Source organism: Plecotus auritus, assembly GCF_963455305.1.
Source record: "Plecotus auritus genome assembly, chromosome: 3".
In the NCBI taxonomy this organism is placed as follows: domain Eukaryota; kingdom Metazoa; phylum Chordata; class Mammalia; order Chiroptera; family Vespertilionidae; genus Plecotus; species Plecotus auritus.
The window spans coordinates 99,520,937-99,665,115 of NC_137772.1; the positions used below are offsets into that span (position 1 = coordinate 99,520,937).

Below are 144,179 nucleotides of genomic sequence, written 5' to 3' on the forward strand. Positions count from 1 at the left end.
CATGTGGGTTGCTTCCATATCTTGGCTATTGTAAACAATGCTGCAATAAACATAGAGATGCATATATCCTTTCGAATTACTGTTTTGAGTTATTTCCCCACTATTTTGAATTGGTTTTATTTAATTTTACAGGAGCCTGGTTGGAGTTTAGTATTTAATTATAAGTCTAGTAACAATTCTACAAAAATGGACATACAATGCCAGAATTTCTTCAAAGCAACTAATACTTTTGCATGAAACATGCATTAACTGCCACATGTTGGCCAAAATCGGTCTCTACAAGAAGAGATAGTCCAATACAGTCAATAAGAAACCTAGTTGTGAACAAAAGGTTTTAAAAAGAGAGATTTTCTGGTTAACATAAAAGAAGGAAGAGTACCTTTCATCAAACTATCCCTTGAGCACTGGATGATTTGTATTATTGTGTTGCACAGGATTACGTCACTTCGGAGACCTAGTCCTGACCTATCATAAGAAGTAAGTAACTTTCTGGTAGTTAAATAAAACATTTGAGAGGTTATAAACTTTCAAGACACAAAGGTCCACTACTTGTGTAACCTTGTAAAGGGGGTGCAGAAATCTTGACTTGGAAGAGTTCCCATGCTGGGGATTGTAAACATCCTCTAAGATACCCTGAGCTTTCCAACCTAGCCTGTTTACCATTTTCTACAAGGCAAGTTCAGGCCACACAAGCATCTCCTGTGACCATAAGACCTTCCAGCTCCATACATCACTCTTTAGGAGGATCTATAATGAGGTGTGATGCAGAAAAACACTGGATGGACCATTTCTTTGAGGCCTTGACTTCCTATAGTTCTCATTCATCTCATCCAGGAATCAGTGGACACTTGTCTAAGTGGTGGCCTGTATGAGAAAGCTCCATACTCCACTCTGACTGCAATAATACTGCATATCATCCACTCTTCTCTTTTTTTACTGAAATTCTTCAAAAACACTGCGGGATAGTCTTTCTCTTTACAACCATGCCTTCATCAGCAAATATCTGGAGATAGTCCTTAAGTTTAGTCTTAAGTCATTATAGTCACAAATAAGTTCCACTTGTTGAATTCTGTTAATGCTGTTAAGGGTACCCATTAAAGGATTTGCCTTGTCAGCTGCCTGGTCAACCTTGCCCTTGTTTTCATAAGCGAGAACTGTTATCATATTCAGGAATAGGACACCTAGATCTCCATACATTTTCATACGTCTTTGCAGGAAGATAACTTGCTATGCCAGTTCAGAGGCCAATAGGTGGCAGTGTCTCTCTTTATAAAACACAGGTATTTTTCCACATTTAACCTAATTTTATTCATGCTTGCCTTGGGATGGGGAATAAATCATTCAGTAAAAATATATAGCAAAAATAAAATATGTCTTATCATATACAACTTTTAAAGTATAATAATGGAAAAAGTCCCCAAAGAGAGAAACCAAGATGGCGGCATAGGTAAACACCTGAACTTGCTGCCTCGCACAACCACTTCAAAACTACAACTAAAAGACAAAATGGACATCATCCAGAACCACAGTAAGGCTGGCTGAGTAGAAATTCTACAACTAGAAGGAAAGAGAAAAGCACACTGAGACTCAGAGGAGGTGCGGAAGTAAAGTGCAGAGGTACGGAGGTGCTCCCTCGTGGAAAGGGCTGGCAATTGAGTACGAGGTTGTCTTTTTCAATCGGGAGGGAGACACAAGCTCCCGACTGCTCTGAACTCCAGTTCTGAGTGAGACTCTGGGGACCCAGACTCATACGGGGGGGGACTGGACTGTCTGGCATTGGGCAGAACTCGAGGGTGGCTTTCTCTCAGAGGTGCTTGCAGCGATTACTGCGGGACACTGAGACCCCGGGGCCTCTTCAGGCAGGGCTGACGGGAAGCCATTGCTGTTTGTCCCACCCTATTGATTCCCTGAGACCCTGCCCCACCCAATTTACAACCCCACCCCAGCAGTGCGCAGAGGCTTTTGCATATGAATGGCCTGGCCCTTTGCAATCTAAAATTACCCAACAAACTGCAGCTGGGTCAGAGAGTGCCAGAACTTCCAAAGGAAGGCTTAAGGCTCCACAGAAGCTTGCATTGCTTCACAGCTGGGCCTCATCTGGGCACCTCCAAACCCCAAACAAAGAAGAGGGATCTTCAGATCTCTCCATAGCTCCTGCTGGGTGGCCTCAGACAGAGGCTAAATTAGCACGTCTTTGGAGATCCAAGAGCCAGTGTACCCAGTGGTCAGAGTGGGAATATCCAGATTACAACTCCTCAGATTCATAAGGGATACACTCAGTGGGCAGACTCAGTGAGCACCAAAGCCCCACTGAAGCAAGTCTTGCCCCATAAGGGTGTCTCCAGAACAGAAGTTCTCCCATCGTAGACACAACTTATCCTCACAGCCAGTTGGCCTGGAGGTCAATTCCTCCCAGTGATACCAACAACAATCAAGGCTTAACTACAATAAGAATGTGCACACAGCCCACAAAGGGGTGCACCAAGAGTGTCCACCTCAGGTAATTGGGGAGGCTGAGCTATTGGGCCCTATAGGATACCTAGCACACAAAGCCACTCTATCAACACAGGGAAGCAACCAAAATGCGGAGACAAAGAAACATGTCACAAATGAAAGAAATGGAGGAAAGCAAACTACTGGATATAGAGTTCAAAACCACGGTTATAAGGTTTTTCAAGAATCTTCTAGAAACTGCCGATAAATTTAGTGAGACCCTCAAGGATATGAAAAAGGACCAACTAGAAATTAAGCATACACTGACTGAAATAAAGAATAATATACAGAGATCCAACAGCAGACTAAAGGATCCCAAGAATCAAGTCAAAGATTTGAAATACGAAGAAGCAAAAAACACCCAACAGGAAAAGTAAAAAGCAAAAAGAATCCAAAAATATGAAGATAGTTTAAGGAGCCTCTGGACAACTTCAAGCGTACCAACATCCAAATTATGGGGGTGCCAGAAGAAGAGAGAGAGCAAGATATTGAAAACGTATTTGAAGAAATAACGACAGAAAACTTCCCATACCTGGTGAAAGGAATAGACTTACAAGTCCGGGAAGCACACAGAACCCCAAACAAAAGGAATCCAAAGAGGACCACACCAAGACACATCATAATTAAAATGCCAAGAGCAAAAGACAAAGAGAGAATCTTAAAAGCAGCAAGAGAAAAACAGTTAGTTACCTACAAGGTTGTACCCATTTGATTGTCAGCTGATTTCTCAACAGAAACTATCCAGGCCAGAAGGGAGTGGCAAGAAATATACAAAGTGATGAATAGCAAGAACCTACAAGCAAGATTACTCTACCCAGCAAAGCTATCATTCAGAATTGAAGGTCAGATAAAGAGCTTCACAGATAAGAAAAAGCTAAAGGAGTTCATCACTGCCAAACCAGTATTATATAAAATGCTGAAGGGTATTCTTTAAGAAGAGGAAGAAGAAGAAAAAGGTAAAGATAAAAATTCTGAACAACAAATACATATCTATCAACAAGTGAATCTAAAAATTAAGTGAATAAAAAATCTGATGAAAAGAATAAACTGGTGAATTCAATAGAATCAGGGGCATAGAAAGGGAGTGGACTGACAGTTCTTGGGGGGAAGGAGATGTGGGGGGTGTGGGAAGAGGCTGGACAAAAATCGTACACCTATGGATGAGGACAGTGCAGGGGGCAATAAGGGCATGGGTTGGGGTGGGAACCGGGTGGAGGGGAGCTATGTGGGGGTGGGGGGGGGAAGAGGAACAACTGTAATAATCTGAACAATAAAGGTTTATTTAAAAAAATAAAGTACAATAATGATGTGCCTTACTTACTTCCATGCACATTTGTCTAACGTTACAGTTGTTTTTTTTAATTTTTATTGTTGAGGGTATTACAGATGTCCTTCTCCCCACCTTCCCCTCTGTACTCCCCTCCACCTGGGTCCCACCCCACCTCAGGCCTTTACCTCACTATTGCCTGTGTCCATGGGCTATGCATATGTACATATAAGTTCTTTGGTTAATTAAAACACTTAGTTTTAAACTCCTGCAGTTTGCAGCCATACTATGATTCTGTGTTAAGACATTGATTCTTAAACACTGTCTGGAGGTCAGCTTCAGAACTAGAGCTGGTACATGGTTTATTAGTCTGCTCTGCTTTAACTTCCTTCACAGCATCTTTTGTATGTTATGGAACATCCGCTTTGAAGGTAATATCTTGATGATCTTCATTTTCAGGTTTGATAACTTCCTGATCACTTGTTACATCGACATTCAGCACTAACCCACCATCCTCAGCAGATACTTTGGTTACTGCCAATTGTGTAGCATAGGCCCATGAGAAAGAGCAGCACTTCATACAGGCCTGGCATACCATTTCTTAGAAATCCCCACTCTCAGGGGGAATGGCACTTCCATGGAACCAGTCTTCATACACTACATACTGGATTATCTCATCTGGAATTTCATCTTCAGGATCAGGATAAAGTCTCTTACAAATACAGTACAATCCAAAAAAGTTGTCATTATACTTATTGCCAGAATTTATCTTTGCATTGTCAGGAAATAATTTGCGTTCCAAATTTTTAAACTTGCTGTTTCCTCAATCACAACAAAAATTTCTTTTTGTGTGTAGTTTAAATAGTTTATGACTTCCATGATATTCAAGACTGCAAGCTAGGCAAATTCCTGCTGATTCTTCTCTCTCAGGGGTGCAGGTACTAACTACAGGTATATGGTGCTTGTCTCTTTATTGAGCTGCAAATAGGAACACTTCTTGGGGTCACTGCCGCCCAGTGTTGTGCACACCTCATTTTCCAACTCTTCCTCGACCAGCCAGCAATACCATGGGCTCCAGCTCCCACTGCTGTCCAGTGACCCTCAGCTCCAGCCATCCTCAGCTATCATGGGACTGCAGCTTTGCTCTGGTGGAGGCAGGAAGAGTGGCCACGAGAGGCGTGGCTTTGGGTTTCTTTTGATATATATCTAGAAGTGGTGGGCCATAAGGAAATTTAATTTTATTTTTTTTTGAGGAATCTCCATGCTGTAGTGGCTGCATCAATCTGCATTCCCACCAACAGTACACAAAGATACACATTGTATTAACCCATAGTTTTGCTTGCCACCGTCTTCTTTCCTTCCTGATGTTCCAAGGTTTCTTCTTTGATCTTTTCCCTTCTGTTTAGATACCTTCTTTTAGGTATTAAGTTCTCTGATGACCAGTTCTCTTAGTTTTCATTCATTTGAAAATGTCTTGATTTCTCCTTATTCTTGAATAATATTTTCACTACATTTAAGATTCTGGGTTGCCAGTCCTTTTCTTTCAGGACTTGAAATTTATTGTGCTATTTTCTTCTGGCCTCAAAGATCACTGATGAGAAAATTTAGGTCATTTGAATGTTTTATCCCCTACAGGTAAAAGTCATTGTTTTCTGATTGTCGTCAAGATTTTTTCTTTGTCTTGGTTTTCAGAAATTTAGTTATGTGCCTGCAGGAAGCCACCGCTTGCCAATACTGTCATGAGTGTGCACCAAGGAACTCAAGAGTCCGATGGACCTTGAGTGTTAGCAGGGCTGACGCTAGGCACTGATTGTTCGTGTTGAGATAGCAGTGGCCCGAAGCAATTTCCTGACCTGATGGCCTCCAAGTAAATGTTTACTGGACCTTACTGATCTTTACTGACTTTTGAGGCGGTCTTTCTGGCTACCTGTTTGCCATGCTTTACTGAGGGCAAGATGTGTATCTAAAACTGAATAAAAAGCAGATAAGGCTAGGTCTTGGCATGTCTCTTCAAGAAAGAGACTCCACCTGGCCCCCAATGCCTTCTAAATTCATATTTCTTGTATAGTATTTTCATTAGTGCGTTGGCCCCTCCTTCAGATCCTGAACCTTGCCACGAAGGTCACAGCGTGTGTCTTCTGTTAATTTCTTTGGGTTTGACCTGCTTGTAGTTTGCCCAACTTCTTGATATATAAGTTTATGTCTTTTGTCAAGTATGGAAAGTTTTCAGCCATTATTTCTTTGAGAATTCTTTCAGCCCTGTCTTCTTTTTTCTCTCCTTCTGGGATTCTGATGACATGAATATTGAGTCTTTTTGTTATAGTTCCATAGATTTCTGAGTTTATTTTACTTTTCAGTTTATTTCCTCTCTATTTATTTCTATTCTTCTATCTTCTAGTTCTTTGCTCTGTTTCCATTCTGTTGTTTAGCCCATTACTGAGCTTTCTTATTTCAGTTATTGTATATTTTTCAGTCCTAAAATGTCTATTTGGTGTTTTTTTTTATTGCTGAGGCTTTCAATTTTTCTATCTGTTTCAAGCATGTTCATAATTGCTCATTGAAACATATTTATTGTATTTTAGCATTAAAGTCTTTGGCAGATAATCTAACATCTGTATGGCCTCTGTGTTGGCAGGTATTGATTTTCTTTTTTATTCAGTTTGAGATTCTGGTTCTTGGTATGATGAATATTTTTAAAATGAAACCTGGAATTTTTGTATTATATTGTGAGAGTCTGTTTTAGCCTGGTTGTTTTTTGTTTGTTTGTTTGTTTGTTTGTCTTGTTTTGTTTGTTTGTTTTTTAACACAGCTTTAACAAGAAAAAGGGGGAAGTGCTGCTTAGGTACAGTCAGGTAGAGGTGGAAGTCCAGGTTCTCCTCTTGGCCTTCATTTACCCCCAAGGTGGGAGAGCTCCTCACTAATGCAGGTTAGGGGTGGGAGTTCCCATTCTCACAGACACCACAGTGGGTGGTTTTGTTATCACTCTACAATAGTGAAAGTATTGACTATTAGGCCTCTCCATTAGGTCTCTTCTGACACCACCCCAGTGGGGAAGATGAGAAGTGCCTCATTACTTCTGGGTTGGGGCAGAAGTCCAGGCTCCCCATGCGGTTTTCACTAAGACTGTGGGAGGAGGGGCACCCATTGACAGTCAATGGGAATAAGATTTTCAGTGTCCTTCTCTGACATCACTCTTCCTTAAAAAATTATTCCCATATCTATCGCTACATATTGAAAACCATGAGTTTATACCCATACTTAATTCTAATTTAGAGAAAATTCTAACATTCTCTTTTTTTCATATTTTAACTCCTTCCTTGATATAGAGAAATCTAGTTCCTGTTGTGGAGCAAACACGAGTAAAGACCACTGGAGTTCAGACCAAATTAAAATTTAGGGAGCCTTTATTGCCGGCCGGCGACTGCCCTCTCTCCTGGGGGAGGTCAGAGAGCAGCCCCGACCCTTTGTGCAAGACCACTTTTAAGCACATTAACCACATCCTATTTTTGCAGAGTAAGTAACCCAAGACAAAACAGTTTTTCCCAAATAATGTCAGGGCCATGCTATTGACGACCATGTCATTTACAGGGTTATCCTGTTCTTTAGAAAGCTGACAGTGTTCTATCTTGCAAGGCTATTTTGTGAGGTGCAAGGGGAAAGGGGCCATGAGACCATATCTCAAGGCCTGGCCTGGTGTCAGCACTGACAACCCTATCTGGGGCATAGTCCACGGTCTCTCCAGAGTGCTCAAAAATTCTCACTCTCTAACATTCCCACTATTTTTAATATATTTACTTATTTGCTCAATATCCCTTACAAGGTTTTGAGAGATGGTAGAATATATTTTGTTAATATTCTCAGAAAGAAGTAAAGAGTCCTGAGGGATAGAGTCACTTCCCTTTCTAATTCTCACAAGGGCCTGTATAAACTTAGGGTAGCCCTGGCTCTGCCCCAGAGGAAATGTTCTGGGAGAACATATGGGAAGCTGCTAGGGTTGCCAGGGTTACAGCACATGTCATTGGGGGGTTTTAATAGGTGAGTCATGAAAAGTGGCAATGATGATTATAGCTTACATTTGCATAACATTTTCAGGTGCTTTCACTTACTTACCTTATTTGTCCCTAACTATAACCCTATCAGATGTCAGGGGATTCATTATTAGCTGTATTGTGATAGGCTCAATAATGGCCCTCTGAAAGATATTTAGTTCCTAATCCCTGGAACCTGTAAATGTTACCTTAGAAAACAAAAGTACTTTGTAGATGTAATTGAACCGAGGACCTTGAGATGGGGTGATTATTCTGGATTATGTTGGACCCTTAATGTACAAGTATCCTTATAAGAGAAAAGATTTGACAGAGAAGAGAAGGAGGCAGAAATTAGAGTGAAGTGGCCACAGGCTAAGGAGTACCAGTAGCCACCAGAAGCTGGAAAAGGAAAGGAACAGATTTCCCCATAAAGCTTCCAGAGGAGTGTAGCTCTACTTATACCTTGAATGTGGCCAGGTGATAACAATTCAATTTTTGGGCTCCAGAACTGAGATTTTTAAAGCCACCAAATTTGACACCAATTTTTACAAATGTGGAACCTGAAATTTCAGACCATACAGCTAGCAGGTGGCAGAACTAGAATTCAAATCCAGGTTCACTGACTTTAAATCCAATGCTCAATCATGGTGGCTGCCTCCTCCCTTACTAAACCACCACTTCCCCCACACCCTAACCACCCTATTCTCCCTTAAAACAGAGAGGATAGTAGAAAGAGTAAGACAGGAGTAGTTGTCATCTTTGGGTGCTCATTAAAAACAAGGGAGCTTTTACAAAATACTGCTGCAGGTTCCACCCCAGACAACTGAATTACATATATTCTTTGGTGGTGGGGCCCATGCAAAGGTATTTTTAAAAGCTCTCCAGTAGTTCTAGGGTGCAGCCAAGGTTGAGAACCAAAGATGCACTGATGCAAAGTTCATTCATATGTTCATGTGTATGAAAACCATGACTATTTTCCTACATCTGAATTTAAATTCTATTAATCCTTATTATATCAAGTGTCAGAAATGTAACCTCTATTACATTTGATTCCCTTGATTCTCCTTCCATCCAGGGATATGCACAGTGACAGATCAGCAGAGAACATCTAGTCCTTGGTGTTGTCATCTAAGTAAGCATCTATTAACATATCTCTCTTTCCAAACACCCTGGATCATTGCTCCTTACAGGTCCATTCCTCCTTGCTACACCTGCTGGCTCTTCATGCAGGTATGTAACTCTCAAGGGGTTTTGGAAGCTCTTGTGCACTTCTCCAACTCTGCTGGTGTTGGTACAAATCCTGGGAACACGATTCAGCTCTATCTGCAGGAGTGCACCAGCACTTGGGATCTCACTCCAATACTCCTTGTTTTAGGTCCCCAAATCTCTTTAGGGGTGGAAATACCCTTCATTCTGGACACAATGGCTTTGGCAAGTGCACAGCACAGGGACCATCCTCCAGGAACCACCAGTTTCCACTCTCCTCTATTTTCTCTAGGAGCATCAGAATGTGGAGGATAGAAAAACTTTAATGATTTTAAAGAAAAAAAGTAGTGTTCTCCTCAGGAAATGTCTTTTCCCATTTTCCCTGCATACAACATCTCTTAGTAGAAGGCAGAGATAGGCAAAGTGGGAGACTAAAGATCAAGGGCAGGAATGCCATTGTACTGGACAAACAATAACTCAATTCTTCAATGAAGTATCAAGAGGTACAGCGATCTGAACACAGTCAAGAAGCACTGTGGGAAAAGTGCCCCTTTCTTCTTGCTTAGGCCACTAAGGAACGGGCCCCATGGACCAGCAGACTCTGTTTCTCATTCTTGCTCTTGTCCATATTTCTGCTGCTATTGTGCCTGTTTTTAAGCCAGTATCACAGGGACATAGCTGTGGAGATGTGATGTGAATCTGAAGCAAAGTTAACCCAGTTAGACTCCTAATGGGATATAGTCTTGCATTTTTAGTACATGGGCTTATTCAGTGTTTATCCATGTGCCTTTAAATAACTGGCCTTAGATTCAGATAGTTGGCTGTACTGATAACTCAACTGCTGTGTTTATTATCAATTTAAACGAGCTGGCTTGAAAATAAGTACACCGTATTCATATCTGATGGGATATGTGCTCCTAATAGAAACTGTCATGTCCCAGCCCCAGCTTTTTGGACATATTATCCAGATTTTATTTGGCTATGATGGGCAGAAGGGTGGAGCAAGAGATACATGAACTACCGATGTTTGCTTCCCCTCAACCTGTTTCTAACTGTGTGGAATATCTATTAGGGATGAATGGGGCTTTGCGGTTAGTCCCCCATGAGTGCAAGTGAAACAAAAAAGTCCTGCTTTTAAGAATAGAGATTTTTGTCCTGGCCGGTTAGCTCAGTTGGTTAGAGCATCATCCGGATACACTAAGGTTGCAGGCTTGGTCCCCAGTCAGGACACATACAAGAATCAACCAATGAATGCATGAATAAGTGGAACAACAACTTGATCTCTCTCTCTCTCTCATCAATAAATAGGGGAAAAATTTAAAAGGAAAAAGAGGGAGAAAAAGAGTTAGAACTTTATTTAAAAAAGAAAAGAACTGAGATTTTTGTTGCTGCAAAAAAAAACAAACACACAAAAAAAAAAAACACACCCTTTCCATTCTCTAAGTCGGTAAGCTGCTTGTATTAAGATTCATTTTTTTCTTTTTACAGTCTTGTTCTGTGAATCCTGTCACTGCATCAGAAGTAAGTCCCAGAGCCTGGCTTAATGCTTGTCAGCAACGCCCACCTCTTCCTAGGTTAAGATCTTGCCCACTGACACATTTTGAAGCCCTATGTCCAGGGCAGAATAGGCGTCTAATCATTTGTCCAGTGGTCAGTTCCTTAGTGGGGCACACGTCATATCAGGGTTTTCAACGCACAATGTGTGCATCTGATTAATCTACAGAACTCTAAGAAATACAGATGTCCTGACTCCTCTCCTCAGATAGAGTCTGGTAAAGGTATTTTTTAGAGAAGCTACCCAAGTAACTCCGGTGTGCGCTCTGCGTTGATAACTAGTAGCGACCCCCTTTTCTTCAAGCTCAGGAATCGCTGTTTGTGCGTGTTTTTTCCCTCACCCGAGGATATGTTTTTATTGATTTGAGAAAGGGAGGGAAGGAGAGAGAGAGACATCGATCTGAGAAACATCCATCCGTTGCCTCTGGTTCCCGCCTAAGGAGGATGAACCCGCAACCTAGGTATGTGCCCCCACCGGAGTGGAAACCTCAACCTTTTTGGCGTAGAGGACGATGCTGGGACCAACTGAGAATCGCTCTGTTTTATTCACCATTGTATCCCAAGGACTCAACTTAGTGTTTGCCTCAAAGCAGAAATTCAGTACTTATTTTTTGAATGCAGCTCATCTTACATATGAGACAAATGAGGCTCAGAGGAGTTAAGATTACACAGGTGGAGACGCTGGTTGTCCTTCCATTACATTTCACTAGGAAATATACAGCTGCTTTCTGGCCGCAAGACGGATACTGAGGCTGCGGTGCCCAGTTCCAAAGATCAAAGTGTGCTTTCCACCCGCCTAGTCCCGCTTCTGCTCAAAGCAGTTTCTGCTTTTGCCCTCCACAGACTGGTTAACTTCAGGCCCCGCCCCGAAGGTGGGCCCGAGGGCGGAGACGCGTCCCGAGCGGCTGGGTCGCCGGCTACCTCGCTTAGCTGCGCCTGCGCAGGCGCCGAGGGGTGGGGTCGGACTCAGAAATGGCGGCCTCCATATTCTCCAGCCGGCTGTTGGCCGCCGCCACCCTTAGGAGCCACCCGCCCCGGACGGCGCTGCGGGCCGCCGCCCAGGTATTGAGCCCCAGCCTGCTCTTGCTTTGAGGGTCGGTAGGAGAAAGGGCGAGGCGGGCGACTCGGCTCCTGTGGGCGAGGCGTGCAGGGATCCGAGGCCGGACTCGGGGTCACTTCTCCGTCAGTGACATTGGTTGACACGGGGCGCCCGTCGGGGAGTGCTGGCTGCTAGGACGACGAGCTGGCTCTTGTTGGCGTCGCTTTGCCCCGGCGACCCGGCGGCAGCCGCTCCCCCAGTTTCCGAGGGGGCTGCAGCAGTTTCTACCGCATCCTCGACCGCGCGGGGGCCCAAGGCGTTCGCGGCCCACTTCGGGGAGGGGGAAATGCCCTTCAGACGAACTTTGTGTTCCTTGGGAGCCGTTGTGGGTTGGATGACTTGCAAGGGCCAGCGGTGCTTGCTGACTGGGCTTTTCTGGGACGAGGCAGCGAAGTTTCTTCCCTCCCCCCAGTAGTCGTGTTCCTTTCTGTTTGTTAATAGTGGTAATAAGATGATGTGTACGAGGTTTCCAATTGGGGAAGTAATCTTTTGGATCACTTCAGTTTTGATTAGATTACAGCGTAATGGCCTCAGGTTTTGTTTTGCTTTTTGAGTGTTTACCGTGTGCCAGGCAGTCTAACTAGGTTTTTCAGCAACACAATAAGGGAGTCAGCTACATTTGCATCATTGATGAAGAAACTGTTGCCAAGAGAACAAGTAATTTGGGTTGGGTCAGGACGTAGGTAAGGTCAAAGCTTAGGTTTAATTCCAGGACCGAATGGCGCCAGAGCTTGTGTGCTTGAATCTGCTCTACGGTGTTTTCCAGAACATAAGAATTGGCCGATTCTTTTCAAGGATAAAACTTGTTGGAAGGGCATAATTGGCTTTGTAAGCCAGTTATGTTCTGAAGTAACTCCTCAGACGTGCCATAAATGAATTGATTTTAACTATTATTTTTTCTTTTAAAAGCTATTCACACTTTCAACCTACAGGTAGTGAATCCCATGAGTTTGCTTCCTAATAAAAGTGTTGTTTTTTTGGTCTTGAACTTCCTTATGAGTCATAAAGGGTGCTGTCTAGTTTTTAGAATATGTTTTCATCATAATCATAATCTTTAGCCTTTTGGAAATTCCTTTGTAAGCCTTTATGTCTCCATATGGAGATGCCTAATGTATTGTCTTACTAACATCTCTTCTACTCTCACATTAAGTAATGTAGCTTTAGAGTTTGGAAGGACCTCAGTAGTCTGTCCCCTTGCTTTTGTAGATGAGGACACAGAGGTGCGGTCAGGGTCTTAGAAAACTTTTTCAAGATCACACATTGAATTTAGCTGGAAAGGATTATCCAAGTATTTTAGAGTGGTATAAATACTTAAAGTGGTATAAAAGTTATCAGCAGTATCCTATGTGTACTACTAATTCTTTGTAGTGTTTGAAAGAAACCATACAAATATACAAAAGTCTCCTCTTATCCATGGGCGATACGTTCCAAGACCCTCAGTGGACACCTGAAACTATGGATAGTACCAAACCCTTATATATATTGTTTTTTCTTTTACACATACACTAGAGGCCCGGTGCATGAAATTCGTGCATAGGTGGGGTCTCTAGGCCTGGCTGGTGATCAGGGCCTGTTGGGGCCATCTTGCCAGTCCTGATCAGGGGCTGGGCTGGCTGGGGCCTGCCTGATGAGGGGGGAGGGACTGTGAGAGGTTGGCCAGCTGGCCAGGGGGGAGGGATGGGGGAGGTTGGTGGGCTTCAGGAGATTGGCTGTGGGAGCACACTGACCACCAGGGTGCAGCTCCTGCATTGAGCATCTGCCCCCTGGTGGTCAGTGTGCGCTATAGTGACTGGTCGACCATTCGGTCGTAACTGTCACTAGGCTTTTATATATATATATATATATATATATATATATATATATATATATATACATATATATACTAAATACCTATGATAAAGTTAATGTATAAATAGGCACAGTAAGAATGACAACAATAACTAATAGTACAATAGAACGGTTATAAAAAAAACTTAATAGCAGTTAGGTGAGAGGCTTTGGAGCCAGTATTAAGTAAAATAGGAGTTACTTGAATGTAAGCACTCTGATACCGTGACAGATTTGATAACCAAGATGTCTACTAAATGACTAATGGGTGGGCACTGTATGCAACATGGATATGCTGGACAAAGGGATGATTCACATCCCAGGCTGGATGGAGCTGGACAGTGTGAGATTCATCTTGCTACTCGGAATGGCGAGCAATTTTTTTATTTATTTTATTTTTTATTTTAGAAGAGAGAGGAAGGGAGAGAGAAACATGAATTTGTTGTTCCCCTAACTTATGCTTTCATTGGTTGATTCTTGTATGTGCCCTGACAGGGGATTGAACTTGAAACCTTGGTGTATTCGGACAACGCTCTAACCAACTGAGCTACCTGGCCAGGGCTGAATGGCAAGCAATTTAAAACTTAAATTGTTTATTTCTGGAATTTGCCATTTAATATTTTCAGGCTGAGCTTGACCATTATTTTTTTACTGAAACTACAGAAAGTGAAACCACCATGGATAAGGGGTGTCTGCTGTGCCAGTTAAGGGAATTATTTAGAAGGAGTGTATTACAGTTGATGTTGCAGATCACTTCTCTGATATGATACTTGTAGACTATTAGACGAAGAGATCTTTGGAGAATGTCTACTGAACAGTGATCTCTGGGCCAACTCCTTTGGGAGAGTGAAGAAAAAAGGATTGAATAGAGGAAGAAGTAAAATTGTGCAGTTGCAGTAGGGGCCTCTGCTGTTCTCATGGGAGATCTGCAACTAAGATGTTCTTTCTGAATTGTCACAAATTGGGGTGAGGTATTAGATTTTTATATCCCTCCTTTAAACCCCATTGACCAATGATTGTATGCAGGCTGACAATATAAAGGAGGTGTGACTTTGGGTTAGGATGCTCCAATGACAGGACTCATGAGAGAGCTGCCACAACCAACACTCCCAGCAGCTAGGGCAGTGAATGCTTTCGTGCTGAAGGGAAGACTGGACAATAAATACACCACAATATCCAATACAGGGCTTTGACTCTTAAAACAAAACACATTTTTTTATTGATTTCAGAGAGGAAGGGAGAGGGGGAGAGAGAGAGAAACATCAATGATAAGAGAGAATCATGGATCGGCTGCCTCCTGCACACCCCACACTGGGGATCAAGCCTGCAACTTGGGCATGTGCCCTGACCAGGAATCGAACTGTGAGCTCCTGGTTCATAGGTTGATGCTCAACCTCTGAGCCATGCTGGCCGGGCGACTTTGACTCTGGATTGTATGAAAGAGTAATGGTACCAAGTCATGCAATTAATCAGATACCTAGTGCCAGGCAATTTGTTAGGTGCTGGAGGAATGGTGGAGAGAAGAAAGTTGGGAAGGATTTTTTTTTTTAATTTATTTTTTTATTTTTTAATAAATCTTTATTCAGATTATTACAATTGTTTCTCCTTTTTCCCCCCATAGCTCCCCTCCACCCAGTTCCCACCCCACCTTCTGCCCTTCCCTCCCCCACACTGTCCTCATCCATAGGTGTATGATTTTTGTCCATTCTCTTCATGAACCCCCCATACCCCTTTCCCCCTGAGAATTATCAGTCCACTCCCTTTCTATGCCCCTGATTCTATTATATTCACCAGATTATTCTGTCCCTCAGATTTTTAATTCACTTGATTTTTAGGTTCACTTGTTGATAGATATGTATTTGTTGTTCATAATTTTTATCTTTACTTTTTTCTTCTTCCTCTTCTTTAAGAATACCTTTCAGCATTTTATATAATACTGGTTTGGTGGTGATGAACTCCTTTAGCTTTTTCTTATCTGTGAAGCTCTTTATCTGCCCTTCAATTCTGAATGATAGCTTTGCTGGGTAGAGTAATCTTGGTTGTAGGTTCTTGCTATTCATCACATTGAAAATTTCTTGCCACTCCCGTCTGGCCTGCATAGTTTCTATTGAGAAATCAGGTGACAGTCATATGGGTGCTCCCTTGTAGGTAACTAACTGTTTTTCTCTTGCTGCTTTTAATATTCTCTCTTTGTCTTTTGCTCTTGGCATTTTAATTATGATGTGTCTTGGTGTGGTCCTCTTTGGATTCCTTTTGTTTGGGGTTCTGTGCGCTTCCTGGACTTGTAAATCTATTTCTTTCACCAGGTGGGGGAAGTTTTCGGTCATGATTTCTTCCAATAGGTTTTCAGTATCTTGCTCTCTCTCTTCTTCTGGCACCCCCATAATTCTGATGTTGGTACGCTTGAAGTTGTCCCAGAGTCTTCTTACACTATCTTCAACTTTTTGGATTTTTTTTTTTGCTTTTTGCTTTTTCGGTTGAGTGTTTTTTGCTTCTTTGTGTTTCAATTCTTTGACTTGATTTTTGTGTTCCTCTGGTCTGTTTTTGAGTCTCTGTATAATATTTTTTATTTCAGTCAGTGTATGTTTAATTTCTAATTGGTCCTTTTTCAGATCTTCGAGGGTCTCGTTATATTTATCGGCCTTTTCTAGGATATTCTTGAAAAGCCTTATAACCATGGTTTTGAATTCTATATCCAGTTGTTTGTTTTCCTCCATTTCTTTCGTTTGTGATCTGATTCTTTGACGCCGCATTTTCACTGCTTCCCTGAGTTGGTAGGGTAAATTTGTGTGCTAGGTTTCCTATATGGCCCAGTGGGTCTGCCTCCCCAGTTAACCTGAGGTGGACACTCTTGGTGCACCCCTTTGTGGACTGTGTGTACAGCCTTGTTGTAATTAAGTCTTGATTGTTGTTGGTATCACTGGGAAGAATTGACCTCCAGGCCAGTTGGCTGTAAGGATCAGCTGTGTCTATGCTGGGAGAAGTTCGGTGCTGGAGACAGCCTTATAGGATTAGACTTGCCAAATTGCAATAGCCTCTGTGCTCAGCTTGGATGGGGTGGAGTCTCAGTCTTGGCTTCCCCTCAGCCTTGCCCTTGTGCGCACGTGCGCGCCTTCCGTCCTCCGCCTTCCCCGGCTCCCGAGTCTCCGCCCGAGAGTCCAGATTCCCCCCATAAGAGCGTGGGTTTCCAGGGGCTCGCCTGGAACTGGGGTCCAGTGCAGTCAGAACTGGGGCTCAGTGCAGTCAGGAGCCTCTGACTCCCTTCCACTAAGGAAAGCCTGTGGCAACCTCCGCAGCCTTTCTTGCGCACTGGCAGGTGCACGCCTTCAGACTTCTGCCTTCCCCAGCTCCCGAGTCTCCGCCCGAGAGTCCAGACTCCCCCCACAAGAGCGTGGGTCCCCAGGGGCTCGCCTGGAACTGGGGTCCAGTGCAGTCAGAACTGGGGCTCAGTGCAGTCAGGAGCCTCTGACTTCCTTCCACTAGGGAAAGCCTGTGGCAACCTCCGCAGCCTTTGTGCGCACTGGCACGCGCGCGCCTTCAGACTTCTGCCTTCCCCAGCTCCCGAGTCTCCGCCCGAGAGTCCAGACTCCCCCCACAAGAGCGTGGGTCCCCAGGGGCTCGCCCGGAACTGGGGTTCAGTGCAGTCAGAACTGGGGTTCAGTGCGGTCGGGGGCTTCCTTCCCCCTTCCGCCAGAGAAAGTCAGCCAGGCTCTCGGCCGCCCTTCCTCTCTGCGCGCACAAAGACCCTTTGCCATACCTCCAATTCTCTGTGAGCTTTTCTCTTTCCTTCTAGTTGTAGAATTTTCACTCAGCCAGCTTTCCTGTGGTTCTGGATGGTGTCCTTTCTGTCTTTTAGTTGTAGTTTTAAAATGGTTGTGCGAGGCAGCAGTTTAGGTGCTTACCTATGCTGCCATCTTGGTTTCTCCCCCGGGAAGGATTTTTGATTTGTTGGGCAGATAAGATTGGTTTTACATCTGCTGAATTTGGCCTTGAGGTAGCAATGCTTTGAATATCATTATCGATGTGGTAGTAAAGCTCAAATGAAAGATAAGGACTGGAGATGATGAGGAAATAGTTAAAACCACAAGGGTAACATTTGACATTTAGCTGGCAAATTAGCTTTTAATTTTAAATTAGGTACTGTGAATGTTATATTTTATTTAGTGTAATAGGTTTATTACAGCTATGAAGAACCAAGTACTATATAGAGACAAAGAATTTTGAGAAGGTGTTTTTAATAAGAATAACTGCCAATTTAGTATCATATGTAATTATATCCCCAATTTCTTTAGGTTCTGGGAAGTTCTGGATTGTTTAACAACCATGGACTCCAAGTACAACAACAACAGCAAAGGAATCTCTCACTACATGAATACATGAGTATGGAATTGTTGCAAGAAGCTGGAGTCGCCATTCCCAAAGGACACGTGGCTAAGTCACCAGATGAAGCTTATGCAATTGCCAAAACATTAGGTACTAAATTTAAAAAGCTCATGCTACCTTGACATGGAAGCTCTGATAAGATGTGAACTGTACTTTTAATAACAACTTTTAGTTTTTATTTTATTAATAAAATAAAAAATAAATTTTATTTACTTAAAAGAGAAAGCAGAACTTTATGATTGTTGACATTCTAAAATTATTATGAACTCCCATAGTGCTAGTGACTTAAGAATCACTTATGTTGGCATTAGGAAGCTGAAGTGCTACTTTTAGTTGGAATATAATGTATTGAGAAGAAAATTATACTACTCCATAGTTTAAAAGTATTGTGGCTGTGATGATTCTTCAGGGAATTGGTTAAGGATAATCTTAGCTGTTTATGTGAGAGTAAAGAGAGGTCCAATATCCTCCCTCCCCTTTTTGACATTAAAAAAGAAGGGAGCTAAAGGAGAAAAAAGAAAGTCAAGCCCTAGAATGTAAACTCTATAAGGGCTTCTTTGTCTAGTTTTGTTTACTGATATCTCCCAAACTCAGAAGAGTAAGAGTACCTGACACTTAGGTAATCAGTAAATATTAATATTTGTTAAATGAATTAAGCAATTACCTATGTTTATTAGTAGGTCCTTTTATTGATAACAGAAATCTTAATAGCTTATATTATTTGAATTTAATCTCTGAATTAAAAAATAAGTTTTGATTAGAAAATATGCTTCAGTTTACATTTTTTATAATTTAATATGAGAACTTAAGTAATATACTAGCTATATAATGCATTTTCTTTTTAGCAGTATTTAAAATTCCACCAATATCTTAGTGGGTTAACACTATTGATTGCTCTTGTATGTACCTTTGAATAATATGGCTTTAAATGTGCTTTGGTGAAGACTTTGTTTTTATTAATGTTTTAAGATGTGGAACATTAAAAATTTTTTTTTAAAGTTAAAGTTTTATCTAGGTTTGTACTTGTTTCTAGAATGGGTTTTGTTCTTTTCAAAAGTAAGGGCATATATAAGTTTATAATGTATATTAGAAACTTTTTTTAATGTGATTTCTTTGACTTGAAAGCATGATTTTTCATTTACAATATTTTTTTGTTAATCTGAAAAAAATTCTTTGTATTCATATTACAAGCAAACTTCTTTTTATTTAGTAAAAGCCTTGTAAAAGTTCATACTGATTTTGGTGAAATTTTTATTAATTAATGGTGACCTGCAGTTTGAACTTACAAATTAATGGTGACCTGCAGTTTGAACTTACACATGGTAAGTGATATACCTTATTTTTACCTTTGAAACAGTCTATACTAATAAAAGGGTAATATGCTAATTAGACAGGAGTCTTCCGATGTCCTTCCAGACAAAGCTGCAGCGGCTGCTGTGAGGGCCGGGCTGAGGCTCAGGCAAGCTGCAGATGGCAGCTGCTGCTGCGAGGGCAGGGCCGAGGCTTAGGCAGCCACTGTGGCTGTGAGGACTGAGGCTCAGGCAGCTGTGGCAGCCGGCAGTGGCAGCAGCAACAGCGTGATGGGGGCGTTGCCTTCCCCAGATCGGCCCACTCACTTCCCGCAGAGGGAGGCCAGAGGCAGCAGCATCGAGGGGGTGATGGGAGTAGTGCCTTCCCCTGATTGGCCAGTCACCTCCCACAGAGGGAGGCCAGACAGTAGTTCATCCCCTGAGGGCTCCTGGACTGTGAGAAGGGGGCAGGTCGGGCTGAGGGACCCCCTCCTCAGTGCACGAATTTTCGTGCACCTGGCCTCTAGTGTATATATGAGTCTCTTAAGGGTCAAGGCTTAAAGAAAACTAATTATTGTACTTCATATATTTATAGTATTTCTTGCAAAGGTTACTTTTTAATAACTATTTTGAGATTCAATCTTATATGTATGACCTAAATGTTAATATCTAAAGAAGACCTTGCCCTAACCGGTTTGGCTCAGTGGATAGAGAGTCAGCCTGCAGACTGAAGGGTCCCTGGTTTGATTCCAGTCAAGGGCATGTACCTTGGTTGCGGACACATCCCTAGTGGGGGGTGTGCAGGAGGCAGCTGATCGATGTTTCTCTCTCATCAATGTTTCTAACTCTCTATCCCTCTCCCTTCCTCTGTGTAAAAAATCAATAAAATATATTTTTTAAAAAAAGACCTAGCTAAGAAAGAAGGAAAACTTGGAAATGTAATTGAAAAAGTATAAGTTTTTCTAATTCTATCCTATGTCCTTAAGGATGAATTTCCAATCATTTGACTTTCTTTTTCTATTTTTGTTAGTCTAATTTCTTGAGTGATTTTGTTGTTATTGTTTCTTTGTTTGTTTTACCAATGTTTTCCTTCATAATAATGCTGAATGTTTTCCATACCAATATTATTAGGGCCTGATTTATATACAATGAAGTCAGTAAAAGTTATTTCTTTTTCTATTTCCAAATTATTATAATTGGTTTTCTGTAGTTTCCCATATACTTTCTCATTTAGTCTAATTCACTGTTTTGTTAGAATAATTAATTTGTAGAAACTTTCATGAAATGAATAGAATTTATTTAAATGCCAATCTTTTTCTTTATTCTTTGTAAACATCTTTAATGATTCTTAGCTATGGAAAAAAGAATAGTTATATTTAAGATATAATAAAACTATGATTATTTCTTGCAAGTTCTCTGGGCCTAGGACTTACAAGTAGTAAGGAGTAGGTAGGCTGCTCTGATTTTGATCCCTCCCTTGCTACAGAAAGCATCTTGTTCATCTAGAGAGTGCTTTTTGTTGTTAATTTTCACCCAAGGATATGTTTTCCATTGATTCTTCAAAAAGAGTAGAAAGGAAGGAGAGAGGGAGGGAGAAAGAGAGTGAGAGAAACAATTGATGTGAGAGGCATATCAATTGGTTGCTTCCCGCATGGGCCCCAACTGGGCCCAGGGATCAGTGTGTGGGCCAACGCTCTAACCAATGACCCATGCCAGCCAGGGCTAGAAAGTGAGTTCTTCTTAAAGAACACTACAAATGAAGATTATAGTGGGATTAGTAACTACTAAGGACCTTTAAACGTAGAGGAACAGAAGCTACTTTTTTGTAATCCTCACCTGAGGATGTTTTTATTGATTTGAGAGAGAGAGAAAAGGAAAGAGAGAGTGAGAGAGAGAAACATCAATCAGTTGCCTCCCGTACGCACCCTGACGGGATCGAACCCGAAACCTGGGTGAGTCGAATTGAACCCCCCACCTTTCTGTGTATGGGGTGACACTCCAACCAACTGAGCCACACTGGCCAGGGCTAAGGGTAGAGATTTTTAATAGCATACAATAGGACTTTGCCTTCTTTTTTCTTGTTTTTAAAATAATTTTTAATTTTTCAAATACAGTTGACATACAATAGTATATTCGTTTCAGCTTTATAGCATAGTAATTGTGTATTTATATAACTTACAAAGTGATCTTCCTGGTAAGTCTAGCACCCATCTGACACTATACTTAGTTGTAACAAAATTGACTATATTCCCTGTACATTCCCATGACTTGTTTTTATAACTGGCAATATGCACATCTTAATGCCTTCCCCTTTTTCACCCATCCTACACCCCCCTCCCATATGGCAACTGTCAAAATGTTCTCTATGAGTTCATTTCTATTTTGTTTTTAGTTTCCATATGTAAATGAAATTATATAGCATTTGTCTGTCTCTGATTTATTTCACTTAATATAATACCGTCTAGGTCCATCCGCATTGAAAATGGCAAGATGTCATTAGTTTTTTATGGCTGACTAATACTTCATTGTATATATGTACCACATCTTCTTTGCCTATTTATCTATTGATGGACATTGAGATTGCTTCCATACCTTGCCTATTGTAAATAACTAGAGGCCTGGTGCATGAATTCGTGCATGGGTGGGGTCCCTACACCTGGTCAGCGATCAGGGCCGATCGGGGCCATCTCGCCCAGTCCCGATCGGGGCCGGGCTGATCGGAGCCTGCCTGCCAGGGGGAGGGACTGCAGGAGGTTGGCCAGCCAGGGTGAGGGACCGTGGGAGGTTGGGAGGCTGGCCAGGGGAAGGGACTGCAGGAGGTTGGCCAGTCCTGATCAGGGTGGATCAGGGCCGGCCAGCTGGGAGGAGGGACTGGCTGAGGGGGAGGTTGGCTGGCCGGGAGGAGGGACCACAGGAGGTTGGCCAGCTGGCTGGGGTCGGGGAGGGACCAGGGGAGGTTGGCTGGCTTCAGGGGGTTGGCTGTGGGAGCGCACTGACTACCAGGGAGCAGCTCCTGAATTGAGTGTCTGTTATAGCAACTGGTTGACCGGTCGTTCGGTCATAACAATTGCTTAGGCTTTTATATATATACTAGAGGCCCAGTGCATGAAATTCATGCATGGGGGGGGGGTCCCTGAGCCCAGCTTGCACCCTCTCCAATCCAGGACCCCTTGGGGGATGTCCGACAGCCTCTCGCAATCCGGGACCGCTGGCTTCTAACTGCTTGCCTGCCTGATCGCCCCTAACCCCTCTGCCTGCCTGCCTGATCGCCCCTAACTGCTCCCCTACCGGCCTGATCGTCCCTAACTCCTCCCTGCTGGCCTGATCGCCCCTAACCACCTCTGCCTCACCCCACACCTGGGACCCAGGATTCCCTCCTACGGTCGGTTGCAGTCACCGAGGACCCTGGCTTCCCTCCCTCTGGCCGGCCTCAGGCACCCAGGACCTGGCCCGGCTTTGCCCGGGCCGGCTGCAGTCACAGGGGACCGCAGCGCAGGCAGCTTGTCTCTCTCCCGGGCCACAGGCGCAGCTGTTAGCACCCGGGACTACCGGGCGGGCGGCTTGTCCCTCTCCCGGGCCGCAGCCTGGCTGGTCCCCATTCCTCTCTTGCGAGCTCATTTGTGCCTGGCTGCTCCACATTCCTCTCTCTCCAGTGTTGAGTGTCTGAGCAGTTCCAGCGCAAGGGCGTGAGGGCGTGTTGACAATTTGCATATTAGCGCTTTATTATATAGGACTAGAGGCCCAGTGCATGAATTCGTGCACAGTTGGGGTCTGGCCAGCCTGGCCCCAATTGGGGCGGATTGGGGCCCAGCCTGTTGGGAGGAGACGGCGGGAGGTTGGCTGGCCACCCACCCCCCCCAATCAGGGCCTAGTCAGGGCCGGGCTGGCCGGGGAGGAGGGTCCACGGATGATTGGCCATGAGGAGAGGCTGTGGGCTGTGAGCGGTGGGCCGGCTGGCTCCACCCCCGATTGGTGTGTGTTGGGGGGTGGTCGGGGGCAGAGCTGGCTGGGGGAGGTGCTGCGGGCCGATCGGGGTGGTGGGGGCTGATTGGTGGTGGGGCCAGCCAGGGGGAGGGGCCACAGGCAGTTGGCTGGCCAGCCCTGCCCCTGATTGGAGTGGGGGCAGAGCTGGCTGGTGGGAGGGGCTGTGGGCCTATTGGGTGGTGGTGGCCCATTGGGGGCAGGCCAGGTGGAGGGGCAATAGGTGGTTGGCTGGCTGGCCTTGTCCCATCTGGGGTGGGGTCAGGTGGAGGGAGGGGCTGCAGGAGGTTGGCAAGCTGGCCCCGCCCCCTATTGGGGTAAGGGAGCGATTGGGCATGGGGCCAGCCAGGGGGAGGAGCTGCGGGCCAATCATGGTGGTGGGGGCCCATTGGGGGTGGGGCCTGTTGGGGGTGTGGCTGCAGGATGTTGGCTGGCTGGCCCCACCCCCTATTGGGGTAGGTGGGGCTGGCTGGGGGAAGTGGCCGCGGGAGGTTGGCCCCCAGCCCCACCCACAATTGAGCTGGTTCGCTGACGGCAGTGGGCATCATAGTGACTGGTCATTCTGGTTGTTACAGTGTTCTGGTTGCTGGCTTTTTATATATATATATAGATAGATGCTGCAGTGAACATAGGGATGTATATATCTTTTTGAATCAGTGTTTTTGGTTTCTTTGGATAAATATCCAGAAGTGGAATTGCTGAGTCCTTCTTTGTCTCTTGCTATAGCCTGTTTTGTAGTCTAATTTTTTCTGATATAAGTATTGCTACTCCAGCTTTTATTCCATTTTCATTTGCATGAAATATCATTTTCCATCTTTTTACTTCCAGTCAGTGTGTTTTTTTAAAAATTTGAAGTGGGTCTCTTATAGGCAGAATGTGCCTGGGTCTTGTTTTCTTATCCATTCAGACACTCTGTGTCTTTTGATTAGAGCATTTAACCTATTTACATTTAAAGTAATTGTTAAGAGACATGTAGAAATTGCCATTTTAATATTCATATTTTGTAATCTTTTTTTTTTTCCTTCTTAAAGAAGTTCCTTTAACATTTCTTGTATTATATGTTTAGTGGTGGTAAACTCCTTTAGCTTTTTCTTGTCTGGGAAGCTCTTTATTTGTCCTTTCATTCTAAATCAGTGGTTCTCAACCTTCCTAATGCCACGACCCTTTAATACAGTTCCTCATGTTGTGGTGACCCCCAACGATAAAATTATTTTCGTTGCTACTTCATAACTGTAATTTTGCTACTGTTATGAATCGTAATGTAAATATCTGTGTTTTTCAGTGGTCTTAAGCGACCCCTGTGAAAGGGTTGTTTGACCCCCAAAGGGGTCGCGACCCACAGGTTGAGAACCACTGTTCTAAATGATAGATTTGCTGGGTTGAGTAATCTTGATTGCAGGTCCTTACTTTTCATCACTTTGAATATTTCATGCCAATCCCTTCTGGCCTGCAAATTTTCTGATGAGAAATCAGTTGACAGTCTTATGGGAACTCCCTTGTAGATAATAAGTAAGTTATTTTCTCTTCCTGTTTTTGAGATTCACTCTTTGTATTTAACCTTTGGCATTTAAATTATGTTGTGTCTTGGTGTGGACCTCTTTAGGTTCATTTTGTTTGGGACTCTGCTTCCTGGGCTTGTATGTCTATTGACTTTGCCAGGTTAGGGAAGTTTTCTGTCATTATTACTTTAAATACATTTCCAACATTTAGCTCTCTCCTCCTGATACGCCTATGTCATGAATGTTGTTACATTTAATGTTGTCCCAGAGGCACCTTAAACCAGCAGTCGCCAACCTTTCGGATTTCACGACCACCAGTGGTCCGTGGACCACCAGTTGGCGACAGCTGCCTTAAACTATCCTCATTTTTTTTGGATTTTTTTTTTTCCTATTCTGATTGGGTGTTTTTTGCAACCTTGTCTTCCAAATCACTGATTTGATTCTGTGCTTCATATAATCTGTTGATTCCCTCTAATATATTCTTCATTTCAATTTTTGTATTCTTAATTTCTGACTGGCTCTTTTTTATGTTCATCTTCATTTTTACGTTTTCTGTCTCTTTGTTAAAGTTCTCATTGGGTTCATCTGTTCTTCTCCTAAGGTCATTGAGCATCCTTATGACCACTGATTTGAACTCTGCATCTGGTAAATTGCTTGTTTTGGTTTTGTTTAGTTCTTTTTCTGGAATTTTGTTCTATTCTTTCATTTGTCTCCTCATTTTAACTCCTTCCCTGTGTTTGTTTCTATGTATTAGGTAGATCTTCCATGTCTCCTCATTTGGGCAGGTTGGCCTTATGTAGTAGGTGTCCTATGTGGCCCAGTGGCGCCATATCCCTGATCACCTGGGCTGGGTGCCCCGGGGTGTCCCTTGTGTGGGTTCTTGGGTGCTCTTGTTGTTGAGCCTTGATTGCTATTGTCATGTCAGTGGATTGGATTGACCCTCAGGCTAACTCGCTGTGAGGACTGGCCATGAGTATAATGGACAAGCTGTTGTTTGGGACTTTGGTGTCTGCTGAGTCCACCCTTTGGGAGTGTTGTTTGTGGAGCCAATTGGGAGGCGGGTGGTGCTCTGGACACTTGAGTTTGCTGTGGGGCCTCTTGGAAGGGGCTCTGATGCAATCTAAGGTTAGCCACTGCTTGTGCCTGGCTCAGGGCCACCTGGTATGAGCTACAAAGTGATCTGTAGATAATTGCCTTGTACTTGGAGGTGCCTGGAAGAGGTTAAGCTGCCAACTGAGGCCAGCTGCCATTAGTGCTGGTCTTTGGGCTGCTTAGCAAGAGGTACGGGGCATGCCATGGCCAGTTGCTGCTTGTTTGGAGTTGGGAACATTTGAGAGGTTTTGGGAAAGTTTGCTGCAGAATGGAGACAGACCGTTTGTATGGAAAAGTTGCTGAAGTTACTTGGTTGGGCCTGGAAGTTGGGTTGGATGGAGTCTCTGAGAATCAGCAGGGTAATGCAAGTGGTGTTAGCCAGTTTAGTGTAGACTCAGATTTGGTGCCTGTCTGTGCCTGCAGGCTAGGTGGATGAAGGGCTTACCTAGGAACAAATGTTGTCTGTCACCATTTCTGTCTGGGAGAAAGCTGTTAATCCAGTCCTCACCTTGAAGCCAGACAATTCATTTCTTACCTGGATGTCCCTGGCACTTTTTGAGCTGCTGCCCCATTGCTGGAGTTCAGAATGAGTGAGTCCGTCAGCAAATAATCCTTGTGCCTGGGACTTCAGCAGCCCTCTGCGGAGCCCTGGGCTGGGGAGCCTTGTTGGGGATGTGGGGACTCCTCAACGAGGATGTGGGTGGTGAGGAGACTCTGCAGCCAAGATATCCCTCCTGATTTTTAACCACCACACTGTGGATGTGGGGCCTTCCTGATCCATCTTTTTGCCCTTCCTACCAGTCTCCATGTGGCTTCTTCCTCCTTTCCCTCTCTCCCTTCCTCCCTCCCTCCCTCCCTCCCTCCCTCCCTCCCTCCCTTCCTCCCTCCCTCCCTCCTTCCTTCCATTATTTATTTATTTGATTGATTGATTTTAGAGAGAGAGAGAGAGAGAAACATGGATTTTGTTGTTCCACAAATTCGTGCATGGGTGGGGTCCCTCTGGGTGGCCTTCAGGGATCGAACTGAAACCCGCAGTCCAACGCTGTCTGCAGCTCCTACCTGTCGCTCCCGCTCATCCGGGCCCCACTGTGCCTGCTGCAGGCTTGCGCCCAATCAGTCCCCATCAGGAGAGGCTCGCGCTTCCACAGCAGCACTTGTTAGCCATGTTTGCGTCTGGCACCCTCCCAAGGGAAGTGGCCTGTGGGATTGGGCTGAAACCAGCTCTCTGACATCCCCCAAGGGTTCCCGGATTGCAAGAGGGCACAGGCCAGGCTGAAGGACCACACCGGTGCATGGTCGGGCCTGGGAGGGACCACGGGAGGGCTCCAGGGCATGTCCAGCCCATCTCGCTCAGTCCCCATTGGCCAGACCCCAGCAGCAAGTTAACCTACTGGTCAGAGCATCTGCTCCCTGGTGGTCAGTGCATGTCATAGCGACTGGTCAACCAGTTGACTGTCTGCTCCCTGGTGGTCAGTGCATGTCATAGTGAGCTGTTGAGCAGCCTTAGCATATCATTAGCATATTACACTTTGATTGGTTGTTCGGTTGGTGTGCCGTTCAGTCTATTTTCATATTACCCTTTTATTATATAGGATTGGTTGTTTCTTGAATGTGTCCTGGCAGACTGGAGATCAAACCCACAACATTGGCGTATGGAGACAATGCTCTAACTAATCTACCTGATCAGGGCCTGCATATCCTTAGTTACAGGACTTCTGTTCAGCTAAGAGTTAGGCATTCTCATACATGGAATGCCTATTTTTTCACATTGTGGATAAATGACTTTACTGCATTTAATAATACCACTTAATATGTATGCTTAAATAACAAAATATTGTGTCTTGCATGCTTCCCCATGCTTTTTATCTAATAGAAGTGTTTTTCTTCTAGGTTCAAAAGATGTTGTGATAAAGGCACAGGTTTTAGCTGGTGGTAGAGGAAAAGGAACATTTGAAAGTGGTCTCAAAGGAGGAGTGAAGATCGTTTTCTCGTAAGTCATGTTTTTTGAAGAAAAACCATTAATGAAAAAATCATTGTAAAAAATTCTATTTATTGAATTGATGAAATACTGAGATTTCAGTATTAGATGAGATGGGATTTTGCCTATCATGTGCTTTTGTTTTACTCATTTGAAGGAAAAAAGAATTTTGAGTTGTTTTTCTTATTACAGTCCAGAAGAAGCAAAAGCTGTTTCCTCACAAATGATTGGGAAAAAGTTGTTTACCAAGCAAACAGGAGAAAAGGGCAGAATTTGCAATCAAGTGTTGGTTTGTGAGCGAAGATATCCCAGGAGAGAATATTACTTTGCAATAACAATGGAAAGGTCATTTCAAGTGAGTAACTGTAGTCATATTTAGGATGATTTTAATGCATTCAGTTTCAGAAGTTGATTATTCTCTTTATATGTGTCATGAGCACAATACTTATTTAGTGTCATTTTTTTGAAAATAGCATGGTTAATGCTATAAAGTTTAATATATATTATTGTGGTAAAAGAAGTTATAGGCAAAACCCTGCTGAAATAAAATCCACAGGATTTTTATATTGTTAATTTGCTAAGAGCAACTTAAATCATCTCTAGATTTTATAGACTGAGAAAATAATTTCTAGCAGAGCAAAATATTCTAACCAAAGAGAAAGTCTCTGAACCCAGTAAGAGAATGTGTATCCTTGGCTTCATCTTTTTCTTTTTCATCCTGTTGGTATTTTTTATAGTTTGGGGCTTCTTTCACTAGATAATTTGGTACTTGGTAAATTGGAAGGTAACATTCAATAACAAACGATATGATTCTAAGGATCATAACCCTAGTTATGCTTCCCTCTCTTAATGGAACCTAAAATGTTAGTTGTGAACTTAAGTCATCAGGTGAAGAGAAAGCTTTTCATAGACCTGGTGCTTAGAGAGAACATTGGTAATCATTTTGTACTGTAAATATTTGGCTTTTTGCATGCATTGGTTAAGTTTTATGAGCTGAGTCTGTGTAACTAGCTTGTCTTCTGGAATAAGCTAGATATGTATTTGGAAGCCCTGGTAAGAATTTGCTGTAATCAGAAATTTAACTCATGAAAATACTTTTCTTACATAAAACAGCTTTTTAAAAATAGTTATTTTCTATATTGTGATTTTTGTTCCTATAGTTAATTAAATCTTCTATTAATGTTTCAATGATATTTTCAAGTGTTTTTGTAACTTTTAAGTTTTATAAGAAAGTATTTCTTAAGGTAACATTAGACGGTAGTAAAAACTTCTCAGGAATCGGTATATTAAAAGGCTAATATGCAAATTGACCAAAGGGTGGAACAACCGGTTGCTTTGACACGCAGTGACCTCCAGGGGGCAGACGCTCAATGCAGGAGCTGCCCCCTGCTGGTCAGTGCACTCAGGCAGAAGCCCTGAGCTGGCTCACAGTTGGTGAGCGCAGCGGCAGTGGTGGGAGCCTCTCCTGCCTCTGCGGCAGCACTAAGCCATCAATCAGACATCCCCCGAGGGCTCCCAGACTGCAAGAGGGTGCAGGCCAGGCTGAGGGAAGCCTCCCCCCTCCCCACAGCGAATGAATTTCATGCACCAGGCCTCTAGTCCTATCTAATAAAAAAGTAATATGCAGATTGACCATCACTCCAACACACAAGATGGCTGCCCCCATGTGGTCAAAGATCCTGCCCCCATGTGGACACAAGATGGCCACCACAAGATGGCCAGCAAGGGAGGGCAGTTGGGAGGGACCAGGCCTGCAAGGGAGGGCAGTTGTGGGCTATCAGGCCAGCAGGGGAGGGCATTTGGGAGGGACCAGGCCTGCAAGGGAGGGCAGTTGGGGCGATCAGGCCAGCAGGGGAGGGCAGTTAGGGGTGACCAGGCCTGCAGGGGAGAGCAGTTGGGGGGCACCCAGGCCTGCAGGGGAGGGCAGTTAGGGGTGACCAGGCCTGCAGGGGAGGGCAGTTAGGGGCAAACAGGCTGGCAGGGGAGCAGTTAGGCATCAATCAGGCTGGCAAGGGAGTGGTTAGGGCAGGGGTGGGCAAACTTTTTGACTCGAGGGCCACAATGGGTTCTTAAACTGGACCGGAGGGCCGGAACAAAAGCATGGATGGAGTGTTTGTGTGAACTAATATAAATTCAAAGTAAAGGAGCGGAGGGGAGAGCAAGAGAACCCTCCGCTCTTTCGGCTCCGCGGGCCGGATAGAACAGCCGAGCGGGCCGGATCCAGCCCACGGGCCGTAGTTTGCCCACGGCTGGGTTAGGGGGTGATCAGGCTCGCAGGCAGTAATGGTTAGGGGCAATCAAGAAGGCAGGTGAGCAGTTGGGAACCAGTAGTCCTGGATTGTGAGAGGGGTGTCCGACTGCCCATTTAGGCCCAATCCCACCGGGATCGGGCTTAAATGGGCAATCGGACATTCCTCAAGGGGTCCCAGATTGGAGAGGGTGCAGGCTGGGCTGAGGGACACACACTCCCATGCACGAATTTCGTGCACCGGGCCTCTAGTATAAGATAAAAAGCACTGATGTCTTTACCTCTGTAGGTGTCTCTATACCAGCCGTGGGCAAACTACGGCCCGCGGGCCGGATCCAGCCCGTTCGGCTGTTCTATCCGGCCCGCGGAGCCGAAAGAGCGGAGGGTTCTCTTGCTCTCCCCTCTGCTCCTTTACTTTGAATTTATATTAGTTCACACAAACACTCCATCCATGCTTTTATTCCGGCCCTCTGGTCCAGTTTAAGAACCCATTGTGGCCCTCGAGTCAAAAAGTTTGCCCAGCCCTGCTCTATACAGTAGAATTTAGTTTTGTAAGTTATTTTAGAAATCTCATGATAATATCCTTATATATTACACACATTTGCAAAAATTATATTCACTACATTTTCATTTCCTTTTTATATCAACATCTATCATTTTGTTACTTATTATGTTTTCACTTTTGGTTATAGCCAGAAACAAAGTATAAATGCCTGAGCAATTTGAGATATGAGTCCCATTATGTTGTACAGTCAGAGTAGTTCATATTGATTGCAATAACTCTAGCAAACTGAATCTGCATTATTAAAGATATTATAATGCTCTAAATATATCTTTATTAAAGATATATTAGCATTAGAGAAAGGATGAAATTTGAATTCATTTTAAGAACTTGAATAATCAGAGAACTATTTGAGTCTCATTAAGGAAATATGTTTTTATTTCATTTGCAAAACTATTACATAGTTGTAATAATCCAGACTAAAAATTTCATCATACTAATAACAACATTTGGCCAAAGATATTATAGTGTTAGACTAATGTGGAGTTGTTTGGTGTTACTTTTTGGGATATAGTGAATTGTATTTTTGAATCCCTATGGACAGGTCCTTATTAAACAACAAAAAAATTAGTCAGCTATTGATAAAAAGAGCATTTTTTATTGAATTAAATTCCTGTGCATAGGAGTTAACTGATTATTAAAAGTTGCTTTTGTTGTTTATCTGTTTTTAGGTGATGAATCATAGGTTTCTTTAGTGTGTATTCTGTCAGGAAGCCTGGGGCAGATACTATCATAGAGTTGATGTTCTAAGAAAAATCAATTTAAGTACCTACTCTATCTTGGCACTTTTTAAAAGTCAGATTTCTTAACATTTGCTCAGTGCCTGTTGTAGACATTTCTAATTTAAAAAGTCACATTTGCTACTTTGTATTTCTAGTAGAACATTATAATCTGCTGTAAATGGGTGGTACTATATGAATTTTTTTTATTTTGCTTGGAATAGATATTAAATGTGTTATAAGAATTACATATTTTATTTTTCATGTTTTTACTTTTTTAAAAGAGATCTTTATTAAGTGGCTTCTTTGTCATATAATTTTAAAGTCAAATTTACTTTAAGGCAAACTGTTCTTCAAGCTAAAAGAGAAGGGAGATGTAGGTTAAGAAGGTGAAAATAGCATTATTAATTTATTTGAAATTATAACTGTTTGCTACAACTTAGATTGTTCTGAAAGTTTATTACTAAAATTTAAAAATCAAATTGTTTAAACAAAAACAGCTATTCACTCAGCGGTCAGAACTGTAGTCATTTTTTAACTGATCTGTATTTAATCCAGTGGTCAGCAAACTCATTAGTCAACAGAGCCAAATATCAACAGTACAACGAATGAAATTTCTTTTGAGAGCCAAATTTTTAAACTTCTTCTAATGCCACTTCTTCAAAATAGACTCTCCCAGGGTGTGGTATTTTGTGGAAGAGCCACACTCAAGGGGCCAAAGAGCTGCATGTGGCTCGCGAGCCACAGTTTGCCGACCACAGATTTAACCCATATAAGCTTTCTTCTGACCAGCTGGCTACAAATTTTGAGGTTTCTTTCTAATTTGTCAGGGAATTAGTACATTAAAGCCTATATATTCATGGTTTTTTTACGTATATATTATTATTTCATATGTATTTTGTTTAGCTTTTTATTTAACTTACAGCTAACTCTTAGAGATCTAATCATTACTTTAGTGAGAATTTATCTTTTTTCCCCTAGAAATGTTGCCTTCTGTATATATATAAATATATATTTTTATTATTGATAATATTACAGATGTCTTCCATTTCCCCCCATTTACCCACCTCCTTCCAGCCTCTACACACATTCTCAGGTCTTCACTACCCTGTTGCCCGTGTCCATGGGCTATGCATATCCTCCTATATAATAAAGGGGTACTATGCAAATTAACCCTCATGCCCTCACAAGATGGCTGCTTACCACCAGGCGGGCAGGGGGTTAGTGAGGGATGACCAAACCACTGAACAGTAGGCTGTGTGGGGCGACCAGGCCGGCAGGGGGGCCGTGAGGGGCAACCAGGCCAGCAGGGGGGGACAGTTGGGGGCAACCAGGCCAGCAGAGGGGACAGTTGGGGGCAACCAGGCCAGCAGGGGGGGCAGTAAGAGGCCACCAGGCCGGTGGGGGAGGCAGGGGCAACCAGGCCAGCGGGGGGGGGGGGGGTTGGTTGCAGTTGGGGGCAGTTAGGCCGGCAGGGGGAGCAGTAAGGGGTGATCAGGCCAGCGGCGGGGTGGCAGTTAGGAGCGACCAGGCCGGCAGGGAAGGGGCAGTTGGGGGCGACCTGGCTGGCAGCGGGGGGCATTTAGGGATGGCTAGGCCAGCAAGGGGGCAGTGAGGGGTGATCAGGCAGGCAGGCAAGGTGAGTGATTAGGAGGTAGTGGTCCAGGATTGTGAGAGGGATGTCCCGGATTGGAGAGGGTGCAGGCTGGGCTGAGGGACACCCCCTACCCCCCGAGCACGAGTTTCATGCATTGGGCCTCTAGTAAGTATATAAGTTCTTTGGTTTATCTCTTCTCATTCCCCCATCCCCACATCAATGTATGTCAATTTGTTCTATGCCTCTATGCTTCGGGTCTTACATTGTTGATCAGTTCATTTTGTTCATTAGATTCCACAAATAAGTGAGATAATGTGATATTTGTCTTTCTCAGACTGGCTTATTTCACTTAGCATATTATTCCCCAGGTCCATCCATGCTGTCTCAAAGGGTAAGAGATCCCTCTTTTTTACTGCTGCATAGTATTTCATAGTGTAAATGAACCTCAGCATTTTTACCCACTCATCTACTGGTGGGCACTTGGACTGTTTCCAAATCTTAGCTATTGTAAATAACGCTGCTATGAACATAGGAGTGCATACATTTTTTCTAATTGGTGTTTTGGAATTTTTAGGATATATTTCCAGAAGTGAGATCGCTGGGTAAAATGGAAGATCCATTTTTAAATTTTTGAGGAAACTCCATACTGTTTTCCATAGTAGCTACAGCAGTCTGCATTTCTACCAGCAGTGAGCTACTGTTCCCTTTTCCACATCCTCTCCAGCACTTGTTGTTTGTTGATTTTTTTATGATAGCCATTCTGACAGGTGTGAAGTGATATCCAGTTGTGGTTTAATTTGCATTTCTCTGATGATTAGTGACTTGGAGCATTTTTTCATATATCTCTTGGCCATTTGTATATCCTCTTCGAAGAAATGTCTATTCAGGTCTTCTGCCAATCTTTTTTTTTTTTTTTTTTTTTAATAATTCTTTATTGTTGAAAATATTACATATGTGCCCTTTTTTCCCCCATTAACACCCTCCTGCCCATCCCTGCCCCCCACCTCAGGCCCTCACCGCCCCATTGTCTGTGTCCATGGGCCATGCATATATGCATACAAGGTCCTTGGTTGATTACCTCCCACCTACCCATCCTCCCATGACTCTGAATCCACTCGGTTCATCAGTTTATTTTGTTAGTTAGATACAACATATCAATGAGATAATGTGATACTAGTCTTTCTCTGACTGACTTATTTTACTTAGCATGATATTCTCCAGGTCCCTCCATGCTATCTCAAAAGGTAAGAGATTCTTCTTTCTTACTGCTGCATAGTATTCCATTGTGCAAATATACCACAGCTTTCTTATCTACTCATCTACTGAAGGGCACTTAGGCTGTTTCCAAATCTTAGCTATTGTAAATTGTGCTGCTATAAACATAGGGGTGCATACATTCTTTCTGATGCGTGTTTTGGGTTTCTTAGGCTATATTCCTACAAGTGGGATCACTGGATCAAATGGCAGTTCCATATTTAATATTTTGAGGAAACTCTATTCTGTTTTCCACAATGGCTGCACCAGTCTGCATTCGGACCAGCAGTGTACTAGAGTTCCCTTTTCTCCACATCCTCACCAGCACTTGTCATTTGTTGATTTGTAATGCCCATCTTTTAACTGGATTGTTTGTCTTCTTTTTGTTGAGTTGTATGAATACTTTATATATTTTGGATATTAATTCCTTATCAGATGTATTATTACCAAATATGTTCTCCCATTCACTGGGTTCCCTCTTCATTTTGATAGTGCTTTCTTTTGCTGTGCAGAATCTTTTTATTTTGATGTAGTCCCATTTGTTTATTTTCTCCTTAGTTTTCCTTTGCCCTAGGACAGTGGTCTGCAAACTCATTAGCAGAGCCAAATATCAACAGTACAATGATTGAAATTTCTTTGGAGAGCCAAATTTTTTAAACTTAAACTTCTTCTAATGCCACTTTTTCAAAATAGACTCGCCCAGGCCGTGGTATTTTGTGGAAGAGCCACACTCAAGGGGCCAAAGAGCCGCATGTGGCTCATGAGCCGCAGTTTGCCAACCACGGCCCTAGGAGATATGTCGTCAAAAATCCTGTTACTTGAGATGTCTGAGATTTTACTGCCTGTGTTTTCTTCTTAGATTTTTATGGTTTCACGACTTACATTTAAGTCTTTTATTAATTTTGAGTTTATTCTTGTGTGTGGTGTAAGTTGGTGGTCTAGTTTCATCATTTGCATGTGGCTGTCCAGTTTTCCCAGCACCATTTGTTGAAAAGACTGTCTTTACTCCATTGTATGTTCTTGCCTCCTTTGGCAAATATTAATTGATTGTAGTGGTGTGGATCATTTTCTGGGGTCTCTGTTTTGATCCATTGCTCTATATACCTGTTCTTGTGCTAGTACCAGGCTGTTTTGGTTACAATGGCTTTGTAGTATAGTTTGATATCCGGTATTGTGATCATTCCAACTTTGTTCTTCTTTCTCAAGTTTGCTGCAGCTATTTGGGTTCCTTTATGGTTCCATATAAAGTTTTGGAGTATTTGTTCTAGTTCCGTGAAGTATGCCATTGTTATTTTAATAGGGATTGAGTTGAATCTCTAGATTGCTTTGGGTAGTATAGATATTTTGATAATGTTAATTCTTCCAATCCATGAACATGGTATATGTTTCCATTTGTTTGTATCTTCCTCTATTTCTTTTTCCAATGTCCTATAGTTTTCCAAGTACAGATCTTCTTTTTTATTTTTTTTTTATCAACAATTACTTATTTTTTTTCTTTTAAGTATTTTTTATTTATTTTTTATTGTTTAAAGTATTACATATAGTAGTACAAATATCTCCTTTTTTTTCCCCATTGACCTTCCCCCAGCCTCCCCTACCCCCTGTCACATGTCCTCATCCAACCCCCCCCAGTGTCTTGTGTCCATTGGTTGTGCTTATATGCATGCATACAAGTCCTTTGGTTGATCTCTTTCCCCCCCTCCCCAACACTCTCCAGACTTCCCACTGTAATTTGACAGTCTGTTCGATGCTTTACTGCCTCTGTATCTACCTTTTGTTCATCAGGTTATAATGTTCTTTATTTTCCATAAATGAGTGAGATCATGTGGTATTTTTCTTTCATTGCCTGGCTTATTTCACTTAACATAGTGCTCTCCAGATCCATCTATGCTGCTGCAAATGGTAAGAATTCCTTCTTTTTAATAGCAGCGTAGTATTCCATTGTGTAAATGTACCACAGTTTTCTAATCCACTCATCTGCTGATGGGCACTTAGGCTGTTTCCAAATCTTAGCTATGGTGAATTGTGCTGCTACGAACATAGGGGTGCATATATCCTTTCTGATTGGTGTTTCTAGTTTCTTGGGATATATTCCTAGAAGTGGGATTACTGGGTCAAATGGGAGTTCCATTTTTAGTTTTTTGAGGAAACTCCACCGTTCTCCACAGTGGCTGCACCAGTCTGTATTCCCACCAGCAGTGCAAAAGAGTTCTTTTTTCTCCGCATCCTCGCCAACACTTGTCGTTTGTTGATTTGTTGATGATAGCCCTTCTGACAGGTGTAAGATGGTACCACATTGTTGTTTTGATTTGCATCTCTCTGATGATTAGTGACTTTGAGCAGGTTTTCATATGTCTCTTGGCCTTCCTTCTGTCTTCTTTCGAAAAGTGTCTATTTAGATCAGTTGCCCATTTTTTGATTGGGTTGTTTATCTTCTTTTTGTTAAGTTGTATGAGTTATCTGTAAACGTTGGAGATTAAACCCTTATCATAGATATCATTGGCAAATATATTCTCCCATACAGTGGGCTTTCTTGTTGTTTTGTTGATGGTTTCTTTTGCTGTACAAAAGCTTTTTATTTTGATGTAGTCCCATTTGTTTATTTTCTCCCTAGTTTCCATTGCCCTAAGAGCGGTATCTGTGAAGAAATTGCTTCGGCATATGTCTGAGATTTCTCTGCCTGTGGATTCCTCTAGTATTTTTATGGTTTCTCATCTTATGTTTAAGTCCTTTATCCATTTTGAGTTTATTTTTGTGTATGGTGTAAGTTGGTGGCCTAGTTCCATTTTTTGCATGTATCTGTCCAATTTTCCCAACATCATTTATTGAAGAGACAGTCTTGACTCCATTGTATGTTCATGCCTCCTTTGTCAAATATTAATTGAGCATAGTGGTTTGGGTCGATTTCTGGGTTCTCTATTCTATTCCATTGGTCTATATGTCCATTCTTGTGCCAGTACCAGGCTGTTTTGAGAACAGTGGCTTTGTAATACAGCTTGAAATCTGGTATTGAGATCCCACCTACTTTGTTCTCTTTCTCAGGATTGCTGCTGCTATTCGGGGTCTTTTTTTATTCCAGATGAATTTTTGGAGAGTTCTTTCTAGGTCTGTGAAATATGCCGTTGGTATTTTAATGGGGAGTGCATTGAATCTATAGATTGCTTTGGGTAGTATGGACATTTTAATGATGTTGATTCTACCAATCCATGAACATGGTATGTTCTTACATCTGTTTATATCTTCCTCTATCTCTTTTATCAGTGTCCTGTAGTTTTCCACGTATAGGTCTTTTACCTCCTTAGTTAAGTTTATTCCTAGGTATCTTAATTTTTTTGGTGCGATGGAAAATGGGATTGCTTTTTTAGTCTCTCTTTCTGTAATTTCATTATTGGTGTACAGAAATGCCATAGATTTCTTGGCGTTAATTTTGTGTTCTGCTACATTGCCGAATTCATTTATTAAGTCAAATTGTTTTTTGATGGATTCTTTAGGGTTTTTTATGTACAGTATCATGTCATCTGCAAATAAGGACAGTTTTACTTCTTTTCCAATTTGGATGCCTTTTATTTCTCCTTCTTGTCTAATCGCAATGGCTAATACTTCCAGTACTATGTCGAACAGGAGTGGTGAGAGTGGGCATCCCTGTCTTGTTCCTGTTCTTAGGGGAAATGGTTTTAGTTTTTGCCCATTGAGTATGATGTTAGCTGTGGGTTTATCATATATGGCTTTTATTATGTTGAGGTATGATATTTCTATTCCCACCTTGCTGAGAGTTTTTATCAAGAATAGGTGTTGGATTTTGTCAAATGATTTTTCTGCATCAATTGATATGACTATGTGGTTTTTATCTCTCAATTTGTTTATGTGATTATCACGTTTATTGATTTGCGGATATTGTACCATCCTTGCATCCTGGGATAAATCCTTCTTGGTCATGGTGTATGATCTTTCTGATGTACTGCTGGATCTGATTTGCTAGAATTTTGTTGAGGTTTTTGGCATCTATGTTCATGAGGGATATTGGCCTGTAATTCTCTCTCATTGTGTTGTCTTTATCTGGTTTTGGTATTAGGGTGATGCTGGCTTCATAGAATGAGCTTGGAAGTGTTCCTTCCTCTTGAATTTTTTGGAATAGTCTGAGGAGGATAGGTTTTAGTTCTTCCTTGAATGTTTGGTAAAACTCCCCTGTGAAGCTGTCTGGCCCTGGGCTTTTGTTTGCTGGAAGCTTTTTGATGACTGCTTCAATTTCTTCCATAGTTATTGCCCTATTGAGATGTTTAGATTCTTCCTGATTGAGTTCTGGAAGGTTGTATTTTTCTAGGAATATGTCCATTTCCTCCAGGTTGTCCAGTTTGTTGGAATAGAGTTGTTCTTAGTATTTTTTTTAACAATCCTTTGTATTTCTGTGGGGTCTGTTGTTATTTCACCTCTTTCATTTCTGATCTTGTTTATTTGGGTCCTCTCTCTTTGCTTCTTGGTGAGCCTGGCTAGAGGTTCATCAATCTTGTTTATCCTTTCAGAGAACCAGCTCTTGGTTTTGTTGATCTTTTGTATTGTTTTTTTTTTTTTTTTTTTTTGGTCTCTATGTCGTTTATCTCTGCTCTGATCTTTATTATTTGCTTCCTTTTGCTTACAATGGGCTTTTCTTTTTCTCGTTCTAAGTCTTTGAGTTGTAGGGTTATTACCATTTATTTTTATTACCATTGTTTCTTGTTTTTTTGCAGTAGGCTTGTAGAGCTATGAACTTCCCTCTCAAGACTGCTTTTGCTGTGTCCCCTAGGTTTTGGATTGTTGTGTTTTCATTGTCGTTTGTTGCCATGATGTTTTTTATTTTTTCTTTGATCTCTCTGGTAACCCAGTCATTGTTTAATAGCATGCTATTTAGTCTCCATGTGTTTGATTTTTTTGAATTGTTTTTATTGTAGTTGATTTCCAGTTTTATGCCACTGTGATCTGAGAAGATGCTTGATATGATTTCTATCTTCTTGAATTTGAAGAGACTTTGCCTGTGACCCAGTATGTGGTCTATCTTTGAAAATGTCCCATGTGCACTTGAGAATAATGTATATTCCGTGGCTTTGGGGTGAAATATTCTGAAGATGTCAATTAAGTCCATCTGATCTAGTGAGTCATTTAGGATTGTTGTTTCTTTGCTGATTTTTTTGTCTAGAGGATTTATCCAGTGATGTCAGTGGTGTATTAAAGTCCCCTACTATGATTGTATTGTTGTCATTCTCTCTCTTGATATCTTTCAGGAGATTTTTTATGTATTTGGGTACTCCTTTATTGGGTGTATACATGTTTATCAGGGTTATATCCTCTTGTTGTTCGATTCCTTTAGTATTATGAAGTCCCCTTCTTTATCTCTTGTTATGGCATTCACTTTGTGGTCTATTTTGTCAGATACAAGTATTGTTAGCACAGCTTTTTTTTTCATTTCCATTTGCCTGAAAGATATTTTTCCATCCCTTCACTTTCAGTCTGTGTGAGTCCCTTGTTCTGAGGTGGGTCTCTTGTAGACAGCGTATATATGGGTCATGTTTTTTATCCATTCAACCACTCGATGTCTTTTGATTGGAGTATTTAGTCTATTTACGTTTAAAGTTATTATTGAAAGGTACTTGTTTGTAGCCATTTTTATTTTTTGAGGCTGTGTTCCTTCTTACCTTTTTGTTTCTTCTTTTTACAGCATTCCCTTTAGCATTTCTTGCATTGCTGGCTTGATAGTGATAAACTCCCTTAGCTTTTTTTTGTCTGCGAAGCTCCTGATTGATAGTCTTGCTGGATAGAGTATTCTTAGATTCAGTCCCTTGCTTTGCATCACTTTGTATATCTCCTTCCATTCCCTTCAAGTTTGATGTGTTTCTGTTGAGAAAACATTTGATAATCTGATGGGGGATCCTTTGTAGGCAACTCTCTGTCTCTTTCTTGCAGGCTTTTAGATTCTCTCTTTGTCAATAACATTTGCCATTGTAATAATGGCATGTCTTGGTGTGGGTCTTTGGGGATTCATTTTGCCTGGGACTCTCTGTACTTGAATAACTTTTTTCTTCCCCATATCAGGGAAGTTTTCTGTCATTATTTCTTCAAACAAATTTTTTAACCCTTGCTGCTCTTCTTGTCCTTCTGGCAGCTGTATTATATGTATGTTATTTTATTTTGCATTGTCCCAAAGATCCCTTAGGCTCTTCTCCTGCTTTTTAATTTTTTTCTCTAGTTGCTGTTCAGATTGGGCTTGTTTCTGTACCTGATCTTCTAACTCACTGATTTGGTCCTTTGCTTCTTTAGTCTACTGTTGAAGACTTCCATGGTCTTTTTGATTGTAGCTATATCATTTTTCATTTCTTCCTGATTTTTGCATAGGTTGTTGATTTTCTTGTCCATCCAGTGTATGAACTGTATGACCATTACTCTGAATTCTTTTTCTGTCATGTTGCATGCTTCCATTTCACTTATTTCCTTTCTTGGCTATTCCTCCTTTTCTTTCCTCTGGGGATTTTTTTCATTGTCTCCCCATTCTGACTGTCACCAGAAGGTTCATATGTCGAGTTGCAGGGGCTTGGGCTGTGTGCAGTGGGAATTTTGCAACCCCCAAGTGTCACTAAAGAGCTCTGACACCAAGACATGTGGTTGCTGTGGGTTGGTTGGAGCCACGCTTGCCCTGGGTCAGAGTCACAGGCGCTTAGTGTGGCCTGCAGCATGTTGAAGCAGAGAACCCACTGGCGTGTGCCAAAAATCCATTTCCCCTATTGCGTGTCAGGATTCAGAGGCTCCCTGTGTCCATGCCGAGAGTTGAGTATCAGAGTCTCTGTTGCTTGGTGCTACCTCACACTGAAAATCAGAGTCCCTGTGTGCACTTGCACCATGAATTGGAGTCACTGTACATTAGTGTGAATGTACTGAAAATCAGGGAACAGAGTCTAGTCACTGGTGCTCGTTGCTACCTCTTGTGTGGAGATTCAGGGTCCACGATCTGCTTGGGAGATGGGGTTGCTCAGTCGCACTGTGTTGGCAGGATGTCCACTTCTGCCCTGCAGTAAACAGCCTTTAGTGTGTGCTTGCCCTGAATCAAAGTCAGGTGGCACTGCCACTTAGTGTGGGTGTAGGGTTTGGTAACGCGGGTGTGCACCGTGGAAAACAAACTCCCCGTGTCCATGCCCCAGGCTCAAATTCAGCGCTGCCTCCCTTTGTGGGCACAGGGTCTGGTCGTGGAGAACAAACTCCCTGAGTCCGCACATCCAGGCTCAAGTTTAGCACAGCCTCTCTGCTAAGGTGCAGGGTCTGGTCATGGGAAACAAACTCCCCAGGTTTGCACCCCCATGCTCAAATTCAGTGCTGTCTCCCTGCGTGGGCGCAGGGTTTGGTCGCAGAAAACAATCTCCCCAAGGTCGTGCGCCTATGCTCAAAGTCAGGACCGCCTCCCTGTCTGAGCGTGGAGACTAGTCACAGGAAACAAAATCCCCGAGTTCTCAAGTCTAGGCTCAAATTCAGGGCTGTCTCCCTGCCCTGTGTGGGCGTGGGATCTTGTTGCAGAAAACCACCTCCCTAAGGATGAGCAGCTAGGCTCAAATTCAGCTCAGTCTCTCTACCTGGGAATGGAGATGAGTCGTGGGAAACAAATTCCCAGAGTTCTCAAGTCCGGGCTCAAGTTCAGCGCTGTCTCCCTGCCCTGCGTGGGCGCAGGATCTGGTCGCAGAAAACTACCTCCCTAAGGATGAGCAGCTAGGCTCAAATTCAGCTCAGTCTCCCTGCCTGGGCGTGGAGATGAGTCGTGGGAAACAAATTCCCAGAGTTCTCAAGTCCGGGCTCAAGTTCAGCGTTGTCTCCTTGCCCTGCGTTGGTGCGGGATCTGGTTGCAGAAAACTACCTCCCTAAGGATGAGCAGCTAGGCTCAAATTCAGCTCAGTCTCCCTGCCTGGGCATGGAGAAGAGTTGCAGGAAACCAATTCCCCGAGTTCGCAAGTCTGGGCTCAAGTTCAGTTCTGTCTCCCTGCCCTGCGTGGGTGTGGGATCTGGTTGCAGAAAACTACCTCCCTAAGGATGAGCAGCTAAGCCAGCCGTGGGCAAACTACGGCCCGTGGGCTGGATCCGGCCCGTTTGGCTGTTCTATCCGGCCCGCGGAGCCGAAAGAGCGGAGGGTTCTCTTGCTCTCCTCTCTGCTCCTTTACTTTGAATTTATATTAGTTCACACAAACACTCCATCCATGCTTTTGTTCCGGCCCTCCGGTCCAGTTTAAGAACCCATTGTGGCCCTCGAGTCAAAAAGTTTGCCCACCCCTGAGCTAGGCTCAAATTCAGCTCAGTCTTCCTGCCTGGGCGCGGAGACTAGTCGCGGGAAACAAACTTCCCATGTCTGACACCAAGGCTCAAAATCAGGCAGAGTGCCACTGCTTTGTGTGTGCAGAAAACCTTATTGTGCATCTGGGGTCTGGTAGTTTCTATGTCGGTGCCATGGGGGTGGCAGGGGAGGGGATTGGCTTTGTGACTCATAGAAATCTGCAGCTGTGGTGCCTGGAGTCTTGGTGTCCCTGGGTCTGCACCAGTGATCGCAGGTCTTTTACCAGAGTGGCTGTAGGGTCCTGGTTTGCTTCTGAGACCAGACTGGGTGTTGGCGAGGCTTGGATCCTAGTCTCAAGCAGGTCTGTTCTTCAAGATGGCATGGTCTCTGTGCCACCGGTGTCCTCCCCAGAGTGTTTGCGGTGGCAGCGGGATTTTGCCATCTAAGACTGCCTGTGTTGGCAGCCATTTGGAAGAACTGCAGGGTCTAACTGTCCCTATTTCACTCAAACACACACCCACACACGTCCACACACACCTCTATCATTCCCTCACTCTCTCACACACTCTCCCTCCCTACCTTCCTGCCAGTCGCCATCTTTTATTTCCAGGGAAGTTTTCTGTCATTATTTCTTCAAACTGGTTTTCTATTCCTTGCTCAGTTTTCTCTCCTTCTGTCACCCCTATTATGCAGATGTTGTTTTGTTTCATGTTGTCCCAAAGTTCCCTTAGGCTCTCCTGCTTTTTAATTATTTTTTTTAGAAGCTGCTCTACTTGGATATTTTTTCCTACCTTGTCTTCTCGCTCACTGATGCGGTCCTCTGCTTCTTCTAGTCTACTCTTGATGCTTTCTATTGAGTTCTTTATAGCAGTGATGTCATTTTTCATTTCTTCTTGGTTCTACTTCATTTCCTCTTGGTTCTTACATATTGTTTAATTTGTCTTCCATTCTTTTCATCCACCTTATGACCATTTCTCTGAATTCTTTCTCTGACAGGTTGCTCGCCTCCATTTTGTTTACTTCCTTTTCTGGTGATGCCTGCTTTTCTTTCATATGCAGACTGTTTCTTTGTCTCCCCATGATCTCTCTTCTCCGGGTGTCTGGTTATGTAGTTCTCTCTCTCCTGCGTTGATTTAAAGGCAGAAAATACAGCACAACGAGGCACAACGCACAAGGCACTGAACACAAATGTATTCACGATATTAATAACCCCAAATAAAGGTGATCACCAGAGAAAGGCAAATTAGAGGCTAGGAGAGAAAGAAGAAGAGAAAAAAAAAGGAGAGCAAAAATGAAATTGGGAAAAGGGGAAAAAAAGTAAGAGAGAAAAGAAAGAGAATAAGAAAGAAGAGGGAAAAGAACTATTTATATGGGGAGAAACTTCAATAGAATAGTCACTAATCCCAACAAATGCCAGCAACAAATACCTAGAGATGAATGCAAACTACAAACAACAACTAATATCAAGTGAGGCGAGGAAAAACTGAAGCAAAAAACAAAAAGAAAAAGCGAAACAATATCATAAACAGGCATAAAAAAAACAGATATAATCAACAATCAAGCAAACAAAAGGACAGAGAGGGAAAAAATTTTGGATAGTGAAGAGAAGAGAGAGGTGTGTATGGATTTGGAGCAGGGGATTGGAAATTAGATATATAAGTAGGGTGAAATTTTAACGGGGTAAAAAGAAATAGGGAAAATCTAAAGTAGGAATAGGATAAGAGAAACAGGACAGCAAAAGGGGAAAAGTGAGGAAAAGAGCGTTGGCATAAAGGTAAGGTTGAGATAGAGTAAAATGGTGCTAGAGGAAAGATGAAAATAGAATGTAGAACACTAATCCCAAAGTAAAATAAAGATAAAATAACACTTTTTTAAAAAAGGTAAAATAGTAGTAGTAATAATACTGATTGAAAGTAAAAATGTAATAATTAAAAAGATAAAATCAAGTGAAGGAAAAAGGAAAAAATTTAGTTTCTTAAGTAAAAGATGAAAAAAAATAAAAATGTGCAGTAGTGAAGGTCATTCACTTCCTTTACTATTCTGTTTGGCATGCCTGTTTCCTAGTCAGGACAGTATTGAAGTTCCCTTCATTCTACTGCTTCTCAGTGTTGTAGGCCACAGTCCTGATTTTCAAGCAGGCAGTACGTTTTTATTTCTTATACTTTTTTATTTGTGTTTACACAAGAGTCAATTTGTGATTCAACCCCTGGGTGGCAGTGTTTCTGGATTGACCTCTGGGTCTATGGGTCCTCTCTAGCTAGTGTTTAGATTTTGTTTTCCCCGTGGCACTTAATATCGTTTTTGGGGAAAGGGCCGCCCCAGAGCTGGTTCTCTGATCGCCACTCCCCGCTCTGATCCCCAGTTTCCACAAAAACAACTTTTCCCTGCAATCTCCTAGAATGTCCTCAATTGGGTGATCCTATGCACTGGGCTCATCAATCAGAAGCAAGGATCCAAACAGAAAGAGAGAGAGAGAGAGAGAGAGAGAGAGAGAGAGAGTTCTGCTTATGGGCACTTAGGCTGTTTCCAAATCTTAGCTATTGTGAATTGTGCTGCTATGAACATCGGGGTGCATATATCCTTTCTGATTGATGTTTCTGGTTTTTTGGAATTCATTTATTAAGTCTAGTAGTGTCCTATTGGAGTCTTTAAGGTTTTCTATATACAATGTCATGTCATGTGCAAATAATCACCATTTTACTTCCTTTTTCCAACTTGGATGCCTTTTATCTCTTTTTATTATCTGATTGCTGTGGCTGTGACTTCCAGTACTATGTTGGTGAATGTGGACATCCTTGTCTTGTTCCTGTTCTTAAGAGAAATGCTTTTAGTTTTTGCCCATTGAGTATTATGTTGGCTGTAGGTTTGTCATATATAGCCCTTATTATGTTGATGTATGACCTCTCTCCCACTTTACTAAGAGTTTTTATCAAAAAAAGGTGCTCAATTTTGTCGAATGCTTTTTATGAATCTATTGATATGATCATGAATTTTATCTTTCAATTTGTTTATGAGATGTATCACATTTATTGATTTGCTAAGTTTGTACTGGCCTTGCAATACCTGGAATAAATCCCACTTGATCAAGGTGATGATCTTTTTAATATGTTGCTGGATCGATTTGCTAATATTTTGTTGAGGATTTTAGCATCTATGTTCATCAGTGATATTGGCCTGTAATTTTCTTTTTTTGTCGTGTCTTTATCTGGTTTTGGAATTAGGATAATGCTGACTTCATAAAAAGAGCTTGGAAGTATTACTTCTTTTGAATTTCTTGAAATAGTTTGAGGAGTACATGTGTTAGTTCTTTGAATGTTTCGTAAAATTCTCCTGTAAGTCCAGGACTTTTGTTTGCTGGAAGTTTTTAAATTACTGCTTCATTTTCTTCATTGCGTTATTTGGGCTCTCATATTGTATTTAGGTCTTGATTGTTGATATCCTGTTTGTGGGTGGGATCTCCCCTCCAACTTGCTGCCAGTGAGGTTCAACCCCAAAGCTGTCATGCCAGCTATTATACAGTTGTTGACAAAACAGAATAAGACGCAACAGGACCAAACCAAAAACAGCATGAAAATCAAACTACTCAATGCAACAACAACAGAAAGGACTATGAAGGAAAAAAAAGATAAAGCAAAGCAAAAAGGGGAGGGGGGGGATACTAAAAAATATGGGACCAAAGACTTGGAAGGGATATAAAGAAAAAGGGAGATAGAAGAATTAGGAAAAAATGTCTCTATGGAAGCAAGGAGGAAGCTAAGATAACGAATATAGCAGGGAAAAAGAAAAGGAAACAGGAAATAAATGAAGTAATAATAATGAATTTAAAATGTAGTAAAAATGAATATATTAAGATATAGATAGGAAAAGTAAAACAAAAAATGAGGAAAAAATAGAAAAAAACAAAATAAGAAAAAATAACAGTAAGAATAGACAGACAAAAGTATAATATAATCAAAGGGAAGAGAGAAATTAGAGATATGCAAGAAAAAAATAGGAGAAATTTAAAAAGGGGAAAAAAGACAAACAAAGAAATCCACTAACACACACACACACACAGCAAAAAAAACAAAACCACCCCCCCACACACTAAAAACTCTTTGGGTCAGCTATTTGTGGAGCTCGCTGAATTTTGCTCTGATGTTGTGGAATCTGGTCCCCTGGTGTGTCCATCTTGGGCCTCTTGGGAGTTTCTCTGATGCAGGTCAATGTGTGTCACTATCCCTTTCTGGCCCTGAGCAACCTGATTGAGGTCCAAGAGGTTGAAGCCCCTAGTAGTCCAACTGGCAGGGACTCAGTCCAGAGGCTGGGTTGGTTGCCTTGATTCTCACGCCTTAATTGTCCTTGTTCTGAGTTGTACTCTATTCTCCCACGGAACTGGCCCCAAAGGGTCTGCTGCAGGCGCTCAGGGTCCTGCTCGTGTTCATTTAGCTGTGTCTTAGTGATGTCTATAGCAGGCGCACATCACAGGATCCTGCTGGTGTTCACTGAGGTGCGCGGACCAGGCAGTGCCTGCTGCAGTCATGCATGGGCTGTGTCCTTGAGGCTCATGTGTGCGTGGGATCCAGGGCAGGATGCCAGTGGGTTCGGGCCCAGGCCAAGGCTAGTCTCTGTGGTGGTGAGGCTGGGCACCTAGTCGCTGCCCCTCCCTGCAGCCTCCTTTTAAGGAGGACCTTATAAACCCTTCAAGATGGCGTGGTTTCAGAGCCAGGCCTAGGGAGTGCCTGTGACAGTAGCAGGGAGGGCTCTTTGGTCAGGAGAGCCCCAACCACCTGCCCCAGAGACTCCTGCGGATTGGACTGTCCCTCACACATACACTCATGTGCATATCCACACACTCGCCCTCTCCCTCCCTCGGTTAAACTCTCTTCCTCACTTAAACTCTTCCTCTCTCTAGTCCTGCTGGCCACCATGTTGGAATGCCTTCTATGTGGTTCTTCATTTCTACTATCAGTAGATATAAAAAGAAAAGGAAAATAAAAATAAAATGTTCAAATGCTTTAAAATATTGTCGGTTTCTGCCTCTTCTGTTGAGTCAAATTATATTTTGGGGTTATCAATAGATTACTTGATATATTCAACAGCATGATAGTTGAACAGGTTCTTTTTATTTTTTTATTATTTTTTTTTAATTTAATTTTTATTTATTTATTTATAACGTTCACAACATTTTATTCTATTTTTCTTTTTTCTTTTTTTTTATTAAGGTATTATATGTGTACATATCTTACCATTGCCCCCCCCACCCCACTCCCATACATGCCTCACCCCCCAATGTTTTGCATCCGTTGGTTACTCTTATATACATGCATACAAGTCCTTCAGTTGATCTCTTATTTCCCCCACCTCTCCCTAACCTTACCGCTGTAATTTGACAGTCTGTTTGATGCTTTACTGCCTCTGTATCTATCTTTTTGTTCATCAGTTTATAATGTTTTTCATTATCCCCAAATGAGTGAGATCATGTGGTATTTTTCTTTCATTGACTGGCTTATTTCACTTAGCATAATGTTCTCTAATTCCATCCAGGTGCCTACAAATGGTAGTAATTCCTTCTTTTTTATGGCAGCATAGTATTCCATTGTGTAGATGTACCATAGTTTTCTGATCCAGTCATCTGCTGATGGGCACTTAGGCTGTTTCCAAATCTTAGCTATGGTAAATTGTGCTGCTATGAACATAGGGGTGCACATATCCTTTCTGATTGGTGTTTCTAGTTTCTTAGGATATATTCCCAGGAGTGGGATTACTGGGTCAAATGGGAGTTCCATTTTCAGTTTTTTGAGGAAACTCCATACTGTTCTCCACAGTGGCTGCACCAGTCTGCATTCCCACCAGCAGTGCACGAGGGTTCCTTTTTCTCCGCATCCTCGCCAACACTTGTCGTTTGTTGATTTGTTGATGATAGCCATTCTGACAGGTGTGAGATGGTATCGCATTGTCGTTTTGATTTGCATCTCTCGGATAATTAGTGACTTTGAGCATGTTTTCATGTGTCTCTTGGCCCTCCTTCTGTCTTCTTTCGAAAAGATTATATTTAGGTCTGTTGCCCATTTTTTTATTGGATCATTTATCTTCCTTTTATTAAGTTGTATAAGCTGCCTGTAGATGTTGGAGATTAAACCTTTATCAGTGATAACATTTGCAAATATGTTCTCCCATACAGTGGGGTTTCTTGTTGTTTTGTTGATGGTTTCTTTTGCTGTGCAAAAGCTTTTTATTTTGATGTAGTCCCATTTGTTTATTTTCTCTTTGGCTTCCATTGCCCTAGGGGCAGTATCAGTGAAAAAGTTCTTTTGGCATATGTCTGAGATTTTGCTTCCTGTGGATTCCTCCAGTATTTTTATGGTTTCCCGTCTTATATTTAAGTCCTGTACCCATTTTGAGTTTATTTTTGTGTATGGTGTGAGTTGGTGATCTAGTTTCATTTTTTTGCATGTATCTGTCCAATTTTCCCAACCCCATTTATTAAAGAGACTGTCTTGACTCCATTGTATGCTCATGCCTCCTTTGTCAAATATTAAATGCGCATATTGGTTTGGGTCGATATCTGGATTCTCTATTCTGTTCCATTGATCTATATGTCTGTTCTTGTGCCAGTACCAGGCTGTTTTGAGGACAGTGGCTTTGTAATACAGCTTGAAATCTGGTATTGAGATACCTCCTACTTTATTCTTCTTTCTCAGGATTGCTGTGGCTATTCGGGGTCTTTTTTTATTCCAGATGAATTTTTGGAGAGTTCTTTCTAGGTCTGTGAAATACGCCATTGGTATTTTAATGGGGAGTGCATTGAATCCATAGATTGCTTTGGGTAGTATGGACATTTTAATGATGTTGATTCTACCAATCCATGAACATGGTATGTTCTTCCATTTGTTTACATCTTCCTCTATCTCTTTTTTCAGTGTCCTGTAGTTTTCCACGTATAGGTCTTTTACCTCCTTGGTTAGGTTTATTCCTAAGTATCTTAATTTTTTTGGTGCGATGGAAAATGGGATTGCTTTTTTAGTCTCTCTTTCTGTAAGTTCACTGTTGGTGTATAGAAATGCCATAGATTTCTTGGTGTTAATTTTGTATCCTGCTACATTGCCGAATTCATTTATTAAGTCTGTTAGTTTTTTGATGGAGTCTTTCGGGTTTTTTATGTACAATATCATGTCATCTGCAAATAAGGACAGCTTTACTTCTTCTTTTCTAATTTGGATGCCTTTTATTTCTTCTTCTTGTCTAATCGCAGTGGCTAATACTTGCAGTACTATGTCAAACAGGAGTGGTGAGAGTGGGCATCCCTGTCTTGTTCCTGTTCTTAGGGGAAATGGTTTTAGTTTTTGCCCATTGAGTATAATGTTAGCTGTGGGTTTATCATATATAGCTTTTATTATGTTGAGGTATGATCCTTCTATTCCCACCTTGTTGAGAGTTTTTATCAAGAAAGGGTGTTGGATTTTGTCAAATGCTTTTTCTGCATCAATTGATATGACTATGTGATTTTTATCTCTCAATTTGTTTATGTGATGTATCACATTTATTGATTTGCGGATATTGAACCATCCTTGCATTCCTGGGATAAACCCTACTTGGTCATGGTGTATGATCTTTCTGATGTACTGCTGGATCCGATTTGCTAGAATTTTGTTGAGGATTTTGGCATCTACATTCATGAGGGATATTGGCCTGTAATTCTCCTTCATTGTGTTGTCTTTATCTGGTTTTGGTATTAGGGTGATGCTGGCTTCATAGAAGGAGCTTGGAAGTGTTCCTTCCTCTTGAATTTTTTGGAATAGTCTGAGGAGGATAGGTTTTAGTTCTTCCTTGAATGTTTGGTAAAACTCTCCTGTGAAGCCGTCTGGCCCCGGGCTTTTGTTTGCCGGAAGCTCTTTGATGACTGCTTCAATTTCTTCCATAGTTACTGGCATGTTGAGCTGTTTAGATTCTCTCTGATTGAGTTTGGGAAGGTTATATTTTTCTAGGAATATGTCCATTTCCTCCAGGTTGTCCAGTTTGTTGGAATAGAGTTGTTCGTAGTATTTTTTAACAATCCTTTGTATTTCGGCGGGATCTGTTGTTATTTCACCTCTTTCATTTCTGATCTTGTTTATTTGGGTCCTCTCTCTTTGCTTCTTGGTGAGCCTGGCTAGAGGTTCATCAATCTTGTTTATCCTTTCAAAGAACCAGCTCTTGGTTTTGTTGATCTTTTGTATTGTTTCTTTGGTCTCTATGTCGTTTATCTGTGCTCTGATCTTTATTATTTCCTTCCTTCTCCTTACACTGGGCTTTTCTTGTTGCTCTTTTTCTAACTCTTTGAGTTGTTGGGTTAGGTAATTTATTACCCCTGTTTCTTGTTTTTTGCAGTAGGCTTGTAGAGCTATGAACTTCCCTCTCAACACTGCTTTCACTTGTGTCCCATAGATTTTGGATTGTAGTGTTTTCATTGTCATTTGTTGTCATGATGTTTTTTATTTCTTCTTTGATCTCTCTGGTAACCCAGTCATGGTTTAATAGCATGCTATTTAGTCTCCATGTGTTTGATTTCTTTGGGTTGTTTTTATTGTAGTTGATTTCCAGTTTTATGCCACTGTGGTCTGAGAAGATGCTTGATATGATTTCTATCTTCTTGAATTTGAAGAGAGTTTGCCTATGTCCCAACATATGGTCTATCTTTGAAAATGACCCATGTGCACTTGAGAAGAATGTATATTCTGTGGCTTTGGGGTGAAATGTTCTGAAGATGTCAATTAATTCCATCTGGTCTAGTGAGTCATTTAGGATTGATGTTTCTTTGCTGATGTTTTGTTTAGAGGATTTGTCCAATGGTGATAGTGGGGTATTAAAGTCTCCTACTATGATTGTATTGCTGTCAATCTCTCCCTTGATATCCTCCAGGAGTTTTTTTATGTATTTGGGTGCTCCTGTATTGGGTGCATATATGTTTACCAGAGTTATTTCTTCTTGTTGGATTGCTCCCTTTAGTATTATGAAATGGCCTTCCTTATCTCTCTTTTTTTTTTTTTTTTTTAAATATATTTTATTGATATTTTACAGAGAGGAAGGGAGAGGGATAGAGAGCTAGAAACATCGATGAGAGAGAAACATCGATCAGCTGCCTCCTGCACACCTCCTACTGGGGATGTGCCCGCAACCAAGGTACATGCCCTTGACCGGAATCGAACCCGGGACCCTTCAGTCCGCAGGCCGACGCTCTATCCACTGAGCCAAACCGGTTTCGGCCTTCCTTATCTCTTGTTATGTCTTTCAGTTTGAGATCTAATTTGTCAAAAATAAGTATTGCTACCCCAGCTTTTTTTTCAGTTCCATTTGCCTGGAAAACCTTTTTCCATCCCTTCACCCTCAGTCTGTGTGCGTCTTTTTTTCTGAGGTGGGTTTCTTGTAGACAGCAGATATATGGGTCGTGTTTTCTTATCCAATCCGTTACCCTATGTCTTTTGATTGGGGCATTTAATCCATTTACATTTAAAGTTATTATTGATAGGTACTTATTTGTCGCCATTCCTATTCTTTACCCCTGTGTTACTTCTTCGCTTCCTGTTTCTTTCTTTCTTTCTTTCTTTCTTTTTTTTTTTTTTTTTACAGCAGACCCTTTAGCATTTCTTGCATTGCTGGTTTGGTGGTAATAAATTCCCTTAGTCCTTTTTTGTCTGTGAAGCTCCTGATTTCACCTTCAATTTTGATTGACAGACTTGCTGGGTACAGTATTCTTGGATTCAGACCCTTCCTTTGCATGACTTTGTATATTTCATTCCATTCCCTTCTGGCCTGATGAGTTTCTGTTGAGAAATCAGTTGCTAGTCTGATGGGGGTTCCTTTGTATGTAACTTTCTGTCTCTCTCTTGCTGCTTTTAAGATTCTTAGTTTGTTGTTGGTGTTTGCCAATTTAATTATAATGTGCCTTGGCGTCGGTTTTTTGGGGTTCATTTTGCTTTGGACTCTGTGAGCTTCTTGGATTTGTGTGGGTTTTTTCTTCCCTATATCAGGGAAATTTTCTGTCATTATTTCTTCAAAGAGGTTTTCTATTCCTTGCTCAGCTTCCTTTCCTTGTGGAACCCCTATTATGCGGATGTTGTTTTGTTTCGTGTTATCCCAAAGTTCCCTTAGACTCTCCTCCTGCCTTTTAATTTTTTTTTCTAGAAGTTGCTCTACTTGGGTATTTTTTTCCATCTTGTCTTCTAGCTCACTGATGCGGTCCTCTGCTTCTTCTAGTCTACTCTTGATGCTTTCTATCGAGTTCTTTACAGCAGCGATGTCATTTTTCATTTCTTCTTGGTTCTTCTTCATTTCCTCTTGGTTCTTGCTCATATTGTCGAATTTGTCTTCCATTCTTTTCAGCCACCTTATGACCATTTCTCTGAATTCTTTTTCTGGAAGGTTGCTTGCCTCCATTTCGTTTACTTCCTTTTCTGGTGATGCCTGCTTTTCTTTCATATGCGGGCTGCTTCTTTGTCTCCCCATGGTCTCTCTTCTCTGGGTGTCTGGTTATGTAGTTCTCTCTCTCCTGGGTTGATTTAAAGGCACAAACTACAGCACTACCAGGTACAACTCACAAGGCACTGAACAGGAATGTATTCACGATATTAATAACCTCCAATATAGGTGACCACCAGAGAAAGGCAAATTAGGTGATAGGAGAGAAAGAAGAAGAGGAAAAAAGAAAGAAAGAAAGAAAGAAAAAAAAGGAGTGTGAAAATGAAATTGGGAAAAGGGAAAGTAAAGAAAAAAAAATAAGAGAGACAAGAAAGTGACTAAGAGAGAAAGGGGAACAGACTATATATATTGGGGATAAAACTCCAATAGAACAATCACTAATCCCAGCAAATGCCAGCAACAAGTGCCTGGGGATTAGTACAAACTACAACACCAACTAATATGGAGTGAGGCAAGGGAAAGCTGAAGCACAAAACAAACTAAAAAATAAACAAAAGAAGAATAAACAGAACAATCTCACAAAAAAGCATAAAAATTCGATATAATCTACATTCAAGCAAACAACAACAAAAGGACAGAGAGAAGGACAAGTTTATGGATAGCTCAGACAGCGAAGGGAGAGGTGTATGTGGACTTGGAGCAGGGGATTGGAGATTAGATATATAAGTAGGGTGAAATTTTAACAAGGGGTAAACAGAAAGAATAGGGAAAATCTAAAGCAGTAAAAGGGTAAGATAAACAGGACACTGAAAAGGGGGAGGTTAGGAAGAGAGTGATGGCCTAAAGGTAGAGTTGAGATAGAGTAAAACGATGCTAAAGGAAAGATAAAAATAGGATGTAGAACCGTAATCCCAAAATAAAATGAAGAGAAAATAAAATGACACTTAAAAAAAAAAAAAAAGATAAAATAGCAGTAGTAATAATACGGATTGAAAGTAAAAATGTAATAATTAAAAAGGTAAAATCAAGTGATGAAAAAAGAAAAAAAGTTTCTTGATTAAAAGATGCAAAAAATGAAAATAAAAAAAATAAAAAAATAAAAGGTAAAAATAAAATGTGAAGTAGTGAAGGTCATTCACTTCCTCTGTTTTTCTGTTTGGCACGCCTGTTTCTCAGTCCAGACAGTATTGCAGTTCCCTGCGATCCACTGCTCTTCAGTGTTGTAAGCCAGTCCTGATTTTAAGCAGGCGGTGTGTCTTAATTTCTCGTATTCCTTTATTTTTGATTACACAAGAGTCAATTTGTGATTCAGCCCCTTGGTGGCAGTGTTTCTGGATTGACTTCCGGGTCTATCTATGGCCTCTCTAGGCAGTGTTAGAGCCTTCTTTCTCTGTGGCACTCACTACCGATTTGTGGGAGTGGGCTCTCTCAGAGCTGACTCTCCGATGGTCACTCCCTGCTCCGATCCCCAGGTTCCAGAAAAACAACTTTCCCCTGCAGTCTCCCAGGGTGTCCCCAACTGGGTGATCCTATGTATTGGGCTTAGTAATCAGAAGCAAGAATTTCAAGAGGAAAAAGCCCAGTTGTGCGAACTCCGGGACTGCGCGTAAGCCCAGGCACCCAGGGAACGCAGGAGCTGCGCGTAAGTCTGGACTGCCTGAAATTCTTAGGGTGTCCCTGCACGTCAGATCAAAATGGGTTGCCTTTTAGAGTGCCCTTCTCTTAGCAGCTCTGAGGACCCCTTTCCACAATCACAGATCACTCCAGCCCCTACAGCCACGGATTTTTCTAGGCACAGACTTCCCTGGTCCTCCAGCTCCCGCAAAACGCGCGTTCCTCTCTCCCGCCGGGCCCAGAGACCTCACCTTATCCCAGGCGAAATCTGACCTTTCCGTGGTGGAGTGTAGAGCTCCTCTGAACCCGTGTGTTTGCGCCAATTGGGGAGCGTTGTTCTGGGGCTCGCAGTCGCTCCTTGGGTGCCGCAGTTGTGGATTCTCAGGCTTTCGATAAGCTCCACTTTCCGGATCAAGATGGCGCAGACTCCGCGTCCAAGCCCGCAGCTCCCGAACAGGTTCTTTTTAAATATGAGGTTTTTCTCCTCTCTTTAGAACTTTGTTCAAGTTCATAATTATGAGCTGCTTTGCTAGAGAAGAAATGAAAAATACATTTGCATTTGACATTTAGAGGAACTGAAAATTAGACTATAATTTAAAACATTGCTCTTAAGTTTGCTGCTGTTCTCCTTGTAGTCTCAGAAGACAAAAATGAATTCTTTTATTAAAAAGAACTTATGTCTTTTGTAGTGAGTACTAGAAACCCCCAAATTTTTAGCCAGTTGGTCAGAAATGATGGTCGATTTGCATATTAGCCTTTTATTATATACTAGAGGCCTAGTGCACGAAATTCGTGCACAGGGGGGAGGAGTGAGTCCCCTCAGACCAGCCTGCACCCTCTCCAATTCAGGACCCCTTGGGGGATGTCTGACTGCTGGGGCTTCTGGCTCCTAACTGCTCACCTGCCTGCTTGCCTGATTGCCCCTAACTGCCCCCCCCCCCCCGCCAGCCTAATCACCCCTAACTGCCTCTGCCTGCCAACCTGATTGCCCCCAACTGCCCCCTTGCCAACCTGGTTGCCCCTAACTGCCCCCCTCCACTGGCCTGGTCGCCCCTTAGTACCCCTCCCTGCCGGCCTGGTTGCCCCCAACTGCCCCCTCTGCTGGCCTGATCCCCCCCAACTGCCCTACCTCCACTGGCCTGGTTGCCCCCAACTGCCCTCCCTGCTGACCCAGTTGCCCCTCACTGCCCCCCTCTGCCGGCCTAGTCACCCCTCACTGTCCCCCTCTGCTGGCCTGGTCGTCCCTCACTGCCCCCCCCCCCCCCCCGCCTGCCTGGTCGCCCCCCGTAGCCTGCTGGTCAGTCGTTTAGTCGTCCCTCACTACCCTCCCTGATGGCCTGGTTGCCCCACGCAGCCTGTTGTTCGGTTGTTACTGTTAGGGTGTTGTGGCTAATTTGCATATTACCCTTTTATTAGTATAGATAGATAGATTGTAACTCACGGTGTGGAATGCTCGGCACACACTTTCCCTCCAGCCCCTGGTCTTGGAGACCTCATGTCCTTCCAAGGCTCTGCTCACCCTCTTCAGCTGCCACATGAAGTAAATTGCATCGTGTGCATGGAAATCCTTTGCAGGCTCCATGGGTGTGTCTTTACTTCACTGCAGTTCCTATTTCCCCAGCATAAGGAGAGACACCCTCAGTATCAGGTAACACCATTGTGGTAAGACCCGTGCTCAGCCTACTGCAGCAGCTTTAAATAAGCCATGGGTCACCCTAGATGGGCTCAGTGGATAGAGCCATTGCCTGAGGACTGAAGGGTCCTGGGTTCTATTCTAGTCAAGGGCACATTCCTGGGTTGCGGGCTTGATCCCCAGTAGGAGGTGTGTGGGAGGCAGCAGATTGATTCTCTCTCATCATTGATATTTCTATTTCTCTCTCCCTCTGCCTTCCTCTCTGAAATCAATAAAAATATATTAACAAAAATAAAAATAAATAGACCATGAATCAAATGTTGCTGCTCTCCATCCATCCACTCCCTTCACACCCTCTTTTGTCTTCGCACTCCCCACCACACACACGCACATACACTCTGCTGGGGTCTGTAAAATGGGGTCAGGATTTCTACTTCAATCAGGGACGATGCTTCTGCATGGCCCTCCTTCCCTGCTCATCTCTGTCCCCATTCCTGTGGGGTCTCTCCCTCTCTGCCCTCCATCTAACTTGGTGGACCCTGCTCTGCCCCCTCCTCCCGTGACCTCCCATCTGCAGTCTCCCCCTTTTTCCTCCAGGTCTGGAGCTCCCCAAAGGCTGTGCAGGGCAGGGCTGTGTGGGGGCAGGGCAGGGCTGTGGGGGTCAAGCAGAGGTGTGGAGCTGTGCAGGGTGAGCCCAGGCGGGGCCTCGGAGGAGAGCTAGGGTGACGGGTCATGGGGAGGAGGAAGGAGGGATGTGGAGCCTGTCCCATGGGAGAAGCACGGGGCTCCTCAGCTGCCCCCACCCAGCAGCTTTTCTAGGCCCCTGCACAGCTGTCACCCTCTGCCCCTTGCCTCCTTTCAAGTTTTAGACTCGGTTTCTCCAACTCAGCTCCGCCCCCCTCTCGCCCCTTGGCCTTGGGCAGGCGTGCCTAGCACACTCCCCCTCTCCCCCATAATGGTGCTACCCACTCTCCTGGAGTAGTGAAACTTAACAAATAAAAAGGAGCTCTGAAGATTATAAATTGTGCATTGAGAACGCCACAGGCTGTGGGGGGCTGTGCAGTCCATGGCTCTTGGATCACGGGTAGCAGCCTCCTGTGCCACCTGGTCCCTCCTGGCTCCCACCCCCACCCACCTCTGCCCAGGGCTCGGGCCAAACCCCGGGAGCTTCTTGATGGCTCTTACCTCACACCTTACTTTCCAGTCCATCCCAGCCCACCAGCGTCTGCAGCAAGCTAACCTATTGGTTGGAGCATCTGCCCCCTGGTGGTCAGTGTGTGTCATAGCAATTGATCGAGCAAACTCCCAGTGGAACTCTGGTCAAGGGGACAGTTTGCATATTAGGCTTTTATTATATAGGATAGCCAAGATTTGGAAGCAGCATCTTTTGTGAGCATGATAGACCTTGAGAGCATTATACTAAGTGAAATAAGCCAGTGAGAGAAAGACAAGTACCATATTATTTCACTCATATGTGGAATCTAATAAAATAGAAATAGACTTACAGAGAACAAGACTGACATCTGTCAGAGGAGGGAAGTTGTGGGGCTGGGTGAAAAAGGTAAAGTGATTAAAAAAATTTTTAAAATAAAACCCCGAACTCATAGACAACAGTATGGTGAATACCAGAGGGAAAGGGGGTGGGAGGAGGTAAAAGAGGGTATAGAGGGATAAATGGCTATGGAACTATGGAAGGAGATTTGACTTGGGGTGGTGAACACACAATATAATGTACAGATCATGCATTATAGAATTGTACACCTGTAACCTAGATAATTTTATTAACTAATGTCACCCCAATAAATTCAGTTAAAAAATAAAGTTCAGGTACTTAGAGCCATTACTCTCTGTATGGGTGGATGAGTGAAAGATCAAATATGAATTAAATAAATAAATAAAAAGAATAATAAGAAAATTTAGACTGGGGAAAAAAATAAATCCCACTGGATACTCATGAGTAAATGGAACTGAAGGGACCATATACTTCATTTCTTTTCTCTTTATGATTCAAATCATCTCTTCCTGCTTAGACTATAGCTGATTGAAACTAATATGTGACCAAAATATATTAGACGATTAACACTAATAGAGGCCATAAGGAAATATTAACGGTCTCAGCCAGGTTTTCCCATGATGCACAACCTGACCAATTATATAGCTTTGTTTCTGTCCAAAAGCACATCCTCTCTCTGTTCATTCCTATTCTGGTCAGAAACTCAGAACAAACATTGATCACTACAAAAAAAAATAATAATACTATGTTCATTGTAAACAGAATTTGGGTGGAGGGGGCGTAGCTGCTGTGGCTCAGTTGGTTAAGCACCAGGAGTTCGAAGTTCAATTCTCAGGTCAGAGCACATGCCCAGGTTGCAGGTTGCAGGCTTAATCCCCAGTAGGGGGCATGCAGGAGGCAGCGATTGATGTTTTTCTCCCCCTCTCTCTTCCTCTCTCTGATATCAATAAAAAACTTTTTTAAAAAATTGTTGGGGGTGAGAATAGTAACATATGAAGTAACAAAAGTATTATCACTTATTGTTTTATTTACCTTGTTTTTCCTATTTATATGAATAGTGAGTAGGTGCACATATAAACTCAATGTTAAAAAATACACCTGAGAATAACCTTTAGTAATATCCTTTAACCATTTCCTTGTTTTTGCATAATAAGATTATTTCTAGTTTTGTGCGTAAATTAGCAAATCTATTAGATAATTTTGCCTTAAGGTTTTTTTTTCTTGATTGATTTTAGAGGACTTAAAGTTTGATTAATATTTATATCTTATTTTCTTATATTGTTAACTAGAGGCTCAGTGCATGAAATTCGTGCGGGGGGGGGGGGGGGTCGTCACTCAGCCGAACCTTTACCCTCTCAAATGCGGGAGCCCTTGGGGGATGTCCAACTGCCAGTTTAGGCCTGACCCTGCAGGGATAGGGCCTAAACTGGCAGTTGGACATCCCTCTCGCAATCCGGGACCTCTGGCTCCTAACTGCTCACCTGCCTGCCTGCCCTAACAACTTTGCCTGCCGGCCTGATCCCGCTAGCAGCTCTCCCCTGCCAGCTTGATCCCCCTAATTGCCCTCCCCTGCTGGCCTGGTCACCCCTAACTGCCATTCCCTGCCAGCCTGAATGTCTGCCTCTAGACCAGTGGTTCTGAACCTTTCTAATGCCGCGACCCTTTAATACAGTTCCTCATGTTGTGGTGACCTCAACCATAAAATTATTTTCGTTGCTACTTCATAACTGTAATTTTGCTACTGTTATGAATCGTAATGTAAATATCTGTGTTTTCCAATGGTCTAAGGCGACCCTGCTAGCTGTTCTCAACCTGTGGGTTGTGACCCACAGGTTAGGAACTGCTGCTGTAGAGCCTTAGATGGTCTAAGGCGACCCTGCTAGCTGTTCTCAACCTGTGGGTTGTGACCCACAGGTTAGGAACTGCTGCTGTAGAGCCTAAGACCATCGGAAAACACAGATATTTACATTACGATTCATAACAGTAGCAAAATTACAGTTATGAAGTAGCAACGAAAATAATTTTATGGTTGGGGTCACCACAACATGAGGAACTGTATTAAAGGGTCGCGGCATTAGAAAGGTTCAGAACCACTGCTCTAGACTAAAGTGTATCAAATGCACGTTCTGCTCAGAGTTCATGCCCTCTTCCTTTTGAAGTCTCCTATGCAACATCTGCTCTCTGTGTCCATTGTTCAAATGCCAGTGTCCTCCTGTTTCCCTAGCACTTCCTGAAGGCCATGCTCTCTTCTATGCACCAGAGGGCAACCTTTGGAGAATACTCTATGATAATTATTAATAACTAGAGGCCCAGTACATGAAATTCATGCTCGTGGAGTGGGGGTGGGGGGTCCCTCAGCTCCACCTGCACCCTCTCCAATCCGGGATCGGGCCTAAACTGGCAGTTGGACATCCCTCTCGCAATCCAGGACCTCTGGCTCCTAACTACTCACCTGCCTGCCTGCCCTAACCACTCTTTCTGCCTGCCTGATCCCCCTAACTGCCCTCTCCTGCTGGCCTGGTCACCCCTATTAACTTTTTTTTTTTTAATTTTATCCCCTTCACACACAATTGTATTTGACTTCCTTATTGGCTTCTCCCTCTCACACAATTTTTCTCTCTCCTTTATGTAACACTTTTTCCTACTGACTCATCATTTATAAACTTTTCTTTCCTCCTTATTTCCTACTTCTGTTCCATCATCCTTCCCATCTTTCTCCTACCCTCCCTACCTCCCCACATTCCTTCTTTCCTTTATCTTTACCCCTGCCCTCCCTCCCCTTTTCCTTCCTTCCCACCTTAATTTTTTTCTTCACTTCCTCCCTTGGACCTGCTTTGCTCCCTCCCCCATTTCTTCCTTCTTCCCATTCTCCTTTTAAGCTCTACTGGTTCCCCTTTAAAACTTTTCTCCCCTCCCTCTTTCTCTCTCATCCTACCTTTCCCTACACTCTTCTCTACGTACTTCCACTGTTTTAATATCTATCTCTCTACCTGCCTAATTATTCACTATCATTTACCTTTTATTCTTTTCTGACTCCTACTTTTAAAATCTGTCCCCGGTACACAACTATACTTGATTTTCATTATAACTCCTACAGTTCACTCATACATCCTCTTTCCTTCTTTAACTCTGTTCTCTACTGACTCCTTTATAAAGTTCTTCCCTCCCTCTTTCCCTTCTTCCCCATCTTCCCCCCTCCTCCCTCACTCTTTTACTCTTTTTACAGGCTAATTAAAAATTCTATGCTTTCCTCTCTGGGACCTGTAGCCACCTCTGTATGGGTACTCGGGTCCCTCTCGCACCAGCTTTGAGGGGCCAAGCGACGATGCAGCTGTGTCATGCCTACCGTGGCCTGCGTGTGTGCATTCATGCACACGCACGCAAGGCTTTTCTCCATTGAGTGCTGAAGCGGGGAGGACGCGGAGGCCTTTCCTGCCCCCCAGCGTGCCTACTCCCATGCCTCGAGCTGCTGTCCATCTGCTCCCCTCCAGAATTCGCAGGCGAAGGGCGTGCTTGCACAGGCAAGGTCGGGCCCCGCTTGTCCTGGCGCGAGGGGGGCGGGGTGCGTTCCGCCCAGGATGTGAGCCTCTGTCCAGGTCTGACCCGGCAGATGAATGAATGGATGGCTGGAGAAAGCTGCAGCCGCTTCCCTGTGGTGTGAGGGTCGGCTGTGCATTCTATGCTGTCGCGCCAGGGCCCTTCCTTCGTGGTGTTGGGTCCACAACCTCTCGATTTGCGTGTGCGCGATCCTCCCAGGGGTCACCACCGATGCGCAACCCCCAGTTGGCATTTTCTGACTCTGCCCCAAGAACCGGCCTTCTGCCCTGCGGGTGTTGCCCCTCGGCTCCCCCCACTTGTGGGGAGGGGGTTTGGTGGCGTCCCAGGGCAGAGTGCTCTCGGAGGGCACAATTTCTCAGGGGTATTTGTCCGGCACGTGCACCCAGGAGAAAAAGAGGACTCTGGTGCTGGGAGCAGGGAAGTGAGCCTCATGCAAGTCCCCCTGCTGTGCACAGCCTTCTGCTGGTGTGTCAATATGCAAATTGGTTGTTACTGTGACACCATAACAGACAATTTGCATGTTACCTCTTTATTATATAGGTGATAGTGGCCTGAGATATTCTTTAAGGTAGGTAGCTTTCTGTTTTACTGACTTATAAGCCTGGAGCTTATAAAATCTGGAACTTTAGTTTATTAAACTTATTCATTATGATTTTTCAGAAAATGCATAGGTTCTATTTCACTTATACATGTTTATATTAACTTGTTATAAATTTTGTATATATTTTTAATCTTTTTCCCTCATAGAGAATTATTTTCTTTCTCTTCCTTTTTACTTCTTTTCCATAATTTCAGTTGAACATTTATTATAAGGGGCATTGTGCAGGAGATAACTAGGATAAATTCTTACGGAAATTTAAAAATAGGAATGGGGAGTGATAGATGCATAAGTCTCATAGTGTGCACATAGAGGTTTTAAAGTTTTATTGACAGGTTCATATAAAATCTAGATGTTTTAGCTGTTTCCTCCTCTCCTAGGGTCCTGTATTAATAGGAAGTTCTCAAGGTGGTGTCAACATTGAAGATGTTGCTGCAGAGACTCCTGAAGCCATAGTTAAAGAACCTATTGATATTGTAGAAGGCATCAAAAAGGAACAAGCTGTCCGGGTATGTTGCATTCCAAAACATTTCTAGCTTTTGATTAGGTAATTATAATACTTGAGGAAAGAGAATCAACTTTGTACAAGAGAAATGATTGACAAAAAATTTTTTTTAATGTTTTAAGTGTCAAGGCATGTTAATATCTTGTTTGAAATGGAAACTTTAAGAAGTATCTACAATATTTTTCTTTATATCCTCCATAAATATTTCAGTATGTATCTTTAAAAGATAATTGCCATAACTAGTAGAACTAACAGTAATTCCTTAATATCATTACTTATCCTAGCATTCAAATTCCCTAATTATCTCTTTTTTTCTTTTTCTTTTCCACTTTGAGTGGGGATCCATATAAGGTCCTTCATTGGTATTGGTTAATGTTTCATAGGTTCTCATCTAATTTATAGGTTTCTTTTCCCTCACTCTGCCGTCTTTTTTCTTTCTTTTGTTGAGTAAACTAGTCTGCATATCACATCCTGATGGTGGCCTTTAACTGTTCCTCTCTCCCTTTTTTCCCCCTGAAAATTGGAATGGTAGGGATACTATCTTATATAAACAAAATAGTTCTGTGGTTTTACTTTTATGGACGCGTTTAAGAATCTGATGAAAGTTATAGACTTTCTCTGTGTACATACATACATGATAATTCTGTTTACAGTTTCACTAGGTTTCTGTACTGTTTTTGTGTGCTGCTTCCACCTGCCCTATGATTTTGGATAAAAACTTTTTAACCATTTATTAATAGCTGCTACTTCAGTGATTAATGTTTGACTTCATATGATTTGTGCTTATCTAAATAGGTTTTTTATTTACAATAATTTAGTGTTGATTGGATATATGTGGCATTCCTGTAATAAAGAGACAAATTGCTTTCAGCTTGCACAGAAGATGGGATTTCCACCTAATGTTGTGGATTCTGCAGCAGAAAACATGGTCAAGCTTTACAACCTTTTTCTGAAATATGATGCAACCATGGTAGAAATAAATCCTATGGTAGAGGATTCAGATGGAGCTGGTAAAGTATCTTGTTTTATCCAACATTGATTACATATTTATCTACCTAGTGTGTGCTTTACTAAGGAAGTTGAACTCATAAGGAAGTGAACTCATTCCTGTATAGAACTTACTTTATAATATTTATTTATTTATTTATTCTCACCTGAGGTTATTTTTTCTATTGATTTCTAGGGAGTGGAAGGGAGAGAGGAGGGGAAGAGAGGGAGAGAAAGAAACATTGATGTGAAAGAGACACATCAATTGGTTGCCTCCCACATGACCCCTTACCGGGGCTGGTGAATCTGCAACCGGGGTACACACCCTTGATTGGGAATCGAACGCATGACCCTTCAATCTGGGGACCGATGCCCTAACCAATGAGCCAAACAGGCCAGGGCAGTTTTATAATAAATAGAATCAATGTAAACAAATATTAAAGAGGCCCATTTAAAGCAAACACCTTAAATATATATTTAGGTACACACAGAGGACTTAAAACTGCATTGTCCAGTATGGTGGCCACCAGTATTTTTGGGAATAAAATTAATTAAAATGATATAAAAATTAAAATATTTCTTGGTCACACTATTCACATTTCAAGTGCTCAGTAGCCACATTTGTTACCATAATAGCACACATATAGAACATTTTTATCATTGCACCAAGTTCTTTGGGCAGTGCTATTTGGAGTATACAGTGTGGTAGTAAACAAGTTACTACTTGTAACTCTGGGGAATTAACCATTTTAATCTTCACAAATTTTAGACTTTGAGACATCATAGATCTTTATTTTTAGCCACTAGAGAAGCAAGATTAGCTTGTCACTTTGACGCTTTTCTTTTACATGTGTTTAAAAGGTAAATCAGATTCTGAATTATCATGCCTTCCATGTATAGTTGTGTTGTGTTTTGTTTTTCAGTTACCTTTCCATCTTTATTATCAACCACAATAATTTGTTGGTTACATTTGACATCTAATGAAATCATATATACTTGTTTTTTTAAATTATGCTGCTTTATTCTAGTCTAAATTTTTGTCATTATTTTATATTGAGTGCTTCTGTTGCTATGATTTATTTGATTTTGTTTTAGGTCTCTTTGGACATTTCCAGTCTTAAGCATTTGTAGGTTATCTTTCATCTTTATACTTCTAATTAGCTATATTCTTTATGACAGAAATCAATTTTTTTGGTTAGTCATCTATATGGTTGTGAAAAGAAGAATGAGTAAATTCTCTTATGATAGTAGAGGTGGTTTATAAAACTAAAAGTAATTAAATTTTTAAGGTGAAGGCTGAAGCACATTTTAAAAATGACACGTTCAATGAAGGAGAATTACCTGTATAAAACAGATATTTCTTGAATTATTTTCTTCATTATATTAATTAATGACATTGAAAGCAAGACTCTTGAATTCTTTCTAGTTGTGAAATTCTGCAGCCATATTCTATTGCTAAGGGAATGTCTTTGTTTTCTTAATTTAGTAACTTTTTTCTTTGTATTCAATTTTTCTTTTCTTTGTATACATTTTATATGTTTCTAAGCAGTTTATTTTCCCCTAAAGGCCCTGAATATGTGTTATAGAAAAATTTCAAAGTGCTAGGAAATACAGGTTAGAAAAAAGAACTCATTACCCAGCACCCTTTTAATATTTTACATAGCCCTAGCTGGTTTGGCTCAGTGGATAGAGCGTTGGCCTGGGGACTGAAGGGTCCCAAGTTTGGTTCCAGTCTAGGGCACATGCTCGGGTTGTGGGCTCGATCCCCAGTGGGAAGCGAGCAGGAGGCAGCCAATCAATGATTCTCTTTCATCATTGATGTTTCTCTCTCTCCCTTTCCCTTCCTCTCTGAAATCAATAAAAATATATTTAAAAAAATATTTTACATAGATTATTATAATCTTTTTTGTAACTGGAATCATAGACTATTCAAATTATATCTTTCCCTTTTAAACTTAAAAGTATATAATAGATTTTTTTCATGTAAAATATTTTTCAAAGATAGAGTTTTTAAGGGCCTGTATTTATATATAAATCTTTAATAGAAATTATTATCTTTCATGTATATTCTTAGAATTAGATATTTTGGGTTGAAGAGTAATAATATTTTTAACATGTTTTGATTATTGGATCAGAATAACAACATTTTGAAATGTATTTTGCCAGATTGTTGTTCTAACATACCATGTCCATTTCATTGCCTGCCTGTGCCAGAAGTGAGTGTTCCATTAGGTTTAATCTCTGTCAAACTGATAATCAGGAAATAGTATTTTATAATATTTTCAGTTTTTTATTCCTAATGATGTTAAGAATTTTTAATTTTAGGGGGCATGTTTTCCTCAGTAGATGCTAGACTCTTAACTGACATTTGTTATGAATATTTCCCCAAGTTTGTCTATTGTTCAACTTGGTTTGCTTTTTTGGACATACTGAAGCTTTTTGTTTTTCATCTAGTCAGGTCTTATTTTAACTTCCATTACTTCTAGGATGAGAGATTTTTTTTTTCTTATACTTTTCTCTTTAAAAAATTTTTAATACATTTTTATTAATCTCAGAGAGGAGGGGAGAGGGAGAGAGAGATAGAAACATCAATGATGAGAGAGAATCATTGATTGGTTGCCTCCTGCATGACCCCCACGGGATAGAGCCCAAAATCTGGGCAAATGTCCTTGAGTGAAATCGAACCCGGGATCCTTCAGTCCGCAGGCCGATGCTCTGTCCACTGTGCCAAGCCAGCTGGAGCTTCTTATACTTTTCAAAGATCAACTTTTGAGGGGCTTCTAGTCAAGATGGCAGAATAGAAAAACACTGTGCTCGTCACCTCCCACAACCACATGAAAATTATGACTAAACTATAGAACAACCATCATTGAGAACTGCCTGAAGTCTCGCTGGACCGAAGTCCTATAACTAAGGATATACAAAAGAAGTCGTATCAACTGGTGGTAGGGAAAGAAATTTAATGGGCTGGTCCCCTACTCATTTATGGCAGATATAGCTTGGGAGGGATATCTCAGTTGTCGAGGTCTCCCCCGAGGCACAAGGGGTTCCCCTTTTGGGAAGAGAAATCCCCATAACTTCTGTCTGTGAAAACCAGTGGAGATTGTGGCTCCCGTTGTCCCATGCATTCCTCTTAAGTAACCATGCTTGGATGCAATCCTTCTGGACTCCAGTGCTAGGGAGGCAGCTGGAAAGGCACCAGAGACTTTCAGGAGAAATTAAATTGACTGGTTTCAGGGCGAGGGCTGGAAGTGCAGTTTTCTCCAGACAGAAATGCTATCAGAAGCCATTTTTCCTATTTTGAGCCTCTTGCAACCCAACCTGCATGCTCAGACAGGCACCATATCTGAGTTTCCATCAACCTTGCTAACACAATATACTCCACCCTAGTGATTCTCTGAGCCCCACCTCACTAGCTTGCTGGCCCACCCAAACCACTTCAAGTACCTTTTTCCTTAGAGCACCTTGTCTAGTCTCATGTTGTGGACTTTCCTAAAATCTCTCGAAGGTTTATGGATCCCAAACCAGCATCTGGCCTCAATATGCCCCAATACCTCTTGCTAAGCAGCCCCAAGACAAGCACTAGTGGCAGCCAGCCTCAGTTTGCAGCTTAGCCTCTCCCAGGCACCTCTTAAGCCCAGCACAAGTGGCAACCATCTGCAAATCACTTTGTAGCTCATACCAAATGGCCCAGAGTGGGGCACAGGCAGCAGTTGATCTTGGCCTGCACCAGAGCCAAGAGGTCCCAGAACCAACACAAATGATTGCCAGCTTTAGATCACACCAGAGCACTACCCAACCACCTCCACAAATGACACAACCAAAGGGCAGACTCAGCTGGTACCAGAGCTCCTTAGGGTCAGCCCCTGCAAAACAGCACCTTCATCATAATCTCTGCCAATCCTCACAGCCAGTCAACCTGAGGGTCAATCCTCTCACTGACATTTAACATTGACATTTGAACAGCAATCAAGGCTCAACTACAACAGGAAGACACATACGACCCACACAAGGGACATACCTAGAGCACCTGGTTCAGGTGACCACTGGGCCCCAATGGACACCTGCTACATAAGGCCATTGTACCAAGACTGAAAGACATAGCACCTCTACCTAATAGAAACAAACACAGGGAGGCAGCCAAAATGAGGAGACAGAAATGTCCCAGATGGAAGAACAGAACAAAATTCCAGAAAAAGAACTAAACATAATGGAGACAATCTGCCAGATGCAGAGTTCTAAGCTCTGGTTATAAGGATACTTAGTGATCTCAGTGAGAAGTTCAGCAAAGAGATAGGAAACATAAAAATGAAAATAGAAATAGAAAAGATGAAAAATAACTAGGCAGAAATGAAGAATACAATAACTAAAATGAAGAATATATTAGAGGGAAATCAACTATAGATTACATGAAGCTATAGATTGAATGGACAATTTGGTAGCAGAAACACCCAATCAGAATAGCAAGAAGAAAAAAGAATTTTTAAAAATAAGGCTAGTTTAAGGGACCTCTGGGACAACATCAAGCATAACAACATTCATAGGGGTACAGAAGAAGAAGAGAGAGCACAAAGGATTGAAAGCCTATTTGTAGAAATAATGATGGAAAAATCCCCCTAACCTGGTGAAGTCAATAGATCTATAAGTCCAGGAAGTACAGAGAGTCCCACACAAGGTAAGTCCAAAGAGGTCCACACCAAGAGTCAGCATAATTAAAATGCCAAAGGTTAAAGACAAAGAGCACTCCTAAAAGCAGCAAGAGAAAAGTAGTTATCTATCAGGGAGTTCCCAATATGACAGTCAGCTGATTTATTAGAAACTAGGCAGGCCAGAAGGGATTGGCATGATATACTCAAAAGTGATGAATAGCAAGGACCTAAAACCAAGATTGCTCTACCCAGCAAAGCTGCCATCTAGAATCGAAGGACAGATAAAGAGCTTCACAGACAAGAAACAGCTGAAGGAGTTCATTACCCCAAACCAGTAGTACAAGAAATGTTTTAAAGGGATTTCTTTAAGAAAAAGAAGGGGGGGGAAAAGGTTAAAAATGTGAATATTAAAATGGCAATAACTGCCTATCAGCAAATGGATTAAATGTTCCAATAAAAAAAAATAGTGCCAAAACCGGTTTGGCTCAGTGGATAGAGCGTCAGCCTGTGAACTGAAAGGTCCCGGGTTCGATTCCGGTCTAGGGCACGTAACTTGGTTGCGGGCACATCCCCAGTAGGAGGTGTGCAAGAGGCAGCTGATCGATGTTTCTCTCTCATCAATGTTTCTAACTCTCTATCCCTCTTCCTTCCTCTCTGTAAAAAATCAATAAAATATATTTAAAAAAAAAATAGGGTGGCCAAATGGATAAGAAAGCAAGACACTTACATACTGCCTATAAATACTTACAGTCAAAAGACAATCACAGACTGAAAATAAAGGAATAGAAAGAGATATTTTGTAAAAATAGAAACAAAAAATCTGGGGTAACAATACTTATACCAGACAAAATAGACTTTAAAAACAAAGGCTATAAGAGACAGAGAAGGACCCAGCAATTTCACTTCTGGGTATTTATCTGAAGAAATCTAAAACACTAGTTCAGAACGACATATGCATCTATATGTTCATTACAGCATTATTTACAATAGCTAAGGTATGTTAGCAACCAAAGTATCTATCAGTGGATGAATGGATAAAGAAATGGTGCATATATACAATGCAATATGATGCAGCCTTCAAAAAGAATGAAATCATGCCACCTGCTGCAAAGTGGATGGACCTAGAAGGTCTTCTCCTGAGTGAAGTCTGACATTAAAAGACAAATGCCATATGATTCATTTATATATAGAATCTAAAAAACAAAATAAAGCATAGACAAACACATAGATACAGAGGACATTTTGATGGTTGCCAGATGAGAGGGGTACTGGAGGGTTGGATGATAAAGGGGAAGGGATTAAGCAGTGCAAATTGGTAGTTAAGAAATAGTCATGAGGATATAAAGTAGAGCTTGGGGAATATAGTTAGTAATATTTTAATAACTGTGTATGGGTCAGATGGGTACTAGATTTATTACAATGATCACTTTATAAGTTATATGTCTAATCACTATGTTATACACCTGAAACTAATATAATATTGCATGTCAGCGGTAATTTAAAAATAAGTTATTAAAAATACGAGGACACATATGTAATACCTTAATCAATAAAGAAATTAAAAAACAGCCAAAACCAGTTTGGCTCAGTGTATAGAGCATCAGCCTGTGGACTGAAGGGTCCCAGGTTCAATTCAGGTCAAGGGCATGTGCCTTGGTTGTGGGACCATCCCCAGTGGGGGGGGGGGGGGTGCAGGAGGCAGCTGATCGATGTTTCTCTCTCATCGATGTTTCTAGCTCTCTATCCGTCTCCCTTCCTCTCTGTAAAAATCAATAAAATATATTTTTTAAAAATTAAAAAACAACAACAAAAAATACGAATGCAGTGAGAATTGAATGAAAACAAGTTCTTTCATCCAAGGAAAGTGCTCTAGTGTTCCCATGGGAGCATGTGTACAGGTACTATTTTTCTTTTTTTTTTTTTTCACTATGTTTTTATTTATTTTAGAGAGAGGGCGGGAGAGGGAGAGAGAGAAACATTGATGGGAGAGAGAAACATTGGCTGCCTCCTGCATGCCTTCTACTGGGGATCAAGCCTGTGCACCTCAGGCATGTGCCCTGACCAGGAATCGAACCAGCAACCTCTTGGTGCATGGGATGATGTTCACCTAATTGAGCCACCCGGCCAGGGCCACAGGTACTATTTTTCATTTAGTCTAGAGCTTCACAAACTCCTTGAAACCTTTGGTTCTGATTTGGGTACTTGGATGTCATATTACTAAGAAAAAGAAGCGGGGGGGAAGGTTAAAATGCCTATTGCTAGACAACCTTTAGAATCCTTTTGTTAGGTTTCAAAAAAATTATGCTGGAATCCTGTTGGGATTGTAAAATTGGGGATGGGGGGTTGGTTAATATCTTAGTAATAGTCAGTTTTTCCAACTAGAAATACAGTTTTTCCCATTTATACAAGTCTTAATTTATAAGACTTACAAGGTTGTGTTTTTGTTGTTTTTTTCAGATTCCACATATAAGTGAATCCATATGGTATTCGTCTTTCTCTGCTTGACTTATTTCACTTAGCATAATATCCTTTAGATTTATCCATGTGGTTGCAAATGGCAAGGTTTCATTCTTTTTATTGCCGCATCATTGTCCAGTGTGTTCGTGTGTGTGTGTGTGTGTGTGTGTGTGTCTGTGTCTTTATCCATCTATCGATGGACACCTAGGTTGCTTCCATATCTTGGCTATTATAAATAACTAGAGGCCTGGTGCACGAGATTCATGCACTTGCGGGGGTGTCCCCTCGGCCTGGCCTGTGCCCTCTCGCAGTCTGGGAGCCCTCAGGGGATGTCCAGCAGTCAGACATCCTTAGCGTTGCCGTGGAGGTGGGAGAGGCTCCCATCACCGCTGCTGCGCTCGCCATCTGTGAGCCCGGCTTGTGGTTGAGCAGTGCTCCCCCTGTGGGAGCACACTGACCATTAGGGGGCAGCTCCTGCATTGAGCATATGCCCCCTGGTGGTCAGTGCACATCATAGTGACCGGTTGTTCTGCCATTCAGTTGATTTGCATAGTAGCCTTTTTTTTTTTTTAATATATTTTATTGATTTTTTTTACAGAGAGGAAGGGAGAGGGATAGAGAGTTAGAAACATCGATGAGAGAGAAACATCGATCAGCTGCCTCCTGCACACTCCCCACCGGGTATGTGCCCGCAACCAAGGTACATGCCCTTGATCAGAATCGAACCTGGGACTCTTGAGTCTGCAGGCTGACGCTCTATCCACTGAGCCAAACCGGTCAGGGCTGCATAGTAGCCTTTTATTATATAGGATGCTGCAATGAACACAGGAATGCCTATCTGTTTTTGAATTAGTGTTCTTATTTTCTTTGGATAAATACCCAGAAGTGGAATTGCTAGAATGTATGCTGTATCTATTTCTAGTTTTTTGAGGAATCTTCTTACTATTTGTCATAGGAGCTGCAATTTTCAGCTCCAAACTATGTACAAGGGTTTTCTTTTCTCCACATTCTCACCAATGCATGCTATTTGTGTACTTTTTTGTAATAGCTATTGTAATAGACTGGTGTGAGGTGATATCTGATTATGGTTTTGATTTGCATATCCCTGATGATTAGTGATGTTGAGCATCTTATATGTCTGTTGGCCGTCCATATCTCTTCTTTGGAGAAATGTCTTTTCATGTCTTCTGTTCGTTTTTCGATTGGGTTGTTTATTTCTTTTGTTATTGAGTTGTGTGACTTTTAAAAATAAATTTTGGCCCTAGCCGGTTTGGCTCAGTGAATAGAGCAGCCTACAGACTGAAGGATCCCAGGTTTGTTTCCAGTCAAGGGCAAATGCCAGGTTGTGGGCTCAATCCCTGATAGGGGGCGTGCAGAAGGCAGCTGATTAATGATTCTCTCATCATTGATGTTTCTATTTCTCTCTCCCTCTCCCTTCCTCTCTGAAATCAATAAAAATATATATATTTTGAATATCAACCCTGCAGGGATGGGGAATCTTTTTTTTGCCAAGGGCCATTTGGATATTTATAACATCATTCAAGGGCCATACAAAATTATCAACTTAAAAATTAGTCTGTTCTATTTGTCAAACATTTAATTAACTCACCCTTTATTCCTTATCAGGGCCAGACCAAATGATAAGGCCTGTGAGCCTGATGTTTCCCCCCCCTGCCTTCTTGGTTAATATCATTTGCACATAGATTCTCCCAGTCAATAGGTTTGCCTTTTTGTTTTATTGAAGGTTTTTTTCACTGTGCAGAGCTTTTTAGTTTGATGTAGTATCATTTGTTTATTTGTGCTTTTGTTTCTATTATTTGAGGGGACATGTCCAGAAAGATATTATTCAGACTGATGTCAGATAGTTTAACTTTCTATATTTTCTTCTAAGATTTTTTTGTTTTCAGGCCTTTCTTATTAGACTTTAACTCATTTTTAGTTTATTTTTGTATATGGTGTAAAAGAGTGGTCCAGTTTTGTTATTTTGCAGTTATCTGTCCAGTTCTACCAACACCACTTGTTAAAGACAGTATTGTTATTCCATTATATGTTTTTGCCTCCTTTGTCATAGATTATTTAACCATATAAGTGAGGATCTATTTCTGAGTTCTCCGTTCTGTTCCATTGATCTATTTGTCTGTTTTTGTGCCAATAATATACAGTTAGATTAAGACAGCTTTGTAGTATAGTTTGAGATCAGTGAGTGTGATACCTCCAACTTTGTTCTTATTTCTCAAGATTGCTGTGGCTATTCTAGGTCTTTTGCAGTTCCATATAAATTTTAGGATTATTTGTTCCTATTCTAAGAAGAATGACATTGGTATTTTGATTGGAATTGTCTTGAATTTGTAAATTGCTTTGAGCTTTATGATCATTTTAACAATGTTAATCCTTTCTATCAATGAGAACAGTATATCCTTTCATTTACTTGTGTCCTCTTCAGTTTCTTTCCTCAGTGTTTTATAGATTTCAGAGAAGAGGTCTTTCACCTCCTTCGTTAAATTTATTCCTAGGTATTTCTTTTTTAAAAATATATTTTTTATTGATTTCAGAGAGGAAGGGAGAGGGGGAGAGATATTGAAAATTCAATGATGGGAGAGAATCATTGGTTGGCTTCCTCCTGCATGTCCCACACTGGGGATTGAGCCCACAACCCGGGCATATGCCCCTGACCAGAATCAAACCTGGGACCCTTTGGTCCAAAGGCTGACGCTCTATCCATTGAGTCAAACCGGCTAGGGCTTTTCTTACTTTTTACTTGTGGTATACAGAGACTATTTGCTGATTTTATTCACTTGTAGATTTTAATTCTATTGTATTTATTTTCCTTAGTCTTTTAAAAAATGTCTCTGTTGCATTTCAGGTTATCTCTCATGTTTCAGTTTATTTTCAGTTTCTTATTTCATAATACATAGTTTTGAATTTTTTTCCTCTATTTAACAAAAACATCCTATATAATAAAAGGGTTATACGCAAAATGACCCTAACAGCAGAACAACCGGTTGCTATGACATGCACTGACCACCAGGGGACAGACGCTCAATGCAGGAGCTGCCCCTGGTGGTCAGTGTGCTCCCATGGGGGAGCTCAGCCACAGGCCAGGCTGACGGCTGCGAGTGCAGCGGTGGTGGCAGAAGCCTCACCTGCCTCCTCTGCAGCACTAAGGATGTCCAACTGTGGTTTAGGCCTTCTCCCTGCACGAGGAGTGGGCCTAAACCGGGGTCCCAGACTGTGAGAGGGCGCAGGCCAGGCTGAGGGACACCCCCCGCCCCTGAGTGCACGAATTTTCGTGCAGCAGGCCTCTAGTAACAAATAATGTTTGTTAGGCACTATTGTAAGCACTTTACAGATATGAACCCTTTTACTTCATTTCATATTTGTAACAGTTCAGTGAGGTAGATACTACTTCTATCCTTATTTTATAAGTTAGGAATATGTGTTACTAAGGGATTGAGTGGTTGCCTAGGGACTCATGGCTAGTGGTGAAGATTTGATCTCACTAACACTCCTTAGTGTTTTCTTGACCCATTGAGCTTAACCATCAAGCCTATGACCTATCAAGGGTAGGTAGACATGCAGCTTTTGAGGGATGAGAGTTTAACTGTCTGGGTAGTCTTGCTCTGACTTTGAGGCTGCCATCCTGTTCCCAACTATGGGCCTTTTGGATATTCTGGGGACATCTGCATGTAGTTTGGATTTTTGTCCTCAGAAGTTTCTGAAATGGGTCAAAATAATCTATATATATAAAGAGGTAATATGCAAATTAGGCCAGGACGCCATAACGGGTCAAGACCTGACAGGAGGAAGTTGCGCGCACAGGTGTGGCCTGGAGCGGAGACGGAGACGGAGACAGAGACGGGGGGGGGGGGGGGGGGGGCAGACTGGAAACGGACAGGCCCCCCAGAGCCAGAGCAGACACGGACAGAGACAGGGGGGCCGGCCCTCAGCCTCTGTGGCCGATCACAGACCCAGAGAGGAAAGGGTGGGCCCACCCACGGCCAAGTGCAGGCTCGGAGTAAAACGTTGGCAGCAAGTTCTTTCAGTATAATTGGGGCATTAGAGGCCCACAGAATGATCATTTCCTTTTCTATGACACACATAACTCTGACACACTATTTACAATTAAATAAGTTCTATATACTTAGACATTTTACAGCCCTGGAAAGTTACATATAATGATCAGCAAAGTGAGAAGATGAAAAGAATTTTTATGCTTTTAAAGATGTAACTAATTTCTGTCTAGAAGACACACCAATTCAAAAGGTGATGGTTTTATTGTCCTATAGGACATTAGCCAGATTGTATCTAATTTAGCAGTTTTACTTCAGGCTTTCATCTTTGGCCATCTCCTTTGAACAGCATTATCATCCTGCCAGTCCCTTCACTGGGTTAAACAGAACTTTTGCATCTGCTATTATGTATTTGAATAAGAATTATGTATTTAACACGTGCAAAATTTTGTTTTGACACAATAAACACAGGAAAGCACGAACTTGAATCATTGGCGTGGCTTAGGCTAATTTTCCAAATATTGTTAATAAAATTCGTGTAGGGATCTTCACAGAGCCAAGAATTCTCTCTTTCAGGCCTACATATTCAGCATCTCCAAGGAGGAGGCCTGTTATTCTGTGTTTTGTTTTCTCTTTTAATACTCACCAGAGGATATTCTTTCACTGCTTTTTGGAGAGAGTGGACTGGTGGGAGAGGGAGAGGGAGAGGGAGAAGGAGAGGAAGAGGGAGAGGGAGAGAGCCCGCTCGAGGCTGAGGGCAGGCCCTCACCGGCAGTCCCACCTCTGCATGTGAGCTGCAGAGGAAACACCTTTTCTGACCGCTCATTGGCTAAGCTCCCCAAACACCACTCGCAGTGTTCTTGGTAACTTGCCTAATAACAATCCAAGAAGGTGATCTAGGGTTTTTCTACCTCACTCCTGGAGGAAAAAATGAAGGTCCGCTGCTGGAGGGTCTAAGGCAGCCGTGGGCAAACTACGGCCCGCAGGCCGGATCCGGCCCATTCGGCTGTTCTATCTGGCCCGCGGAGCTGAAAGAGCGGAGGGTTCTCTTGCTCTCCCCTCCACTCCTTTACTTTGAATTTATATTAGTTCACACAAACGGTCCAGTTTAAGAACCCATTGTGGCCCTCGAGTCAAAAAGTTTGCCCACCCCTGGGAATGCCATATCCTGCCCTCGCTGGTTTGGCTCAGTGGATAGAGCCTCAGCCTGCCAACCGCAGGGTCCAGGTTCAGTTCTGATCAAGGGCATGTACCTGGGTTGCAGGCTCCTCCCTGGCCGGGGCCCAGGTCAGGGCTCATGCAGGAGGCAACCAATTGAAGTGTCCCTCTCACATTGATGTTTCTCTCTGTCTTTCCCTCTCTCTTCCATGCTCTCTAGAAATCAATGGAAAAATATCCTCAGGTGAGGATAAAAAAAAGAAAGAAATGTCATATCCTATGAAAGAGACATCTTGAAAATGCCAGGGCCCAATTTGTCCCCTTTCAAACTGCACCACCTTTCCACAGAGGCCTGGGCGTGTGGCATTGTAGCAGGTGCAACCCATAACTTTTGGTCTGTTTCTCCTATTTGGGTGCCCTCACCTGGCCCCGCAGTGTTTGAATTCCACCAGGTGGTCAGCGGGCTCCAGGAGGTACACCTGCAAGCCCAAGAGGGGACATTTTTCACCGTTTTTTAAAAACCTTCATTTGTGTGTCCGTGTGTGTGTGTGTGTGTGTGTGTGTGTGTGTGTGTGTGTATGTATAGATATATAGATATATAGATATATAGATATGTGTATGTATACATTTAATTTTATCCCACACATAGATTTGTGTAACCACCAGCACAGTCAAGATACAGACCTGTTTCATTTACCACTTCTCATGTAGTTCTTTTTATTCACATCCTTCACACAATTCTTTCCTACCCTGCCCTGTGCCCTGGAAACCACTAGTCTGTTTCCATTATTTTGTTATTTTGAAAATCCTATATAATAAAAAACAAACATGCAAATTGACCATACCTCCGCTACATCCACAAGCCACACCCACCAACCAGTCAGGAGCGAGTATGCAAATTAACCCAACAAATATGGCAGTGGCCATGGAGCTGGAGCAAGCAGGAGGCTTGGGTTGCCCCCAGCGATGGAGGAAGTCAAGCTGCCCACCGCCCTGGCCGGCCCTGGCCTCTGCTCAAGGCTACAAAGTTTCAATTATAGAAGATAAATAAATCCCAGATACCAGGGCCTCCGCTTGGGTCGCCGGGGTGCGTGGCTGGCCTGAAAACCACCACAGGCCCCTCGCCCAGGCCGCCCCATGCCCCAAGGGAACCCCCACCCTGATCCGGGACACCCTTCAGGGCAAACCAGCCGACCCCCATCTGTGCACCAGGCCTCTATCCTATCTAATAAAAGAGTAATATGCAAATTGACTGTCACTCCAACACACAAGATGACTGCCCCCATGTTGACACAAGATGGCCGCCACAAGATGGCCAGCAGGAGAGGGCAGTTGGGAGGGACCAGGCCTGCAAGGGAGGGCAGTTGTGGGCGATCAGGCCAGCAGGGGAGGGCAGTTGGGGGGGACCAGGCCTGCAGGAGAGGGCAGTTATGGGTGACCAGGCCTGCAGGGGAGGGCAGTTAGGGGTGACCAGGCCTGCAGGGGAGGGCAGTTGGGGGGGGGGCCAGGCCTGCAGGGGAGGGCAGTTAGGGGCAAACAGGCTGGCCGGGGAGCAGTTAGGCATCAATCAGGCTGGCAGGGGAGTGGTTAGGGGGTGATCAGGCTGGCAGGCAGAAGTGGTTAGGGGCAATCAGGAAGGCAGGCAGGCGAGCAGTTGGGAGCCAGCAGTCCTGGATTGTGAGAAGGATGTCCAACTGCCCGTTTAGGCCCAATCCTACCGGGATCGGGCCTAAACGGGCATTTGGACATCCCTCGAGGGGTCCCAGATTGGTGACGGTGCAGGCTGGGCTGAGGGACACACACACCGACACACACACACACACACACACACACACACACACCCGTGCACTAATTTCGTGCACCGGGCCTCTAGTGTTATGTAAATGGAATTACACTCTATGCAGTATTTTGAGAACCACTTTTTTATTAGACAAATGGTCTTTGAAGTCTGCCCATGTTTTTGCATATACCAGTAGTTCATCCATTTTATTGCTGAGTTGTATTCCATTGTTTGGATGTACCAGATTTCATTCAGACACTCATCCTTTGAAGGTCTTTTGGGTGTTTTCAATATTTTGCTCTTACTAATAAAGCTACTATGAACATTAATGTATCAGTTTTACATGACCATAAGTTTTCCCTTTGAACACTATTTTAAAAATATGTTTTCATTGATTTCAGAGAGAAAGGGAGAAGGAGAGATAGAAACATCAATGATGAGAGGGAATCATTGATAGGCTGCCTCCTACATGCCCCCCACTGGGGACCGAGCCCGCAACCCGGGCATGTGCCCTTGACCAGAATCGGACCCAGGACCTTTCAGTCCACAGGCTGATGCTCCATCCACTGAGCCAAACCGGACAGGCTGAACACTATTAATTTATCAAACAAGTGTTCTTTGAGCCCTTCTTTACTTTTTGTGCAACAGGATATTCCAGGATTATTATCTTTTACTTTCCTACAATTCTGCAGTTAGCTTTTGCACCAAGGGACCCTGGTTCCTTTAATGGAAAGTGGTAATTAGAAACCAAGATATGCATTCTATCTGTGCTTGTTGCTGCTAATGTGTTATTTTTCCCAAGCCTTTTCAGTGCACAGAGCCTAGAAGAAAAGAGAGAGAGCTCAGGTGGTGTTGCTCAGTGGTTGAGTGTCAACCTATGTACCAGGAGGTCACCGTTTGATTCCCGGTCAGGGCACATGTCCGGGTTGCAGGCTTGATTCCCAGTAGGGGGCATGCAGGTGGCAGCTGATCAATGATTCTCTCTCATCATTGGTATTTCTCTCCCTCTCCCTTTCTCTCTGAAATCAATAAAAATATATTTTTTTAAAAAAAGGAGAGAACGTGATAAAGAGTGTGTGTTTACATACATAAAAATACACCTATATTTTTTATCTATGCCTATCTCTCTTTTAAAATCTCTGAATTTATACTGGTACCTCTAATTTCACTCTAGTACCACTAAATTCATTCTAGTTCTTTCCCTTTCCATATTTGAAATTCTTTTAGCCAACATTGCTCATATAGACATATACTTATGGTATTATTTTCCTGTCTGTAGACCATGGTTTCTTAACGTCACTATTGACATTTTGGGCCATATGATTGGAAGGGTAAGGGTGGGAGAAGGCTGTCCTGTGCATTGTAGACTCAGATGCCAATTAGTGACCATTAGTTGTGACAACCAAAAATGCCCCTAGATATTGCCACATGTCCCCAGTGGGACAAACTGCCTTATTGAGACCACTACTGTAGATTCTAATTCCACATGTTTTATTCCTTGAGCCTGAAGAACTCCCTTTAGCATTTTCTCTTGATGTGGTCTGCTAGTTATGAATTTTGCCTCCATTTGTCTGAAAATATCTTAATTTTATATTTTTAAATATATTTTCACTGGGTATAGAAATCTGGCTTGATATATATATATATATATATATATATATATATATATATATATATATATACATACACACACACACACACACACACACACACATACACACACGTATATATATATATATATATTTTATCTCTTCAAATATTTTTTTCTGCTACATTCTCCTCCCCGTCTCCTTCTAATTTCACATATTGTTAGATGACTTTATATTGTCTAATAAGTCACTGAAGTGGGTTTTTTTTTAAAAAATATATTTTATTGATTTTTTACAGAGAGGAAGAGAGAGGGATAGAGAGTTAGAAACATCGATGAGAGAGAGACATCGATCAGCTGCCTCCTGCACGCCCCCTACTGGGCATGTGCCCGCAACCCAGGTACATGCCCTTGACCGGAATCGAACCCGGGACCCTTCAGTCCGCAGGCCGACGCTCTATCCACTGAGCCAAACCGGTTAGGGCGAAGTGGGTTTTTTAATCATTTTCAGATTGGATGACTTCAGGATCTGACCTATCTCCAATTTGTTGTTAAGCCCACCCATAAATTTTTCATTTCAGATATTGTGGTATTTAAAAACAAATACCTTTTTTTGATTTTCTAATTGGTTCATTTTTACAGTTTTATTTTCTGCTGAGATTACTTATCTGATGCTTTATTATGATCATACTTTCCTTTAAATCCTTAAACATTTTTAAAATGTTTCATAGCCCTCTGATAATTCCAAATCTGTCATCTTGGATTGGGTACTCTTGATTGCTTTTTCTCTCTACTCTTAGTCACATTTTCCTGTTTCTTCACAAATGTAATATTTTTCATGGTATATTGGATATTTTTGGAGTTATAGTGTAGAGATTTTGAATTCCGTTATCTTTCTCTGAAAGAATGTTGTTGTTTTTATATTAGTAGTTAACTTAGCTGAACTCCAAATTGTCTCTTGTGTTGGGCAGCAGCTAAAACTGCTCAGTGTTTTCAGCTTCTGTTGTTCAGGAACTGCAAGGAGGATGTTATAATTAGTTGGATTGGAGCAAAGAATGGGTTAGAATACTGAAAGATGAAGTTTGAGAGGTGACCTTCATATGAGCCTTTTTGTAGAGCACTGGAGGTTTAAAGACTGATTAGAGTGGATTAAAGAAAGGAAGGCAGAAGAAAAATTTGATACAATGAATTTAATCACAGGGGTTGGGAGATAATAAAATTTTGGGCTTTGTGGGGCACATATGGTCACAGTTGCTGCTGCTTTTCTTCTTGTTCTTCTTCCTTTGTTCTTTCCCCTTTATTCTTCCCAACCTATTAAAAATGTAAAACCCATTATTAGTTTACAGGACATAAAAAAATAGGCGTAGGCTGAATCTGGCCCTTGGCCAGTTTCCTGATCCCTGGTTTAAACAGACAACTTTCTTCATGAGTTTTGCTGTATAGAAAGAGAAGAGTAAGGGGGATATAATGGTTAAAATACTTTTTATTAGTTGGAGGAAAGAACTGCATTTTTTTTTGCAAGTCAGTTTGATTTAGCCAATAGAAAAGGGGAGGATTTATAATGTAGGAAAAACAGAATTGCTGGAACAATGTCATTGAGTGGGTGAGAGGGAATGGAATTGAGGGCCCAAGTGAAGGGTTTAGCTAGGAGCATCAATAATTTTAAAAATATTTAAATGTTTTTCAGGGATTTCCCCTCCCCACTTCTTTATCTGTTGCCTAGGAGAGATTTAGAACCAGTAACAGGTAGCACTTCAGTTTCAATTCCCAAATTCTCTTTTTCAAGAAACAGTTTGAATTAATTGTGAACATAAATTGAAATACTTTCAATAAAGTAACAAAATGTGTTTTTCCCCTAAAATGAAGAATGTTTGATTATTGAATAGTTTGTTGCATCTATCTTGAAATTAAGGTCATTTTCTTTTCTTTTTTTTTTTCTTCAAAGTGCTGTGTATGGATGCGAAGATCAATTTTGATTCTAATTCAGCTTATCGCCAGAAGAAAATCTTTGATCTGCAGGACTGGACTCAGGAAGATGAAAGGGACAAAGATGCAGCTAAGGCAGATATCAACTACATTGGCCTAGATGGGAATATAGGCTGTCTAGGTACCATGTGTTTTTATGTAAGAGTTGGATTGGCTAAGCTTAATTTATTTTCTTTGTGTTTGTTGCTTATACAAATCATTTTCCTCTCTTGATAGTAAACGGTGCTGGTTTGGCTATGGCTACAATGGATATAATAAAACTTCATGGAGGGACTCCAGCCAACTTTCTTGATGTTGGTGGTGGTGCCACAGTCCATCAAGTAACAGAAGCGTTTAAGCTTATCACTTCAGATAAAAAGGTAAGGGCAGGGCTTATGTTTTAGAATATGAATGGTGAGAAGTAACTTGATTAATTAGCAAATGTGATTGTTGCACTATTGAGCATTAAAATTTTAAAGTCTTCCATTATTTGAAAACAATGCAATAACAATTACAGAAAAAGATAAAATTTCCCATTTTGATTTAGAAAACAAGATGAAGAAATGCTAGATTATGTTAGATAATATTTTAAATAGTAGTGTTTTGATATGGGAGCACATGACTATGGAAAATATTATGAAGATGTTAGTTGACCACAGAAGCCCAAAAATCTGATAAGTCTGTAAAGTTAAAAAGATGAAAATAAAAAAATATTCTTAAATTTTATCCAGAGATAACTTTTGTTGCTATTGATTTGATCTGTTTTCTTTAAGACTTTTTAATGATTTCACATACACACACTCACACATACTGCTTATTAAGATACTAGAGGCCCGATGCACGAAAATTTGTGCAAGAGTAGGCCTTCCTTCCCCCGGCTGCCGGCACCGGCTTCCGTCTGGCACTCGGGACCCGGGCTGCTTCCCCCCTCCAGTCGCCCACAGGCACCCAGGACCCAGGCTGGCTTCCCTCCGGCCCTGGCTTTGTCAGGAAGGAAGTCTGGAATGACATCCGGAAGACATCCAGTCTAATTAGCACATTACCCTTTTATTATTATAGATAATTTACATAGTTCAGCCATTCATGTATATGTCTTTTAATGTACATATTTTGAGTCTTTTATTTTTGCTGACATGAGTACTTTTTGCGTTTACTAAGGTACTCTTCTAAAACAGCTATTTTAATGTTTGCATATCTGTCATATGCAGATATGCCTTAATGTAGACTTATGAATTTATAAGTGATTATTATCAGTATACAAGGGATGTGAAGCATCATTATCCAAAAGACATATTATAAGTCACCAGATATTTTTTAAGCAGTATAGCTACTATGTGGCCAATGTGGGTTTTAAGGCTTATGGAAAAATAAGATAATGGCCTCCCTGGAACTAGTCTTACTGAATTAAGACTGAGAATTCCTCATTGATAGGGATCATATCTTACTTATTGTTGCCTCTGGCAGTGGTTGGCATAATGCACAGTACATGTATAGGTCATTAATAAATACTTATTGATGATGTTGACCGTGTACATTTTTGTTGTGTTAGACTCTAGAATTGTTTGAAAAATTATTTTACTGCTTTTTCACTTTGAGCTTATAGACTTATTTGCCATCTTCAGTTTTATAAAAAGAATTAAACTAAAATGAGACACAAACTGCTTCTCCTTATTGAATAATATTTTTTAAAAAGTAAACAAATTTTATTGGAACTATATTTGTATAGCTTCTTTTGGCATAAACTCTAAAAGTGGAGTATTAGGTAATTATCTAACTGTTGAGTCCTTTTGAAGGTGAACTGGAATTTTTGTTATATTTTTAAGCGTGGCTTTTAGGGCCTAGGTATAAGAATGGATAAATGCATATGAAGAATTCCAGTGTTAGGGACTGACATTAAGAGCACTGGAGTTGGAAACAGGCCCGTAGCCCAGGGAGACAATGTGGATAGCATTGAAGTAGCTGTATACATATTAATATCTCTGTGGACACTGTGCTTGGATTTGGGAATACATGGTCCCTTCCCTGAAGGCATTTATAGTCTGGCTGGGGTGATACTGAATGCAGTGTTGTGGAAGAATACAAGACAATAACTGGGAGAATCACAATGGTGTTCACTGAATGGATGATACCTTGAGCTATCTCGAGAATTGAGTAAGTTATTTAAAGGCATGGAGTTTAGAGACAGCCACTATGTTCATGGAATAAGATGCTTATGTATAAGAATAGCATTTTGGGGGGATGAATGATAAGACGTAATGTTAAGTCCATATTGTGAAAACCCCTGTACCTATAGTTAAGGAGTTTGGAATTTAACCCCTCTACTCCAGCATGCATATGTGTGTGTGTGTGTGTGTGTGTGTGTGTGTATTCCTTACCTTTTTATTTTCTAAAAAAGGGTAACTTTGCTAGTAGAGTGTGAAATGTAGAGTGCAGAGGCACTGGTAAGATAGATCAATTTGGTTGTTATCCTCATTGATAAAAAAGACAAAGAGGTCCTGGCAAAGGTAGTGTCAGTAAGAATAAAGCAAATATATTTAGAGGCATTTCTGAGATATAATCATTAAATTTATTTCTCTTCTTTTTTGGGTAGCTGGGGGGGGGGGGGGTGGCATGGAGAGAGCTTAGTTAGATTAACCAACCAGGGGTTGGTGGACTTTTGGCTGGAGAGAATCATCGGGTGGTGATGATGCCCTTTGTGCCATCAGAGGCAAAATGGAGAAATATGTATTTCTGAATGTGTTAATTTTGCACTGTGGGGACTATTTCTAGTTGATGGTTATAAAGATGTATTTTCTCTAATGGTTAGATATATATTTGAGAGTCCTCAGTATATTGAGAAAAGTTGAAGTGTTAGGAGTTGGTGAGATGACTCAAATGAGTGAGATGAGGAAACCAAGAATGGAACCTAGCTCTTCACCTACCCCTCTCCTCCGTGTTGAAGGATTGAATAAAGCAGGAGAGATAAAATCTATATATATAAAACCCTAATATGCAAATAAACTGAACGGCGGAACAACCGGTCGCTATGACGTGTGCTGACCACCGAGGGTGCGTGTGGAACATGGCGGGTGCCGGCCGCAGCGGGATGGTGGAGCAGGTCAGCGGGGGCACCAGACCAAGGCGGGGTGCTGGTCGCTGTCATCGTGGCGAGCCTCTGGTGGTTACTGAAAATTATTTGTTCCCATGTGCCGCAGTCCCGCCCGGTGCTCGCACCTGCTGCTGGCACCCGGTGCCAGCCCCTATTGCTCGGTGCCATTAGCAGGTGCGAGTGGCAGCTGCCAGCCCCGATCACCTCTGAGGGCTTCTCCACCTCCCCCTGCTCCTGAGGGGCAATCGGGGCAGCAGTTGCCACTCGCATCCACTGATGGCGCCGGTCCCACTCACACCCGCTGCTGACACTGGCCCCAATCGCTCTGCACCATCAGCGGGTGCGAGTGGGGCTGGTGCTGTCAGCACATGGGAGTGGGGGCAATGGGAGCAGGGCTGCCGGCAGAGAGGGGACCTGGGGCTGCAGCAGCAGGGGCCGGGTGAGGGTGTGGTGGATGGGCCGAAACTTGCCCCTGTGCTCACTGCAGCCTCGTGGCCCACAGTTTCTTTCAAGGTGCATGAATTCGTGCACTGGGCCCCTAGTAGAATAATAAGAGAAAGAGAACAAACTGACAGAGATAGTTGCAGATCAGGTGAGAGTGGTGACATTAAAGGCCTGGATGAAGAGTTTTGAGAATTAAGTGGATGGGCAACAGTGTCAAATGTTGTAGGAGCAATCAAGTACAGTAAGTACTAAACAAAATTATTAGGAACCTTAGTAAGAATAGTAGAGGAGAGGGGACCAGCTTCCCGTCAGGCTGTAATGGATTGAGTTGAGATACTTTTTCAGGGCCTTTTTTATGAAGGCACAGAAGGACATAGTGCTAGCAGTTGAATGGAAGTAGGGTTGAAGAGAACTGTGTGGTATATGTTTGCTTGCATGGGAGACTAAGAAGATGAGCTGTATCTAGCTGCATGGAGATGTGTATTGGAGAAAGGAGGCTCATGAAGAGTGAAAGGGAAGAAACAGATTATTAAGGAAAGAATTGCTGATGAAACATTATTATACTGCTCTTTGATTTATGCTATGTTACAGGATGGTTTTTTGCTGTTTTGCTTTCCTTTAAAGTTGGAATGGATAAGTTAATAGGATAGAAACATCCAAGAATGCATTAATTGAATTGGGGTGGCAGAGGTAGACTTTGTATGAGAGAATTGGGCATGCACATGGCATTATCATTGAATTGCTCAGCCATAGGTTCCAGGCTCTCTAGCAGGGGTGGGGAATGTCTGGCCCGAGGACCGTATAAGGCTTGCGAAATTGTTTGGTCTGGCCCTGCTAAGGTATAAGGGGTGTGTTAATTAAATGTTTGACCAAATATAGCACGCTAATTTTTAAGTTAATTTAGTATGGCCCTCGAATGATGTTATAAATATCCAAATGGCCCTTGGCAGAAAAAAGGTTCCCCACCCCTGCTATAGTGAAGAAAGTCATGTTGGTAGAGAGCTGATACATCCAGTGATTAGAAAGGGGTTGAGGGACCAGAGGCTTTTAAGAGGAAAAGATTGGGTTTGATAGAGTTAGTGATAAAAGGAATTAGTAGTGAAAGAGGAGGCTGTACAGAAAGTGGGATTTACACATTCGATATTGTAGAGATTCTCTTTCTGGTCAAGGGTTTGTCCTTGGTAATAATTAATTGAAATGGACTGGAGGTAACAGTAACTTTAAGGCTAGGGTGTTAGATGATGCCCTGTGGTGCATAATGTAGTTATCTAGAATGAGGTGGGAGGAAGAGAGCTAAGAAGGTGCCAGAGTCCACTATAAATTCTAGTCCATTATAATTTCTAGAAATAATAGTGGTAAATATGAGGAATGTGTAGTATACCTCAGGGTGTCTCAACCTTTTTCATGTCATGGCATTCACAGAACGTATTTCAGTGGGGCCTAGAAGGTAGATGGAGAAGGTTGCTTGTGGTCAGAGGCCACTAGCCCAGAGGTGACAGCTGTCCTAGAACCTTCCTAGCTTCCTAAGGGTTGAGGGGAACAATATTTTGGTGTCTATAAGTTATTTATATTGCACTGGCTGAGAAACTCTGGTGTAGGTGAATGAATTACATCAGAGTAAAGTACATTAAAAAATGAAAAGTAGCCTGGCCAGTGTGGCTCAGTGGTTGAGCATAATCCTATGAACCAGGAGGTCATGGTTAAATTCCCCTCCCAGTTACAGGCTGGATCTCCGGTGTGCAAGAGGCAGCCAATCAATGATTCTCTCTCATCATTGATGTTTCTCTCTCTCTCTCCCTCCCCCTCCCTCTCTCCCCCTCCCCCCCCCTTCCCTCCCTCCCTCTCTGAAATCAATACAAATATTTTTTTAAAAGTGAAAAATATTTTTTATAAATGATAGAACAACAATGATTCAGATTATTGGTGTGATGATGAAAAAATACTGACCCAAACAGACCGTGAGGTGTGGATATGATGCGTAGCTAGTAGTGGGTATACAGAAATTCAGTGATTTTTGAAGGCCTGGTTAAAGAGTTCGTTGAATTGGTGGGGCTAAGTGAAGAAGAGATGATAGTCAATGAACATAAATTGGAGCTCTTGTATGTGACGTCTTACAGCATGATCTGGGATATCATGTTGGTGAATGGCTATGTTTAATAGGAAGCAAGTAAAGGAATCAGGTCTTATTCATATGAGACAGAAGAGAAGAGAATATGAGCCAGGTGTTGGAATTACCCGAAGAGGGGAAATTAAGTTCTGGTGTGTGGTGGACTGCACAGACTTCAGTGATGGCCGTTTTGTCTGAAAATGGTTCCATGGAATTAAATTTCATCATAAGGTATACATACTAATATTTTCTTGGGAAGGAAGGACACATACTCATTTCTTTAAAATTTTAATCGACCGAAAACATTCTGTTCACAGGTACTGGCTATTCTGGTCAACATTTTTGGAGGAATCATGAGGTGTGATGTTATTGCACAGGGTATAGTCATGGCCGTAAAGGATTTGGAAATTAAAATACCTATTGTGGTACGGTTACAAGGTGAGTGTAACAGATATCTTGCAATTGTTTTATGAACCCTAATTGCTTAAAAGTTCATGATTCTGCTGTAGGCGGTGGGAATGGCACCAGGTGACAGACCGGTCGGGTCGGACCAGACCTGAGTGCAGCAACCTCCATACTTGAGTTCTGGCTGGGGAAGAATTCAGAGCCAAAACTCAAGCTATAAGAGAACATTTAGTTATAAAATCACAGAGATAGAAGTAATATTTTTAGAAGAAATGAGCTGAGGAAATGAGTTATAGAGGTAAATTAAGGAAGGGCCCTTGGAGCTTGGAAGTGGGGAAGCAAATGGGAAGGTGCTTGGGTGAGGGAGAAGGGAAAGGTGCAGGCATGCTCCTGGGAGGGAGAGCGCTCTGGGTCCTCTGTCTTAAGGGTTTTAAGGGTGTCGATTTTAGGGGAGGTCCCAGGGGAAGATCTTAATGAATATTTAGCACTTTTCCAGGTGTGTTCTTTCAGGGTTGGGGTCGCCACTGATTGATTGGTTGGTGCCAGGGCAGGGGTCATTATCCAATGCAGCTGGTCCTGAGATCAGCTTGTCTGGTTTTGCTGCTTTTCTGGGCTTGGAGCTGAAATACAACTGAGGCCTGGATATTATCTAGGGAGGAAAGGTCAGTGTGTCCAAACTGCATGACCATTGATATGCTAAGGGAGGAAAGGTTCCTCTGGGGGTGAGGTCCCACCTTACAATTGTCCTTTACACCTGGGGCTTTCCTTCCTGGTGACCTTCTGTACCTGGCCCATCTTCCTTGCTCTGCTCATGTCTGTCTAACTGTCTACCACAATTCCAAGGAGTTTAAAATTATTTTAAAATATAGTTATCAAATAGCTGTATCTTTTAAATGAAAGGGTTAATATAAGAAACATTCAAACCTGTGAAGAATTTTTGTGAGTTTATTTGAGCCAAACTGTCAACAAATGCTGGGAAGCAGAATCTCAATGGATTGAGTTAATGCTCAGGAGAATAGCAGTTTTGCACCTTATTTTATACATTACAATAAAGGAGGTGATTGATGTAAGTGGGTTATTGTGAAATCCATTGCTGATAGATTAGGGAGGCAGGAGAAGGCAAAGCAGGAAAACCTCTAGGATTGGAATAAGAGTGAAATGATACCGTGTTTCCCCGAAAATAAGACAGTGTCTTATATTAATTTTTGCCCCCAAAGACACGCTAGGTCTTATTTTCAGGGGATGTCTTATTTTTCCATGAAGAAGAATACGGTACACATTTATTGTTAAATGAAAATAAAGGAAATTTATTACCTGTATACGGTACGGTAGTACGGTAGTTGTCAACACAAACCAGACAAACTGTGAATCCTACAGTATCAAGAATTTACTCATTTATTCAATGACAATCATGTCATCATCTTCTGGAACATCATCATAACAATCCAATTCCTGAATTTCCTGGTGAATTTCTTGTGACTCCATTTCTTTCAGAATCAGTGGACCAAATCTCTCATGTTTAGCAACAGCACTGTCTTTAAATGAGTACTTCTTGTCAAGATAGCCTGCTCGCAGTGCATTTGCAATGCAACTGTCAGTGATTTTCTCCCATGAATTCTTCACCCAAGTCACAACTCCTTGCAGTTTAGGTTTCACAAAGTTTCCACGCTGATTTCTCTCCATTCTATTTTCAATGTAGTCATTAATTTCCATGCACAAATTGTCTTTGAATGGCTTGTTTATTGCAATATCAAGAGTCTGGAGATAGGCCGTCATTCCTGCGGGAATCATTATCTGATCTATTTTTCTTTTGTGAAGAAATGTCTTCATGTCTTTAGCGCGGTGAGTGCTGGCTGCATCCCAGACTAGCAGACCTCTTTGGCTCCCTCGCATAACAAGCGGCAGCATTAAATCGACCCACTTCCTTATAACTGCTTGTGTGGCCCAGGCTTTTTCAGTTTCAAGAATAAAAACGCCCAAAACACGTTCAATCTTTTCCTTCTTGCCCTTAGAAATGATTAAAGGTGGGATTTTAGTGCCATCCAGATGAATTGCCAAAATACAGGAAACACGTGCACTTTCGTAAGCAGTGGAGGGAATGTACGCCAAGGAGGCACCCCGCTGTTCAATTGTTGTTTGAGATGATTGGCCCATAAACACTGCAGTTTCATCCATAGCAATCATGTTGGAAAGATTGTATTTAGAGAAGTCAGCATCATCAATAAAGGACTTGAATGCAAGTGCTTGCTTAATAACTTGAGTATCTTCCACCCTAAACAATGTTGTAGATCTTCTTAAAGACAGTTCACTTCGCTGAAGGAAATTATCCAGCCAGTGTTGTGATGCTTTGAAGTCTTCGGGGGCTATGCCAAACTGTGGTGCCATTGCAAGGGCAAATTCTTGAATCTGAGCCCTATTCACAACCAAAGCCTTTGCTTTCCTGTCAACAACCCATTCACATATCAGGTCTTCCAGCTCAGAAAATAATGGTTGCCGACCTGATCCACACTTGCGCTTTTTAGCATTTCCCTTGTCCACTTGTTCAATGAGGTTACCATACTCTGCTCGTCATTTTCGGACCAATCGGATACTCAACATCTTCTCTTTGCAGAAAGCAGTAAGATTTTGGCCCCAAGAGTCTTCCACAATTCCTTTCTTGTACTCCACGGAGTAGCTTTTTCTTTTTGCGCTCAATTCTAGGGGTAAAAAAAAAAGGAATTGGGGTATCAAGGTGGGGGTAGGGGGATCACTCAAAATCACACAGGGGGGATCAGAGGGGGGAATCAAAATGGCACAGGAGAATCAGAGGGGGGATTACCATTTTAGTAACCCCTTTTGATCCTCCTGTGTCATTTTGATTGTCCCCTCTGATCCTCCTGTGTCATTTTGATTGCCCCCTCTGATCCTCCTGTGTCATTTTAAGTGATCCCCCTCCCCCCACCCCTGTGCCACTGAACACCTTCACCAGACATCCCCCCTACCCCTTTATCAGACATTTACCCCCTGGGGCCTGCCTGGGGACTGTCACTGGGCTTGCTGGGGCCTGGATCTGGGCTGGAGCAGGGTCTGCCACTGACTGAGAACCTTCAGTCATCATGAAGGCGGCCGCGAGCATCAGGTAGTGTCACCAGAGACAGACCAACACTCACCACCTTCGCCGCGTCCCGTCCGCTCTAATCCTCCTGTTCTTCTACACGCATCTGCGAAAGTCTCCTCCTCTCTCCCGCCCCGCGCTCACCGCTCACTCCGACCTCCGCTCCGCCTCCACACAGCAGTGACGTCAGGACTCCGCGTAACGTCACTGGTTGCTAGATGCCAGTCGGGGTGGCCCTAGCGACCAGTTTACAGTAAATTAATTTTCATTCTGAGACAGAGCCTGGGGGCCTTATTTTCGGGGGATGCCTTATATTTCACTCAGAAGGAAACCTGTAAGTAGGTCTTATTTTTGGAGGATGTCTTATTTTCAGGGAAACACGGTAGACACTTCTTTTACTTAGATGAGTGCAGGATAGTTAACAGTCAAAATTAACATGATAATGATAACAATGATAATGAAGGTATTTGTGGTCTCAACTCTGTACTTTGAGGGCTCTGAAAAAGGGAAATTACTTTGTTTTTGCAAAGGCATAGTATCTTAGATGTCAAAAGACAAATGGACAGGCTTAGTTAATGTGAAGATTAACTTTTGTTAAGGAAAAATACTGCCTTAGGACATGACTACACACCATAAACTGCTTTTAGTTTTTAAAAGTTTTAATTTTAGAGCATGCTTTGTAGTTACTTTAGGTCTCTGAGTTTGCAAGGCCATCACGCAGGCCTCCTCTGAGCTAGAGTCACGTTAGCATGTGGCCCCTTTTTGTCCACAAAACTGTTATGTAATAGGAAATTTTTAAAACATGGTATTAAAAACTTTCTAGCATTGGGGCAAAATTGCTCACAGTTTTGGTTCGTATGATCTGATACATTATTTGTTGTGCTTTGTCATGAATTCTGAATTGCCATTGATAAGGTATGGCATGGTACTTCATGAGGTAACTAGGTTTTTACATACAGTATTTTCTTGGTTAGAGCATGTATTATATTAAATAATGAACTATTCTTATGAAATTACTTGTGTATGATTTTGTGTCAATATTTAAAACATCTTTATATTTGCATATCTCATTTTAGGTACACGAGTGGATGATGCTAAGGCACTGATAACTGACAGTGGACTTAAAATTCTTGCTTGTGATGACTTGGATGAAGCTGCTAAAATGGTAAACAGGCTATGTTAATCTAAGAACAAATTTGCTAAGTGTATAAAGGACGTATAAATGTTCCCGGTTGGGGTTATCGGCTGGTTCCTGAGTTCTTCTCATTGACAAAGAAAAGATTTTAAGGTCAACAATGATGAAAGTAAAGCAAAGTGGGGTTTATTGAAGATACACTCCAAGCGAGGAGTGGGTCATCCATCTGAGAGAGATAATGGCCCTGAACTCCTGGGTTTAAATGAGGGATTTTCTGGGTAGAGACTCATTTGCATTCAGGGATGATTAACAAACGGGTTATATAACTATATTTCTTCTGCACATGCCCTCACCCGTAATGCATACAGAAAACCCCCGGGGGAGTGGGTGTCAAAAACCACAATGCAAATTTTATTATAATTAGTTCAGGGCCCTAGTAAGGTTGCATTGGCATTGAAGTCATGTTTTCCTCTGAGCTTGCCCCAAGAACCGGCTGGGTCTGAACCTGCCCACTGGTGGACTGCTGGCTGGGTTCACCCATAAAGAGGAGGTCTGAAGGCAGTGTTGGCCCATCCCTGTTCAGAACCCCAGGGCAGGCCTCACCCCAGCCGCTCATGTCTAACTTCCTATCTAACATAAACATTTAGATTCTAAAATGAACCAGCTAATATCACTAAAAATGTACTTCAGATAAATAATAGTATTTGCTTTCTATCACTTAGTAATAGAAAATAAAGTACTATCTCTTAGACCCAAACTCCTATCCCAATATTGTAAATTGAGATTGTGTATTTTAAAAAAACACACAACTTATTTAGATGTGGTTTTCATTTATTTAGATGTGATTATACCTATTACCCATCTTAATTATCATCAATCTTATTTCATTTGTATTGTTACCTACTTTCTTCCTTGCCCATCATTATTTTGAAGCAAACCCCAGACATTATATCGTTTCATGCATGTCATCATCTATCCTATCTAATAAAGAGGGAATATGCTAATTGACCATCACTCCATCACAAAGATGGCTGCACCTACAGCTGAGACCAAGTTCCCATAAGGAGCCTAATGAGCAATCAGCAGGGACCTGAGGCTACGCCCTCCCCCGCCCCCATGGGGCTTGACAGGGGACCTCAGGCTGTGTCCCCCACCCAGCAGGGCTTGACAGGGGATCTCAGGCTGTGTCCCCCACCCGGCAGGGCTTGACAGGGGACCTCAAGGTGCGCTTCCCATCCTGGTGCTGGGCTAGGGGACCTCAGGCTGCTTCCCCTGCCCCAGCGCCAGGCCAGTGGACCTCAGACCAAACCCCCCGCCCAGCGGGGCTTGACAGGGGACCTCAGGCCGCGCCCCCCACCCCAGCACCGGGCCAGGGGACCTGAGGCTGCGCCCCCCTGCGTGGCTGGGCTTGACAGGGGACCTCAGGCCATGCCCCCCACCCAGCGGGGCTTGACAGGGGACCTCAAGGTGCACCCCAGTGCTGGGTTGGGGGAACTCAGGCCGTGCCCCCACCCAGCAGGACTTGACAGGGCACCTGAGGCTGCACCCCCCCCCCCTCCGGTGCTGGGCCGGGGGACCTGAGGCTGTGCCGCCCCACCTGGCAGGGCTTGACGGGAGACCTCAGGCCATGCCCCCCACCCAGCGGGGCTTGACAGGGGATCTCAGGCCGTGTCCCCCACCTGGTGGGGCTTGACAGAGGACCTCAAGGCACGCACCCTGCCAAAGGTCTGGGCTGGGGGACCTCAGGCCACACACCCCATTCTGACGCCGGGCCAGGGAACCTGAGGCTACGTCCCCTGCCTGGCAGGGCTTGACATGGGTGGGACTGGCCAGGTCTGGACCTAGCCCAATGTGGGGGTGCCAGCCGGGTCTGGGTCTCACGCGATTTTGAGATGCATGTGGGTGGGCGGGGACTTAACTTTGGGTCCGGTGGTGAGCCCCAGACTCTGACAGGAGGAAGGTTTTCATATACATTTTACTAATTTTCTTTCATCTCTGACACTTCTATTATAGAGAAAGGGCAAATAGCAATATTAAATTATTTCCTCTAATTAATCCCCTTTCAGTGTGCACGAATTTTGTGCACCAGGTCACTAGTATATATATAAAAGCCTAAGCGACCGAATGACTGGTTGACTAGTTGCTATGATGCACACTGACCACCAGGGGACAGATGCTCAACGCACAGGATCAGGCTCCCTCCTATCTGGATTGTGCCTGCGGGAATTGGGCCAAAACTGGCTATCTGACATCCCCTGAGGGGTCCCGGATTGTGAGAGGGTGCAGGCCAGGCCGAGGGACCCCACGAACCATGCACTGGGCCTCTAGTGTATCTATGAAAGATAAAAGTAGTGATACTATTGATAATGATATAAAGAAATTATTTGTTTCAGGTGGGATAGTGATATTTCTATTTTATAAAAAAGAATCTAGACAGAGTTGACATTTTTGGGATTCTCTGAAATATATTTTGTCTAGGTTCTTCGTTAGTATTAGGATCACAGTAATTCTATGCATTGCAGTTGGTTAATATGTTACTAAGTTTCTGTTAACCTATAGGTTCACCTTTGTTTATTTTCCTGGAGTTTATTTTTAAAAAGACAAGTTGATGGTCTTACAGTGTTTCCTGTAGTCAGAATATTAATTATTCTAATCCCTGGGGTGTCCTCTACACCTGTATTTCCTGTAAACTGGTAGTTTTGGTCTGTAGGCTTGATCATATATGTATTTGATTTGGGGGAGCAGGGAGCAAGAATATTTTATAGTTGATGTTGTGTAATTCTATAAGGAAGAATATAGTTAATGTCAGATTATTTCTCTTTTTGTGATGCTGCCAGTCATTGACAGTCATAGCTTAGGTATAAAATTTCATAAATGCAAAGTGGTGATAATCTAATTCTGTCATTTATTAAATGGAATACTTAAAAAAAGTAAAAATCCTTTTTATCAACTACTTATTATTATGAAGTAAATTTCGCATAGGAAAAGCAGGACAGTGACTTGATTTTTTTGTTTTTATTGATGAGTTTTCAAAATAATGGGTTTGTTCCCATTAATGTCCTACAGAAGTGACGTAGGCTTTTTGTTTCTTTGTTTGTTTGTTTTTAGGTGTGTGTTGTTTGTGTTGTGTGTGTACGCACATATGCACATAATTATTTTGCACTCAGTGGATTTAAACCTATTTGATGTGGTTCAATCCATTCCAGTAATTGTTACTGATGCTTTATGATCCCATCTTTAGTCAATGGGAACTTCTTCAAGTTGACTCCTGAGTCTTTCTCACATGCCCTGTGATATGCTTTCTGGTTTGATAAGATGTCCTAGGTTCATCTTTACATTTTTTGCTTAAGATCTGAAATCAGCAAAATGGTTTTTAGAGATCACAAGGGTACTCACAGCTACAGGGTTGTTTGTTGTTTCCAGGCTTTTAAAATGGTAAATCGAGGAAAATATGTATTTTTTTAAAGAGATAAATATATGAGTATATACTGATATTTCCAGTGCAAATCCAGTACTACAGGTCTTTTCTTATCTCTCCCATGTCATATTGACATACATATAAATATTTATTTACTTTATCCCTCAAAACAGACATCATAATTATACAGTAATAATACCAACAATATGATTACTGAACGCAATTTAAGATTGGTATGTGCAGTTCTTTCTGTCCTTTGAAGTATTTTCCATAACTTACTGGATTTTAAAATTCACATAAAATAGCTCTGTTTTATTCCAGCTTGGTATATCATTATAGTATCATTTAATTTTTTTAAGAAATTGCTCTTTAAAAAATACCAATTTTTGTTTTATATTATATAAATATTTACATGGTCCCAAAGTCATAACTATAAAACCAAGTATATTCAGAGAATCTAACTTTTATACCTATATCTGTTTCTTCCTTCCCCATAGGTAACCAGCTTAAAAAAAAAAAAGAATTTTGGTTCATTCTTCAAGCAAATTGTGTGTGTATATGTATAACACATGTATGTGTGTATGCACACACATATATCTGTCCACTTTCTCTTATTATATGATTATTACATACATTTTGCCTCATTTATTTTACTTAACATTATATCTTAGTGCACAGTCCATAGTAGATATAGAGATGTTCTTAAATGAGAACTTTTGATTCTTTCCCACCTATATTTAAAGACAATTCATGGAAGAGCTGTATGGTTTAATCAGTAATAGGCTTTTGAGATTTGCTAAGTTAATATAATATCATTTCGTAAGAATAATAAAAGTCTTATGTTTTTCTTTGGGACATACTCTAGGAAAGTACCTATTAGTAAATGAAATTCAACTGCAGTTTAGAGACAGTGGGTCTTATACTCGATCCTAAGTTTAAATTAAGATTTTGAACAAGGGAATGGTAGAGAGAAAGCCTATTTTGACTTTGAGATGTGGTATAAACTATTGAAGGGAAAAGTGAAGGATAGTAGGAGTCTGGCTAGGGCAATAATTAGATGTGATGTGAGGTGAAGGTTATGGATAGGTTATAACTTGTCTCTGAAAATATGCTTGTTTTCAGTGAGAGCCTGAATTAAGAAAAGCTTTGTGGACATGGAAAGAAAGGAGAAGACTCAGATAGACCATGAAAGATAAAAGTGAACAGTTGGTTTAAGTTGTGACTATCTTTTTCTACTGACTAAAAGATAAAGGAAGTCATGACAATAATAATAATAATGTAATGATATTAGCAGCTGCTACCATTTATCAAGTATTTATTGTGCTTGCAATGCTAAGTTTTTTTTCTTCAAGTATTATATTATTTAATATGTTTGGTGATATAATATCATTTTTATAGATGAGGGAACAGAGACTACATAAATTAACCTATTCCGGATCATACGCATTAGAGATGGGATTTGAAACCAAGTGGCTAACTAAAACCTTCTCTTATCTACTCTACAGGAGAGGAGAGAAGCTGAATTCATTGTTTGGTTTTAGACATTAATTGTATGATATTTTGTATGGTACCAACAGTAAAATACTAACTTCTAGAACCAAACTCCTATCCAATATTGTTAAGATTGTATACTTTAAAAAAAAAAGGCAAACTTATTTATATGTGATTTGCATTGTGTAGTACTTAAAGATACTATTTTTGTATTTAAGAAAGATAAAATTAGGCAATAAAAAGCAGGTATATACATATATTCAGTACTATCTAATTTTATAGATATTATTGAAAGTATTGAAGTATGGGTTATTAAGAGTGTTAGATTGAATGGCAAATGCTTATAAGAGTGTAAAGTGATTGATGTCAGAATAGCTCACATTTCAAATGAAAAAGATTGAATGTGCATCAATTGACCAATAGTTCTTATTTTTACGTTCTAGTGAAAATAGAGACAAAGATTTTTGTTTTGTTTTGTTTTGTTTTTTCTTTCAGGTTGTCAAGCTCTCTGAAATAGTGAACTTAGCCAAACAAGCCCAGGTGGATGTGAAATTTCAGTTGCCGATCTGATCTTAGAATCCAGTGGATGGCTGAAGGTTTTAATGTGCTATAATCATTAAAAATACTGTGTTCTGTGTTATTATTGTTCCTTTTCTCATTCACGTGTGAAGATTATAATTGCCATCTAGGCATAAAAACTTTTAAAGCATTTGGTCTGCATTTAATTCTATTGAGAGTGAGCTGTTTTTATAAAGAATGTGTAATGCAGTTATCTAGTTTCTTTTGTTGCAGCCTCCTTTTTCACTTCTACAGAATGCCATTTGCAATATGCCAGTTTATTTTTGTTGGATACAACATTCTTCATTAATATGAGTCCTATGAATAAAATAAATCTGAAGATAAAGCTTTATTCTTTAGTGTTAGAAATATATCTAATAACTAGCCTTATTAGTAGAGCAATGTATTAAAACAATGTTTTATATAAGAAGTGTTTATCTTCAACACTTCTTATATAAATATATCAATCACTAACTAAATATATCAATCACTATTTATAAACAGAGCTTTCAAACACTCCTCAGAATATTCTTTTAAATATTTCAGTGAAGTAACTTAATTATTTGAACATTATCTTAATTGTTACAAAACACCAATAACTGCAAGTCTTTATGATCCTGTGGTATTGAGAAGAACCTGTAGGTTTTCACCAAATAAAGGCATATATACTAAGGACTTCTCATACTAAATTAATCGTGTCAATTTAAGTTAATAAAAATCTGGATAATGTTAATAAATAATTGATTAATGTTTTCTTTTTTAAGTAAACAGTAGAAGGAAGGTGTTGTGTTTATTATTGCACCAAACACCTTTAGGAACTGATTTGTAGATCATGTACTGAGGCATGACATTACCTTACATATTATTAAGCTGCCTGTGGATATTTCACTTGAATTCTGTTTATGTGTGCCATCTCGTACCTTCTCCAAAGATATCACTTTGTTCTTTGTGTCTCTATGTGTATGTGTATAATCTTTTTTCACTGCATAGAGCAGTGATAACTATTAATAGGGTTAATACTGGGTGATATTAACAGCATATATACCATGGAAGGAAATATCAGTCAAGTAGTAGACTATGAATGCAGTAGTGATGAATTTGAGAACTTCTACTTATTTGTATGGTCATAAAGTGTGATCAGATATCCATACTGTGAGAGGTATCATACATAGCATAGTGATTATGAGCACAGAATTTGAAAGTAGAGCATCTGGCTTGAATCTTGGCTCCACTGCTTACTAGCTATATGAGTTTGAGCATGTTTCTAAATTTCAGTGTACCTGTGTTTCCTTAGCTCCTTTCTCATTCTCTGGAATTATTTAATGGGGGAGAGGGAGAGAAAATTATTCAAAAGAACATATAAAATATATAGTCAAACCTTCTACACGAATATCATTATCTGTCCAGGTTGATCATATATTTACCTACCTACCTATCTTCCCTACCATATTAAAGACTAAATGGAATCACTGAACTGTTTGAAGTTGTGATAAAGTTGTAATTAAAAGTTTAAGCCTTTAGCTTTTAGTTTAAAATTTTCTTTTTTAAAAAAATTTATTCCAAGGAATGCCAGACAATGAATGATTAGTTCTGAAAAGACTGGCATTTGTATTAGTCGGGATCTAGTCAGGCATTAAAAACAATGCTTGGTATTTCGGAGAGGATATAATACATGCTGTTGGTGATATTAGTGTTTTAGTTATCTATTCTTGCATAATACAGTCATGGGTTGCTTAATGACAGGATACCTTCTGAGAAATGTGTCCTTAGGGGATTTCATTGTGCCAACATCAGAGTGCACTTACCCCCACCGACACCTGCCATGGTACAGCCTATTGCTCCTGTGCTACTAACCTGTACAACATATTGGTGTTGAATACTGTGGGCAATTGTAACACAATAGCTAATATTTGTGTATCTAAACATAGAAAAGGTACAGTAAAAGTATGGTATAAAGATTAAAAACTTGTACACCTGTATAGGGCACTTACCATGAATGGAGCTTGCAGGACTGGAAGTTGCTCTGGGTGATTGGTGAATGAATGTGAAGGCCTAGGACATCACTGTACACTTAGGTTATGCTCAGTTTGTAAAATAGCATGAGGACTCCTGGACTTAACCATACTCCAAGCATGTCAAACTCACGGCCCACGGGCCACATGCAGCCCACGACAATTATTTTTGTGGCCCAGCCAATAAAATGGTATGTAAGAAACGTTTTAATTAAAATTTCATAACTTAATCTTTACAATACCTGTTATACATAATAATTAATAATGAACTACAACATTCGCTAATGACTGATTACTATAATCGTGTTGCATTCATTTCCCTTACATGCCTTATGCACAGGCACACCATTTCTCTCCACTAATACTAGCAGTGAATGTTTTAGCAGCTGGTTGCCACATCATTGGTCTTGGACTGACTTGTTTGGTGTGTGCAACAGGAAATATTTCGCTTTCGGAAAACAAGAAAAATGGGTTTATTTGCGTTATGCTTATTAATTTGTGGAGTTATTCAGTGTCTGGTAAGTTAATGTTCAACAAAACTATTTTTATTAAAATGTTCTATTATGTTAACGATTACTCATTGATTTCAACCCTTTGTATTCAGCATGTCTTTATCGAAATAAACCTACATTTCTATCAAAATTGAAGCTTTTGTTTTGTTGCAGCCCACATAAACTTAAACCTTGCTTATTTGGCCCATGCTAGCCTTTGAGTTTGACATGCTTGCCATTCTATCTGTGGTAGGCAGAATAAGGCTCCTTCACGGAGGTCCACACCCTAACCCCTGGGACCTGTGCATATGTTATATTATATGGCAAAGGGACTTTGCAGATGTGATTAAAGCTGTGGACCTTAAAATAGGAGGATTATCTTGTATTATCTGCGTAAGCCTGTGTTCGTCTCTGGGCTTCTGTACCAAAACACCATAGACAACAGAAATTTATTTCTCACAGTTCTGAAGGCTCAGAAATCTAAGATCAAGGCACCAGCAATTCAGTGTCTAGTAAGAGCCTACTTCCTGGTTCATAGACAGTGCCTTCTTGCTGTCCTCATGTGGTAGAACGGGCGAGGGAGCTCTCTGGAATCTCTTAGAATGAGCACGAATCCTAATCATGAGGGTTCCACTCATGTTCTACCAGCTCCCAAAAGCCCCACCTTCAAATACTATCATGTTGGGCATTGGGTTTCAACGTAAGAATTGGGAGGGGGGGCGGTGTACAAATATTAAGTCCATAGCAAGACCCTGTCTAATCACATAAGCCCTTAAAAGCAGAGAACCGTCTCCAGCTGGAGGCAAGAAAGATGCTACGGAAGGGGGCAGCTGATAAATTCCAAGCATAAGAATTCAGTGCACCCTTGTGCTGCTGAGATGTGGGAATACATGTGTTAAAACTAGAGAGAAACCTTTAGCTGAGGGTGGCTCTCAGCTGACAGCCAGCCAGGAAAGGGGAATCTCAGTCCTACCGGCTAAAGGACTGGATTTGCTAATATTGGAATGCATTTGTAGCCGATTTCTTTCCAGAGCCTCCTGATCATAGCTGGCTAACACCTTGATTTTGGTTTTGTGGGACTCTGAGCAGAGAAACCAGATAAGCTTAATGGGACTTCTGATCTCCAGAATTGTGAGATTAGTAAATTTGTGTTGTTTCTAGCTGCTAAATTGGTGGTAATTTGTTACGGCAGCAATGGGAAACTTAATACACTAACACAGTGGTCGGCAAACTCATTAGTCAACAGAGCCAAATATCAACAGTACAACGATTGAAATTTCTTTGGAGAGCCAAATTTTTTAAACTTAAACTTCTTCTAACGCCACTTCTTCAAAATAGACTCGCCCAGGCCGTGGTATTTTGTGGAAGAGCCACACTCAAGGGGCCAAAGAGCTGCATGTGGCTCGTGAGCCGCAGTTTGCCAACCACGGCACTAACACATCCATACTCTTGTATGTTAGTTATAGAAGAGTTATAGAAGCCAACTCTCAAACTCAGGTGAAGGGCCATTTTACAGACTTAGAGATTTTAAAACTTCTAATCTGTCAGGGACTGATTATTTGTGGGGGGGGGGGAGCTGGTTCTTTTATAGCATGCAATAAAAACAATTACTAGAAAAATGAAACTAAAACATAGGGAATAGAAGTCCTAATTATTTTATTTTTTTAATTTAACAATACAAAATTCCTCTTTCAATTTGCTATAAAAGTTTCTAAGTGCTTTCTCTTAAACACCTACTTATTGTCTTGAAAGTTTGCGAACTGTGGATTGGCATTGGTCCACAGATCACATTTTGAGTAGGACTATGAATAGCTTCATCACACAGTTTGTGAGGATGTAGACACACAAATTGGGAGTAGGATGTAAACAAACATCTAGGGTTGAGAGGCTCAACACTGAGTAGTTTCTAGTTCACATTATGGTACTCACAGCTTTGTATATTTATGAGGCAGTTGCCACTAAAAAGGCCATGTGGTGAAGGCCTGGGGGAGGGCTAGAATGGGTCAATGGGGGGGAAATGGGGAACATAGGTCATACTTTCAACAATAAAGATTAAAATTAAAAAGCCACGTGACTGCTGCATGTTCCAGGGTCTAGATCAGCCGTGGGCAAACTACAGCCCGCAGGCCGAATCCGGCCTGTTCGGCTGTTCTATCCGGCCCGCGGAGCCGAAAGAGCGGAGGGTTCTCTTGCTCTCCCCTCCGCTCCTTTGAATTTATATTAGTTCACACAAACACTCCATCCATGCTTTTGTTCCGGCCCTCCGGTCCAGTTTAAGAACCCATTGTGGCCCTCGAGTCAAAAAGTTTGCCCACCCCATAATGATAATACAGAAATCAATCAGTTCAGCAAGTTGGGGGAGGCATTGAAAGGGCAGGGTGGCTTGAGATTCATGTCTGGTTTGTGTATTGCTAATTGAACACTAACATCATCAGCATGTCTCTGGTAGGTTGGACTGACCACCCATCGAGACCTTGCAGTCACACAGTTCAGAGTGACAATATCAAAGAATGCTTCCAGGGTGGTGAGCACGTGAAGGTGCTGAGATGGTGTCCAACGGAAGAGAGCATAGAACTTCTGCACCCCCTAGCCTCTGCCCACTTCCATGTGGCTGTTCCTGAGTTGCATCCTTTATCATGATCTTGAAAGAAACTTACACACTTTTTCTGCTAAGACGTCAATTTGTGTCTTAGAAAAGCAGAAATACTGTGTAAGATTGAAATAACCTAAATCATCCCAAACTAAGGCATACATAATGAAACAACTTCTAGTACTTATATAGAAAAAGGACATGTACCTGTAGATATTAGAATATCAGGATTTGAAGCAATTAAGAATGTCTCTGCCAAGAAGACAAATAGCTGTTATTAACCCTCCACCACCAGAGTGTATAAATACTAAGAAAAATGGGAGATTGACAAATCAACTGCAGTACCTACAAAAAGTTGTCTTGAATGCTTGATGGAAGCATAGTTTTTCCTGGCCTTTTCCGAGTGACAGTATCAAAATGATGGGATGGTCATTTCATAAGAAGAAAACTAGAGACAAATCTTTTATAGGTAGTAATTATTCCTATGATCACTTCCAAAAGCAGATAAGCATCTTTTTACTGTTTTTGATATAAGTGTTTGATAAAACTAGCATCATTTTAGAAAAAGAGACCTTTGTTTCAGTGAAAATAATACTTGTAAAAAACAACAACAGCCCTGGCTGATTTGGTTCTGTGAATAGAGTCTCGGCCTGTGTACAGAAGGGTCCCAGGTTCCATTCCGGTCAAGGGCACGTGCCCGGGTTGTGGGCTTGATTCCCAGTAGGGGGCGTGCAGGAGGCAGCTGATCAATGAATCTCATCATTGATGTTTCTCTCCCTTCCTCTCTGAAATCAATCCTATATAATAAAAGCCTAATATGCAAATCGACCAAATGGCAGAACAACCGGTCACTATGACACACATTGACCACCAGGGGGCAGACGCTCCATGGCAGTGCTAAGGAGCATCGAGCTGAGCGGTAGGGAGCAGTGAGCAGGCAGGTGATAAGGAGCGAGGGCTCCTGGACTGCGGGAGGGATGTCTGACTGGCAGCTTGGGCCCACTCCCTTCCAGGAGCAGGCCTAAGCTACAGGCGACATCCCCCGAGGGGTCCTGGACTGTGAGAGGGCTCAGGCTGGGCTGAGGGACACCCCCCACAGACACACCCCAGTGCATGAATTTTGTGCACTGGGCCTCTAGTAAAAATATATTTTAAAACACCATCTATTAAAAAACAAACACCCTAATGATACAGAAAGTGCAAATACCAGTAAAAATAAATTGAAATGCCAGAACCTAGAGGTAACCTCTGTTAACCGTTTGGTAAACATTCTGGTCTTCTATATATATGAGCATATGTGCACAGACATATGAACATACTTTTATATAAATGGTATATATACTGTTCAATAGTTTGCTTTTCTTCAGTAAGCACCTAAGCATCTTTCCACGGTCTACCATCATTTTCAATAGTTGCACACACAAGAGAATGCCTGTATCATCACTATACAACCCAGTCTTGCATTGCTGACATTTGGTTTCTACTTTTTTAACATTACAAATAACAGAGGTTAATGCCTTGGTGCATATGTTTAGCATGTGGTTAATTTCTCCTTTAATAAAATACCTGTATCATGCAATAGCTGTCTAAAAGCGTAACTATACTTAACACTTCCATGGCGATTGCTGAACTGTTTTGCAGAAAGTCTTTACTAGTTACTCTCCCGTTCACGGTGTGTAACAGTTTTTCCATACCTTTGGCAATAGTTAATTGCTAATTCCAGTGGGTAACAAAACATGTCCTTCCTATTTAAGTTGATTAGGTTTTCATTTATTTACATCCAGTGGAAGTCACACACATGTGCTCCGCCACAGTGAACTAAATGAATTGAGAAATGTGACTTCTGTTGGATGTTCTTTGACTATTTTTGTATTGACTGTTTATTCTTATTGATAATTAAGAACTTTTTACATATTTGAGATTAACCACAAGAAGAAAAACCAAATTATATTGTCCAGAGAAGAGGACTGATTTAATATGCAGCCCCTAGTTGCCTGTGAAATCTGTTTGAAGATGGAAATGTAGAGCAGTAAGATGTTTCCCTCAAAAAACTTGAAGCTAAGTCTTTGCTGGGCCCTCATTAGCACTTCCGTACATCAGTTTAGAAGAAATATCCTTGACATTGTTGCATCTACTGTTACTTTATGTAGGTTAAATTTCATCAATGCTTAAATTGTTCAATCTAAATAGGTCTACCTGATAATAAGTAACTAAAGGATTGCTAAGGTCTTTTCTAGCTGAAAGATTCTATGATTCTAGAATTCTTTCATGTACACAATTATTTCATGGATCTATTTCCAGCATTTGCTCAATTCATTCATGAGATATTAATTGAGCACCTCTTTTTAAAAAAATATATTTTATTAATTTTTTACAGAGAGAAAGGAAGAGGGATAGAGAGTTAGAAACATCGATGAGAGAGAAACACTGATCAGCTGCCTCCTGCACACTCCCTACTGGGTATGTGCCCACAACCAAGGTACATGCCCTTGACCAGAATCGAACCAGGGACCCTTCAGTCCGCAGGCCAACGCTCTATCCACTGAGCCAAACTGGTCAGGGCTTGAGCACCTCATGTGCCACACAATGTACCAGGGGTATCTTAGAATATAGTAATAAAGAGAGACATGATCCATCATGGTGTTTATAAGGTGGATGGTGAGACAGACATTAAGCAATTAAAATAAACATACAAATAAAGAACTGAATTGTAAACCTAAGGAGAAAAGAAATGACAAATAGTTCAATGACTGTCATATATAAATTTCAGTTTAATTGAATTCAGCAAATGGTTTTTGAGCGCCTACCTTGTACCAGCCACTGTGCTAAATATTAAAGATACAGAAATGAGTACAACATCCCTATCAGATCCACGCCTCTGTCTTCAGTTCCCATCTGATTTTGTTGGTTGATTTGTGTAGGCTTGGCTATTTTATCTGCTGTTCATCCACACTCCTACTGTAACAGTGAGTAGGGCTTTGTGGTACTTTTTTGTCTAAGGATATAGAATTGCCCTGTGTGTTTGTGAATTTGACCTGAAGAAAATTTTCGAATGATTATGGACTCTGAAGCTCCCAACTACACGGCTGAACTGACACACTCAGAACTGAGAGGTATTGTTGAACCTCATTAAAGTGTGGTCTTAGAGTCAAAGTGATCACAGGATGTGCTCATTCCTTTTTCCAACGTATCTGGGTGCCATCGCTCTCATCAAATATTTTGCAGTGCTTTTAGTTTTCTCATCTACAAAAGTGAGGCCATTCAAATGGATACTCTCTAATGTCTGTTCTAGTTATTGTATTGTAAAGCCATTTCTTCTCCCTGCCTCTGTCCTAATAGCCCCTGGACTGTAAGCTAGAGGAGGTCAGGGCATTGTCTCTTTCTATTCCCCTGTGTCTCATGGTAACTCCTACTGGGGGCATGGGGAGTTTCTCCTATCTCTTTTACCCACCTAACCTCATGGGGAGTAAACAATTCAGCTGAACATTCATTTCCAAAAAAAAAAAAAAAAAAAGGAGAAGTCATAAGGAGAGTTACATGAAATTTATTGCAGTAGATTAAGGAGGTGGGAGAAAACAGAGGGGAAATCTATAGGATTGTATAAAAAATAAAATGAAGAGATGCATATTCTTTTTATATTTGTGGTTGCAGGATAGTTAACTTTTAACATACCTCATTTACAGAGCTATGCAGGTAAAAAATAACCAGGAGCAGCGATGGGGTCATCTCATCCCAGGACTGGGGTGTTTATTTCTGAAGGTCTAGAGATGAGACCATTCTGATTTTAAGTATGTTCTTCTAGATGCACAAAAACAATGGCTAGAACTTGCTCAAGGTAAAGAATCTATCATATAGGCCTAGGATGTGACTTTCCATTATAACCTGCCCAGTTAGGAGTTTTTATCATCAGAATATCCTGTATAGTTACTTTCATTTATTGAGCTTGTCAGGCATGCCCTGAGCTCATCAAGTCTATCAGGTAGCCCTGTTTTCATTTACATTACAAATGTATGTGCATGTACCACTCCTAGAACTTCATCTTACAGTTATATGTATAAAGTAATAGTTATATGGGATCTTCATTACAGCATAGTATAGAATGTTGAAACCATTTAAATGTCTACTAAGAGGAGACAGGTTAAGAATTATGAATGCATACAATGGAACATTATATAGCCATTAAAAATGAAGTAGATATTTATATACTGATATGGAATGAGCTCCAAAATAAATTGTTAAAGAAAATGAAAATAACAAACATGTAGAACAATTTGTATAGTGTGTTTACACTTTAAGAATATATATTACACTTTAAGAATATATATTACACATATAATACACACACATGCATAGATTTGCTTACAGATGTATAGAATATCCTTGAAGTCTACAAACAGAAAATCCTGAAAGAGTAATAGGGTTACTGGGAGAAGATCTATTATTAACTCTGTTGCACTTGAATTTTCTAAATTTTTGTATCATGAGCAGGAATTATGAAGGAGAGGAAAGAAAGGAAAGAAAAAAAGAAAGAAAAGAAAGGAAGGAAGGAAGGAAGGAGAGGGGGAGAGAGAGAAAGAGGAGAGAGAGAGAGGGAAAGAAAAGAGAAAGAAAGGAAGGAAGGAAGGAAGAGAAAGAAAGAAGGGAAGAAAGGGAGGAAGAAAGGTTTGCACTCCCAATAGTATGTTTCTGTAATAAAACACAAGCTTAGACTTTTAAATTGACCTCTTTCCATACCTTGCTAGGCCCTCTGACAGGTCCCTGGAAGTTTTCATAGCCATTTCCCCTTAATTTGCTGCTCTCTCATGGGTGATATGACAAGGTCACTTTATAATTAGACTACATGGTACCTTTATATTTAATAGCTTTCAGATTCAGAAGATGCTGCCATTCTGACAGAGAGATACCAGGACCTAGTGAAAGCTTCTCTGACTTGGAAGTTTTTTCCTCTGAACAACCTCTTTGTACAGGTAGATGAAATTGCTTTAGTAGTGATAGGAATTGAACCTCATGATTATTTCTCTCTGATACATATTTTTTAATCAATGTAGCTGTTATTTGTGTATTATAAATGATGTTTTGGGTTTTAACTTTTTCTCTAAGCCCTCCCTCCTTTCCTTACTCCAGAAATTTGCATGTAATACTCATATCTTTACTATATACTAAGATGTACATATATAGGGTGAAATTCTATAAAGTAGGGGAGCTGTGAGCTAAACAATTGCCAAACTTCACAGAAGGCTGGGAGGCCTTTGAGTTGGGACTAGCTAGACTGGAGAATCCTTGGTAATCTCTTGGGCTATTCAATACAGATTTCAGAAGGGCCATGCCTTAATAGTGCGACAAACTATCTGTAGAGTAAGGTCCCATTTGGACAGGCCTTAGGAAAGCTTAGGAAAAAAGCCTCAAACCCTTTATTAACTGACTGCCAGTTAAAGACCAATACTCTAAGGAAGAAAACAAAGCACAGAGTCTCAACATTGTAAAATTCATAATGTCTAGGAGCCAATAAAAAATTACTAGACATACCAAGAAGGGAAAATGCAATTCAAAACTGAAAGAAAAATCCATCAGTAGAAATGGATTGAAAAAGTACAGAGATGGTAGAATTAGCATACAAAAAGAGTGGAAGTATTACAAAACTGTGATCAATTTAAAAAACAACATGAATATCACAGAAAGAGAAATCAAAGATAATAAAGAACTTGGAGAGAGATAAGATATAGTATCTAAGATTAAAAATTCACTGATTGGAATTAACAGATTGGACACTATGTAGGACAATATCAGGAGAGAACCCTGATGACTGAGGACCGAAAGTAGAGACCACACCGGGTAGGAGGTGTGAAAGAGCAGTCCAGGCACCCACAGACAGCAGCTGAAGTTCCAGAGTAAAATTCTAGCTGTGGGGGGTTGCCACTGAGAACTCTGCTTTCTAATCCCCAAGCTGGGCCCCCCAGCAGAGAGCACCAGAACTGAGAAAGGTACCCACATAATATCTGGCTGTGAAAAGCAGCGGGGTAGCTGTCTGTCAGGGAGAGATGGCTGGAAATTCAGAAAAATACCCAAAATGAAGCACAGATGAAAAGAAAAGCAGAGCCTCAATGACTTATAGATCAGTATCAAGTTGTCTCATATGCATGAAATTGGAATCATCATAAGAGGGTTAGAAAATGGGAACAGAAAAAAGATTTGAAAATGTAATGAATAAAAAATTTCCAGATTTGATGGCACTATAAACCTACAGATGCAAGAAATTTATTTATTTATTTTACAGACAAGATTAAAACACTATTTGACAAAACTTTTGATTTTAATAAAGAAATGGCAATCAAAATATTTTCACTGAGCACCAAGTAAATAGTTTCTAAACTTTTCACCAAGAACATCTTTATTATTGAAAGACTGCATAAAATTTATTAAGTTTATTTAGGTTTTTAATCAAGAAATTTAAAGCTGTCAAGCAGAGCTTCTAATTAGCATGAGATGTTAACAGTTTTAAAGTCATATGATATGAGATAAAAACAATTTTTAAACTTTGTTTAACCTAAACATTCTTATTGAGGAGAATTGTTGGCCTCAACCTGAATGCCATACATGCACAAACATGAGTAATAAGTATTATGTATAAAAGATAAATAATACATGGTCTCTGTATATTCAGATGAAAATAATGCCTAATTCTCATGAGCGGCACAGAGACAGATACAAATTACTAATCCTCAAGGCAGACCAAATAAGGTTCATGGGGATGCAGCAGAGGGAGCATGTGGGGACTTCAGAGACCAGGTGGCATCTGCACAAGATGGTTCTGTGAGTGGATGTCAATGCTTGTGGAGAGCAGTGGTGAAAAGAAAGTGAGCCTTAAGAGTGGAGAAAACAAAGGGAGCCACTGTTCAGAAAACAGTGGAACATTTGTTTTAGGTAAAAGGATCTAATCTAATAAGAGAATGTAAACAACTGAGAAAAGAAATCCTCATCCAGGGAGAGCCAGACACAATGTGAGTCTGTATTTCTCAGCAGCCCATCATTAGTCTGTGTCACCAACAAGAGACTAAAAAGTCTTCCCAAATATCAAAGCTCTATATGCTCTTTGTGGAGGATGGATCTCCAAGGGTGGCCCTGTAGCCCACTCCCACCCAAGACCCTTGGAATCAACACCATCTCTTAGCAAGAACCTTCCTTAATAAAAAAAATTCTGCTCCAAAACAGCAAAACAAAAACAATACAGCAAACAGAACTCAAAAAGAGCTACAAAAATAATAATAATAGAGACAAAAAGGAATCCTAAAAAGCAAAACAAGTATCCTATCTAATAAAAGAGTAGTATGCAAATTAACCATCACTCCACCACACCCACAAGCCATGCCCACCAGCCGATCAGGAACAAATATGCAAATAAACCCAACCAAGATGGCTACGGCCACAGAGAGCAGGAGGGAGGCTTGGGTTTCCCTGGCAATGGAGGAAGCCAAGCTTTCTGCCTGCCCTTGCCAGCCCAGGCCTCCACTCAAGGCTACAAAATTTCAATGATAGAAGATACATAAACCCAAACAGAAATGGCGGCAGCCACGGAGCTGGAAAGAGCAGGAGGCTAGGGTTGCCCCCGGCGATGGAGGAAGCAAGCTTTCCACACACCCTGGCCGGCCCAGGCCTCCGCTTAAGGCTACAAAGTTTCAATTATAGAAGATACATAAATCCCAACAGAAATGGCTGCTGCCAAGGAGCAAGCAGAAGGCTTGGCTCCGCTCCAGGCTACAAAGTTTCATTTGTAGAAGATAAATAAACCCCAGACACCAGGGCCTCCACTTGGGTTGCCAGGGGGCGTGGCCGGCCTGCAAACCACCACAGGCCCCTCGCCCAGGCCACCCCACGCCCCAAGGGAACCCCCACCCTGATCCGGGACACCCTTCAGGGCAAACCAGCTGGCCCCCACCCGTGCACCAGGCCTCTATCCTATCTAATAAAAGAGTAATATGCAGATTGACCATCACTCCAACACACAAGATGGCTGCCCCCATGTGGTCAAAGATGGCTGCCCCCATGTGGACACAAGATGGCCACCACAAGATGGCCAGCAGGGGAGGGCAGTTGGGAGGGACCAGGCCTGCAAGGGAGGGCAGTTGGGGGCGATCACGCCAGCAGGGGAGGGCAGTTGGGAGCCAGCAATCCTGGATTGTGAGAGGGATGTCCGACTGCCCATTTAGGACCAATCCCGGTGGGATCAGGCCTAAACGGGCAGTCAGACATTCCTTGAGGGGTCACAGATTGGAGATGGTGCAGGCTGGGCTGAGGGACACCCCCCCCCCGCCCTGTGCACAAATTTCGTGCATCGGGCCTCTAGTGTATACTAATAAAAGGGTAATATGCTATTTAGATTAGACATCTTCTGGATGTCCTTCCAGATAAAGCCACAGTGGCTGCGAGGGCCAAAGGCAGGCAGCCATGGTGGCTGCTAGGGCTGAGGGCAGGCCACCAAGGAGGCCAGCAGTGGCAGCAGCAGAGGAGTAATGGGGGCGCACCTTCCCTTGATCAGCCTGGTCACCTCCCACAGAGGGAGGCCAGAGGCAACAGCAGTGATGGGGTAATGGGCCAGAGGCAGCAGCAGTGGCAGGGTGATGGGGGCGGCACCTTTCCCTGATCGACCTGGTCGGCTCCCGCAGAGGGAGGCCAGACTGTGGCTTCAAGGAGCAGGCCTAAGCCTTCAGTAGGACATCCCCTGAGGGCTCCTGTACTGTGAGGTGGGAGGGGCAGGCCTGGCTGAGGGAACCCACCCCATGTCCTGGGTGACTGCATGTAGGGAGCGGTTATAGAGTTAAGCCTCGGACTGACCTGTTGGCAAAGCCACAAACAAGTCCCAGCTTAGAGGGCACAGCCCCCTTAGCATAATTAAGCTTGACCTTATGAAGCTCCCTAGATCCTTCCTGGGTAGCTAATAGGCTGTGGGAGGTGCAGCAAGTGCTGCCAAAACAAGTGAAACTTACAAGAACATTGTAAATTACCTTGTTTACCTCTGACTATAAAATAAAGCATCAGCTTGCCTTCTGGATCTTTCTCTGTGGCCTTAGCCAGGCACAGGAAATCCACCTAGACCCAGCTTATTCTCTTTGTCTGTCTTTTCTTCAATCCTTCGCCACCCGCCCGTCCCCCCTCTCAGGCTCACTAAACCCTTGGCTGTACTGGCATGGCACACCTTTGGACGGCCAGAGGAAGGGAAGCCCGGGTCCTGGGTGCCTGCGGCCATCTGGAAGAGGGAAGCCTGGGTCCCGGGTGGGGGGACCGAGGTAGAGGTGGTTAGGGGTGATCAGGCAGGCAGATGAGTAGTTAGGGGAGATCAGGCAGGCAGGCAGGTGAACGGTTGGGAGCCAGCGGTCCCAGATTGTGAGAGGGATGTCTGACTGCTGGTTTAGGGATCGGGCCTAAACCGGCAGTCAGACATCCTCCAAGGGGTCCCATAGTGGAGAGGGTGCAGGCCTGGCTGAGGGACCCCCCCATGCATGAATATCATGCACCAGGCCTCTAGTCCTATATAATAAAAGCCTAATATGCTAAGTGTCCGGTCTTCCAGTCAGCTGCTCAACCAATCAAAGAGTAATATGCTAATGATATACTAAGGCCTCTCAACTGTTCGCTTTGACATGCACTGACCACCAGGGGGCAGACACTCCAACCAGTAGGTTAGCTTGCTGCTGAGGTCCAGCTAATCAGGACTGACTGAGCAAGATGGGCTGGACATGCCCTGGAGCCCTCCCATGGTCCCCTCCCAGATGGCCAACCTCCCGCATCCCTCCCTGGTCCCGATCGTGCAGTGTTGGGGTCCCTCAGCCTGGCCTGCACCCTATCACAATCCAGGACCCCTCAGGGGATGTTGGAGAGCTGGTTTCAGCCCAATGGTGGAATGACCAGTCGCTATGATGCGCACTGATCACCAGGGAGCAGACGCTCAATGCAGAAACTGCCCCCTGGTGGTCAGTGTGTTCCCATAGGGAGAGTGACGCTCAGCCAGAAGCCAGGTTCATGGCTGGCAAAACTTAATGGTCCCGGAGGAAAACTGGCTGTACCAGTTTACATACCTACCAGCAATATAATGAGAGTTTCCGTTTCTCTACATCCTTGCCAGGACTTGGTATTTTCAGTATTTTTTATTTTGGTCATTCTACTCTTTGTAGAGGTATGTCATCATGGGTTAATTTGCATTTCCCTGATGACATTTTCATCTCCAGTTGTACTACTGCTGGGTTTGCCTGATCTTATGACTGACTGGGCCTGACATGATTTATATTATAAGGGACTCTTCAGGCCACATGGTCATTTAGTGTCTCATGACAAGGTGCTCCATTTCTTCTAGAGCCCAGTAGCATGCCAGGAATTGTTAGTTATTTATTTACTAGTGGCCTGGTGCACGAAATTCATGCACATTAAAAGGGAATTAGAGGAAATATTTTAATATTGCTATTTGCCCTTTCTCTCTCTATAATAGAAGTGTCAGAGATGAAAGAAAATTAGTAAAATGTATATGAAAATCTCCCTCCTGTCAGAGTCTGGGGCATGCTGTGGGACCTAGAGTCAAGTATCCGCCCACCACCTGCACGTGCTTTAAAAACACAGGAGACTCAGACCCGGCTGGCCCCATCCCCATTGGGTGAGACCCAGACCTGGCCAACCCCACCCCTGTCAAGCCCCTTCAGGTGGGGGATGCAGCCTCAGGTCCCCCGGCCCTGCACTGGGTGGGGGGCACAGTCTCAGGTCCCCCATCAAGCCCCACCGGGCGAGGGGCGCAGCCTGAGGTCCCCCATCAAGCCTTGCCGGGTGGGGGGCGTTGCCTGAGGGTCCCTGTCAAGCCCTGTGGGGCGGGGGGTTGCAGCCTGAGGTCCCTTGCCCCGGCCAGGCGCCATGCAGCCTCAGGTCCCTGCTGTTCCGTCATGATGTTATGTCGTCCCAGCTAATTTGCATATTCCTTTATTATATAGATAGATTATTATTTCTTTTTAAATCCTCACCCAAGGATATCTCTCACCTAAGAATATTTTTCCATTGATTTTTTTTTTTTAGGAAGGCAGAGGCGGGGGGCACGGGGAGAGAAACATCAATATGAGAGAGACACATTGTTTAGTTGCCTCCCATTCACACCACAACTGGAGTCGGGGATAGAACCTGCAACAAATGTACATGCTCTTGACCAGGAATCAAACCCAGGACTCTTCAGTCTGAGAGCCAACGCTCTAACTACTGAACCAAAACAGCTAGGGGCAGGAATTGTTCTTTAAAAGAGTATGGTTCTCCACTTCAGATGACATGAACTTGCTTTAGAACCCCATTTGTGATTTTTTTTCACCAAGGCTTTCTATAAATTCCATAAGGCATCTTTTCTGACCATTGAAATATCTGTCACCATAACTCTTCCAGATCACATGATTCAAGTGGTAGGACTGCTTACATCACCTGATGCCATATTCAAAGCTTTATTGTAAGTTACTTATATAGGTCAGAGCAATATTTCTAGATGTAGAATATGCTGCTTCCCAAACCTGAAAATGCCTATGAGGCATTATGCTTCTTTCTTCATGGAGGATAAAGTAAAATGCAATACTTTGACTCTTACTTGGAGGGGATGACTCAGCACATTCCTGACCATTAACCATCTAAATATTTTATGTAATTGGCTTGCCCCTAAATCTTCATAGGGTTTATCTTTCATACCCAGGAATGCAATATTTTTCCCAGACCTCTAGTATTAGTCCTTTTTTACTCATCTAGATTAGCCAACATAATATCATTGATGTTATGGATTAATGTGAAGTTTGGAAACATGTTCAGATCTCTTTGCCTTGTATTAGAACAAAGGGCAGGAAACTTAATGGTCCTGGAGCAAAATTGTAAATGTATCCTCTTGTCCATTTCAAATGAATGTAATCTGTTTCTGGCCATCTTTTCTGAATCAGATAAAAAGAATGCATTTTCCAAATCATTGATACATAATCTAATATAGGGTTTGGCAAACTTTTTCTGTATAGGGTAAGACAGTAAATAGGTTAGGCTTGGTGACCACAACCAGTCTGTCTCAGCAAGATATTTAGGGCAGGATTCAGGTAAGATTTCCTGACCTTTCAGTCCCCGGTTAATCCTCTGGGCTGCATCAAGCAGCATCCTCTTTTTTGATTTTTTTAATTGATAGTCCTGTTTCTTGTATTCTCAACTCTCCTAGGGTGGAAGTCCTGTCTCATAATTAAAATCCTTCTGTGCTCAACACCCTAATTCTTATAAAGTGATGAACAAGAGTATACAAGAATAAATTCAAAATGAATTAAAGAGTTAAATGTAAGATTGAACTCAATAAAACTCCTAGAAGAAACAGAGTTAGTATTATCTCTGACATTTCTCTTAGTAATATTTTTTCTGATATATCTCCTTGGGTAAGGGAAACAAAAGAAAAAAATAAACAAATGGGACTACATCAAACTAAAAATTTTTGCACTGCAAAGGGAACCATCAACAAAGTGAAAAAATCTACTGAATGGTAGAAAATATTTGCCAATGATACATCAAATAAAGGGATAATATCTAAAATTTATAAAACACTCAGATAACATGACACCAAAAAACAACTAATCCAATAAAAAATGGGCAAGAAACTGAATAAGCACTTCTCCAAAGAGGACATACAGATGGTCAATAGACATATGAAAAGATGCTCGATGTCACTAATCATCAGAGAGATGCAAATTAAAACTACAATGAACTATCACCTCACATCTGTTAGAATGGCTACCATCAATAAATCCAGAAATGACAAGTGTTGGCAAGGATGTGAAGAAAAGAGAACCCTTGAGTACTGTTGGTGAGAATGCAGATTGGTGCATCCACTATGTAAAACAGTATAGAGTTTCCTCAAAAAATTAAAAATGGGGAGAAACCAAGATGGCAGCATAGGTGAACACCTAAACTACTGCCTCACACAACAATTTCAAAACTATAGCTAAAAGACAGAACGGACATCATCCAGAACCACAGGAAAGCTGGATGAGTGGAAATTCTACAACTAGAAGGAAAGAGAGGGGCACACGGAGACTCAGAGGAGCTGCAAAAGGCTGAGGTACAGAGACACGTGCGCGGAGAGGACGGGTGGCTGAGTGCCTGGCTAGCTTTCTCTAGCGGGAGGGAGACGGAAGCTCCTGACTGCACTGAACTCCAGTTCCGACTGCACTGAACCCCAGTTTCGGGCAAGACCCTGGGGACCCTGACTCATACGGGGGGAGTCTGGACTGTCGGGAAAAGAGAGGAGCGCACGGAAACTCAGGGGAGCCGTGAAAGGCAGAGGTCTGGAGGCGCGTAGAGAGGACTGACTGCTGAGTGTGTCGCTGGCTTCCTATAGCAGGAGGAAGACGGAAGCTCCCAACTGCGCTGAACTCCAGTTCTGGGCGAGAATCTGGGAACCCAGATTCATTGGGGGAGAAACTGGACTGTCTGGCAGCGGGTGAAACTCAAGGGCGGCTTTCTCTCAGAGGTGCTTGCAGCGATTACCGAGAGACACTGAGACCCAAGGGCCTCATAGGGCAGGGCTGATGGGGAAACCAAGGCTGTCTGCTCAGCCCTGAGACTCACCCCATCCAAGCTGAGCACAGAGGCTTTTGCAATTTTGCAAGTCTTGTCTCATAAGTCTGTCTCCAGCACAGAAGTTCTCCCAGCATAGACACAGCTGATCCTCACAGCCAATTGGCCAGGAGGTCAATTCCTCCCAGTGATACCAACAACAATCAAGACTTAACTACAACAAGACTGTACACACAGTCCAAAAAGGGATGCACCAAGAGTGTCCACCTCAGGTAACTGGTGAGGCTGAGCCACTGGACCATATAGGACACCTAGCACACAAAGCTACTCTACCAACTCAGGGAAGCAGTGAAAATGCAGAGACAAAGAAACAGATCACAAATGAAATAAATGGAGGAAAGCAAACGACTGAATATAGAGTTCAAAACCATGGTTATAAGGTTTTTCAAAAATTTCCTAGAAAAGGCTGATAAATTTAGTGAGACCCTCGAGGATATGAAAAAGGACCAACTAGAAACTAAACATACACTGACTGAAAAAAAAAATTATACAGAGACCTAACAGCAGACTAGAGGAACACAAGAATCAAGTCAAAGATTTGAAATACAAAGAAGCAAAAAACACTCAACTGGAAAAGCAAAAAGAAAAAAGAATCCAAGAATTTGAAGATAGTGTAAGGAGCCTCTGGGACAACTTCAAGCATACCAACATCCGAATTATGGGGGTTCCAGAAGAAGACAGAGAGCAAGATACTGAAAACCTATTTGAAGAAATAATGACTGAAAACTTCCCCCACCTGGTGAAAGAAATAGACTTACAAGTCCAGGAAGCGCACAGAACCCCAAACAAAAGGAATCCAAAGAGGACCACACCAAGACACATCATAATTAAAATGCCAAGAGCAAAAGACAAAGAGAGAATATTAAAAGCAGCAAGAGAAAAACAGTTAATTACCTACAAGGGAGCACCCATACGATTGTCAGCTGATTTCTCAACAGAAACTATGCAGGCCAGAAGGGAGTGGCAAGAAATATTCAAAGTGATGAATAGCAAGAACCTACAACCAAGATTACTCTACCCAGCAAAGCTATCATTCAGAATTGAAGGTCAGATAAAGAGCTTCACAGATAAGAAAAAGCTAAAGGAGTTCATCAACACCAAACCAGTATTATATGAAATGCTGAAAGGTACTCTTTAAGAAGAGGAAGAAGAAGAAAAAGGTAAAGATAAAAATTATGAACAACAAATACATATCTATCAACAAGTGAACCTAAAAATCAAGTGAATTAAAAACCTGAGGAACAGAATAAACTGGTGAATATAATAGAATCAGGGGCATAGAAAGGGAGTGGACTGACAATTCTCAGTGGGAAAGGGGCATGGGGAGTGCGGGAAGAGACTGGACAAAAATTGTACACCTATGGATGAGGACAGTGGGGGGGGGGGTAAGGGCAGAGGGTGGGGTGGGAACTGGGTGGAGGGGAGCTATGGGGGGGGGGGGAAAGAGGAACAATTGTAATAATCTGAACAATAAAGATATATTAAATAAAAAAATTTAAAAAATTAAAATTGGAACTGCCTTATGACCCAGGAATTTCACTTCTGGGGATTTTTCTGAAGAAACCCAAAACACTAATTTGAAAGAATATATATACCCTTATGTTTACTGCAGCATTATTTACAATAGCCAAGCTATGGAAGCAATCCAAGTACCCATCAACAGATGAGTGAATAAAAAAGTTGTGATATAGCCCTGGCCAGTGTGCTCAGTGGTTTGAGCATCAGTCCACACACTAAAGGGTCTCGGGTTTGATTCTCAGTCAAGGGCAATGCATAAGTTGTAAGTTCATTCGATCCCCAGCCCTGGTTAGGGTGTGTGCAGAAGGCAACCAATTGATGTGTCTCTCTCACATTGATGTTTGTCTCCCTCTCTCCCTGCCTCAATTTCTCCCTTCCATTCTCTCTAAAATTCTATAGAAAAGTATCTCTGGGTAGCCCTAGCTGGTTTGGTTCAGTGGATAAAGCGTCAGCCTGTGGACTGAAGGGTCCGGGTTTGATTCCAGTCGAGGGCATATGCCTGGTTGTGGGCTTGATCCCCAGTAGGGGGCATGCAGGAGGCAGCCAATCAATGATTCTCTCTCATCATTGATGTTTCTATCTCTCTCTCCCTCTCACTTCCTTTCTGAATCAATAAAAATATATTTTAAAAAATATCCTTGGGTGAGGATAAATAACAAAAAAAGTGGTGGTACATATATATACACAATGGAATATTACTCAGCCATAAAAGAGAATGAATTCTTACCATTTGTGACAGCAGGGATGAACCTAGAGGATATTAGACTAAGTCAGTGGTCGGCAAACTCATTAGTCAACAGAGCCAAATATCAACAGTACAATGATTGAAATTTCTTTTGAGAGCTGAAAACCGACTTCTGCGCATGGGCCACGAAGTTTCAATTGCACTGTACGTGCACACCCACACGTGGTATTTTGTGCAAGAGCCACACTCAAGGGGCCAAAGAGCCGCATGTGGCTCACGAGCCACAGTTTGCCGACCACTGGACTAAGTAAAAGACAAATACCATATGACTTCACTTATATGTGGAATCTAAAGAGCAAAATAAACAAACAAAATAGAAACACATTCACGAATACAGAGATCATACTGATGGTTGCCAGAGAGGAGGGTCTCGGGGGCTGGGTCATAAAGGTGAATGGATTAAGAAGTACAAATTGGTAGTTACAAAATAGTCATGGGTATGTAATGTACAGCATAAAGCATCTATACTAATAAAAGAGTAATATAATAATTAGACCAGGAAACCTTCTCGACATCCTTCCGAACAAAGCCAGGGGCTTGACCGGTCTGCAAACCACCTCCAAATGGCCCTCAGCCCCTCTCCCAGGCCAGCCATGCCCCCCAGCGGGGACCCTCACTCTGATGGGGGCGTGGCCAGCCTGCAAACAGCCCTAAGCCCCTCCCCCAGGCTGGCCACACACCCCAGCGGAGAACCCCACCCCGATGGGGGCATGGTCAGCCTGCAAACCACCCTAGCCCCTCACCCAGGCTGGCCCCGTCCCCCCAAGGGGACCCCCACCTTGATCTGGGACTCCCTTCAGGGCAGACCAGCCGGCCCCCACTCATGCACCAGGCCTCTACCTATACTAACAAAAGGGTAATATGCTAATTAGACCGGGAGACCTTCCAGGAGACCTTCTGGATGTCCTTCCAGAAAAAGCCATGGTGGTAGGGCTGAGGCAGTGGCAGTTAGGGGCAATCAGGCCAGGAGGAGAGGGCAGTGGGGGTGATCAGGCCGGCAGGGGAGGGCAGTAGGGGGCAAGCAGGCCAGCAGGGTGGGCAGTTGGAGGCAAGCAGGCTGGCAGGGGGGGCAGTTGGGGGCGAGCAGGCCGGCAGGCAGAGTGGTTAGGGGAGATCAGGCAGGCAGGTAGGCAGGTGAGCGGTTAGGAGCCAGTGATCCCGGATTGTGAGAGGGATGTCCAACTGCCAGTTTAGGCCCGTTTAAACTGGCAGTTGGACATCCCCCAAGGGGTCCCAGATTGGAGAGGGTGGTGGCCGGGCTGAGGGACACACCCCGCCTGTGCACGAATTTCATGCACCAGGCCACTAGTATGGTCAATAATATTGCAATAACTATGTATGGTGCCAGACATATCAGGAGGGGAGAACCACTTTGTAAAGTATATGATTGTTTCACTACTCTGCTGTAGACCTAAAACTAATATAAAATAATATTGAATGTAAATGTAATTGAAAAATAAAATTAAAAAAGAAGAAAAAATTAAATGTTACTGGAAAGGGGACCTGGCCCTGAGTAGGTCTGCCTAGGCCATCTGGTAGTATGTGGGTTCTTGGCTTCGTGCAGGAAAAATTTTACAACAAAGCTAGGGACAACGAAATAAGAATGGGCTTAGCATAGAAGAAGCAACAGGAAAGCCTAGGCTGAGCTGCACTAGCTCTGTGGGAAGTCAGACAAAAGGGGCCTTGGGGACAGATTCAGCGGATTAACCTGGGATGAGCTGCTGATGCCCATTGCTCCCCTGGGTGCAAGCCTCATGGGGTCCTTTAGAGCAGCAGTTGCCAGCCGGTGGTCTGTGGACCACTGGTGGTCTGTGAGGTCTGAAAGGTTGGCCACCGCTGCTTTAGAGCAAGCATGTCAAACTCAAAGGCTAAATAAACAAGGGTTAAGTTTATGTGGGCCGCAACAAAACAAAAGCTTCAATTTTCATAGAAACGTGGGTTTATTTCAATAAAGACATGCTGAATACAAAGGGCTGAAATAAATGAGTAATCATTAACATTAAATAATAGAACATTTTAATAAAAATATTTTTTCTTGAACATTAACTTACCAGACACTAAATAACTCCACAAATTAATAAGTGTAATACAAATGAACCTATTTCTCTTGTTCTCCAAAAGCAAAATATTTCCTGTTGCGCACACCAAACAAGTCAGTCCAGAACTAATGATGTGGCAATTGGCTGTTAAAATATTCACTGCTAGTATTATTAGAGAGAAATGGTGTGCCTGTGCACAAGGCACATAAGGGAAATGAATGCAACATGATTATAGTAATCAGTCATTAGCGAATGTTGTAGTTCATTATTAATAATTATGTATAACAGAATATTGTAAAAATTAAGTTATGAAATTTTTATTAAAACGTTTCTTACATACCGTTATATTAGCTAGGCTGCAGAAATATTCATTGTGGGCCCTAACCGGTTTGGCTCAGTGGATAGAGCGTCAGCTTGTGGACTGAAGGGTCCCAGGTTCATTTCCAGTCAAGGGCATGTACCTTGGTTGCAGGCACATCCCCAGTAGTGGGCGTGCAGGAGGCAGCTCATGGATGTTTCTCTCTCATCGATGTTTCTAACTCTCTATCCCTCTCCCTTCCTCTCTAAAAAATCAATAAAATATATTAAAAAAATATATATTTGTTGTGGGCTACAAGCGGCCCATGGGCCGCTAGTTTGACATGCTTGCTTTGGAGTTTAGGAGATGCATGCCTGTGAGGAAAGAAGGGAAAGGGAACTTGGGGAGCGGGGGGGCTGCTCCCCAGAGGGAGAGCTCTCTGAGTCCTTTGTCTTGAGGCTTTTATTTCTCTTGCAGGCAGGAATCTTAGGGGAGGTCTCAGTGGAGGGTTTCACAGAATAATCATCAGTTTTCCAGGTGTGCTCCTCAGGGTCATAGTCTTCAGTGATTGGTCAGTGTCGGGGGAGGAGGTCGTTAGTCATGGCAGCTGGACCTGGTGTCACCCATCTGGTTTTGCCACTTTTCTGGGTCTGGAACTGAAATACAACTGAGGCCCAGATGTTATCCCTGGGGAGGTGACCTTCTGTATCTATAAATTGCTCTGTCAGTTCGTTCAGCTAACTCTCATTTTCCCTATTCCACTTGTCTTGGCTTACTGGCCTGTCTCATAAATATTTTTCCCTACTATTTTCTCAGCAAACAGATACAATAGTCATAACCATCTGACTCTAGGTCCATAAAATTTTTATGATACCTTTTGTCTCCCAGTATAAAATAATTTAAAAAGTTTAATTATAAACATCTCATCGCTTTTAATATAATTAAGATTTCAATGTTGACATTGAAAAGGCAGATACATAAAAATATGTATCCAAACAAAAGCAACGTTGATAGTGTTTATATTTTTAAGTTAAAGTTTAAAAGAACTGATACATTTTCAATATCTATCACAGGAAGCTGTATAGTCTAGTGCTCATAAGATTCTGAAACCAGATTGTTTATGCTTGATTCCACCCTCACCACTATTAGAGTTATAAACTTGGGCAAGTTCTTCAACCTCTCAATGTTCTTATTTATAAAATATGCATAATAGAAGCACCTTAGTCATAAAAAAAAAAAGAAATCCTGGAAATAATTGACAAGTGATATGTAGCAGCCTTACAAGTAACAAGGAAATCTCTATGCTAACTGATAACTAATAAAAGTAATTAACTGACTCATTCACAATAAACTGATCAGCTTCATTCTTTGAGACTGTCTGGCCTCTACTCCATCCCCCACCAACTGTGGACATTTTCTTGGGGCCAGGTTGGGGGTGGAGCTGGCACCCAGCTGAGCCTGGCCGTCTGGAACCACCTGCTATTTTAGGAGTGAAACCAGAAGCATGGGCTGTAACCTTGGAGGTGCTGGGGTGGGGCCACCAGGAGGAGCCGACCTTTGACCTGCAATGGAGGTGACTGCAATTGCTGGAGCAGAGGTTACAGCAGCCCCTGGTTGCTATGGCTACTGTGCTGCCCAACATGAACCTTTGACTGTGAGGCTGAGTTGGGCATGGAGGTAACTCTGCTGGGACAATGGACCAGACTGGGGCTGGGCTACCACCTCCCTGCAGAGCCTTCCCACATCTTTGCCTGTGGGTTGGACGAAAGATCGTCCTCATATGAGGGCTCAGCAGCCTCCCCTAAGCACCCCACAGCCCTGCACTGCCCAGTCACCCCCACCTACACCAGTCTTGGTCCCTTTCAATCCTTTCAGCCACTTATATATGACTAGAGGCCTGGTGCACGACATTCGTGCACTGGGGGTAGGGGGGTGTCCCTCAGCCTGGGACCCCTCTCACAGTCTCCCTTGGGGAGCAGGCCAAAACCAGCAGTTGGACATCCCCCGAGGGGTCCTTAGTGCTGCTGCGGAGGCAGGAGAGGCTCCCACCACCTGTGTTCACCAGCTGTGAGCCCGGCTTCTGGCTGAGTGGTGTTCCCCCTATGAGAGCACACTGACCACCAGGGGGCAGCTCTTGTGTCGAGCGTCTGCCCCCTGGTGGTCAGTGCACATCATAGCGACCGGTTGTTCCCCCATTGGGTGGATTTGTATATTAGCCTTTTATTATATAGGATTTGTCACAGCTACAGACCCTCCCTATCCCCAATTCTCCTTCTTACATTAAATCCGCTTGATTTCATGAAAGGGTTTTTACTTCTCAAGGTTCTACACCTTCTGTCTGTCTGGCATTAGGAAAAAAAGTTCTTCTGACCACCTGGGTGTGATTTTGTTTTGCAGGATCCTGTTCTAAATGGGGTGGCTTCTCCAGCCACCACTGGAACTGGAAATTTAGGGCAGAAAGAATACTTGACTAGTAGGCCCCCCGAAGAGTAGAAAGGTAATGAATTGAAAAACGTTGGCATGGTGAGAAGAGTAGCCTATTCAAAACAAATACCCTTTCTCCAAGGAAATTTTAATTTATAGTCACCCATTTATTTCCTTTTTAAGTTTACTGGTATGAAAAGTTGACATTTTGTGTATCTCCTACTCCTGGTTAGTACTGCTGAGAGATTCTGCAATTTTTCAAACATGAAACAAAGTGGTCTAGTTTATGAGGATTTATGCAGTGTAGTGGAAGAGCAGACACAGGTAGGAGTTAGTGATGCTGTAGGCTTCTCTCCTAGGGTGAGGAGAGTGAGATAGTAGAATTTTTATGGCCCTGTACAGCAGTTTAGTATTCGGTTTCCCAATAGAGTGGGTTGTTTCCTTCATGCTAAGTTTCAGGCACTTGCCTAAACACTCAGTTACTTCATCTCAGTTTCATGGTAACCATGAGATAACTACTTTTATAATTTTCTCTGATTTTTTACTTAAAGCAGAAATACAGCCTGATTCATCTTATTGCTGTGAGACTTATGCTTAACATATTGTCACGCAAAGACTTCTTTCAGCCTTAGATAGAATGAAGTAATTTTATAGCTCTATGGAGCCTATTTATTTATATTGAATTCATTGGAGTGACAATGGTTAACAAAATTATGCAAATTCCAGGTGCACAGTTCAACAGCACATCATCTATACACTGTATTGTATGTTCACCACCCTAAGGCAAGTGTCCTTCCATCACCACTTATCCCCCATATACCCTCCCCCACCTCCCCCTACCTGCCAATAAACAAATGGGACTACATCAAAATAAAAAAGTTTAACACAGCAAAAGAAACCATTAACAGAGTGAAAAGACAACCCCTGAATGTGAGAACATATTACTGACACATCTGATAAGGGGTTAATACCCAAAATTTATAAAGAACTTAAAAAACTCAAAACCAAAAAATACCAAACAATCAAATTAAAAAATGGGCAGAGACTGGAACAGACACTTCTCCAAAGAGGACATACAGATGGCCAACAGACATATGAAAAGATGCTTGACGACACTAATCATAGAGAGATGCAAATTAAAATCACAATGAGCTATCACCTCACACCTGTATCATCAAAAAATCAATTAAAGTGCTGGCAAGGATGTGGAGAAAAGGGAACCCTCATGCACTGCTGGTGGGAATTCAAACTGGTGCAGCCACTGTGGACAACAGTATGGAGTTTCCTCAAAAAACTAAAAAATGGAACTGCCTTATGACCCATCAATTCCACTTCTGGGAATATATCCGAAGAAACCTAAGACACTAATTTGAAAAAATGTATGTATCTTTATGCTCAACACAGTGGTATTTACAATAGCTAAGATTTGGAAGCAGCCCAAGTGTCCATCAGTAGATGAATGTATAAAAAAGCTGTGGTACATTTACACAATGGAATAGTACTTGACTATTTAAAAAAAAAAAAAAAAAGGAAAATTTACCCTTTGTGACAGCATGAATTGACCTGGAGAGCATTATGCTAAATGAAATAAGCCAATCAGAGAAAGACAAGTACCATATGATTTCACTCATATGTGGAATCTAATGAACAAAATGAACTAACAAGCAAAATAGAGACAAACTCATAGAGAGCAGGGTGACAGCTGTCAGTGGGGAGGGCAGCTGGGAGGAGGGTTAGAGGCATAGAGCAAAAAAGAAAAAAATAAAGGAGAAGAAACTCATGGACACAGACAATAGTGAGATGATTGCTATACTACAAGGCCATAGTAGTCAAAACAGCATGGTACTGACGTAAAAACAGACATACAAATCAATGGAACAGAATAGAGAGCCCAGAAATAAACCCACACCTTTATAGTCAATTAATATTTGATAAAGGAGGCAAAAACATACAATGGGGTAAAGGTAGTCTATTCAATAAACGATGTTGGGAATATTATACAGATATGTGCAAAAAATGAAACTAGATCACTTCTTATACTATACACAAGAATAAACTCAAAATGGATTAAAGACAAATTTCAGACTAGAAATCATAAAAATCCTAGAAGAAAATACAGGCAGTAAAATGTCTCAGGCATTTCTTGTGGCAATGTTTTATCTGATACATATCCTCGGTTAGGAACTTTAAGTAGAATTAGTCTCAGTCCCCTAATTTTACAATTAAAGAAATAAAAGTCTAGAAAGTGTCTTACTTAACCTCTGACAACAATCTTTCCTAATAATAGAGAAACATCTAAATTGACTGTACCTTCGCTACCCTCACAGCCAATCAGAGTGAGTATGCAAATTAACCCAATAAAGATGGCGGTTAATTTGCATATATACCTGGGTCCTGGGAACCCCCTCGGCACCCAGGTCACTCCCAGCTGGCCATCCCGCAGAGGCTTGGGAGATGGGGGTACCTGCTTTCCTAGCCTAAAGCCTGAGGCAGAGGCTGTAGGCTTGGGAAGGGGCTGAGCCTGGGATCAGAGGGGCGGGGGGTGCCCGCTTCCCAAGCCTAAAGCCTGAGGCAGAGGCTGTAGGCTTGGGAAAGGGCCGAGCCTGACATCGGAGGGGCGGGGGGTGCCCGCTTCCCAAACCTTCAGCCTGGGGCGGAGGCTTTAGGCTTGGAAAGGGGCCGAGTCTGGAATTGGAGGGAAGGGAAAAAAATCAATGGAAACATATCCTCAGGTGAGGATAAAAAGAAAAATAAAGAAATGTCATATCTTATGAAAGGCACATCTTGAAAATGCCTAAAGAAAGTTGTCATTTTTTCATGGTGAAGAGACTGGAGTCCATGTTGATGAAAATACCTTGGTGGCTGTTGTGACTGGCAGTGGCTGCAGTAGCAGGGTGAAGGGACTGGTGTCTTCCCCTGATCAGCCCCGCAAAGGGAGGACAGACAGTTCCAACAGGGGCCGGGCCTAAGCCATCAGTAGGACATCCCCTGAGGGCTTCCAGTATGTGAGAGGGGGCAGGCTGGGCTGAGGGACCCCTCCCCAGTGCACGAATTTCGTGCACCGGGCCCCTAGTCCTATATAATAATCCTATATAAGAAAGAGGTAATATGCAAATTGACCATCACTCCAACACATAAGATGGCCGCCCCTATGTAGTCAAAGATGGCCACCACAAGATGGCCAGCAGGGGAGGGCAGTTGTGGGTGATCAGGCCAGCAGGGGAGGGCAGTTAGGGGCAATCAGGCCTGAAGGGGAGGGCAGTTGGGGATGATCAGGCCATCAGGGGAGGGCAGTTGGGGGCAACCAGGCTGGCAAGGGAGGGAAGTTAGGGGTGACCGGGCCAGCAGGGGAGGGCAGTTGGGGGTGACCAGGCCTGCAGGGGAGGGCAGTTGTGGGGGACCTGGCCGGCAGGGGAGGGCAGTTAGGGGCAATTGGGCCAGCAAGGGAGCAGTTAGGAGTCGATCAGACTGGCAGGGGAGTGGTTAGGGGGTGATCAGGCTGGTAGGCAGAAGTGGTTAGGGGCAATCAGGCAGGCAGGCAGGCAAGTGGTTGGGAGCCAGCAGTCCTGGATTGTGCGAGGGATGTCCCAGATTGGAGAGGGTGCAGGCTGGGCTGAAGGACACCCCCCCCCCCCCGCATGCATGAATTTTGTGCACTGGGCCTCTAGTATCTGTATGTAAGAGGATGTGTGTGTGTGTTTTTTTACATTTCCTAGTAGTAGCTTAACTAAAAAGTGAAGTTACATTTGCTCATTTTAAAATGTGATATTTTGGTTGACATAAAGATTTATTCAGTGGGATTTTTATTTTTTTGACAGACGTAACAATTTCTTTTCTGTGGTGTAGTAAAAATGTCAGTTATAACAAATTGGTAATGCCATGACATCTTTCAGCTGGAACATTGCCCCAGGAAGATAGACACTTTGCTGAGAAGGAGCTGATGCTAATACAGAAAGTAAATCAAGATGTATTGGGTTGAAAATATTAATCTTGAGTACAATATAATTTAATCATGGTTAATTGTTAGTTTTTTAATACATTGGCTTGTTTTATTTACTAGTGAATTCAGTAAAATCTTAGTGTAGTGAAATCTGTTATTTTTTAACATTTTAACCATTTGTGTCTGATTTTTAAAAAATTATCTCACATCTCTACACTGCATTTACCTTTGGATTATTAAAATCAGAATTATTAAAAACAGGTTGTTAAAGTTAAGCACCTTCTTTTTTTTTTTTTTTGCTGCATTTAGATTGTATATTCTTCTGAGTCAAGCATTTTTTCTAGAACAGTCACTTGAATGTTAGAGACACAAGGTTGTGAGGCCAAAGAAGGAAAAAGAGGCCTAAATAAAACAACAAAATATTTCTATATACAGATTATGTGTCATAGAAATGTACACTTGAAAGCTATATAATCTTATTAACCAATATCACTCCAATAAATTTAATAAAAATAAATTTCTATTTCTGGAAGTTTGAGTTATATTTATTTGCTGAAGTGATTTGGCTACCTATTTGGTTTTTCTTTTTTTAATATTCCAAAAGGATGGAGATATTATAATCCTTTTTAGTATGTGTGGGTTAGTGTTTAAATTTCCATTTTTTAAATTGCCCAGCCCAGAGGCCAAGATTATTATTTTTTTCTTTCTCATTTTATTTTAAATCTTTATTGTTGAGAGTATTACAGATGTCCCCCAATTTTTTCCCCCATTGCTCCCTCCACCCTGTTCTGGCCTGCCCTAGGCCTTCACCACCCTATTATCTGTGTTCACAGATAATGCATATATGCATATAAGATCTTTGGTGAATCTCTTCCCGTCCCCCCTCCCACCTTTGATCTGAGATTCGTCAGTCTGTTCCATGTTTCCATGCCTCTGATTTTGTTTTATTCATCAGTTTATTTTCTTTTATTAGACTTCTTGTTCACTTATATTGATTTTTAAATTCAATTGTTCATAGATATAAATTACTATTTTATTCATATTTTTTCTTCTCCTTTTTCTCCCTCTCCCTCTTCCTTCCTCTCCTCCTTCTCCTCTTCCCTCTTCTTAAAGAATACCCTTCAATAGTTCATGTAATACTGGTTTGGTGATGATGAACTCCTTTAGCTTTTATTTGTCTGTGAAGCTCTTTATCTGACCTTCAAAAATTGCTGGATAATCTTTGTTGCTATTCATCACTTTAAATATTTCTTGCCACTCCCTTCTGGCTTTCAAAGTTTCTGGTGAGAAAACAACTGACAGTCTTATGGGTGTTCCCTTGTAGGTAATTAAATGCTTTTCTTTTGCTGCTCTTAAGATTCTCTCTTTGTCTTTAGCTCTTGGCATTTTGTTTGTTTTGTTAATTCTCACAGATATTTTTTCATTGATCTTTTTAGAGAGAGTGGAAGGAAAAGGGACAGACAGAAACATCAATGTAAGATAAACACATCAATTGGTTGCCTCCTGCATTTGCCCCAACCAGGGCCTGGACCAGGGAAGATCCTGAAACCAAGGTACATGCCCTTGACAGGAATCAAACCTGGGACCATTTGGTCTGCCGGCCAACAACCTATACACTGAGCCAAACCAGCTAGGGCTAGCCCTTGGCATTTTAATTATGATGTGTCTTGGTGTGGACTTCTTTGGGTTCCTCTTGTTTGGGACTCTTGTGCTTCCTGGACTTGTAAGTCTATTTCTTTCACCAGGTAGGGGAAATTTTCTGTCATTATCTCTTCAAAAGGTTTTCAATATCTTGCTCTCTCTCTTCTCCTTTTAGTACCCCCATAATGTGAATGTTGGTGTGATTGAAGTTGTCCCAGAGGCTCCTTACACTATCTTCATGTTTTTGGATCCAGTTTTCTTTTTGCTCTTCTGATTGGGTGCTTTTTGCTTCCTCATATTCCAAATCATTGATTGGATTCTTAGAATCCTCTACTCTACTGTTGAATCCCTGTAAATTATTCTTTATTTCAGGGAATGTATAATTTCTGACTGGTCTTTTTCATGTCTTTGAAATTCTCACTAAGATTCTTATAAGTCTCACTAAGTCCCTTGAAGCTCTCATTCAGTCCCTTGAAGCTCACATTAAGATCCTTGAGCAGCCTTATAACCATTGTTTTAAACTCTGTATCTAGTAGTTTGCTTGCTTCCATTTCTTTCATTTGTGACATGTTTTTTTGTCTTCACATTTTGGCTGTTTCCCTGTTTGTTTCTGTGTATTAGGTAGAGCTGCTGTGTCTCCCGGAATTAGCAGAGTGGCCTTGTGCAGTAAGTGTCCTGTAGGGCCCAGTGGCTCAGCCTCCCCAGTCACCTGAGCTGGGCACTCTAGGTGCACCCCTGTGTGGGCTGTGTGCACAGTCTTATTATAGATGAGCCTTAATTGCTGTTGGTGTACCTGGGAGGGGCTGACCTCCAGGCCAGTTGGATGTGAGGACCAGCGGTGAATACAGCAGAAGAGCTGCTATGCCACCCAAAGCTCCATTCTAGATTGCAACATGGGGATCCCGTTGCATCTACAATTTACAATTACACAGGAATTCCCCCTTGCTCAAATGGAAATCCTTCCCCTAAAGGCTTGTTCCATACCCTACAGGTTAGTAGTTATCAAGTGCAGGTAGCCAGGGTGCTTTAAATAATGCATACTCAACCTTATGTTGTCACTTGTGTGAAAAGTGATGAGAATAAGACCTCATTTACAATGTTTATTTCTGGAAAAATGGGTCCCTCGGTTTGCACTCAGAGCAGCATTTGGCTGCCTTTGCCATAAAATAAGGAAGAAAAAGATTTTCCAACAACATACGACCCTTGGTTGCTAAAAACTGCTATGGCTATAAGCACTAACAAGTTACAAAATGTGCCCCAGAAGGTTATATATGCATATATAGTTCGTGGGGCCTACTATGGGCCTATAATTGCTCATTAAACAAGACCAATGGAGATGGGAGAAACCAAGATGGTGGCATAGGTAAACACCTGAACTTGCTGCCTTGCACAACCACTTCAAAACTACAACTAAAAGAAAAAACGGACATCAACCAGAACCACAGGAAGGCTGGCTAAGTGGAAATTCTACAACTAGAAGGGAAGAGAAAGGCACACTGAAACTCAGAGGAGCTGCGGAAGTAAAGTGCGGAGGTACTCCAGTTCCAGGCAAGACGCTGGGGACCCAGACTCATAAGGGAGAAACTGGACTGTCTGGCAGCGGTTGGGACTCGAGGGCGGCTTTCTCTCAGAGGTGCTTACTGCGATTACCGAGGGACACTGAGACCCAGGGGCCTCTCAGGGCAGGGCTGACGGGAAGCCATTGCTGTTTGCTCCGCCCTGAGACCCCGTCCCACCCAAGCTGTGTGCAGAGGCTTTTGCATATGAATGGCCTCGCCCTTTGCAATCTAAAATTACCTAACAAAATGCAGCTGGGTCAGAGAGACCCAGAACATCCAAAAGAAGGCACAAGGCCCCACAGCAGCTTGCATTGCTTCACATCTGGGCCTCATCTGGGCACCTCCAAACTCCAAACAAAGAAGAGGAATCTGCAGATCTCTCCATAGCTCCTGCTGGGTGGCCTCAGGCAGAGGTTAAATTAGCACCTCCTGGGAGATCCAAGAGCCAGTGTACCCAGGGGTCAGAGTAGGACCATCCAGATTACAACTCCACAGATCCATAGGGGCACACTCAGGGGGCAGACTCAGTGAGCACCAAAGTTCCACTGAAGCAAGTCTTGCCTCATAAAGTTGTCTCCAGCACAGAAGTTCTCCCATTGTAGACACAGCTGATCCTCACAGCCAATTGGCCTGGAGGTCAATTCCTCCCAGTGATACCAACAACAATCAAGGCTTAACTACAACAAGACTGCGCACACAGCCCACAAAGGGGTGCACCAAGAGTGTCCACCTCAGGTAACTGGGGAGGCTGAGCCACTGGACCATATAGGATACCTAGCACACAAAGCTACTCTATCAACACAGGGAAGCAGCCAAAATGCGGAGACAAAGAAACAGGTCACAAATGACAGAAATGGAGGAAAGCAAACTACTGGATATAGAGTTCAAAACCACGGTTATAAGGTTTTTCAAGAATCTTCTAGAAACCGCCGATAAATTTAGTGAGACCCTCAAGGATATGAAAAAGGATCAACTGGAAATTAAGCATACACTGACTGAAATAAAAAAGTAATATACAGAGGTCCAACAGCAGACTAGAGGATTGCAAGAATCAAGTCAAAGATTTGAAATACAAAGAAGCAAAAAACACCCAACTGGAAAAGCAAAAAGAAAAAAGAATCCAAAAATATGAAGATAGTGTAAGCCTCTGGGATAACTTCAAGCGTACCAACATCCGAATTATGGGGGTTCCAGAAGAAGACAGAGAGCAAGATACTGAAAACCTATTTGAAGAAATAATGACTGAAAACTTCCCCCACCTGGTGAAAGAAATAGACTTACAAGTCCAGGAAGCGCACAGAACCCCAAACAAAAGGAATCCAAAGAGGACCACACCAAGACACATCATAATTAAAATGCCAAGAGCAAAAGACAAAGAGAGAATATTAAAAGCAGCAAGAGAAAAACAGTTAGTTACCTACAAGGGAGCACCCATACGATTGTCAGCTGATTTCTCAACAGAAACTATGCAGGCCAGAAGGGAGTGGCAAGAAATATTCAAAGTGATGAATAGCAAGAACCTACAAGCAAGATTATTCTACCCAGCAAAGCTATCATTCAGAATTGAAGGTCAGATAAAGAGCTTCACAAATAAGAAAAAGCTAAAGGAGTTCATCACCACCAAACCAGTATTATATAAAATGCTGAAGGGTATTCTTTAAGAAGAGGAAGAAGAAGGAAAAGGTAAAGATAAAAATTATGAACAACAAATACATATCTATCAAGTGAATCTAAAAATCAAGTGAATAATAAATCTGATGAACAGAATAATCTGGTGAATATAATAGAATCAGGGGACTAGAAAGGGAGTGGACTGACAATTCTCAGGGGGAAAGGGGTCTGGGGGGTGCGGGAAGAGACTGGGCAAAAATCATACACCTATGGATGAGGACAGTGGGGCGGGGTAAGGGCATGGGGTGGGGTGGGAACCAGGTGGAGGGGAGCTATGGGGAAAAAAAGAGGAACAACTGTAATAATCTGAACAATAAAGATTTAATAATAAAAAAAATAGACAAATGCAGGACAATTTTTTTTATCATTAATTACCTGCTTGTCAATCCACCCTGTCAATGAGACTCAACATAGGTTAGATCACACATGTTATTTATCTGAGTGTTTTGGGATCTTCTAGGATACATCCCTGATGGGTACAAATATTTATTTGTTTACACCCTTTGCTGTGGTGGGGAATGGAATCTCACTAGCATTTCTTGTGAAACATCCAAAATATTAATGATCATAGTCAATTAAATTTTTATTTATCTCACAAAAGTAGTATCTATAATAATAAAAGCATAATATGCTAATTATACCAGACAGCCAAACAACCTTCCAGACGTCATTCCAGACATCCTTCTGGATGAAGTGTGGCAATGGGGGCAGAGGCAGAGGTGGTTAGGGGTGATGAGGTAGGCAGTTGAGCAGTTAGGGGTGATGAGGCAAGCAGGCAAGCGGTTAGGGGTGATCAGGCAGCCAGGCAGAGTGGTTAGGGGTGATGAGGCAGGTAGGCAGAGTGGTTAGGGGCAATCAGGCAAGCAGGTAGACGAGCGGTTAGGAGCCAGCAGTCCCGGATTGCGAGAGGGATGTCCAACTGCCGGTTAATCAGGCATAAACTAGCAGTTGGACATCCCCCAAGGGGTCCCGAATTGCAAGAGCGTGAAGGCTGGGCCAAGGGACTCCCTCCCCCTGCATGAATTTCGTTCACTGGGCCTCTAGTTAGATAATAAGATGGTGATAGATTACATTATAGCAGAACAGGGTTGGGGTATGCATGACTATCAGCTCATCTTGCTGTTTTTACATTAACACTTTATCACAAGTTGAAACCAACAGTGATAAAATCAGGTGGCAAGTCACTGGGCTCCAACAAACTTCAGATCACCAATACTCCTTATTCTAAGATATGGGAGATTGGTTCCCTGATTTATTTTCCTGGATACCATCTACTTTGAAGTCTTTCCTGAGAAAATTGATGAAGTTAGACTTAAGCATCTTTCTTCCAATTATTGCCTTTTAAGTTGTGGGCAGCTGAACTTGGGTTCAGTATCAACAATAGAAGGAGTCTTCTAAAATTTCTAAACTAAGGATGTTAGAAAGATACCAAAAGTTTCCATGGGGCAACCTATCAAAAAAGAAGTATGAATAATGCCTGGTTGGCATGGCTCAGTGGTTGAGCGTCGACCTATGAACCAGGAGGTCGCAGTTTGATTCTGGTCAGGGCACATGCCTGGCTCAATCCCCAGTGTGGAGTATGCAGGAAGCAGCTGATTAATGGTTTTCTGTCATTATTGATATTTCTGTCTCTCTCTCCCTCCTCCTTCCTCTCTGAAATCAATAAAAATAAATTTTAAAAGAAGTATGAATCAGATTTACTTTACATTTTTTCAGCTACAGGAGAAAATTTTAAAAACAATGTAAATTTTCTGCAGCTAAAGACTTGAAACATCAAAATCTAGTATTCAAGAGTGAGGGGGAAAATATTTTCAGAAATCTAAAAAATCTTTCCAAATTACAAAAGTTTGAAAAATTTATGCAAAGATATGCTCCACTAAAATATTAAATTCACAAAAAATTCAATCTGCATAAATTATTACAAGTATTAAAAAACAAAACAAAAAAGGTATTCTAAATAAGACCAGCAGACAGTCAGTTGAGTTAAAAAATCCTATATAATAAAAGCCTAATATGCAAATTGTCCCCTCGACCAGGAGTTTGACCTCTTGCTATGATATGCGCTGACCACCAGGGGGCAGCACGGAACATGGCAGGTGGTGGCCATGCAGCACTGGCAGCGGGTGGCAGTGGAGGTGCTGCTGGCCCTGATGGGCCCTGATGAGAGTGGGACTGCAGCGGGATGGTGGAGCAAGTGAGTGGGCAGTGCCACGCCAAGGCGGGTGCGAGTGGGGGCCCGATTGCCCTGCTGATTTCCCCACAGATGGCAACCATCGGTGGTGGTGGGGGGCAGGGCCACCGCCTGGCTCCCAGGCACTGAGGGAGCCGGATGGGGGGCCCGGCCCTGATCGATCACGCCACATACAGGGATCAGCAGCCAGCAGACCCTGATCACCTGACCAGGGCCAGGCCCCAGGCTGGGATAGGGAACTGGGGGTGGGTGGTGGCAACCAACCTCCTGTGGTGCCCAGGCTGGAGGCTACAACCTCTTGCCAGCTACCTAGGTGTGGGGGTGACTGGAATGGAGGTGTGGTGAGAATGCAGGGTTTCCGCCGAGCTCACTCTCACTCATCCTGCTAGCCTCCTCCGGGACGTCAGACTCGTGCACCAGGGAAGCCCCTGCAATCAGGTGTCGAGCACCTGTGAGGAGCCTGCCCCGCACCCGCACAGCCTCTTCTGGGTGAGCTGGGTCGCAGCTGCTGGGACCATAGGGGCTGGTCGGGCTCCCCGTGGGTTTGTGCAGGAGCTGGTCTACGAGGCCGACCCTGAGAGAGGACATTGCCTGCCCAGCTTCCGTGCGGGGCCGCTGGGAGGCCCAGAGGCCCATGCTGCACCCTGGCCTGTGGCGTCCGGTCGCGCTCACCGCATCTCCACGTGGGGACTCGGGCACTGTGACTCAGGTGGAGGGGAGACGAGGGAGTCCAGGGGCCCAGAGCTAGGACTTGCCCTTCCACGCCAGATGCTCGCGTTTCAATCGCTGACCAGACCTAGGGACCGCACCTTTGCACAAATTTCATGCACCAGGCCTCTAGTAATACAATAAATCCCAACACATGCAACAAAACCAATGACAAACAAAATCTGAAAATAATGGAAGGAAAAAAAATATATCAATCAAGCCCAGCTTGTGCGGCTCAGTGGTTGAGCATTGACCTATGAACCAGGAGGTCACTGTTTGATTCCCCATTAGGGTACATGCCAGGGTTTCAGGCTTGATCCCCAGTGTGGGGCATGCAGGAGGCAGTCAATCAAAGATTCTCTCTTATGATTGATTTATCTATCTCCCTCTCCCTCTCCCTTCCTCTCTGAAATTAATAAAAATTAAATACATATATATCAGTCAAGATGAAAAGCATTAAATAGGATATGGATTTAAATAAAATAATGAAGTAAACAGGATATTTATGTTCTGTTGAAAAAAAATCTTATACCAGAATAAGATTAAAATTCATGAACATTTATACAACTAGCAGAATAATCCTATCTAATAAAAGAGTAATATGTAAATTGACTGTAACTCCAAGACACAAGATGGCTGCCCCCATGTGGTCAAAGATAGCTGCTCCCATGTGGACATAAGATGGCCACCACAAGATGGCTGGCAGGGGAAGGCAGCTGTGGGCAGTTGGGGGTGACCAGGCCTGCAGGGGAGGGCCGTTGGGGGGGACCAGGCCTGCAGGGAAGGACAGTTGGGGGGGGACCCAGGCCTGCAGGGAGGGCAGTTAGGGGTGACCGGGCCAGGAGAGGAGGGCAGTTGGGGGGGGAAGACCAGGCCTGCAGGGGAGGGCAGTTTGGGGGGACCAAGCCTGCAGGGGAGGACAGTTGGGGGGGACCAGGCTTGCAGGGGAGGGCAGTTTGGCAGGACCAGGCCTGCAGGGGAGGGCAGTTAGGGGTGACCAGGCCAGGAGAGGAGGGCAGTTGTGGGCGATCAGGCCAGCAGGGAGGGTAGTTACGGGTGATCTGGCCAGCAGAGGAGGGCAGTTGGGGGAGACCAGGCCAGCAGGGGAGGGCAGCTGGGGGGGGACCAGGCCTGCAGGGAAGGGCAGTTGAGGGGGGCAGGCCTGAAGGGGAGGGCAGTTAGGGGTGACCAGGCCAGCAAAGGAGGGCAGTTAGGGGTGACCGGCCTGCAGGGGAGGGCAGTTTGGGGGGACCAGGCCTGCAGGGGAGGACAGTTGGGGGGAACCCAGGCGTTGCAGCAGAGTGCAGTTGGGTGGGGTGACTAGGCCTGCAGGGGAGGGAGGGTTGGGGGGGACCCAGGCCTGCAGGGGAGGGCAGTTGTGGGCGAGCAGGCCAGCAGGGAGGGCATTTACAGGTGACCGGGCCAGCAGAGGAGGGCAGTTGTGGGAGACCAGGCCAGCAGGGGAGGGCAGTTGTGGGGGGACCAGGCCTGCAGGGGAGGGCAGTTGGGGGTGACCAGGCCAGCAGGGAAGGGCAGTTAGGGCTGACTGGACTGGCAGGGGAGGGCAGTTAGGGGTGACCAGGCTGGCAGGGGAGGGCAGTTAGGGGCAATCGGGCTGGCTGGGGAGAAGTTAGGTGTCGATTAGGCTGGCAGTGGAGTGGTTAGGGGGTGATCATGCTGGCAGGCAGAAGTGGTTAGGGGCAATTAGGCAGAGGCAGGTGAGTAGTTGGGAGCCAGCAGTCCTGGATTGTGAGAGGGATGTCCGACGGCCCGTTTATGCCCAATCCCACTGAGGGGTCCCAGATTGGAGAGGGTGCAGGTTGGGCTGAGGGACACCTGCCCTGTGCATGAATTTTGTGCACCGGGCCTCTAGTATCAAAATAAATCCAAACAAAAATAATTTTGGAAAAAGTACAAAATGTGTATCATCACAGCAGAAAAATTGAATAAATTTTCAAAAACTGATAAAGTTGAAATAAAAGATAATTATAGCAAATACATGTAGAAATATAAGAAATATCTATATATATAAAAGCCAAGCAACTGGAACACCCCACACCCCCCACCCCCACCCCCTGGCTGGCCGGCCCTGATGACCCCGATCGGGGAGGGCCAGCTGGACTCCATCCATGCACAAATTTGTGCACCAGGCCTCTAGTATAAATATAAAGTATTATAAAAACTATAAAACTGCAAATCACTGGAAGGCAGAAAGTACATTCAATAATTGTGCTATTCTAATGGGAAGAAAATAGAAATGCAATCCTTAAGTTACAGAATGAAAAAAAAAACACAATCCAGGATGAACAAAGAGTAAATTCCATGTGGATTAAAAGTTTATGTGTAGAAAGAAAATCTTGAAACTTTTAGAAGAACATATAGGAGATTGTTTTCATGACAATGAAATAGAAAAATATTTCTTAAACAAGATGTAAAAGCATCTTCTATAAAAATGATGCATTTAGCGACATTAAAATTAGTAACTTTTTTCAAAAGACACCATAAAGTAAAAGACACATCATAAATTAGATTTTGTGTATTTTATGAAGATATTGCAACATGTACCTGGAAAATAATAATGTGTGTAAAGATTGCCTTTGAAAAACAAACAAACAAACAAAAACACATAGAAAAAAAAGGCAACAGACTTCAATAGGCATTTCAGAAAGGAGGCAACATTAAAGGTGACTAAACATAAAAATTAAATTAGTAACCAGTAAAATGCAAATGACAACTATAATGAGACACTATATCATTCAGATGGGAAAAATTAAGAACTCTAAAAATATTTGGTGTTATAAACTGCTGATAGAAACATAAGTTTTAACAACTATTTAAAAATAATTTGATAATGTAATTAAATGTTAAATACATGGACATACTATAATTAATCAACTTCACTAGCATGAGTATAATCAAAATAAATTCTTGCTAATAGGTATCAGGGTGCAGCTATAAGAACATTAATAGAAGTTTTTGTTTGCTAAGAGTTATTTTGCACAATGATATAATACAGAGCAATGAATGAATGAACTACAGTTACATTTAATAAAGAATTATGCTAAGAAACAAATGTGTAATTATAAAGCAAGTCACTAAAATATATGGCAAAATATAACTCTTATAAATCTCAATAAGGGAAACCAAACAATTATGCTGTTTAGAGGGAGATATGTGGTAAAGTGGTGTTTTGTTCTAATTGGGGAATAATAAACCAACCCATAATTCAACAGTGGTTACGTAAGGAAAAAGAAAGAACAAGAAAAATGTTTGGCAATTAATAAAACCAGGAGTTAACAGTTCATGGGTGTTCACTGAATTATTGTAAATATATTCCTTTGTACATATAAAATATAACAAAATTAAGACAAATTAATGGGTTTTATTTATTTTTTTAAAAAAATAAATTTTATTGATTTTTACAGAGAGGAAGGGAGAGTTAGAAACATCGATGAGAGAGAAACATCAATCAGCTGCCTCCTGTACACCTCCTACTGGGGATGTGCCCACAACCAAGGTACATGCCCTTGACCGGAATCGAACCTGGGACCCTTGAGTCTGCAGGCTGATGCTCTATCCACTGAGCCAAGAGCTATTAATGGGTTTTAAAAAAGTGAAAGTGAGTTCTGTTTCTGACAAGAGCTGACTAGGTTGTCTTGGACCTATTTTCTCACAGGAACAAATAAAAATGCTAGACAAAATATTTTCTAAAAAAACGATTACAAGGTAAAGAGCCCACACCAGCTGGGCTCTTTACAATATTTTTATAGACAAAATCTAACACTCAATCAAAAGTAACGTGTGCAAGACAAAACAACCAAAAAAAACAGGAGAAAGCGCAGCTGAGAAAAAAAGACAAAGAATAAAGCTTTAAAAAAACCACATACTTCAATATAACTAAAAATGTTCTAGAATTAAATGACAAGATAACGAATTCTGGCAAGCCTGGCTGGCGTGGCTCAATGGTTCAGCATCAACCTATGAACCAGGAGGTCACAGTTTGATTCCCAGTCAGGGCACATGCTCAGGTTGCAGGCTCGTTCCCAGTAGGGGCATGCAGGAGGCAGCTGATCAATGATACTCTCTCATCATTGATGTTTCTCTCTCTCTCTCCCTCTCCCTTCTTCTTTGAAATCAACAAAAATATATATTTTAAAAAAAAAATTCTGGCAGGGAACTACAAGGTATGTTACTAGTAAAAAGTATTAAAAATTATAGAATTGAAATAAATCATAAGGGCAATTAAAAATTCAGTGCATGTCTTTAACGAAAATAGACAAATATGAAGAAAATTAGTGAACTCAAATACAGGTAAGAAAAACGAAAACTGAAGTATAAGCAGGAAGAAACATACAGAAAAGATGTGTCAGGCAGCTGGGTCAAAAAAATTGTGTGTTCAGAGTGTGTAATTAGAACTGCAGAAATAAAAAAAGAATATGAAACAAATAGAATTTGAAGAGATAATGCCTGAAATTTATTCAAAACATTATTAAAGACAAAAAAAAGCTATCCATTCATGAAGAGGTATAAGCTACAAGTTTAAATAAGTATGAAGAAATGTACACACAAACAATTGAAAACTAATGCTTCCTCAAAAAATTAAAAATGGAACTGCCTTTTGACCCAGTGATCCCAGTTCTGAAAATATATACTAAGAATCCCCAAATACCAATCAGAAAGGACATATGCACCCCTATGTTCATAGCAGTGTTATTTACACTAGCCAAGATCTGGAAACTGCCCAAGTGCCCATCAGTAGACGAGTGGTAAAAAAGCTGTGGAACAGTTCAGTGGTTAGAGTGTTGGCCTGTGTCATGGGTTTGATTCCCGGTCAAGAGCACATACCTGGGTTGCAGGTTGGATCCCCAGCCCCAGTTGGGGCTTGTACTGATCAGATGTTCTCACATAGAAGTTTCTTCCTCTCTCTCTCTCTCTCTCTCTCTCTCTCTCTCTCTCTCTCTCTCTCTCTCTCTCTCTGTCTTCCTGTCCCTCCCTTCCAAGCTCGCTAAAAAAAAAAATTAAACAAAAAAATCAATGACAAAAATATCCTTGGGTAAGGATTAACGAAAAACAAAAATAAGCTGTGGTACATTACTCGGCTATAAAAAAAGAAACTCTTACCTTTTGTGACAGCATGGATGAACCTGGAGAATATTATGCTAAATGAAATAAGCTGGTCAGAGAAGGACAAATACCATATGATCTCATTTATATGAGAATCTAATGAACAAAATAAACTGATGAACAAAATAGAAACAGAGACATGGATACAAGGTGCAGACTGACAGCTATCGAGAAGGGAGGGAGGATTGGATGAAAGGTGAAGGGATTAGTCAAAGAAAATATATGCATATCCCATGGACACAGACTATAGTGTGGTGATAATCAAAGGGAAGGAGAGGCAGGGGCTGGGAGGAGAGGGGCAAAGTGGGGGGAAATGGGGACATCTGTAATAGTGTCAATGATAAAAAAAGAAAAAAAACCTGGAAACCAATGCAAAATAGAAAAGATTAAACACATTCATAGCATAAAGACAGACAAACGATAAAGGAACAAAAATTTGTTAGCTGATTACAAGAAAAAAATAAAAAAGAAAGAATGAAATAATATCTTCATACTAGAGGCCCAGTGCATGAAATTTGTGTAAGTGGGGGGAGAAGAGGGGGAGAGTCCCTCAGCCCAGCCTGCGCCCTCTCACAATCCGGGATCCCTCGGGTAGGGTCCCTAGGCCTGGCCAGCGATCAGGGCCTATTGGGGCTTTCCTTCCCCCGGCTGCCAGCAGCTGGCCCTGCCCCCAACACTGCAACTGCTTGCCACTTGTGAGGCGCTGCCACCCCCACCCCTCCCCACCACCAGTCGCCTCCCTCTGCAGGTGACAGGCGTGGGCTGCGATTGCTTGGCTGGCTTGGGCCTCCCTCTGTGTGGTGTTCAATCCCGCAGGCCCCCCCCCCCCCCCATCGATTACCCCACAGAGGGTGGCCTGGGCCTCCTTCTGTGATCGTGGGGCGATGGTGGGGCCCCCCGACCAATCGCATCGCACCTGCCTTGGCTGGCCTGGCACCAGTGCATGTCATAGCGTGGTTGTCCGGAAGGTTGTCCAGACGATCGTTCGTTCTGCTGTTTGGTCGATTTGCACGTTACACTTCTATTATTATAGATTACTGAGGGGAGAAAATGTACCAGTCTAGGATTCTAAACCTAGAATGAAATATCTTTTGAAAAATAAAGGCAAATAAAGACATTTTCAGAAAAACAATAATAGAGAATTTATTAGTAGTATTCAGCACAAAAATAGTTATTAATTTTATTCTTTGGATAGAAAAAAAATGATCACATAGACAAAAAGAAATAAAAAACAAATAAAAGTGGAAAATATGTTGGTAAATCTAAATAAATAAATAACAATAGTAATCATCCTGTGTGAACAAGAACACAAAAAGAATCAAAGTATAAAAATAAGCCCTAGCCAGTTTGGCTCAGTGGATAGAGCGTCGGCCTGTGGACTGAAGGGTCCCTGGTTTGATCATGGTCAAGAGTACAAGCTTGGGTTGCAGGCTCGATCCCCAGTAGGGGGCGTGCAGGAGGCAGCCAATCAATGATTCTCTCTCATCTTTGATGTTTCTATTTCTCTCCGTTCCTTTCTGAAATCAATAAAAATATATTTCTAAAAAAAGTATAAAAATGATTAAAGTGTTCTAAGGTTCCTTAGAACATTGAATTTGCTGTCCTGAATGTTTAAAACACACTAAATTATACTGACTTTTATTAAATCAATAGAGCATGCTGTAATCTCAAGGGCCAAATATTAAAAAAATACAAAATTGTAAGTTGCTAAAGGAAATATAAAGAAATATTTAATCTAAAATAATGCAAGAATGAAGAGGTAAATAATTACAAAACTATAAGGTCAAACTTAAAAATAATAATCAGAAGGCAAATGAACTCAAATCAATTCTAATTAAAAAACAAAGTTTATAGAATGTACATCAGAACTGGGTTTATAGTATTGGCTTATAAATGCCATTTAGATGACATTTTCAAGTTCTCTATTAGTTACTATTAGTCCATCTCCCACCTTTACAAGATTGGGAATGAGATAAAAATATTTTTTTCATCACTTCTATTGTTTTCAAGGCCCTGAAAAATGCACAATAAAAGAAAAAGAAATAAAAAAAACATTAAGTATAGAAAAATAAACAAAACTATCATTATAAACAAATGATTGTAAGGGAAAACCCAAAATAACACAAACATTAACTAATAGAATAAAAAGTTATTTTAATAAGAACCTGGGATACAAATTCAATATTTAAAAAAAAGTACCGAGGAGAAACCAAGATGGCAGCATAGGTAAGCACCGAAACTGCTGCCTTGCACAACAATTTCAAAACTACAACTAAAAGACAGAACGGACACCATCCAGAACCACAGGAAAGCTGGCTGAGTGAAAATTCTACAACTAGAAGGAAAGAGAAAAGCTCACAGAGAATTGGAGGTACGGCAAAGGGTCTTTGTGCGTGCAGAGAGGAAGGGTGGCTGAGAGCCTGGCTGACTTTCTCTGGCGGAAGGGGGAAGGAAGCCCCCGACCGCACTGAACCCCAGTTCTGACTGCACTGAACCCCAGTCCCGGGCGAAACCCCGTGGACCCAGGCTCATACAGGGGGCGTCTGGACTGTCAGGTAGAGAGAAAGGCACCTGGAGACTCGGAGACCTGGGGGAGACCCGGGGGAGCCCCGGTGGGCAGGGGTCTGGTGACGCGCGCGCCAGTGTGCACAAAGGCTGCGGAGGTTGCCACAGGCTTTCCCTAGTGGAAGGGAGTCAGAAGCTCCTGACTGCACTGAGCCCCAGTTCTGACTGCACTGAACCCCAGTTCCAGGCGAACCCCTGGGGACCCACGCTCTTGTGGGGGGAATCTGGACTCTCGGGCGGAGACTCGGGAGCCGGGGAAGGCAGAGGTCTGAAGGCGCGTGCGCGTGCGCAAGGGCAAGGCTGACTGGAAGCCAAGACTGTCTGCTCCGCCCTGAGACTCCACCCCATCCAAACTGAGCACAGAGGCTATTGCAATTTGGCAAGTCTAATCTTATAAGGCTGTCTCCAACACTGAACTTCTCCCAGCATAGACACAGCTGATCCTTACAGCCAACTGGCCTGGAGGTCAATTCTTCCCAGTGATACCAACAACAATCAAGACTTAATTACAACAAGGCTGTACACACAATCCACAAAGGGGTGCACCAAGAGTGTCCACCTCAGGTTAACTGGGGAGGCCGACCCACTGGGCCATATAGGAAACCTAGCACACAAAGCTACCCTACCAACTCAGGGAATCAGTGAAAATGCAGCGTCAAAGTAACAGATCACAAACGAAAGAAATGGAGGAAAACAAACGACTGGATATAGAATTCAAAACCACGGTTCTAAGGCTTTTCAAGAATATCCTAGAAAAGGCCGATAAATATAACGAGACCCTCGAAGATATGAAAAAGGACCAACTAGGAATTAAACATACACTGACTGAAATAAAAAATATTATACAGAGATGCAACAACAGACTAGAGGAACACAAGAATCAAGTCAAAGAATTGAAATACAAAGAAGCAAAAAACACTCAACCGAAAAAGCAAAAAGAAAAAAATTCCAAAAAGTTGAAGATAGTGTAAGAAGCCTCTGGGACAACTTCAAGTGTACCAACATCAGAATTATGGGGGTGCCAGAAGAAGAGAGAGAGCAAGATACTGAAAACCTATTTGAAGAAATAATGACAGAAAACTTCCCCCACCTGGTGAAAGAAATAGACTTACAAGTCCAGGAAGCACACAGAACCTCAAACAAAAGGACTCCAAAGAGGACCACACCGCCAAAACCGGTTTGGCTCAGTGGATAGAGCGTCAGCCTGCGGACTGAAAGGTCCCAGGTTCGATTCCGGTCAAGGGCATGTAACTTGGTTGCGGGCACATCCCCAGTAGGAGGTGTGCAAGAGGCAACTGATCGATGTTTCTCTCTCATCGATGTTTCTGACTATCTATCCCTCTTCCTTCCTCTCTGTAAAAAATAAATAAAATATATTAAAAAAAAAACCTTTAAAAAAAAAAACACAAACAAAGAGGACCACACCAAGACACATCATAATTAGAATGCCATGAGCAAAAGACAAAGAGAGAATCTTAAAAGCAGCAAGAGAAAAACAATTAATTACCTACAAGGGAGCACCCATACGATTGTCAGCTGATTTCTCAACAGAAACTATGCAGGCCAGATGGGAGTGGCAAGAAATTTTCAAAGTGATGAATAGCAAGAACCTACAACCAAGATTACTCTACCCAGCAAAGCTATCATTCAGAATTGAAGGTCAGATAAAGAGCTTCACAGATAAGAAAAAGCTAAAGGAGTTCATCACCACCAAACCAGTATTATATGAAATGCTGAAAGGTATTCTTAAAGAAAAGGAAGAAGAAAAAGTAAAGATAAAAATTATGAACAACAAATACATATCTATCAACAAGTGAACCTAAAAATCAAGTGAATTAAAAACCTGAGGAACAGAATAATCTGGTGAATATAATAGAATCAGGGGCATAGAAAGGGGGTGGACTGACAATTCTCAGGGGGAAAGGGGTATGGGGGCGTTCAGGAAGAGACTGGACAAAAATCGTATACCTATGGATGAGGACAGTGGGGGGGGGAGGTAAGGGCAGAAGGTGGGGTGGGAACTGGGTGGAGGGGAGCTATGGGGGGAAAAAGGAGAAACAATTGTAATAATCTGAATAAAGATTTATTTAAAATTTAAAAAAAGTACCTTTAGTAGTAGTATTCCATTGTATTTACATATACCACATCTTCTTTATCCAATTATCTATTGAAGGACACTTCAGTTGCTTCCATGTCTTGGCCACCATGAATAATGTTGCAGTGAACATAGGGGTGCATACGTCTTTGTGAATAAATGTTTTCAAATACTCAGCCATAAAAAAGATGAAATACTGCCATTTGTGACAACATAAATGGACCTTGAGAATATCATACTAAGTGAAGTAAGTCAGACAGAAAAAGTCAAGAAACATAATCTCACTTATAAAACTGAAAGCAACACGCCGAAACCGGTTTGGCTCAGTGGATAGAGCATCAGCCTGCAGACTGAAAGTTTCCAGGTTCGATTCCGGTCAAGGGCATGTACCTTGGTTGCGGGCACATCCCCAGTAGGAGGTGTGCAGGAGGCAGCTGGTCGATGTTTCTCTCTCATCGATGTTTCTAACTATCT

The 144,179-nt window shown here is 42.2% G+C and overlaps 1 protein-coding gene and 1 pseudogene across 2 annotated transcripts; one reads left to right on the top strand and one right to left on the bottom strand.

Annotated features, from left to right (window-relative positions):
- Positions 1–852: 852 nt before the first annotated feature.
- On the bottom strand, positions 853–4,875 carry LOC308244100 (putative E3 ubiquitin-protein ligase UBR7; annotated as a pseudogene). The gene is made up of 2 exons: positions 4,027–4,875; positions 853–1,299 (listed from the first exon to the last, which is right to left on the bottom strand). The product of its transcript is annotated as a putative E3 ubiquitin-protein ligase UBR7 (transcript).
- A 6,547-nt stretch (positions 4,876–11,422) lies between these two features.
- On the top strand, positions 11,423–97,960 carry SUCLA2 (succinate-CoA ligase ADP-forming subunit beta). Its single transcript, XM_080661307.1, has 11 exons — positions 11,423–11,610; positions 17,767–17,947; positions 27,609–27,708; positions 27,889–28,051; positions 62,028–62,156; positions 63,024–63,162; positions 80,727–80,888; positions 80,984–81,126; positions 86,703–86,823; positions 90,961–91,049; positions 96,424–97,960. Exons 1-11 carry the CDS (start codon positions 11,521–11,523, stop codon positions 96,496–96,498), a joined length of 1,392 nt encoding a protein of 463 aa, XP_080517433.1. The 5' UTR covers positions 11,423–11,520; the 3' UTR covers positions 96,499–97,960.
- Positions 97,961–144,179: the final 46,219 nt, after the last annotated feature.

Coding starts and splice junctions, on each gene's coding strand:
- SUCLA2 (XM_080661307.1), top strand. CDS start 11,521: ATGGCGGCCTCCATATTCTCCAGCCGGCTGTTGGCCGCCGCCACCCTT. Junction 81,127..86,702: donor TTATCACTTCAGATAAAAAG/GTAAGGGCAGGG, acceptor TTCTGTTCACAG/GTACTGGCTATTCTGGTCAA. Junction 91,050..96,423: donor TGGATGAAGCTGCTAAAATG/GTAAACAGGCTA, acceptor TTTTTCTTTCAG/GTTGTCAAGCTCTCTGAAAT.